At 49.1% G+C, this 144179-nt stretch overlaps 1 protein-coding gene across 2 annotated transcripts; it reads left to right on the top strand.

Annotated features, from left to right (window-relative positions):
* The first annotated feature begins 21253 nt into the window (after positions 1-21253).
* Positions 21254-103328, top strand: LOC119975487 (cell wall protein DAN4-like). 2 transcript variants are annotated; one of them, XM_038815218.1, is made up of 8 exons: positions 21254-21351; positions 51350-51529; positions 58401-58580; positions 65044-65226; positions 79243-79431; positions 80750-80932; positions 93770-93893; positions 102806-103328. In XM_038815218.1, exons 1-8 carry the CDS (start codon positions 21276-21278, stop codon positions 102834-102836), a joined length of 1146 nt encoding a protein of 381 aa, XP_038671146.1. In that variant the 5' UTR covers positions 21254-21275; the 3' UTR covers positions 102837-103328. The 2 variants fall into 2 exon arrangements, with proteins under 2 accessions (XP_038671146.1, XP_038671147.1); XM_038815219.1 differs by having other exon boundaries at positions 58452-58580.
* Positions 103329-144179: the final 40851 nt, after the last annotated feature.

The following is a 144179-nucleotide window of genomic DNA, read 5'->3' on the forward strand; positions in this document are numbered from 1 at the left end:
TGGAGGTCTCATTGCTAACTAGATACAGAATTGTGCACAAGCATATCACCACATCCCCTTCCCCCAGCACTGTTAATATTTGTATTCAAATATAACTGTCTTACAAAACATGATCTGTATTGTCATTAAACACGTCATATACAGATGCACCTGTGCTTCATACTGCATGATATGGCTGATGAACATGTCCCTGGTGCACAGCTTATTGGACATTCACGACGACATCGCCCCATTGGTCTTCTGAACATTTATCCGCTGCTCGAGTCGCTTTAACTTCCAGAAGACCAGTTTTCTGGCAGGTCTTTTATGTATTGTCAGCTTGTTTGGCCTTTTGATGCGATGTGTCCGAAAGCTCGGTTTTCTTGCTGGTCTGTTTTTAACCGCAATGCTGTGGCGTTCTTTTTGTTGCTTATCTAGGATAGATTACGTAGCGTTCCACAAAATACACAGTATAACTTTCACTTAAACAAAGCTATGATTTTATTTACACAAATAAACTGGGTTTCAACACTTATCCCTTATTGGAATACAGACTTGTTCAATAATATTAACTACACTCACTTGCTACTAATCTTACTCACTGGTATAACTTTAATCTAACGTTCTCACACTAACTGCTGTGATGACCTCACTCTACCTGTCTTCTGCTTACTCCCCCCGCTCAAGTCTAGCATTACTGCTTTATATAGTACTCTCTGTAGCTCCCTCTGGTCGCTATTCATGGTTTTCCATTAACCCCTTGTATTGCTGATAGTTATGATAATACCACATCCCCCTTCCTTTGTGAAAGAAAATAATGTAACAGTAGTTGTGATATTTTCTTTTATAACTAGCCTAACAGTATTATTATCCAAATGATTAGTAACTATCACTATCTTATTATCATACAATACAGTATTTTTTTGCATTATTAGTTACATCACTTAGATGAGAATGGTTAAAATACAATCATAAGTTCAGTCTCTCTGGAGGTCATCTTCTTCTGGTAGAACGTCTCAGTGGAATATTCAAGGCAGTAGATTGCTCTCGTCCATCCTCCAGCTGTGTATTGCCAAACTTGGATCTGGTCAGGCAACGTCCTTACATATGTTGTCTCGTGTAACAACGTTTTCCCCATTGAGCTTGAACCTTGTGCTTGACATGAAGTAATGCTTGTCTGTTCCTTTGTCCAGCGCTCCTCGTTCTGTTCACACTAAGTAGGATCTGGGTGCTACCTATTTAAGAACTGTGGTAAGATTTGGCCAATCACCTTCTGGATCTTGAATCCTCTCAAAGTCCCCTTCATGAAGCTCAGGTAAAGGCCTGGTATGTCTGTTGTATACCTCTTGTTGCTTCTTCTTTGCCTTAGTGATTGTTTCACTTATCTTCTTGTTATCAGTTTCGGGACTGATGATCTGTGGTACCTTGCTATTTAAAGATTTACACAGCTGGTAATCATGTGGTAATGTGGTTCGCAGTCTTCTCCCCAGCAGCATTTGTGGTGGTGAGAGACCCGAACTGGTCCCAATTTCCATTTGCTGCATGGTTTCCTGGCTCTATGCAGGTTGATGCATCTGAAAAGTAGGACATGCTTGCAAATACTGATCGATCTCTCTGTTTATTCCTGGCCAGTACACCGATTGTCTGGCTTGCCTATGCCACTTCTCTTTTATGGTCTGTAGTTTGCGATCAATTACTGGTAGTATCTCCGAAATTAATGAGCTTGCGACTCCTTCTCTTCGGACTAACTCAGGTTCTGATGTTTCAGCATCAGTCATTGCCCTGTTTTCCGATGTTTCAGCATCAGTCGTTGCCCCGTTTTCCGATGTTTCAGAATCAGTTGTTGCCCTGTTGTCTGATGTTTCAGAATCAGTCGTTGCCCTGTTATCTGATGTTTCAGAATGAGTCATTGCCCTGTTGTCTGATGTTTCAGAATCAGTCATTGCCCTGTTTTCCGATGTTTCAGCATCAGTCGTTGCCCCGTTTTCCGATGTTTCAGAATCAGTCGTTGCCCTGTTGTCTGATGTTTCAGAATCAGTCGTTGCCCTGTTTTCCGATGTTTCAGCATCAGTCGTTGCCCTGTTTTCCGATGTTTCAGAATCAGTCGTTGCCCTGTTGTCTGATGTTTCAGAATCAGTCGTTGCCCTGTTTTCCGATGTTTCAGAATCAGTCGTTGCCCTGTTGTCTGATGTTTCAGAATCAGTCGTTTCCCTGTTTTCCAATGTTTCAGAATGAGTTGTTGCCCTGTTGTCTGATGTTTCAGCATCAGTCGTTGCCCTGTTTTCCGATGTTTCAGAATCAGTTGTTGCCCTGTTTTGCGATGTTTCAGCATCAGTCATTGCCCTGTTGTCTGATGTTTCAGAATCAGTTTTTGCCCTGTGTTGCAATGTTTCAGAATCAGTCGTTGCCCTGTTGTCTGATGTTTCAGCATCAGTCGTTGCCCTGTTTTCCGATGTTTCAGAATCAGTCATTGCCCTGTTTTCTGATGATTCAGCATCTGTCTTGCCCTGTTTTCTGATGTTTCAGCATCAGTCGTTGCCCTGTTTTCTGATGTTTCAGAATCAGTCATTGCCCTGTTTTCTGATGTTTCAGAATCAGTCGTTGCCCTGTTTTCTGATGTTTCAGAATCAGTCGTTGCCCTGTTTTCTGATGTTTCAGAATCAGTCGTTGCCCTGTTTTCTGATGTTTCAGAATCAGTCGTTGCCCTGTTTTCCGATGTTTCAGAATCAGTAATTGCCCTTGTGGTGGTATGATTAGCATAGCTGCCTGCCGTTGGTGCAGAACACCGGCTTAACATTGGCCCTGGTCGGTCATGTGCCTCTCGACCGGTTGGTTGAGACCAGTCATGTGACGGCTCCTCGATTGGTCGAGAGGCTGAGTTAACCCCGCCTCCAGGGCGGGGTATAAATACCCAGTACTCCCGGCGGTCGTCCTTCTACTGTAATCGACCGCAGGGCTTAACATCTAGTATATTAAAGCCATACTTTTGTTCAGCAACTCATGTCGCGTTCAATTGATGGTACATCAGCCCTGTTTTCTGATGTTTCAGCATCAGTCGTTGCCCTGTTGTCTGATGTTTCAGAATCAGTCGTTGCCCTGTTTTCTGATGTTTCAGCATCAGTCGTTGCCCTGTTGTCTGATGTTTCAGAATCAGTCATTGCCCTGTTTTCTGATGTTTCAGCATCAGTCGTTGCCCTGTTGTCTGATGTTTCAGAATCAGTCGTTGCCCTGTTTTCTGATGTTTCAGCATCAGTCGTTGCCCTGTTGTCTGATGTTTCAGAATCAGTCGTTGCCCTGTTTTCTGATGTTTCAGCATCAGTCGTTGCCCTGTTGTCTGATGTTTCAGAATCAGTCATTGCCCTGTTTTCTGATGTTTCAGAATCAGTCGTTGCCCTGTTTTCTGATCTTTCAGAATCAGTCGTTGCCCTGTTTTCTGATGTTTCAGCATCAGTCGTTGCCCTGTTGTCTGATGTTTCAGGATCAGTCGTTGCCCTGTTTTCCGATGTTTCGGAATCAGTCGTTGCCCTGTTGTCTGATGTTTCAGAATCAGTCGTTGCCCTGTTTTCCGATGTTTCAGAGTCAGTCGTTGCCCTGTTTTCCGATGTTTCAACATTAGTCGTTGCCCTGTTGTCTGATGTTCATTAACAGTCGAAGCTTTTTTTCCTGATGTGCGAACTTCGGAGAGGTTGTTTACCTCACGTTGGTGTTTCCTGGACTCTTAATCTGAAGTACCATTTGAGTGAATCCTTTCCACTCGTTGCAATCTTTCACATGCAGCAATACAAATCAATGAAGATTTCTGACCCTTGATGACCTCATTTTTGTCCATTCTTCAAGATGAGACAGCATGACCCTTTTGTAGCTAACCTGTTACCACTGTAATCTCTGAGCTCACAAATGGACTGCTTTATTTGAAGCTTTCTGATTGCTTGCTGTAAAGAGCAGGACCTGATAATATTTGTGTGCTCTCATACGTCAATCTTGAATGGGATCATTCCACCATTTTTTTCAAGTGAGACAGTCTACTCCTTTATTATCTTTGAGGGTAAATTTATTGGTCTATCTTCCTGATCCATTAAATCAATCTTGGTAATAGCTCCAATCATGAAGGTATCTGACAATGCATAAGGTGAGCAATCCTCTGTGTCTTCTGTGATTTTGGATTTATTCTCAACACTTTGCACACTTTGGATCCATCTGCTATCCCAATGTTGCTGTTTAAATTTGGTACTTGGAATAATTGGTTCAAAATGGCACTGTGCTGCGAAGTGATTCAGTCTCCTACACTAGGAACAATGTTTCTCTCTCGCCGGACAATTTTTTTTTTACTATGGTTGTGTTCACATTGTGTGCACGCCATCCCGCTCATGATGTCACAAATGGATTGTGTAGTGTTCCACAAAGACCACAGTATAGCTTTTACTTAAACAAAGCTATGAGTTTATTTACACTACTAAACTGGGTTTCGACACATTCCTTATTATGATACAGAATTGATCAATAACATTAACTATACTCATCTACTGCTAATCTTACTCACTGGTATAACTTTAATCTAACGTTCTCGCACTAACTGCTCTGATGACCTCGCTCTAGCTGTCTCCTGCTTACGCCTTCCTGAAGGTCGAGAATCACCGCTTTATATAGTGCTCTCTGCAGCTCCCTCCAGTCGCTATTCATGGTACTACATTTTTAAAAAAAATTTAGGTACCCAATTCATTTTTTCCAATTAAGGGGCAATTTAGCGTGGCCAATCCACCTACTCTGCACATCTTTGGGTTGTGGGGGCGAAACCCACGCAAACACGGGGAGAATGTGCAAACTCCACACGGACAGTGACCCAGAGCCGGGATTGAACCTGGGACCTCGGCGCCATGAATCATGGTACTACATTAACCCTGGTAATGCTGATAGTTATGATAATACCACAGGTGCTTCTTGCTGCATCGTCGTATGCTTTCTGGCCTGTTGGCCACGTTGCCAAAGCCTTCTTCTTTGGTACCCCGGGTGTGACCCACGGTGTCCTCCACTTTTCTGAAGTGGCTCATCCTCATCTGATAGGATGATATATGTTTCATCTCTTGTTGTCGAACTTCACACAGATGTATCCATCTAGCACGTCTCTCAGTGGAGTGGTCTTGAGTATTGGGGAGTCCTTTGCAGGAACCATTTTGTGTGCATGAGCTGAGTCACCATGCGGCTCTGCAGCTAGTTTCTCCAGAGTGGGGATTATTTTGTCAGTTATCAGTCTGTTTGCAATTGAGTTGCTGTCATCTGATGTGTCTGCTCCTGCAATCTCACTTTCAACCTCTGCATACACCATCTTATAGCTTTCACACTTGTCATTGTGCTACGCTGTTAGAGAAGTCCACCGATTTTGTCCCTGTGCCAAGAATCTCGCCCATGCTTTTCAAAGCGGCTTAAATAGATATGTGTAAGCAAATTGTGCTGCACTATCTGTACAGGACAGACAGGGGAGCCTATGAGTTAAGCAGTACAAAATTGCACTTCAATTCTCAGAATAATAATCATTTGATAAAAAAATGCCTCAGTTGCCACTTTCTTTTAAAGAAAAGAGCATAAGCAAGAAGATGAACCATTGTGTCGCCTCCATGCTAGGAAACTTCATGCCACCTGGATCAACAAACGTGACACTCAGCACCAGACAATAGCCCCGGGGAAGGGGGTGATGCAGTTTACAAAGTGCAAAGCGGGGAGGGTAAGTGAAAGTGCAAACAAGGAAACTGTGAAAGGTGAGTCTTAGCTTTATATTAAATTGAGGAAATGTGACTTGCAATTTCACATAGATTTGTTTAGTGTTTCCAGTATTTACAGTTTTTATTTCAGATCTCCAGCATCTCTTGCATTTTGAAATCCCTAATTCTCAAATGTAGACAGACTGTGGTAGTATGACTAGAGGTACGATGGTACCTGGGAGTGTGAGCTGCTATTGGTGGAGAAGGCTCGCTGCTCATTGGCCCAAGTGTTGCTTTCTCATTGGTCAAGATGAAGGTAGCTCCGCCCAATGAGGCGGAGTATAAGAACCCGTGTTTCCCAGTAGCCATCATTCTTTCTGTACTGAAGCAGCTGGGGAAACATTTTGTAGATTAAAGCCTTCAATTCGGACTACTCCTTCGTTTCTGTGGACCAAGCAAGATCTACTCAATGCAATGTTACAACTGCAAGTGACATCTCGAAGCACCGTCACCAGCAGGGCTCATGTTTGGCAAGCCACTGCCAACCAATTTACCTACTCGTATCCATTCTACCCTCTCAGGAACTAGAGAGTAATCTTTAAAATGGCATGAGAAGGTGAGGCACAAAATTGCAAAGTTTATAATGGTACAAAATATTTGCATCCAGGATCCCACAGAAGGTACATGGCAATCAATTGAAGTGACAAGGATTTTTTTCAGAACCAAGGTTCTATGAAGTTATTACACACAAAGGTGTAGCCCTGAGACATAACCAATGGCAAATCAGATCACTTCCAGCTCTTCACACTCTGTATAACTCTATTGTATCTCGGACAAGATCCCCAATGTAACCAGGAACAACATTCAAGAATGACATTCCCATAGCACACTGTGAACAATTAAAAAAACGTCCAGGCAAGGTTACGATTACAAGTCTGGACATGCCAGCAAATTACCTCTACACTTTAGTGACTCATAGATTCATGAGTTATATATATTTGTACCATGGTAACTAAGCATGAACATGCATTGTAAATAGTTACAGGGCATGATCCAGCACGATGTGGCCGGTGAATGCCTGGAGAGCTCTCGCGGGTTTCCCGGCAGTCTTCATAGCTTGTGGGATTCACCCAAGTCTCACAAGGCGTCCAAGTCAGGATCCCGCCCACAAAGGGCATGACCAAACGGCTCTCGCTGAAGCCGGATTTAAACCGACTTCAGCGAACTTCCCCGGGATCTACGACATTGCAGGATCCACCAGTGAGGCCACAGTCAGGTGCCATTCAGCACTGGTCCACACAAACGTTCCCCAGGTGGAACAGCACCCAGGGGGTCTTCCGGGCCATCGGAGACCCCAAGGTGGTCAGGGTCAGTGCAGGGTAGCCCCCTCGCCATCGCCCTGGAACACGAGCACTTGGCACTTTATAATAATAATAATAATCGCTTATTGTCACAAGTAGGCTTCAATGAAGTACTGTGAAAAGCCCCTAGTCGCCACATTCCGGCGACTGTTCGGGGAGGCCGGTACGGGAATTGAACCCGCGCTGCTGGCATTGTTCTGCATTACAAGCCAGCTAATTAGCCCACTGTGCTAAAGCAGCCCCGAAAGCAGTCACAGCTGGCACCTTGGCACTGCCACACTGGCACTGTCAAAGTGCCTGGATGGCACTGCCAAGCTGGCAGAAGCACTGTCCGGATGCCAGGGTGGCAGTGCAAGGGTGCCCGGGGGCCGGAATGGCACACCAAGGGTCAGGGGGCGAGGGGGTCATGCCCATGAAAGGAGGGTGGAGGGGGGGGGGTTGAAGAATGGGGATGTGCAGCAGCCTCTGGGAGGTTGGGGTGCTGGTTGGGGGTCCTGGAAGGGATGGAGGTGCTGCAAGGGGTTTTTGCAAGGGATGCTCCCTGAAGAGGGAAGACCCCGAGGGCGTCCTCACTTGGGGTTTTGGGGAGGGAAAGAGGCTGAAAGAGGGGGAAAGAGGGGGATCACTGTCTGTGCCCAGTCTGCTCAGAACCCCGGGCGCGATTCTGTGCACCCCACGCCGGGTGTGAGAATTGCGGGAGGGCCGGGCAAATCACACCACGCCACCCTGGCACCCCCCGCGATTCTCCCACCCCCCGAAAAATGGCGTGTCGCGTTTTTCGACAGGCCGCTTGGAGAATCGCCGCTCGCCATTTCTCACGGCGACCAGCGATTCTCTGGCCCGGATGGGCCGAGCGGCCTGCCGAACCCGACCAGTTCACGCTGGCGCCAACCACACCTGGTCGCTGCCGGCGTGAATAGCGCGCGACCGATGAGTGTGGGGCCTGTGGGGGGCGGAGGGTGGATCGAGCACCACGGGCGTGCTCAGCAGATGTCTGGCCCGCGATTGGTGCCCACTGATCGTCGGGCCGGCATCTCTAAAAGACGCACTCTTTTCCCTCCGCCGCCCCGCGAGATCAAGCCGCCATGTTGGCTGACGTCACTTCGGCGCCGCCGGCCGCAAGCGCCAAGGCCGGACGCTCAGAATTCAAGCGCCGCCGCTCCTAGCTCCCGGGGGGGGGGGGGGGGGGGGGGGGGGGGGGGGATAGGGGGCGAGGAGCGGCCTCCAACTCCGGGTTTTATTCTGGCGTCGGCTGTTTGTCTCCCTTTGGGAGAATTGCGCCCCCCCATGTCTGGCGGGGCCATGCGGTGTGACGCATGTGGGTGCCGGTGAGGGGACCGGGGGTGCCGGTGAAGGGACCAGGGGTGGTGGGGAGGGGATCGGGGGTGATGGGGAGGGGACTGGTGGTGGAACTCCAGAAAGTTGGGGGGTGATGGGTGGGGACCCTGGAAGGGTGTGGCGGGGCTGAAGAGGAGGACCCCCAGGGTCCTCATTTGGGGGTATGGTGTAGTGCCCATGTGTGTGGAGGATGACATTGCCCATGGGTGGGGGGGGTCTCACTTAGAGATCGGGGCACCCTTTCAAAATGGTGGTCCGATCTCTGAATTCAGCTTCCCAGTGCTAAAAGAAATTTAAATGGCTGGATTCTCCGATTATGCAGCTATGTCTATAGGATCCGTCTGGTCTTACGATCAAAACGTCGGCGGTGCCCCGCACCGATCCTCCCCCCAGTGGGGGGCTGCGCGGTACAACATGGTGCCTGCGACATGCAGATCTGACCTGCCAAAAACTGCTCCCCTGTAACCCCCCTCACCAACCCTGGACCAACCCCACACCAGTCCCACCAGCCCCTGCCAAAGCCCCCCCTGCCAGCAGGATGGTTCTCCTCCGAATGTTGAGGCACAGGAGAGTCTGCTGACAGGGAGAAGAAGCAAAAGACAATCGGGATTGGTAATGTTGAAGCCTACAGCAGCCACGCCGTGCAACATGTGACTGCCGAGCACGAACCCGGCCTGTTAAAGATTGCCCCCCTGTAACCAGCCTTGCCACTTCCGGACCACCCCCCACCAGTCCATCCAGCCCCCGCCAAAGCCTCCCCTGCCAACAGAATGGCGCCTACCCGGACTATAGTGGCGCTGGACTCAGTCCGCAGCAGCCACGCGGGGTCCATAAAAAAAAAACACAGAAGTGTTACGTGCCATCGGGAATTCGGCCCATTGGAGGCGGAGCACCGGGGGGGGGGTCTTCAGTGACGTCCTAAGGCCGTCCCCACATGCCCAGTTTGCATTTTTGAGGGGCAGAGCATCGCAAAAGCAGCACCGCCCCCAATTTTGGAGCAAACGGGGAATCTCTGGCCAATCGCCAAATGTGATTGAGGCATCGGCGACTGGAGAATTACACCCCATAGCGTACAAGCTATGGATCAAGGGCTTAAAATGGGATTAGAATAGACAGGTGCCTGGTGCAGACACGATGGGCCAAAGGTTGGAGGTAAGAAACAGCTTCTGGAAGTAAAAAACAAACAACGTTAGGTCTCTGGTTGCTACTGAATGTCCAGGCGAGACTGGTAGAATTTAAAACAAGGAAATGAGATGGCCTGGAGGTTGAGTTAGCCAATACATTCTTTGCCGAGTTAAACAGAGACCAGCTGAGTCCTGGGACCAGTCAACTTGGCAGGGAACACACAGCTAAAGTCTGCAGCAAGGCAGAAATCTGAAGAGTGTTCCAGGGTACCCAGAGAAGGCAATAAACCAGTGGGGTTTGGAGTTAAGAAACAGCTCCTCGAATTTAAGAAGTTCTGTGCAGGTGCTGAAGGTACAGATGAGATTAATGGAATTCAAGACAGGCGAAAAGGGTGACCTGGAAATTGAACTTGTGGATACACTTTTTGCAGCGTTAAAAAGGGACCAGGTGAAATTTGAGACAAATAAGGGGACAGTTAAAGAGGTGCCTCAGCCAGCCGCAGAGTTAAACTTACTGTAAGTTAGAAGGGCGGGAAACAGGCCAGCAGTAGCTGAGGAGGTACAGCTGTAGAGTTTAAACAGGAGGATAAGAATGGGCCAATGATTTGTTTGTCAGACAGTTTCATGGAAAATTTAAATAGGTTGAGGGCAATCCCCAAATAAAGAAGCAAATAGTGAGGAAGATGCCTCAGCAGATTGAGAAGCCACAAGGGAGTAAAGCAGGAGCCGATTGTCTCCTTAAAGGCAGTAATATTCTGGGAGATGTGGAACAGGTTAAGGGAACGCAAATTCCTAAGACAACAGAGGGTGCTAATGACCTAGTGTTCTCTTTGATCAATGGTTTCATGCCACATTTAAATGGAGAACATGGAAATCCCCAACTAGGCCATGAATAGTGAGTGTGACACTGCTGAAAAGCCATGTGGCAAAAGTGTGGTAGTATGACTAGGGGGATTACGGTACTGCCATTGGTGCAGAGGACTCGCTGCCCATTGGCCCAGGTAAGTCATGTGCCTGTCAGCCGATTGGCTGAGAGGTAGGTAGCTCCGCCTACAGGGCGGGATATAAGAACCCGTGTTCCCCGGCAGTCAGCCATTTCTGTACGTCTGCTGCCGGGCACACATCTTGTGTATTAAAGCCTTTTGTTTGGATCGCATCTTCGCCTCGTGTCCAATTGATGGTGCATCAATTTAATACGCAAGTTTCAAAAAGATGGAGCTTCGTATCAAGCCGGAGTGCCTTCGACTCAGCCCGCACGCAACAAATGCAACAGCTGCATTTAAACACTGGCTGGCGTGTTTTAACAGTTATTTACGCACAGCCGAAAACCGCCCGTCGAGGGAACAAAAACTTCATATCCTCCACTCGTGCATGGGCAACGCCATGTACACGCTCATAGAGGACACGACAGACTATGACGCAGTTATGGACTTACTAAAAGGACATTTAATCCGGCCGGTAAACCAGATCCTCGCACGGCACTTGCTGGCCACGAGACAGCAATTCCCCGGTGAGTCCTTAGATGAATTCTACCAGACCCTCCTTGTTCTGGGGAGGAACTGCGCCTGTCCACAAGTTTCTGCGGCTGAGCACACCGAACCTTTAATTCGAAACGCTTTTGTGGCGGGTATTCAATCTACCCAGATCCGCCAGAGACTCTTGGAGAAGGAAACTTTAAGCCTCGCTGAGGCACGGGCCCTCGTCTCTTCTCTCGATATCGGCAACCACTCCCGACCACGCGGCGGCCCCCTGGGTGGCATGGAACACGACCCCCCTCACCTCTGCAGACTCTGACCCCCCCTCCAGGCCTGCGCCGCAGCGCACCCCGATAAACCCACGGGGCCCCGCTGCTACTTTTGCGGCCAGGCCAAGCTCCCCCGCCAGCGCTGCCCGGCCCGCACTGCAGCCTGTAAAGGATGCGGCAAAAAGGGCCACTACGCGACTGTTTGCCGTGTCCAAGGCAGTCGCTGCAGTCCCGAGCAGCGACCGCGGGTCCCCCCCGCGCTCCTCATGCACCCCACGTGGCCCGCAGACCTCGCTGCCCCCACCCCCCACCGCCACGAGTGATCACTGGGCGCCGCCATTTTGGGCCCCCAACTCCGCGTGCGATCCCAGGGCGCTGCCATGTTGTTCACCCCCCACCATGTGCGGCCGACGGGCGCTGCCATCTTGGATCGGCACCGAGGACCCTGCAAGTGACCACTCGCTGCCGGATGACGACTTGGAGTTCCTGCCACGACTCGCCTCAGTGACGTTGGATCAGTCACGGCCCCGCACGCTTTCCACGGCGCCCACGAAGATTTCCCTCAATGGTCACGAGACGAGCTGCCTGTTGGACTCCGGGAGCACGGAAAGTTTCGTCCACCCCACCACGGTAATGCGCTGCGCACTTCCCATTCATCCAGTTAAACAAAGAATCGCTCTGGCCTCCGGTTCCCACTCGGTCCAGATCACAGGGTGCTACATAGCAGACCTCATGGTCCAGGGGAGGGTGTTTAAAAATTATAAGCTATTCATCCTTCCCCACCTCTGCGCGGCAGCACTCCTGGGATTAGATTTCCAGTGCAACCTCCAGAGCTTAACTTGCAAATTCGGCTGCCCTATGCCCCCCCCCCCCCCCCCCCCCCCCTTACTGTCTGCAGCCTCGCGTCCCTCAAGGTCGATCCCCCATCCTCGTTTGCAAACCTCATCCCGGATTGCAAACCCGTCGCCACCAGGAGCAGACGGTACAGTGCCCAGGACCGGACCTTCATCAGGTTCGAAGTCCAAATGCTTCTGAAGGAGGGAGCTATCGAGGCTAGCAACAGCCCCTGGCGAGCACAAGTGCTGGTGGTTAAGACCAGGGAGAAAAATTGGATGGTCATAGACTACAGTCAGACCATCAACCGATTTACGCAGCTGGACGCGTATCCTCTCCCATGTATCTCCGACCTGGTCAACAGGATCGCGCAGTACAAGTTTTTTCCACGGTAGACCTTAAGTCCGCCTACCACCAGCTCCCCATCCGCACGAGTGACCGAAAGTACACTGCGTTCGAAGCGGATGGGCGACTCTACCACTTTTTAAGGGTTCCTTTCGGTGTCACGAATGGGGTCTCGGTCTTCCAAAGGGAGATGGACCGAATGTTTGACAAACACGGTTTGCAGGCAACCTTCCCGTATCTCGACAATGTCACCATCTGCGGCCACGACCAGCAGGACCACGACGCCAACCTCCGCAAATTCCTCCGTACCGCAAAACTCCTTAACCTGACCTACAATAAGGATAAGTGCGTGTTTAGTACAGACCGTCTAGCCATCCTCGGCTACGTAGTGCGTAACGGAGTGATATACCCCGACCCCGAACGCCCCCTGATGGAGCTTCCCCTCCCCCCACCCTCTGTTGTCACTAGGGAGTGTCACATCTGCGCGGAGTGCAAGCCGTAATTCTACCGCCCTGAACGAGCGCACCTGATAAAGGCTTCCCGTCCCTTTGAACATCTTAGCATGGACTTCAAGGGTCCCCTCCCCTGCAACAACCGCAACACGTACTTCCTCAACGTGATTGATGAGTACTCCCTTTACCGTTCGCCATCCCCTGCCCCGACATGACCACGTCCACCATTATCAAAGCCCTACACACCATCTTCTCCTTGTTCGGTTACCCCGCATACATTCATAGCGATCGGGGGTCCTCCTTTATGAGCGCGAGCTGCGTCAATTCCTGTTCAGCAGCGGCATCGCCTCCAGCAGGACGACCAGTTACAACCCCCGGGGTAACGGGCAGGTCGAGAGGGAGAACGGTACGGTCTGGAAGACCGTCCTGCTGTCCCTACAGTCCAGAAATCTCCCAGTCTCCCACTGGCAAGAGGTTCTCCCAGACGCCCTCCACTCCATCCGGTCACTTCCCTGTACCACCACTAACCAAATGCCTCACGAACGTCTTCTTGTTTTTCCCAGGAAGTCTTCCTCAGGGACCCCGCTCCCAACCTGGCTGGCTACCCCCGGGCCCATCCTGCTCCGGAAACACGTGCGGGTGCACAAGTTGGACCCGTTGGTCGAAAGAGTCCAGCTACTCCACGCGAACCCGCAGTATGCGTATGTGGAGTATCCTGACTGCCGAACGACACGGTCTCCCTCTGGGACGTGGCACCCGCCGCATCTCGGCCGCACTCCCCAGCACCAGCCACCCCCCCCCCCCCCCCCCCCCCCCCCCCCCCCCCCAACACCTACTGCCCCCAGCAACTACGCACCCACAGCTCAGTGGACAGGGATCTCCTCCCCCGGCCTGGCTCCCGCTAGCTCCAACTAGGGATACGGACACAGAAGCAAGATCATCGCTCCCGGAGTCACAGACGACCACCACTCCGACATCTCCGGCACCACTACGCACGTCAAGCAGGACATCGAGGGCGCCCACTCGGCTGATTGAATCAATGTGACCTACGGGTGGACTTCTGGCAGCGGATGGACTCTTGTGATTTTTTTTGTTCTTTAACTGTTCACCTATTGCACACTGTACATAGTTATTGTTCTGTTCTCCTCTTGAATATTAGCTATGGGTCAGTGGGCAGCCATCGATGCAACGGCACGGCGTAAACATCTTTAGTCATACTACCAGTCTCACGTACTCACGGGGCACCACCAACCCCCCCCCCCCCCTCCCCCATGCCCATTTTTTTAATTTCTCACCCCCCCGGCTTCCTTTTCAACACGGGGTGAATGTGGTAGTATGACTAGGGGGATTACGGTACCTTCAGAGGTGAGCTGCCATTGGTGCAGAGGACTTGCTGCCCATTGGCCCAGGTAAGTCATGTGCCTCTCAGCCAATTGGCTGAGAGGTAGGTTGCTCCACCTACAGGGCGGGATATAAGAACCCGTGTTCTCCGGCAGTCAGCCATTTCTTCTGTACGTCTGCTGCCGGGCACACATCTTGTGTATTAAAGTTTTTTGTCTGGATCACATCTTCGCCTCGTGTCCAATTGATGGTGCATCACACAGGAACCAAAGCCAGCCCAAACTTTGTGCGTAAATGTATCCCTAAAGATACTAGACAGGACAGAAACACCAGAAGATGAGACCTCAGGTGGAGCACGCTACAAAGAAGGGAGCGTGAGCAGGAGGTCTGGCTGTAAAAAACTGTTTCACTTTTAATAATATAATAACCTTTATTGGTGTCACAAGTAGGTTTACATTAACACTGCAATGACGTTACTGTGAAAATTCCCTAGTCGCCACTCTACAGCGCCTGTTCGGGTACACAGAGGAGAATTCAGAAAGTCCAATTCACCCAACAACACGTCTTTCGGGACATGTGGGAGGAAACTGGAGAACCCGGAGGAAACACATGCAGAGACATGGAGAACGTGCAGACTCCCCACAGATAGTGACCAAAGCCGGGAATCAAATCCGGGTCCCTGTTGCTGTGAAGCAACAGTGCTAACCACTGTGCTACCATCTGAAAAGTCATGTGGCACAGCAACTAAAGCTTTCCCAAACTTTGTGAATTAATGTATCCCTAAAGATACAAGACAGAACAGAAGCACCAAATGGTCAGACCTCAGGTGGAGCACGCTACAAAGAAGGGAGCGTGTATCACTGCCGGGTGAGCAGGAGGTCTGGCTGTATAAAATAATTTCACTTTTAGAAAAGGAATTCCAGAAAGATCCCCAAAACAATACTCTCTTGGCAGGGAAAACAACTTTTTGTGGTGTTAAGTAATTAGAAAAGCATTTGACTCGGCACCCTACATACTTCTTGACTCAACAAGTTCAACAGCTTTGCATCATAACATCTGCCTCCATCTTGCTTCATGTTTCTTTTTGCTGGTTTGTTTTTTCTCATTTCTTTCTATTCCTTCACTTGCATTTGATGGCTGCTATCCAGCCATTCACATCACGCCTGAACACATCTTTTATTTTCTACATTGCCCAATATTGCGAAACCTTTTTTTAATCACACCTGCCCTCCAGCTTATTACAGACTCTCCCTTCCCTCTCATCCCTCATCAATTGCTCAAAACCTATTTATATTTTTATCTTTCCTCAGTTCTGATGAAGGACCATCATCACCCTGAAATCTCTCTTCATAGATGTTACATTTTGCAATATTTTCTATTTATATTCAAAGGATATAGACAGGCTGGTGGAATGTACAAACATCCGTTAGATTAGATTTAATCCAGACAAGTGCTACACTTTGATGGGAAGAATGAGGAGAGGTAATGTAAACTCATCAGAACAATTCTAAGGGGGTGTGGTAAGTTCACGCACTATGGGAGGCGGCCGTCATGGAAAGCGCCAGAGTCTTTGTGGCCGCGAGGTCGAGGGCGGCCCCTTCTACCATGTTGTTGCCGGATGGGGTCCGATGCAATGCCTGTGACAAAGGCATTGCGCATGAGTAAGTCAGAGTGTTCCGTGGCTGTGAGGGCCCGGCAATCGCAGTCTCGTACCAGGGATATAAGTGCCCTCCAGAAGTCCTCAATCGACTCACCCGGCTGCTGGACGCGAGTAGAGAGTTGATGCCTTGCAAACAGGGTGTTCGTCGACTGTGCATAGTTCTCCTTGAGCAGTTCCATAGCTCTGGTGTAGTCAGTCGCATCTCGAATTAGCGGAAAGACACTGGAGCTAAGTCTCGAGTACAGGAGTTGCTTTTTCTGAGCCTCCGTCGGGGGAGGGTCCGCTGAAGAGATATAGGCCTCGAAAACTGCAAGCCAGTGAACAAAGTCTTTCCTGGCGCGAGGCGACTGCAGATCCAGCTGCAGATGGTCAGGCTTGATTCTGATGTCCATGGTGTAAGGAAAATCACACAGCAATAAATTGTGGCACTAACATTTACAGTCAAAGACGAGAGACAAGTTCAATCGAGGCTTTATTGCTGTGTGATGCTATTCCTCTGGCTGCAACTGAAGACTAGAGTCTGAGTGACTCACACGCATAACAGACAGACAGGTTGAACCCCAACATGGCGAAGACCTCTAACATGGCAAAAGAACACAGCATAATCATGGAGCAGATGGGGCAGGGGACCCCTGGCGGTTCACCCACCCACGGGAATAGGCGTTCTCCTTCTTCTCCCAGGTACACAATGGATTTACACAGATCTATTTATTTGTTGTGGGTAAAACGATGCTTCCAGAGCTAGTAAGGACGGAATATTCAGTGATTGAAATCTCTGACCATGCTCCACATTACATGGATGTGAGGTTGGAGATGGGCTGTGCCCAATAACCCCTATGAAGGCTGGACAAGGCCCCCCTGGCTGATGAGGCTTTCTGCAAGAAAATATCACAGTCCATAGATGAGTGTATTGCTATTAACCAGAATGGGGAAGTCTCACCCCCCCACTTTCTGGGAGGCACTGAAGGCGTTGATCAGGGGTGAAGTTATTGCCTGCAAAGCACAAAGAAATAGGGAAGAGAGGGTGGCTAGGCAACAGCTAGTCGACTCCACATTAGAGGTAGACCGACAATACTCCAAGCCCCGATTGTAGAACTCACCAGCTGAGAAAGCACAGAGGGCGGAATTCTTGTTGTAAAAACTGGAGAGTTTTTAGTTTAACAGCTAAGTGTAGCGATCCTCTGCCCCACAGATGGCCAGCATGGCACTGGAACGACCCACGCCACTCCAGCTGCCGATACCTGAGTGAAATGGGTGCTGCGGGTCTGCGCATGCGCGCTGCGATAGGCACGAATACGCCCATGCGCACTGCGACCAGCTCCAATGCGTGCTAGCTTCCTTCTCCTCGCCAGTCCTGACGCAACATGGCATAGGGCTACAGGGGCCAGCGCGGAGCAAATGAGACCCCAACCAGGAGAGGCCGGCTTGCCGATTGGTAGGCCCCGATCGCGGGCCAGGCCACTGTGGAGACCCCCCACGGGGTTGGACCACCCCTGGCAGGATGGACGTCGAGGTTCCGCCAGGTGAGATAAGATGTGAATGGCGCTGGCTGGACTCGGCCTTTTTTGGCGGCTACTTGGCCCATCCCGGGTGGAGAATCGTCGAGGGGACGCGTAGAACGTCCCCCAACCGGCACCGCGCTGGCACCAATGGCGCAGATTCTCTGGTCACCAGAGAATCAGCGGACCGGCGTCGGGGCGTCGTCGCACGACTTGCACCCGGCCCGGCGATTCTCCGAACTGGCGTGGGCTGAGAGAATCCCGCCCAGGGTTAGAGACAACAGACTCAAACTAGTATTGGAGACGGAGATGGTAAACAATGTATTCGAGGCCTTCCAGCGGGTGCTGTACATCTCTGAGCCTCCCACAGGGTACTTGGGAATGAAACAGTTCCTCGATGGACTGGTCATTCCAGTCATGGAGGAAGATAGGAAACCGGCTGGAAGCATCATTAGAACTGAGAGAAGTCATGGAGAGTATCAACTCCATGCAGGGGAGCAAGGTGCTGGAACAAGACGGTTTCCTGGTGGACTTTCAGAAAGAAATCTGCGACAGGTCTGGCCCTGCATTTGCGGGAGATGCTCACAGACTCACGGGCGAGCGGCATCCTACTACCCATACTAACACAAGCCTCAATCTCACTGATACCCAAGAAAGTCAAAGGCCCAACAGAATGCAGGTCCTACAGACTTACTTTGGTGCTAATTGTAAATACAAAATACTGGCCAAGGTCCGAGTTAGGAGACTGGAGAACTGCATAGCAGAGGTGATAGTAGAGAACCAAATAGGCTCTGTCAAAGGTAGACAGCTGACATCAAACATCAGACGTCTGTTGAATGTGATAATGACCCCATCCAGGGAGAGAACACCAGAGGTGATCGTCTCCCTGAATGCAAAAAAGGCCTTCAACAGAGTCGAATGTTATTGCGGTACTGGAGTAGTTCGGGCTTGGAACAGGGTTCACCGCCTGGGTGAAACTCCTGTACAATGCTTCCATGGTGAGCATACGGATGAATACTACCAGCTCTAAGTACTTCCAGCTGCCCAGAGGCACTAGACAGGGATGGTCACTGTCCCAGCTGCTGTAAGCCCCATCGATCGAACGACTAGAGATCGCATTCAGGGTGACAAAGAATTGGAAGGGGATTCAGAGAGGAGACAGAGAGCACATCATCTCACTCTATGCGGATGAGCTGCTCCTCTACATCTCGGGCTTACAAAGCAGCATGCGCTCTTGAAAGAGTTTGGAACCTTCTTGGGCTACAAACACAACCTGAGAAAAATGAGGTCTTCCCAATAAACCCAGAAGGGGAAGGGGCATAGCTGGAGGGGCTGTCATTCACTAAGGGCCGACACAAATTCTGCTACCTGGCAATCCACCCATGACGGGACATGATCCACAAGTGGAACCTGACCAGCTTGGCGAAGGAAGTTAAAAATGACCTGCAGAGGGGTGGGCCCCACTGTCCCTGGCAGGGAGAGTGCAGATGATCAAGATGAACATATTGCTCAGTTTCCTCTTCCTATTCAGATCCAAAACCGATCTATATCCCCAAGGAATTCTTCAACTCAGTGGAGAAACTGATCATGGTGTTTTTGTGGGAGGGGGAGGGGTGGGAGGGAGAAACCCTAGGATCCCCCAAAATTTCCTACAGAGAACGAGAAGCACAGTGGCCTAGTCCTCCCAAACCTGCAATATTACCACTGGGCAACAAAGCAGAAAGGTTAAAGGGGTGGATGAAGGAGCTGGAAGCCGAATGGGTGAGAATGGAGGGAGGCTCCGGCACGGGAACCTCCCTCTGGACCTCGCCATGGCAGCACTACCATCCCCACCAAACACTCAACGAGTCCAATGGTGATAGCCACACTCCGATCGTGGAACCAACTACGACAGCACTTTGGACTAACCAAAATGTCTATTAAAGCCCCCATCTGCAACAACCACAGATTCGCATACTGAGAACCCAACTCTAATTTCCTGAAGGTGGATCTAAATTCAAAAGGTAGAGACAGTACGGGGGGACGTTGACAGTTAGGGGCTTCTATACAGACAGACAACACGAGAGGAACTAACTGAGAAGTTCCAGCTAACAGGTGGAATCAAGCTAAGATATATGCAGGTTAAAAACTTCTTACATAGGGAAACAAGGTTATACCCTGGCCACTGCAACAATCACTCTTAGAGGACCTACTGAATATAGACATCTTTGGGTGGGGGAACTGCGACAACCTGGCTGAGCGACCACTGGGAAGGGCACACTGACCACTGGATAAGACAAGGGAATAGTGAGAGGAAGACCTAGCGTTTGAAATAGGTGGGAACTCTGGAGTGAAGCACTGCACAGGGTCAACTCCATCTCCACATGTGCAAGGCTAAGTCTAGTGCAGCTGAAAGTGGTACGCAGAACTCACTTAACCCGAACCAGAATGAGTAGGTTCTTTGGAGAACAAATGCGAACGGTGCCAAGGAGGCTCGGCCAACATGTTCTGCTGCAGACTAGTCAGGACATTGGACAGCCTGCTTTGAGGCAATGTCCAAGGTGGTGGGGATGAGGGTGGAGACATGCCCGAGAGTATCAGAACAGCCAGATCTCTTCATGGGGAGGAGGACCGATGCCCTTGCCTTTGCCTCCCTAATCGCCTGCCGGAGAATCCTGCTTAGTTGGCAATCAGCAGCACCACCCAAAGCTGAAGACCGGCTGTCTGACCTGTCATTTTAAATTCGTCATCCGGGGATCGGAAGAGGGCTTACACAAAATGTGGGAGACAATCACCCAGTTGTTCCAAGACCTGTTTATAGTCAACAGCAAATAAGCCAGAGGAAGGGAGGGAGAAGCCACAATAGAGCAACGGACACAAACAGAAAAGGAAGGGCGGGGGGAAGGAGGGGAGGGGGAGGCAGTGAAATAAATAGGCATGGAACCCAACCATGCCTAACACATAACAAAATACATGGCATCATGCCACCCCAACAGGAACAGAATAAAAGACCCAACGAGGGAAGAGGTCATGCCAGATGACTAGAAGGGAGGGGGGCCAGGAAGAAGGGGGGAGAGGGAGGCAGGGGATCCAACTAAAACTAAGCGCTTACTGGAAAACGTAAAACAAGAAACTTAAACCGATGTAAATAATGAAAGATAACCAATGAACATAATGGAATACAACCAATGTATATATTTTTCTTTTCGGTGTATGTCTAAGCTCAACTTTGCTCTGGAAATATGAAAAACCCTTAATAAAAACATTTTAAGAAAAGGTAGATACAACCGAGGCTTCCAAAAGGCGATTAGGAAAGTACGCAAGGGAAGAATAAACGTAGGGTCACGGGTAAAAGATGAGGGAGTCGGACTAGCATGGACTATGCTTGCAGCTTAAATGGAGTTGATAGGTTGAATGGCATCTTGTGCTGCAGCCATTCGATGATTCCAATCCATGTTTATTGGGTCATGCATCCTCTCCCTGCTCCCCCCCCCCCCCACCCCACCTCCGCAAAATCAAAATTAGAGGCCTTTCTTTGATCTCAATTTTACACCTTAGTTTAAGTTTTTTTTCAAGCAATAGTATTTATTCAATTGAAACAGGAAGTTGTGCATTCAATTGTTTTTAATCCCCTATTTCTATTATCTTATAACTCGTCTAAACTTTCATTGTAAATACTGATGCATCAACATTAGAAATCTATCCATAATTTACTATGATCACCTCTGAAATGTGAGAAGTTAAATAAACCCGGAAACAACTACCAGAAAAAAAATACGAACTGGGTAAAAATAAGTGGGAGGAATGTTCATCCACACTGAAGGCTGGCAGCTTTGCCAAGTTATTTGTTTTCAGCAAGTTAGTGTAGGCTGCAATAACATCAATAACATCGCATACAAGGCTACAAGGAAGCATACAGCAACATGGGGAGAGCAGCAACATGGACATATCCCTTTCTTTTACTAGTTATCGGTGACTCAATTTATGGGCAGAATACAAGTAAGCAAATCTGATATCCTTATTACCTGTCATTGTTTATGGACAGTAAACATCAAGGGATGATTTTCCCTGGGCGTTAGGTAAATTAGAGTTGGGTTCTTTATATAATAGTGCACTGTTTGGTAAACTGTGATTTCAGTTGGTTAAACTTCAATGCGCAATAATGACATTGTATCTCAATGGTAGAGAACATGCACTCTGGGCGAGATTCTCCCAAAACGGGAGAAATCGTAAAGCTGCCGTAAAACCCGGGCGGGTTTTACGGCAGCGCGCCCCTTCCCGACGGGGGACCGATTCTGGTCCCCGGTCGGGGCTAGCAGCCCGACGCCGTAGGCTCCGGCAAGACGGGCTTAACGAAAATCGTTAAGCCCGCTTACCGGAGTTAGCGCCGGCTGACGCGTCATATGACGTCAGCCGCGCATGCGCAGTTTGGAAGACTCCAACCCGTGCATGCGCGGGTGACGTCATCGCGTTTTTGCGCGAAACCCGCGCATGCGCGGGCCGGGTTGCCCCTCAGCCGCCCCGCGAATGGATACTGCGGGGCGGCGGAAGGACAAGTAGTGCGCGGGCATCGGGCCCGCTGCCCGCGATCGGTGCCCTCCGATCGCGGGCCCATGGCACCCTTGGCACGGCCGTGGTACTGCCGTGGTACTGCCGTGCCAATTGGTGCCATGGTTATAAAAAGCGAGTTTGTGACGCCGTTTTTACGAACGGCAAGACCAGGTGTGTTTGCCGTTCATGAAAACGGCGGAAAGGGCTGGGACTTCGGCCCATCTAACAGCTGAGAATCGCTGCCGGCCGTAAAAAAACGGCGGCAGCGATTCGGGTCGGGACTTCGGCGGGGGGGGGGGAGAATAGCGGGAGGGCGGCAAAAATGTCGGGAAGGCCCTCCCGCTATTCTCCCACCCGTCGTGGGGGGGCGGCGAATTGCACCCTCTATGTCTGGTAAATAAAAACTGCAGATTTCATAATGGCCCAGAGTTTCTGGTCTGCAGCAAAGCAAGGGCCCATGCCACCGTCAATAAAGTTAACCCTGTTGAGAAATCTAATAATCTTTCTGGTGAGAATTTATATTTCTCTATTAATGTGATTCTTTGAACTGGTTCTAATGTAAGTATGTCCTTGCATAAGTGATCAAAACTGCACACAGTACTCTCGGTCCAGTCTCACCATTGCCCTGTACAGTTGTAGTAAGTCAACCCCACTTTATATTCCATCCTCTCTGCAAACAAAACTGACATTCCCTTTTTTAAGAAAACCCAGTTCCACCTGACTGAACAAGTAGCATTTTTAATGTGGTTTCCAGCATTGATGTGGGCGGGGAAACGCTGAAATTCCACTATTGTGACTAATTGCAGCGTTCTTCACTGGGGAATTCCAAATATGGAGCTGGAGCGATGGCATCAGACCATCCAAGCAGCCAAACACATTGAAGTATTTTCATAGATGCCGAAACAAGAAACAAAGAGCTGTGGAATGAAATAACTTTTGTTATGAACCCCCCTGATGTTAAATGCCAGAGTATCCCAAAACCCGGAAGGATAGCTTAGGACACTAGTTTTTTATGATGTATATTTTCAATTTGATACACTGCGAGGAAACGTATGTGAACCAGGGAGGAATAATCCTGTCATTGTGTGAACAATTTATAAAGAATATTTATTAACTTTAAAGAAAAAGGAGTTGACTTCTGGTCGGCGAGCGAAGCGGTCGCAGGGAGAGGGGCTCCCGCAAGCGGCAGAGAGCAGGGAAGGGACCCCCCCGGGCAGGCCGGTCGGCGGAGGATCATCGGCGGCGGGGCTTGGTGGCGGCGGCGGCGACGGGGCTTGGTGGCGGCAGCGGCGGCGGTGGCGACAGAGGGACTCGGCGGCAGCGGGGCTTGGCGGCAGCGGCGGCGACAGCTGGGCTTGGCGGCAGCGGCGGGGCTTGACGGCGGCAGGTCCAACCCGGTCCAACCCCCCCCCCCCTCACGCAGGCCAGGAGCGGTGCGGCAGCGGCAGGCCCTCCCCCCCCCCCCCCAACACAGGCCAGGAGCGGTGCGGCAGCGGCAGGCCCTCCCTCCCCCCCAACGCAGGCCAGGAGCGGTGCGGCAGCGGCAGGCCCTCCCTCCTCCTCCCCCCCCTTCTCCTCCCCCCCAACGCAGGCCAGGAGCGGTGCGGGACCGAAGGGGGGGCCAAGCCGGAGGCAGCGACCAGGAGGTCGCGGGGTGCAAAGTGCGGCAGCGGGGACGACCCCCCCCCCCCAACCGGCAGCAACCACCACGTGGCAAGAACAAAGGGACTGGGCAAAAGCCTCTCTCTCTCTCTCCTGGGTGAGTGAGGAGAAAGGAAGGGGGAGAGAAAACAAAAACAAAAAGACCTATATTTCCGTTTTTTAAAAAAAACCCAAAAGAAAACTGGTAAAGAGAAAGGGGGGAGTATATACTATTTTCTCTCTTTTTACACTCGCTCCCAGCAAAAGTAAGCCCATCGGAGAGGAGTTGCATGAAAGCGGGGAGGGGGAGAGAAAATAATTAAGAAATAAATAAATAAAATAGAGGGGTAAAGGAAAGAAGGGGGGGGGAAAAATAAATTTAAAAAAAGAATAATAATAAATAAAATAAAAATAGGGTGCGGAAAAGGGGGGAAAAGAAAAACAAGGGGAGAAGAAAAGATGAAAGGGAAGGGGGAGAAAAAAATGCCAGAAGGGAGCCAAGAGAAAGGGGGCACCAGAATTAGACGGGGCAAAGGGCAAGCCAACTCGGGCGAACGAATCAGCACACGAAGCGGCGGGAAGGATGTATCGCAGCATCAAAAAGAGCTGGACAGACAGGTGCCCTCTCCCCTAGGGTTAGAGGGGGGCGTGAATTGGAAGGCAGCCTTTGCCGAGGTGGTGAGGGAGCAGCTGCAGGCAATCAAGGCAGAGTTGAAAGCGGACGGAGAGGCCGCAGTACAGACAGCAGTGGCCAGGGCCATGTCAGGGGTGCAGCAGGCTCTGACCAGATTGGAGGAGAAAGTGGATGCCCAAGGGGAGAAACTGGAAGCCCATGAGGCAACCATTAAAGAGCTGGAGAAAGCAGCGACCGACGCGAGCGACCGGGTCACGGCCCTGGAGAGGGAAGTGGCGAGACTGGGTGCAACACAGGGGAGCCTGAAGCGCAGGGTAGACGACCAGGAGAACAGCTCGCGAAGGCAAAATGTTAGCATAATGGGCCTGCCAGAGGGGATCGAGGGCGGAAACCCCACAACATTCGTGGCTGCGATGCTGGGCTCCTTAGTGGGGGGGACACTTTTCCCACCCCACCGGAAGTGGACAGAGCCCATCGGTCACTGCGCCCGAAGCCCAAGACAGGGGAACAACCGAGAGCAGTCATAGCCAAACTGCACCGGTACCGGGATAGGGAGACAATCCTGCGCTGGGCCAAGGAAAATAGAGCCTGCAAATGGAACGGGCACGCCATCCGAGTCTACGAGGATCTTGGATCGGACATAACTAAGAGACGGGCTGAGTTCAACAGAGCGAAAGCAGCTCTCTACAAAAGCAAAGTGCGTTTTGGTATGCTGTACCCAGCAAAACTCTGGGTCACATACCAAAACAAGGAATATTTCTTTACAGCCCCTGCTGAGGCGAATAGGTTCGTCGAGGAGCACGGGCTGGAAAAACGCCATGGGAGGTAGGGACGAGGGGCCCATGGCAAGGAGAAACGACATGCCGACGGGGGGGTGGGGAGGGGCGAGGCAAAGCCAGCCCCCTCCCCCCCCGGCAGGAACACCCAGAACAAAAAACAACCCACAGCCCAAGGGACCGCTCCAGGTGGGAGGCCAGGCCCCAGCACGAGGGAACGGGAGTATTGGAGAAGGGAGAGGAGAAGCGAGACAGCAACCTCCGAGAGGGGAGCCACTGCGCTAGCAGGAAAGCTAGCGACGGGGGCACACAACAAAGCAGGGCCGCAGCGCACCCCAAACAGGGGGGAAGGCGCCAGGCAGGGGAGGGGGGGGGATCACCCATCAAAGACAGGAGAGCAAATGGGGACAGGAATAGGGGATAGAGGGGCAAAGGAGGGGTATACAGGGGAGGGGGGAAAAGGGAGAGAGCGGGGGGGGGGGGCACTCGGGGTGCGAGAGACCAGGGAGGGGAAATGCAGGGACAAAGGGACAAAAGAGGCCAGAAAAGGAACAGGGCCACAAAGTGCCACAACCAAGGGCCCGAAACAGGGAACCGCTGCAAGCACCCACCCAGGACGGTCTGTGAGCGAAGAGGCCCCCCGGAGTGCAGGGGACTACCTCCGTGGCGGACACACAGTGGACGGCCATGGCGGGTGCCCCCGGGACAAGGGGAAACCCCGGAGCGCAGAGACCCGACCGCATGGGGAGAGCAGTGATAGTGGCCATCCTGGACAGCCCCCTAACAAAGGGAAACCCCAGAGGGCAGGGGCGCATCCACCGGACAAATATGGTTAATCCCACAGGAGCGAGGGGGCAGAAACCCCCCACCAGGATAGTCACCTGGAACGTAAGGGGACTTAACGGCCCAGTGAAGAGATCTAGAGTCCTCACCCACCTCAGAAACATGAGGGCCGACATAGTCTTCCTCCAAGAGACGCACCTGAGGGAGCAGGACCAACTGCAGGTAAGAAAGGGCTGGGTGGGACAAACCTATCATTCCTGTTATGGGACAAGGGCCAGGGGGGGTGGCGATCCTGATTGGCAAGAGGACAATGTTTAGGGCGACAAAGACGGTTACAGACCCAGGGGGGCGGTATGTCATGGTCAGCGGGGCCCTGGATGGGGCGCCGGTAGTTCTAGTCAACGTGTACGCGCCCAACTGGGACGACACGAGCTTCATCCAAAAGACCATGGCAGAAATCCCGGACATAGCGACGCACTGACTAATCATGGGGGGGGACTTCAACTGTGTACAGGATCCAAAGACGGACAGATCAAACCCCAGAACGGGGAAAACCTCAAACATGGCAAGGGAACTTAGTCACTATATGGAGCAGATGGGAGCAGTGGACCCTTGGAGATTCGCCCACCCGGGGGAGAAAGAATTCTCTTTCTCCTCCCCAGTACACAACGTGTACACCAGAATTGACTTCTTTGTGGTGGGGAAAACGGTGCTTCCAGGGATAGACAAGGTGGAATACTCCGCAATTGTGATATCAGATCACGCCCCACATTACATGGACGTGCGGCTGGAGACGGGAAGGGCCCAGCGCCCCACATGGAGGTTGGACGGTGCCTTACTAGCTGACAAGGCCTTCAGCGAAAGGATAGCGCGGGCTATAGCGGAATACACGGAGAACAACCAAAACGGGGAGGTCTCATCCTCCACGTTCTGGGAAGCGCTTAAGGCCATACTAAGAGGGGAAATCATTGCCTACAAAGCGCAAAGAGATAGGGAGGAAAGGGTGGCTAGGCAGAAGCTGGTCGACTCCATACTGGAGGGAGACCGTAAATACTCCGAGGCCCCGACCGTAGAGCTCCTGGCGGAGAGAAAAGAATTACAAAGGAACTTTGACCTACTCTCCACCAGGAAAGCAGTACACCAACTCCGCCAGGCACGCGGGGCCCTGTACGAACACGGAGACAAAGCCAGCCGCTTGTTGGCACACCAGCTGAGAAAGCAGGCAGCCAGCAGAGAAATTGCACAAATCAGAGGTACCAGAGGCACGTGGGAAACAGAACCAGAGAGGATTAACGAAACCTTCAAGGCCTTCTACCAAGAGCTGTACACCTCAGAGCCCCCAACGGGGAAGGCTGGGCTGAACCGGTTTCTTGATGGACTGGACATACCAGTCGTGGGAGAGGGCAGAAAACGGGATCTGGAAGCACCACTAGCACTGGGAGAGATCATGGAGAGCATTAGCTCCATGCAGACGGGGAAGGCGCCGGGACCAGACGGATTCCCGGCGGACTTCTACAAAAAATTCGCGACAGCGCTGGCCTCGCACCTGCGGGAGATGTTCACAGACTCGCTAGTTAGGGGCACACTGCCACCCACGTTAGCACAGGCCTCAATCTCGCTGATACCTAAGAAAGACAAAGACCCAACGGAATGTGGGTCATACAGACCCATATCTCTGCTGAACGCAGACGCCAAAATACTGGCCAAAATCCTAGCCAAAAGGCTAGAAGACTGTGTACCTGAGGTGGTCACAGAGGACCAGACGAGCTTCGTCAAAGGTAGACAGCTCACCTCGAACATCAGGCGCCTGCTGAACGTGATAATGACCCCCTCCGGGGAGAGAACACAAGAGGTGATCGTCTCCCTGGACGCAGAAAAGGTCTTCGACAGAGTTGAATGGAAATACCTCATAGAGGTACTGGAGCGGTTCGGGCTGGGAACAGGGTTCACCGCTTGGGTAAAGCTCCTATACAACGCTCCCATGGCGAGTGTACGGACCAACAATACCAACTCCCAATACTTCCAGCTGCACAGGGGCACCAGACAAGGATGCCCACTGTCCCCGCTGCTGTTCGCACTAGCAATCGAACCGCTAGCAATCGCGCTCAGGGCAGCAAAAAATTGGAGGGGGATCCGAAGGGGAGGTAGAGAGCACAGAGTCTCACTCTATTCCGATGATCTGCTCCTCTATATCTCGGACCCACAAAGCAGCATGGACGGAATCATCGCACTCCTGAAAGAGTTTGGAGCCTTCTCGGGCTACAAACTCAACATGAGCAAAAGCGAGATCTTCCCAGTACACCCGCAAGGGGGGGGGGGGGGGGGAGGGGGGGCAGCACTAAAGGGGCTGCCGTTCAAACAAGCCTGACATAAATTCCGCTACCTGGGGATCCAAATAGCCCATGACTGGAAAGGGATCCACAAATGGAACCTCACCAGCCTGACGGAGGAAGTTAAAAAGGACCTGCAAAGATGGAACACACTCCCGCTCTCCCTCGCGGGGAGAGTCCAGACGATCAAAATGAACGTACTGCCCAGGTTCCTCTTCCTGTTTAGATCCATTCCGATCTACATCCCCAAGGCCTTTTTCAAAGCGCTGGACAAACTTATCATGGCGTTCGTATGGGGGGGGGGGGGGGGGGATAAAAATGCTAGGATCCCAAAGAAGGTCCTACAAAAAACAAAATCCAGGGGGGGGCTAGCCCTCCCGAATCTACAATTCTACCACTGGGCGGCAACAGCCGAGCGAGTAAGGGGATGGATCCAGGAGCCAGAAGCCGAGTGGGTGCGTGCGGAAGAGGCCTCCTGCATGGGAACCTCCCTCCGGGCCCTCGCCACGGCAGCACTCCCATCCCACCCAAAAAACACTCCAGCAGCCCAGTGGTGACAGCCACCCTCCAATCCTGGAACCAACTGCGGCAGCAATTTGGCCTGTACAAAATGTCGGACAAGGCTCCCATCTGCAACAACCATAGGTTCAAACCAGCACTGACTGACGCCACCTTCAAAAGGTGGAGACAGGACGGGGGGACACTGACAGTCAGGGACCTATACACGGACGACAGGATCGCAACACTGGACGAACTGACAGAGAAATTTCAGCTAGCTGGGGGGAACGAGCTACGGTACCTGCAGCTCAAAAACTTCCTACGAAAGGAGACAAGGACGTACCCAAAACCGCCACGACAGACACTACTGGAAGACCTACTGGACGCAAGTATCCTAGAGAAAGGGAACTGTAGTGACATGTATGGCCGACTGGTAGATAGGGACGACACCGTACTGGACGCAACAAGAAGGAAATGGGAGGACGACCTGGGGATGGAGATAGGGTGGGGACTCTGGAGCGAAGCACTGCATAGGGTCAACTCCACCTCCTCGTGCGCAAGGCTCAGCCTGACGCAACTAAAAAGTGGTACATAGAGCCCACTTAACGAGAAACCGTATGAGTAGGTTCTTCCCGGAGGTGGAGGACAGATGCGAGCGGTGCCAAAGAGGCCCGGCCAACCACGCCCACATGTTCTGGTCTTGCCCCAGACTTGTGGAGTACTGGACAGCCTTCTTCGAGGCTATGTCCAAAGTGGTGGGGGTGAGGGTGGAGCCATGCCCGATAGTGGCGGTCTTCGGGGTTTCAGACCAGCCAGATCTATTCCTGGGGAGGAGGGCGGACGCCCTTGCCTTTGCCTCCCTGATCACCCGCCGTAGAATCCTGTTTGGCTGGCGGTCAGCAGCACCGCCCAGAGCTGCAGACTGGCTGTCCGACCTCTCGGAATCTCTCCAAATGGAGAAAATCAAATTCGCCATCCGAGGGTCGGACGACGGCTTCCACAGAACGTGGGAGCCATTCATGCAACTGTTCCGGGACCTGTTTGTGGCCAACGTACAAGAGGAAGAATAGTCGGGTGGCCAAGAATCAGGGGAAAATGGACGGGAATCGGGGGAGGGTAGCCGGGGGGGGGGGTTACAGGCTCGTTATGGGGGTTTGCTGGCAAGCCAAGGCCCAAAACCAAACTATAAATAAATGCCTATAAACATGTGCCTCGGCCATATTGGGGAATGTAAAATATGTATGCTGGCTAAAGGGGGCGGCCACAATTGTTGTTATGAAGATGCTTACCTGTAAATATTCATGTTAAATTTTTGTGTTTTCTTTTTTTTTTCTCTCTAATAATTTGTAATTTGTCATATATAAAATATGAAAACTCAATAAAACCATTTATAAAAAAAAACTTTAAAGAAAAAAACGCACTCCAAGAACGACTATAATACGCACAACACGTAAGTACACTAATGGCAATGCACACACAGTATTACAGGAAATTACCCCTGGATTCAACTGCCACGTTCCCTGAAACTCTAAGATGCTCCTTTGTTCCCAAATAACATTCAATATTATGGTACCCAAGAAGCTAAATCCTGCAAATAATTACTGCACGCACGTTATGTAGCCAGATTTGGGAAAACCCAATTCCTAATTAGTTGCTGTACTAACATTTACCTGCATGCTAGCCTTGAGTGATTCATGCACGAGAACACACAGAACCCTCTGCACCTCAGAGCTCCGCAATCTCTCACCTTTTTGGAAAATATGTTTTTTTTATTATTCTGCTAAAATGGACAATTTCACTTTTTCCCACATTCTACTCAATTTGCCAGATATTTGCCTACTCAGCTAACCTATTTGTATCCCTTTGCCGTCTTATTGTGTCTTCTTCACAACTTACTGTCCTACCTATCTTTGTGCCATCAGCAACTTTAGCAATCAAATCTTTAGCCCCTTCATCCAAATCATTTATATAAATTGTAATGACTTGAGGCCCAGTATTGATCTGTGTTGCGCACCACTCATCACATCCTGCCAACCAGAAAATGGTCTATTTATGCCTCCTCTGTGTTTCCTGTTAACTAGCCAATTTTATTTCTATGTTATCCCCTGCACTGTGAGCTTCTATTTTCTGATGTGGCACCTCATCAAATGCCTTCTGCAAATTTAAGTACAGTACATCCACCAGTTCCCCTTCATCCACAGCGCCTTCTTCAGTGAACAATCTTGACACCCGACACTCTAATCATCAAAAGTCGATCTGACTCAACCTTGCAAAAATTCAATGATCTAGCCCCTACTGCTCTGTGGGGTACAGAATTCCAAAGACTAATGCTCCTCTCAGAGAAGAAATTCTTCCTCATCTTGATCTTAAATTGGAGAAGCTTTATTTTTAAACTGTGTCCCCTAGTTTTAGATTCTCCCACGAGAGAAAACATCACCTCAGCATCTACCTTGTCAAGCCCCATCAGAATGTTGTACGTTTCAATAAGGTTGTTGCATTTGGTCCTTTGTACTTTACGAAGGAACTCACCAAACACTTCGACTTGTCCAAACCAGAATATTTTATTGAGTCTCGTGTGGTAAGATAGCAATCTGATACAGAGCACATTATCATGGAGTCAGCTAACTACTCCTCTGGAACTTGCACCTTGCACTAACCATTCATATGTATGTCTTATTACCCTCTCAATCTTCTTCTGAAGATGCCCGGATATGTCTCCCTTTATATCCGAGTCGCAGGTCACATGACCTTGGTCTAGAGACCGCTTGGTGTGTCTGTACACTATCCACACGCATGTCACCACAAAGGTCATCTTTCATTTTTCTCCAACATGCACAGGCTCAGCACAATACGGTAGCACAGTGATTAGTGCTGTTGCTTCACAGTGCCAAGGTCCCAGGTTCGATTCCTGGCACCCTACCTAGGCCCATGCCCCCACCCCATCTCCATAACCCAGTAACCTAACCTAACCTGTTGGACACTAAGGGACAATTTAGCATGGCCAATCCACCTAATTTGCACATCTTTGGATTGTGAGAGCAAACCTGAGCACCCGAAGGAAGCCCATGGAGATACGGGGGGAAAGTTTAAACTCCATACAGAGAGAGTCACCCGAGGCCAGAATTGAACCAGGTCCCTGTCGCTGTGAGGCAGGACTGCTAACCACTGTGCTACCGTGCCATCCAAACTCCATCAAACTGATTCTACATTTTTTCGATCTCAGATCCTCTATCACCAATGTGGTGATCTCATCCCATATTAAGACTGCTGCCCCACCTCCCTTTTATTTTTGCCTATCCCTCCTAAATGTCAAATATACTTGGATATTCAATTCCCAATGGAATGAATGAAATGAAATGAAAATCGCTTATTGTCACAAGTAAGCTTCAAATGAAGTTACTGTGAAAAGCCCCTAGTCGCCACATTCCAGTGCCTGTTCGGGGAGGCTGGTACGGGAATTGAACCGTGCTGCTGGCCTACTTTGGTCTGCTTTCAAAGCCAGCGATTTAGCCCTGTGCTAAACCAGCCCCATGGTCACCCTGTAACCTTACCTCCATAATGGCAATGGAATCATTCCCATTTACCTCAATTTGATTCAATTTAATGAATGCAACGTGCATTCTGATAAAGTGCCTTTAATTCACCTTTTTAACCATTATTCTCTATTCTGATCCTTTTTGATGTTTGTCTATGCTTCGTCTATCTTCTATTTTGCTTTCTATTTTTCTACTTCGTTTTACCCTTTATTTCTGTCAGATCTACGTTCCCTCCCTAGTTCCAATTCCCTAGCCAATCTAATTTAAACTCTCCCCAACAGAAGGAGCAAACCTCTCTGCAAGGGTATTAATCCTGGTCCAGCTAAAATGCAGCCCCTCTATCACCTGCCCCAGAATCAGTCCCAGTGCCTCATAATTCTGATGCCTCCCAGTTCTCCAAACATACGTTAAATTCTAATTTTTCCTATTTCTATGCTCACGAGGGCATAGGACTGGAAGTAATTCTGAGGTTAGTGCTTTAAAGGCCCAGCTTTTCAATCTCCTTCCTAGCTCCCTGAAATTTGCTTTCAGGACGTCTTCCACTTCCTGAATAAGTCACTTGCACCAATGTAGACCATGACTTCTGGCTATTTCCTCGCCCCCAGAAGAATATCCTACGGCTACTGATGCACTATCAATTGCGATGAGACGAGAGTAGAGAGTATTCGAGGTTTTATTACGCAGAGATGTGGAGCCTCCCACAGCTGTTGCCAAAATGGCTGCAGCTCGGAGAGCCCACACATATATACTCCACCTACTGGGCGGAGCCAGCAGGCAGGGATCTACCCCCGTACCTGTAGTACAAAGGCCTTACCATAACACCCTCGTATGCAGTATACACAATACAACAGTGGTGACTACCACATTCACCTGCTGTTAAAAAAAATTCCAGTGGGGGTGGTGGGAAACTATTTATAGACAGGTTGTCTAAAATTTTAGAAAGAGTTCACAAATTTAGATCATCAGGCACCTTGATCCGGCATTGCGAGCGCCGCAGTTCTGGTGATGATTCAGGCGTCGGTTTGGTCGTCGGTGACTCCGGGAGAATGTCAGCCTCATCTTCATCCCCGGGTGGGACCAAGGGGAGGATGGATCGTCCTCGAATGGGGGCTGTGGTGGGGTGCGCTGGGGTGGGGAGGTGGGGGGGGAGGGTGGCACGGGGGCAGGGGGGTGGGTTTGTGGGGACCCAGCTGGCGCCAGGTCCCTGAGGGAGACTGTGTCTTGGCGGTGGTCGGGGTACGCTACTTAGGCGTACTGCGGGTTCGCGTGGAGTAGCTGTACCCTCTAAACCTCCGCCTTGTGGAGCTGCATGTGTTTGCGGAGGAGAATGGGTCCTGGAACTGCCAGCCATGTTGTGAGCCTAACCCTGAGGTGGACTTCCTGGGGAAGGCAAAGAAATGCTCATGGGGAGTTTCGTTAGTCGCAGTGCACAGGAGCGACCCAATGGAGTGGAGGGCGTCGGGGAGGACCTCCTGCCAGCGGGAGGCAGGGTGAATTCTGGACAGTCGGGCCAGCTGGACAGCCTTCCATTCTCCCGCTCCACCTGCCCGTTTCCCCAGGGGTTGTAGCTGGTCGTCCTGCTCAAGGCAATGCCCCTGTTGAGCAGGTACTGGCGCAGCTCATTGCTCATAAATAAGGATCCCTGGTCGCTGTGTACGTAGGCGGGGAAACCGAACAGAGCGAAGATGGCGTTGAGGGCTTTGATGATGGTGGCAGACGTCATATCGGGGCTTGGGATGGTGAAGGGGAATCTGGAATATTCGTCGACCACATTAAGAAAGTACGTGTTGCGGTCGGTGGAGGGGAGGGGCCCTTTGAAGTCCACGCTGAGGCGTTCAAAGGGGTGGGAGGCCTTCACCAGGCGCACACGGTCTGGCCGGTAGAAGTGCGGTTTACACTTTGCACAGACCTGGCAGTTTCTGGTGATAGCCCTGACTTCCTCGATGGAGTAGGGCAGATTGCGGGCCTTTATGAAATGATAAAAGCGGGTGACCCCTGGGTGACCAAGATCGTCATGCAGGGTGCGGAGTCGGTCCACTTGTGCACTGGCACATGTACCTCGGGATAGGGCATCGTGGGGCTCGTTGAGCTTACCGGGGCGATACAAAATCTCATAATTGTAGGTGGAGAGCTCGATCCTCCACCTCAAGATCTTATCATTTTTGATCTTACCCCGCTGTGTGTTGTTAAACATGAAGGCAACCGACCGTTGGTCAGTGAGGAGAGTTAATCTGCTGGCGGCCAGGTAATGCCTCCAATGCCGCACAGCTTCAACGATAGCTTGGGCCTCCTTTTCGATGGAGGAGTGCCAAATTTCGGAGGCGTGGAGGGTGCGGGAAAAGAATGCCACAGGTCTGCCTGCCTGGTTGAGGGTGGTGGCCAGAGTGACGTCTGATGCATCGCTCTCGACTTGGAAGGGGAGGGTCTCCTCAACTGCGTGCATCGCGGCCTTGGTGGTGTCGGCCTTGATACGGTTGAAGGCCTGGTGAGCCTCGGCCTTCAGTGGGAAAACGGTGGATTGGATGAGTGGGTGGGCCTTGTCCGCATAGTTAGGGACCCACTGGGCGTAGTACGAAAAGAACCCCAGGCATCGTTTGAGAGCCTTGGGGCAGTGGGGAAGGGGACACATGCGATCAGGGTCGGGCCCTAGAACTCTGTTCTGAACCACATAGCCGAGGATGGCTAATCGGTTCGTGCTGAACACACACTTCTCCTTGTTGTAGGTTAGGTTGAGGAATTAGGCGGTGTGGAGGAATTTGGAAAGGTTAGCGTCGTGGTCCTGCTGGTCGTGGCTGCAGACGGTGAGGTTTTTACAGGTATGGACAAGTGGCCCGCAGTCCGTACCGGTCAAACATTCGGTCCATCTCCTGTTGGAAGACCGAGACCCCGGTTAGTGACGCCAAAGGGAACCCTAAGGAAATGGTAAAGGCGGCTCTCCGCCTCAAATGCGGTGTACTGGCGGTCCGCATTGCGAATGGGGAGCTGGTGGTAGGCAGATTCCAGTTCCACTGTCGAGAAGACCCGGTACTATGCAATCTGATTGACCATATCAGATATGCGAGGGAGGGGGTACGCGTCGAGCTGCCTGTACCGATTGATGGTCTGACTGTAGCCAATGAACAGCCTGTTTTTCTCCCCAGTTTTTACAACTACCACTTGGGCTCTCCAGGGGCTGTTGTTGGCCTCGCTGATACCTTCCCGCAGCAGCCGCTGGACCTGCGACCTGTTGAAGGTCCTGTCCTGGGCACTGTACCGTCTGCTCCTGGTGGCAAAGGGTTTGCAATCCGAGGTGAGGTTCGCAAACAGGGAAGGTGAGTCGACCTTAAGGGTCGTGAGACCGCAGACAGTAAGGGGTGGTAGGGGCCCGCCAAATTTCAGGGTTAGGCTCTGGAGGTTGCACTGGAAGTCCAGGCCAAATAGCAAGGCAGCACGGACGTTGGGGAGGACATAGAGCCGGAAGCTGCTGAACTCTACGCCCTGGATGGTGAGGGTGGTGGTGCAATACCCCCGGATCGCCACGGAGTGGGATCCGGAGGCCAGGGAGATTCTCTGGTTGGTGGGTGGACCGTGAGGGAGCAGCGCCTTATCGTATCGGGGTGGATGAAGCTCTCAGTGCTCCCAGAGTCCAGAAGGCAGGATATCTTGTGCCCGTCGACCTTCACTGTCGTCGACACGGTCGCGAGGTTGTGCGGTCGGGACTGGTCGATGGAGGCCAGTCACGGCTGGTTGGCGGCGGTCGCCGGCGATGAGCGGCCCGATATGTCGCCAGTGCACGGTAGAGACCAATGCAAGCCCAGGGCCTGTAATTTCCATGTAGATGAGCCAGACAAGGAGGTCGGCTGCATGCAGTTGCATTTCGTGCAACTGAGTGGCCCCCATTAAGGTTACAGTGGGTATGAATGGGCACTCACTCGATATGGAGTTGGACAGTCACTCGATATGGAGTTGGTCTCCATGGTCTGCCAGTCATTAAGGTGGGAATTTAGACCCTGGATTTGACGGACAACCTATCTATGTGGGAGGACCTTTGGAGATCACAAGTTCTACGATGACCCCAGAGGTTTATGGGTGCCAGACGGTGCGCCTCCCGCTTATCATGGTAAAAGGCCATGGGAAAAGCCTGTTGGGTCATGACCAGTTGCTCCATCTGCAGCTGCAATGGCAGCACATCCTCCAGAGTTCCGGTGGTTTGGGCGAGGTGTTATGAAAACACAGCACAGTGTTCCAACCGGGATTGGGGTGGATAAAAGGGACTGTAGCCTGCACAATATTTCCGTGCCTGCCCTATTCACTATGCCTTGTTGGAAAAGGTGGAGACTGAGCTGGGTTATTTGAAATCTTTGGGCACCATCAGGGCAATCCAGTTCGCTGATTCGACAGCGCGGTGGTACCAGCAGCGTTGGTGGTTCCGGTCATGAAACCAGACAAAATGGGTCAATTATGCGGAGACTATAAATTAAAGGTAAACACGGCTTCACGGTTGGACTGCTACCCCATTCCCCCCACAGAAGATCTTTACGCAAAGTTCACAAAGCTTGATATGAGCCACACCTATTTGCTGCTCAAGTTGGATCCGGTCTCCCGCTAATGTGTCACCATCATTATGCACAGGGGCCTGTATGCGTATACATGGCTGTCTTTTGGATGCCCTCCACCTGTGCTATTTCTCAGTGCATATTGGAGAATATCCTGTGAGGGGTACCAAAGATTCCAAATGACCTACGTCAGTCTCAACCTTTTCAAGCAAGACATAGGGAATGGGGCAGGCATTGAGGTGTACTACAGTTGGCTGTTTTTTAGATGATGTGCTGGTCACTGGAACCTCTGAGCAAGAGCAATTGGAAAAGTTGGAGCTGTATTAAAATGGTTCTCTGAGCTGGTGTCTGCCTGTAGTGAGCGAAATGCCTATTTTATGTGAGGGAGATAGTCTACCTTCACTATTGTTGTCCACAAAGGTTCGCACCCCCGTCGCAAAGATGTGCGCCATCCAGCAGGCTCCCACCCCGACGGCCACCTCGTGTTGGCTCCCTTACACCTTCTTCTAAAAAAAGATCACGTAAGAGCCTGGGGCCAGCCGCAGGAAATGGCTTTTTAACGGGTGAAGAAGCAGTTGTCGTCTTATGGGTTACTGACCCATTCTGATCCTGTCAAAGCCTTTCCCATCACATGTCATGCTTCCCCCTCTGGTATCAGTGCAATCCTGTCCCACTGGAAAAAAATTGAAGGGAACGGCCAATCGTCTTTGCCTCCCATATATTGGTTGCAGTGAAAAGGAAATACATGCAGATCGAGAAGGGAGGCCAGGCAATGGTTTTTGCTGTGAAACCATAAATTCATCAATATGTCTATGGCCGCTACTTCACTAGAATTATGGATCCCTTCCTTGGGCTTTTCAAGGAGGATAAGGCAATTCTGCCTATTGCTTCCAGGCAAATCCAGCACTGGGTCCTATTACTCATCGCCTATCAATATTCTTTTGAACATAGGCTGGGGACCCAAATTGCAAATGCCGATGCACCGATACCTTTGTCAATTGGTCCCTTATTGCCCCTCATGATGGTTGAGGTAGTCCCAACTCTGAATTTCATAGACTCTTTGCCTGTCATGGAGTCACAGATCCGTGAGTGGACGCAGATGAAACCGATCCTATCAAAAATTTGGCACATGGCCTCATACGGTGGACAGCATCAACAGTGTGGTGTTCTTTGTGATTCTTGGTCTCAGGATGAATGTTGTCGTGTTCACAAAGACCACAAAAGTTAAGTTCATAAGCAAAGTTAACATTTATTTACACTACGTAAATTAAGTTTGACCACTTACTCCTAAAGTAAACCATAAGATAATCTATAATCCACACTCAACTACATTATTTTCAACACTTTATCTAAAATGTACTGCACTCTCTAGCTCTCCTCTCCAGCTCTCTCCAGTTCTCTCCCAGAGATCTGCAAGTCACTACTTTATATATTTCTGTAACTCGCTCCAACTAGTCGTTATCTACATCATTACATTAACCGTTTGTCATCTGTACATTTCCTATAATGTCACATCTCCCTTTCTTTGAGACAAAAAATTGGCCTAAATTCTTTCCAACGCATTTTTTTTTACATACATAGTGGATACTATGTTCATACATTACATGATTTGAAGGTATTGTACATATCATAATTTCAGTTTCTTTTGAGTTCCAGTCCTTAATATAGTTTACAAATGCAGTCTATTTGGTTATCTTCTCGTTTTTGTCAATCTTCTTAGTGCACTCATAGTGCCATCAGAGTTTTCTGTCATCTGTTCAGTTTGTGTAGTTGTTAATAATGCTGCTGGTAGGTCTATGTTGCGAAACAAGGTTTCTGGTTTTGTTAAATTCGGTTCTGGAAATTTCATTGAACTTTTAACTTTTAGTAAAGCTCATCTATTTCTTTGAAACAGTGTTCAAGCTTCAGTTTGCACTACATGTGACCTTGGTGATAATAATAATCGCTTATTGTCACAAGTAGGCTTCAATAAAGTTACTATGAAAAGCCCCTAGTCGCCACATTCCGGCGCCTGTTCGGGGAGGCCGGTACGGGAATTGAACCTGTGCTTCTGGCTTGTTCTGCATTACAAGCCAGCTGTTTAGCCCACTGTGCTAAACCAGCCCCAAACTACAACTTGGTGCAACTTCATTTTAGACTTTAGCTGCTTCTGACCAGCCACCATTTTGATTTTTTATCCTTACAATATCACCTTCTTTGAGTGGCGGTAACGGTTTTGCTTGCCTGTTGTAGTAAGCTTGCTGCTTGCATTGCTCCTGCCTGATACGTTGATGCATGAACTGTTCACCCTTGTTAGGAATGGTAATTGCAGGCAATGTTGTTCGAAGCTTCCTACCCATGAGCATTTAGGCAGGAGACAATCCTGACAATAACGGAGTTGCTCTATAACTTAAGAGCGCTAGCGACAAGTCCTTCTTGGCATCATACGCCTTCCTGAAGAGTTGCTTTATTATGCCAATGTCTTTTTTAGCTTTTCCGTTAGATTGGGGTTTAATGGACTGGAGGTTGTTGGAAGTTGTATGCCTCTGCAAAGGACAACCATTCCACGCTACTAAAATAAGGTCCATTATCCGTCATGACTTTGACTAGTATTCCGTGTCGAGAAAATACAGATTTTGCCACTCTTATCACTGAGTGAGCAATCAAATCTGACCAATGTCATTACTTCAGGATAGTTGGAGTAATAATTTATAATGATAAAATAATCATTTCCTCTGAAATCAAATATTGTTGGAGAGGACAGCGTGAAGCAGACTGATAAGCTTGAGGAGATACTTGTCAGGAAGGAAGATGTGTTGCGCGTTTTGAAAAACTTGAGGATAGACAAGTCCCTCGGGCCTGACGGGATATATTCCCAAGGATTCTATGGGAAGCAAGAAATGAAATTGCAGAGCCGTTGGCAATGATCTTTTCGTCCTCGCTGTCAACAGGGGTGGTACCAGAGGATTGGAGAGTGGCGAATGTCGTGCCCCTGTTCAAAAAAGGGAATAGGGATAACCCTGGGAATTACAGGCCAGTTAGTCTTACTTCGGTGGTAGGCAAAGTAATGGAAAGGGTACTGAGGGATAGGATTTCTGAGCATCTGGAAAGGCATTGCTTGATTAGGGATAGTCAGCACGGATTTGTGAGGGGTAGGTCTTGCCTTACAAGTCTTATTGAATTCTTTGAGGAGGTGACCAAGCATGTGGATGAAGGTAAAGCAGTGGATGTAGTGTACATGGATTTTAGTAAGGCATTTGATAAGGTTCCCCATGGTAGGCTTATGCAGAAAGTAAGGAGGCATGGGATAGTGGGAAATTTGGCCAGTTGGATAACAAACTGGCTAACCGATAGAAGACAGAGAGTTGTGGTGGATGACAAATATTCAGCCTGGATCCCAGTTATCAGTGGCGTACCGCAGGGATCAGTTCTGGGTCCTCTGCTGTTTGTGATTTTCATTAACGACTTGGATGAGGGATTTGAAGGGTGGGTCAGTAAATTTGCAGATGATACGAAGATTGGTGGAGTTGTGGATAGTGAGGAGGGCTGTTATCGGCTTCAAAGAGACATAGATAGAATGCAGAGCTGGGCTGAGAAGTGGCAGATGGAGTTTAACCTTGACAAGTGTGAGGTTGTCCATTTTGGAAGGACAAATCTGAATGCGGAATACAGGGTTAATGGTAGGGTTCTTGGCAATGTGGAGGAGCAGAGAGATCTTGGGGTCTATGTTCATAGTTCTTTGAAAGTTGCCACTCAAGTGGATAGAGCTGTGAAGAAGGCCTATGGTGTGCTAGCATTCATTAGCAGAGGGATTGAATTTAAGAGCCGTGAGGTGATGATGCAGCTGTACAAAACCTTGGTCAGGCCACATTTGGAGTACTGTGTGCAGTTCTGGTCACCTCATTTTAGGAAGGATGTGGAAGCTTTGGAAAAGGTGCAAAGGAGATTTACCAGGATGTTGCCTGGAATGGAGAGTAGGTCATACGAGGAAAGGTTGAGGGTGCTAGGCCTTTTCTCATTAGAACGGAGAAGGATGAGGGGCGACTTGATCGAGGTTTATAAGATGATCAGGGGAATAGATAGAGTAGACAGTCAGAGACTTTTTCCCCGGGTGGAACACACCATTACAAGGGGACATAAATTTAAGATAAATGGTGGAGATATAGAGGGGATGTCAGAGGTAGGTTCTTTACCCAGAGAGTAGTGGGGGCATGGAATGCACTGCCTGTGGTAGTAGTTGAGTCGGAAAATTTATGGACCTTCAAGCGGCTATTGGATAGGTACTTGGATTAGGGTAGAATAAGGGAGTGTAGGTTAACTTCTTAAGGGCAGCACGGTAGCATTGTGGATAGCACAATTGCTTCACAGCTCCAGGGTCCCAAGTTCGATTTCGACTTGGGTCACTGTCTGTGTGGAGTCTGCACATCCTCCCCGTGACTGCGTGGGTTTCCTCGGGGTACTCCGGTTTCCTCCCACAGTCCAAAGATGTGCAGGTTGGGTGGATTGGCCATGAAAAATTGTCCAAAATTCTATGATTAACCTAGGACAAAAGTTCGGCGCAACATCGTGGGCCGAAGGGCCTGTTCTGTGCTGTATTTCTCTATATCCATCCCAATCTTTGCCCATGGATTTGTGACAATCTCGCTTGCAACAAAGGTTTCTTTGCATTGAGATGGTTGATGTGTTTGACAGGCATTACACTCTTGCGCGTAGTGGTCAACATCACAATTGATGCTCGGCCAGTACACTAACTGTCTGGCACGTCTGCGATACTTTTCTATTCCTTGATGCCCTTCATGTCTCTTTTACATGATACTTTGTCTCAGGCAGGAGGGTTCTGACAATCCTGTCACCTTTTAGCAGGAATATATTTATCACTGTTAAATCAGCCTTAATGCTTTGAAAATTTTCCAATTAGGTTTTTATTACCCTTTGTAGAATTGGGTCTTTTTCAGTTTAATCTTTGATCAACTTTAGCTTTGCATCCGAAACGGGCAGCATGTCTGCAACGTGCTTCCACATTGCATACAATGTTGGATGTTGCCTCAGCACTATTGCTTGTGGCTCTCGATAACGCAGCCAAACTAATTCTTTGCCTTCAGCTTCATGCTGATATTCGTTGGTAGGCTGATTTATTTTCACCAAATTTAATTTAACGCATGCCTCTGCACCAATTAGCGAGGACTTGTTGTCGTCTGCAATTTCGAAGTCCAGTGGCATGGAGATGTCACCATTCTGCACCATGAGGCAGCAGGAGCCTGTGGTCATTATGGATTTGCCATTGTAATCTGTCAGTCGGCAGTTTGATTTTCTTATGTTTGGAGTGCTATGCACTTGTCTCAGATTGGTCTCAGTGAGTAAATTTGCAAGTGCACCCATGTCCAGCTTGAAAGGAACACTGGTGTGCCCTTTGCATTTAATGTCATTGTCCAATCTTTTATTAAGTTGAAAATTTGACAAATTTCTTTTTCATTTGTATCCAGTGTATCAACTCTGTTTACCAGGGACTTCCGGTGGCGGCTATAAAGGAGTAAGTCGCACATTTGGTGGCTCCCGCTCTGGTCGGACTTTTGGACCTTTCCCCCGTTTTTCTACCGGACTTGAATTGTAAAATGGATGCCAGTGCCAATTGTTTACTGAATTCCCACTTCGGTGCACGGAGAGAAGGACTAAAAGTGTTCGTAAGGGCAGAAACAAAAAGAAAAAGAAGACTTGGGCTTTGGCTGCAACAGAAGACAGCAAGGCGGAGGTTCGGACCTCTGGCTTGTCGACCCAGCAGTCTATGGAGCAGCTGATGCAAGTCATTCAGGAAGGCTTTGCTATGCAGAAGCGGGACTGCTTGGACCCGATAAAAGAGGCAATTGAGCGATTGGAGCGTAGATTGGACGCCCAGGAACGGACGCTGGGGCATACATCGCAGACATGTTTGTGAAGCTGCTGGGGTATGGGGCATTCTCCCGGCCCTTGGAGGTGGATAGGGCTCTCAGAGCACTCGCGAGGAAGCTGCGAATGGGAGACTCTCCGAGGGCTATGGAGGTGAGATTCCACAGGTTCTCGGATAAGGAGCGTATTCTGCAGTGGGCCAAGCAGACACGGAGCTGTAAATGGGACAACAGCATCCTGCGGGTTTACCAGGACCTGTGTGGAGAGGAGGCCAGGAGGAGAGCAGGCTTCAACCAGATCAGGTCGACCCTTTTTAAGAAAAAGTTGAAGTTTGGATTGTTATACCCAGCCCATCTCTGGGTCACACATGAGGATCAGCACTTCTACTTCGAGTCGCCTGAGGACGCATTGGACTTTGAGAAAAAGAAAGGGCTGGATTGAGAACTTTTGATCTTGGCTGTAACGTTCATGTTTTTGTTTTTTCTTTTTGTTTCTCTGTTTTTGTAAAAAGTTTTTTGTTTAGCGTTTCATGGAAGATGTTTGTGATGCCGTTTCCATTGATTTGGAACCAGCGGTAGAGCTGAGTGAGTTAAGCTTTTCAGTTGCACTGTTGGGGGATGGAGGGGTGCTTGTTTTGATCTTGGTGTTTTTCTGTTGGGCAATTGAGTGGGGATTGTTTGACGTTGGAGTTTGTTTGTATGAGCGGGGGGGGAGGGGATGGGGAGGGGACAATAGGTGGGCGACTATCTGGCACCGAGGATGGGAGCCACCAAGCCAGCTGGGCGAGATAGCTCTCGGAAGCGCAGTAGGGGGTGTGCATATGTTTGGTTTAGTAAAGGGGTTTGCGTTACCGGGTGTTGTTACTAGGGGTGAATGTTCTGCTGACGAGGGAGGGACTTGGGCTGAGGGACAGAGAGGAGGTTGGGAGCGGGGGCTCCCTGGTGATGGACCGGTGGAGGCGTGGAGCACGGTCTGGAGGCGGGCCTAATAAAGGGGATGGCTGATCGGCGGAGGGGGGCAATGAGCCCCCCAACTAGGCTGATCACCTGGAATGTTCGAGGGTTAAATGGGCCGGTCAAAAGGGCACGTGTGTTCGCGCATCTTAGGGGATTGAAGGCGGTCGTGGTAATGTTGCAGGAGACGCACCTTAGAGTAAAGTACCAGGATAGACTGAGAAAAGGCTGGGTCAGTCAGGTCTTTCACTCAGGACTAGATTCAAAGACTAGAGGAGTCGCGATCCTGATCAATAAGCGGGTGGTGTTTGAGACGGGTAGAATAGTCTCAGACGTGGGAGGTCGGTACATTATGGTCAGTGGGAAGCTAGAGGGGGTGCAGGTGGTATCAGTAAATGTGTATGCGCCAAATTGGGATGATGTGGAGTTTATAAAGAGGATGCTGGGGAACATACAGGACCTGGACTCGCACAGGTTGGTCATGGGTGGGGACAGCAACACAGTTATGGACCCTGGCTTGGATCGGTCAAGCTCTGCCAGCAATGGCAAAGGAACTGAGAGGGTTCATGGAGCTGAAGGAGTGTTGGTGGTGGTGGTGGTGGGGGGGGGGGGGGGGGGGGGGAGAGAGAGATCCATGGAGATTTGGGCAGCCGAGGGTGAAGGAGTTCTCCTTCTACTCACACATGCATAAAGTGTACTGCCGGATTAATTTCTTTATTTTGAGCAGGGCCTTGCTGGCGAGGGTGGTGGACACAGGGTACTCGGCGATTACAATCTTGGGCCATGCTCCGCACTGGGTTGACCTGCAGGTTAGTAAAGACAGTAACCAGCGCCCGCACTGGAGGTTGGATGTGGGACTTTTGGCAGATGAAGGGGTGTGCGAGCGTCTGAGGAAATGTATTCAGAGCTACCTGCAGGTCAATGACACGGGGAAAATTTCAGGAGCGGTGGTGTGGGAAGCACTGAATACAGTGGTCAGGGGGGAACTGATCTCAATCCGGGCCCATAGGAAGAACGTGGATAGGGCAGAGACGGACCGACTGGTAAAGGAGATACTACAGATTGATAGGAGGTATGCAGAGACCCCCAGAGGCAGGAGTTTTAAGAGAACGGCGGCGGTTACAGGCGGAGCTTAGCTTGCTGACCACAGGGCGGGTGGTGGAGCAGCTGGGAAAGGCGAGGGGGGCGATGTTTGAGAAAAGGCCAACAGAATGTTTGCACAGCAGCTCAGGAAGAAGGATGCAGCTAGGGAGATAGGGAAAGTAAAGGACTGAGATTGGAACCTGATTGGTGATTCAGCAGGGGTGAATAAGGCGTTTAGGGATTTCTACAGCAGGCTGTACAGGTCAGAACCCCCAACGGGGCCGGAGGGGATGAGGCACTTCTTCGAGGGGCTGAATTTCCCAAAGGTGGATGGGGAGCGGATAGAGGGCTAGGGGCCCGAATTGGGCTGGAAGAGATAGCGGAGGGCTTGAAGGCCATGCAGGCGGATAAAGCCCCGGGTCCGGACAGGTATCCAGTGGAGTTTTATAAAACGTTCTCGGGGATATTGGGGCCGGTGTTGTTGAGGATGTTCAATGAGGCAAGGGAAAGAGGGCTGCTGCCCCCGACGATGTCACAGGCAACGATTTCGCTGATTCTTAAGCGGGACAAGAACCCGGAGCTGTGTGGGTCTTACAGGCTGATCTCCCTGTTGAATGTAGATGCCAAGTTGCTGGCCAAAATCTTGTCCTCCAGGATTAAGGATTGTGTTCCGGACATTATTGGGGAGGACCAGACGGGGTCTGTTAAGGGCAGGCAGTGGTGGCCAATGTAAGAAGGCTGTTAAATGTGATCATGATGCCCCCGGAAGGTAGGGAGGTGGAGGTAGTGATCGCATTGGATGCAGAAAAGGCTTTTGATCGGGTAGAATGGGATTATCTGTGGGAGATAGTGGGACGGTTCAGATTCGGGCGACGCTTTATTGACTGGGTCAGGTTACTGTATCAGGCTCCTGGGCAAGCGTACGGACGAATAGGACAACACCGGACTATTTTAGACTGCACCGGGGGATGAGACAGGGATGCCCCCTCTCCCCATTGTTGTTTGCGCTGGCTATAGAGCCATTAGCAATTGCTCTGAGAGCCTCGAGGGGCTGGAGAGGACTGATCCGGGGAGGGGTGGGGTGGTGTGGGGGGGGGGGGGGGGGGGGGGGTGTGGAGCATAGGGTTTCGCTCTATGCGGATGACCTGCTTCTGTACGTTTCAGACCCAATAGAGGGGATGGAAGAAATCATGAGGATTCTAGGGGAATTTGCCTGGTTTTCGGGGTATAAGCTTAATATGGGAAAGAGTGAGATGTTTGTGGTCTAGGCAAGGGGACAGGAGAGGCGACTGGGAGGGCTGCTATTTAGGTTACTAGAGGGAAGCTTTAGGTACCTAGGCATCCAAGTGCCGCGGGAATGGGACCGGCTGCATAAATTGAATCTGGCCCGGCTAGTGGACCACATGAAGGACGATTTTTGGAGATGGGACGCGCTTCCGTTGTCTCTGGCTCGGAGGGTGCAAACGGTGAAGATGACAGTCCTCCTGAGATTCCTATTTGTATTTCAGTGTCTCCCCATCTTTATTCCGCGGTCCTTTTTTAAGCGGGTCAACAGAGTGATCACGGGATTCGTCTGGGCGGGCAAGACCCCGCGAGTAAGGAAGGTAATGAAAATGAAAATTAATGAAAATCTCTTATTGTCACAAGTAGTTTTCAATAAAGTTACTGTGAAAAGCCCCTAGTCGCCACATTCCAGCGCCTGTTCAGGGAGGCTGGTACGAGAATTGAACCGTGCTGCTGGCCTGCCTTTAAAAGCCAGCTATTTAGCCCAGTGTGCTAAACCAGCCCCTGCTTGAGCAGAGTTGGGGAGAGGGCGGTATGGCGCTGCCAAATTTTAGCAACTATTACTGGGCGGCTAATATAGCCGTGATCAGGAAGTGAGTGGTGGGGGAGGGGTCGGCATGGAGGCGGCTTCATGTCAGAGCAGCAGTCTGGGGTGTTGGTAACTGTGCCTCTGCCTTTCCTGCCGACACGGTATTCCACCAGCCCAGTGGTGGTGGTGGCCCTGAGAGTTTGGGGCCAATGGAGGCGGCATGTGGGAGCATCGGTCTGGGCCCCAATCTGTGATAATCACCGGTTTGCCCTGGGGAGTATGGACAGGGGGTTCCAGTTATGGCGGAGAGCTGGGATTGAGAGGATGGGGGATATGTTCACAGAAGGGAGCTTTCCGAGTATGAGGGCATTGGAGGAAAAGTGTGCGTTGGCGAGGGGGAACAAATTCAGGTATCTGCAGCTGCGGGACTTCCTTCATAAACAGGTGTCAACCTTCCTGCTACTACCGCTGAGGGGGATTCAGGACAGGGTAGTATCCAGAGGGTGGGAAAGAGAAGGGAGTGTCTTGGTCATTTATAAGGAGCTTATGGGGTTGGAAGAGACGCAGTCCTAGGAGCTGAAGTGCAAGTGGAAGGAGGAGCTGGGAGGTGAGATAGAAAATGGTCTATGGGCAGACGCGTTGAGTAGAGTCAACGCATTCGCAACATGTGCCAGGCTCAGCCTGATACAACTTAAGGTTGTTCACTGGGTTCACATGACAGTGGCCCAGATGAACAGATTCTTTGGGGTGGAGGACGGTGCGCAAAATGTGCGGGAGGACCGGCGAACCATGTCCACATGTTTTGGACATGCCCAAAGCTTAGGGGATTTTGGCAGGGGTTTGTTCACGGTGTTCAAAACAAGAGTGGTGCTGAGTCCAGAGGTGGCAATTTTTGGGGCATCAGAAGACCCGGGAATCCAGGAGGAGAAAGAGGCAGACGTTCTGGCCTTTGCTTCACTGGTAGCCCGGAGATGGATGCTATTAACATGGAGGGACTCAAAGCCCCTGAAGTCGGAGACCTGGCTATCGGACATGGCTAGCTTTCTCTGTTTGGAGAAAATCAAGTTCACCTTGAGAGGGTCACTGTTAGGGTTCACCAGGAAGTGGCAGTCGTTCGTCAACTTCTGTGGAAAATTAATCGTCAGCAGACGGGGGAGAGGGGTGGGGTTAATAAGGGTGGGACTTGTACAAAAGGAAAATGGCTTTTGCACTATGTTTATGGTTTCATGTATATTGTTTATTTTGTTGTTGTTACTGTACCAAAAATACCTCAATAAAATGTTGATTAAAAAAAAACTCTGTTTACCACTTCCACAATTAAGTCATCCGGTATGAAAGTTTGAGGAATCATCATGTACATTTAAACATTTTTCATTCTGTTCTCTACTTTGTCTGTTCTGGACCTTCTTATTTTTAAAAATGATCTTTTAGCATTGTTTGCCGGTATCGCTGAAGTGAAACGGCAAAATGATTGAACCTGATGCATCGCACGCATTTTTTCCCTTTTGCTGGAAATTTTTTCTAAAGTAGCCATTGCCGCAGTGTGTGCACATCATCACATTTGTGACGTCACTTTCAAAATGGCCACCATCAGTGGCGTGCTGCTTTCCGAACTGCGCCACAGCATTAATGGCGTCGGCCACGTTGCCCGAGTCCGAGCTTTTTTCCTTAGCCCTGAACTTGGCATACTCTTCAGTTGATTGCTCGCTGGATTTTCACAGATTTATGGCTTCTTCTAAAGACAGAATTGGTCTTTATAACAACCTTTCTCACAATTTCTCATCAAAAATGCCTAATACTATTTGATTGCGCAACATTGAATCCAGAACGGAGGAAAGATTACAGGCTTGCGGTCTTCGCCTTAAATCCGTAAGAAATTAATCTACCGATTCTTCATTAAGCTGTAGCCTTTTCCTGAGCATGTGTAGTTCGTATATTCATTGACTTGCACTTTGCAATGTGCATCAAATTTCTTCACGACCCGTTCAAACTTTTTCTTACCCTCTCCGTCTGTAAATTCAAATTAATTAAACAATTCTAATGCTTGCAGTCCAGCCAAATTGAGGAGAAGCACGACTCATTTGTGATCAGGAGCTGATTCTAATATGGAAGAGATCAAAAAACTTCAAATTGCTGTTTGGAGATTTTCCCAGTTTCCCAGACTGAGTTTCCCGGTCGTCCTGAAGTGTTCTGGCATTTTCAGATCTTGCATTTTCGCAATCTGGAACTTGGTTCTGTCTTCGAGATCTTTGTAGTGGCTTGACTGTTCTTCATTTCTTTCTAGACTCTCTGCTAACTTTCTACTCAATGCTTTTTGTGGGAACACATGCCTGGTGCCATGTAGTGTTCTTTGTGATTCTTATTGTCAGGATGAATTTTGTAGTGTTCACAAAGACCACAAAAGCTAAGTTCATAAACAAAGCTACCATTTATTTACACAACTTAAATTAAGTTTGGCCACTTACCCCTAAAGTAAACAATAAGCTCATCTATAACCTACACTCAACTACACTAGTCTCAATACTCTAATACTGTACTGCACTCTCTATCACTGCTCTCCAGCTCTCTCCCAGAGATCTGTGAGTCACTGTTTTATATACTTCTTTAACTAGCTTCAACTAGAGGTTATCTACATCATTACATTCACCCTTTGTCATCTGTACATTGCCTATAATGTCACAAACAGCTCCCAGGCAAGTTAAGGTTTTTTTTCCTCCCAAGCAGTCTGAGCTCAGTGTAGAGGATGGTATCTAGCTGTGGGGTACGCATTTAGTTGTCTCAGACAAAGGACAGGCATGTCCAAGGTGAAAATGCTGGCACGCTGTTACGTATGGTGGCCGGGACTCAATGCTGACATTGAGACGATGGCTCAACATTGAGAAGATGGTTTCCCAAGAGCATGAGGAGGTCCTGCCGGCTGCATTCCTGCATAATTGGGAATGGCCAGGCCGTCCGGCCATTGCTGATCCGTTTTCGGGTCCATGGTCCTCTTATTAGTTGATGTTCAATCGAATTGGCTTGAAGTGCACAAGATGGTGGGAGCCACGTCCTGCGCAAACATCGAGAAGTTATGTTTATCGTTTTGCACGCACGGTCTCCCTGAAGTACTTGTCATGAAAATTGCACAACTTTCATGAGTGAGGAGTTCTTCTGAAGCAAATGGGGTGTGTCATACCTGTACTGTCCCATGCTACCCGGCTTGATAGAATAGATTCTATTGTGCAGAAGGAGGCCATTCGGCCCATTGAGTCTGCACTGACCCTATGAACGACCACACTACCTAAGCCCAATCCCCCGTCCTATTCCTACACCCCACCTTAAAAGTGCAATTCAACATGGCCAATCCACCTCACCTGCACATCTATGAACTGTGGACGGAACCCGGATCACACTGAGGAAACCCATGCAGACACAGGGAGAATGTGCATACTCCACACAGTCACCCGAGGTTGGAATCAAACCCGGGTCCCTGGCGCTATGAGGTAGCAGTGCTAACCACTGTGCCACTTCTAATGGTTTGGGGGAGAGAGTAGTACAAACATTTAAATGGGGCTTCAAGAAACAATCTTCGGGATTGATGGAAACCAGGCTGGCCCATTTTGTTACAGGGCCACTCCAGACGCAGTGACTGGGGTAGCCTCCACGGAGCTACTGACGGGCTGGAAACTTCGGACCCACCTTAGTGCGTTTTTTCTAGACATAAGTGCGAAAGTGCACCATAACCAAGAGCAGCAATGGTGTTGCCCCACTCGACGTCAACCTTCCTGCCACTTTGCACCAGGTGACTCGTCGTTTGTTCGGATCTTCGACGACAGCGCCAAGTGGATCCCTGGCATTATCCTGTGCCCGACAGGGATGGTCTCTTACCAGGTGAAAGCCCAGTATCATATTATGTGAAAGCACTTTGACCACATTAGGTCCAGGTGACCGCTTCGTCGGAAATTTCCTCATCCTCAGGAAATTCTAAAACCGCATCTACTGCCTGATCAGGCCACAGCGGAACCTTGTCCTCAGAGGATTCTTCTACAACCATATCTATAGACTGCCTGAGGTCGTCAACTCGGACTTGGAAATGTAGGATGTCTCTGTGGGGAACCCTCGGGTCCATTGTCTCTGGAGTGGCAGCCACTGGGGCATTTGTGTCGGAAGCGGTGTTCGCCTTTAAGATACATGCCACCCAATCCAGCACATCGGGTGCATGATGCCCAGCCAGATGGCGCCCTTCGTCACCGCGGTCTTCTGAGGATTCATTGGACTTTGGTGGGGAAGGGATGTCACAACCCACACGGGTCTTACAGGGTAGGGATGATTAACCGCCCTGTGGATTTTGCAGAATATGTGCTCCCCGAAAGATGGTGGGGGACCTTTAACAATATTCACTTTGTAGAAATAGAGTCGGCCAGTCAGGCACCAACAAGAATAGACCCAGTAGGGAACTATGGGGGCTGTATATATCTGTATGTCAAATAAAGTAAGTTTTTGTTTTCGAACAATCAGTGTGGACTTTTCATGCCCCTAACAAAAGGCCGGATCTTCATTTAAATATATCTCACTGAATTTCAATACTATTAAAGGGCCTCCCCATCACATGATACATGATCCCCCGACGGAATATTGAAACAGTTGCTCTTAAAGGATGGGAAACAGTGGAGGGGATCCACTGGGGTATCATTCAGTATGGAGCCCGGGAGATAGGGACATTTTGGTAGTGCCAGCCAGTGCCAACCTATGCCAGGAGGTTGCAGCACCACTAGGGAGCCCAATTTGGGGGTTCCCGTTATGTTTGATGGAGGGAAGTTGGCAATTATCGTTAGTGTATATTTATGTAGATATTTGGAAGCATGTATGGCAGCATTAGTTTGAGAAAATTTTTGTTCAACCACCACAGAGATATGTAGAATTGTTCTCAAGTTTGAAGTTGCTACAGATTCAGAAAAGTTAGCAGAACGCATACTGCACTAATTAAAGTGCCAAGCAATGATTATCTTGTTTGTTCAATTAGTGATGTCTAATATTACAACAACAGCGGAAATAACTTCCTCTGAACCATCAGCAACAACACCACAGGCCTTTGAACCACCAGTATCTACATCATCACCAACAACTACGCAGAACATCAATCCATCATTAACACCTCGGAATATGACAACTTCAACAACAGCTGGCAATTCAACAGGAACAGGTAGTCTGAAACAACAATTCTTATCTATATCTCTCTTTTTTATGGTGTTCAAAGTAATGCAACTCCTGCAAGGTATTGCTTTGTTGGGTGGTTGCTACCCATGATGTATACTACTTAGACATCATTAAACCATCTTGCAGAAGTTACCAAGAAGTTTTTATTCACATTACTGAATGGTGTATATATTTACAATAGAGGGTACAGTTATGGAGAAGACTCCATGTCTGTCCGTACATGCATGTCTGTACATGTTGCTAACTAGTTCTATAATGCTGACCTAGGTTCCAGTTAAGTGGTTCTTTACAGATACAGGAGTTAGTCCAAGGTTAACCATTAATGTACCGGATCCTTCTACTGCACCCTTTCCCAGACATTTTCCTTGGATAGAGACTGACAATAGTTACTTGTGGTGATTTTGCGCCTGAGATAGCCGTCAGCAAGACCGGTAATGTGGGCACAAAATGTCGCCGGAGTTGGGGCACGCGATTCTCGCCGGCAATATCGCATTTCCCAATTTTCCCCACCCCTCACCGGTGACATTATACAGTTTCCATTGAAGGAGTGTATATTTAAGTGGATGTTTTGTAAGAATATATGGCAGCATTGGATTGAGGACATTATTGTTAAAACACCAGTATGATATGTAGAATTGTTCTCAAGTTTGAAGCTTCTATTGAACCAGAAAAGGGAGCACAACACAGAATGCACTAATAAAAATGTCCAACACTGATTCCCTACCCAGAATGGGCGGTGTTGTCGCCCGCATGGGTAATAATGGGTAGGGATGATTAACTAACCCGTGGATTTTGCAGCATACGAACTCCCCCGATAAAGAAGTGGGGGATCTTTAACAATGTTCGCTTTGTGTAAATAGAGTCGGCCAGTAAAATACTCACTAGAGAAGATCCAGAAGGAAACTTCTGGAGGTGTGTATAATAGTAATTGTAAAATAAAAAAAATGTTTGTTTTCGATCAAGGCACTGTGGACTCTTCGTTCCCCTGACAAAAGACGGGCTCTTCATTGAAATACATCTCACTAAATTTTAATACTATTAAAAGGCCTCACCGACACATCATCCCCCTGACAGAATATTGAAACAGATGCTCTGAAATGACGGGAAACATATCGAGGGGATCCACTGGGATTCCAATACCCATATTGCCCCCAGGGAGAGAGGAACATTTTGGAAACCCAGCCTGTGCCAACCTGTGTCAGGGCAGGCCCACTTGTGAACCCAATTCGGTGGTACCGTTATGTGTGGTAGGGGGAGAGAACACCAAGAAATTTGCAGGAGTGTATATTTAAGTGGATATTAAGTAAGCGTGTATGGCAGTATTAGTTTGAGAACAAAGAACAAATAACAAAGAAAATGACAGCACAGGAACAGGCCCTTCGGCACTCCCAGCCTGCGCCGATCCAGATCCTTTATCTAAACCTGTCCCCTATTTTCCAAGGTCTACTTCCCTCTGTTCCCCGCCCATTCATATATCTGTCTCGATGCATCTTAAATGATGCTATCGTGCCCGCCTCTACCACCTCCGCTGGCAAAGCGTTCCAGGCAGCCACCACCCTCTGTGTAAAAAACTTTCCACGCACATCTCCCTTAAACTTTCCCCCTCTCACCTTGAAATCGTGACCCCTTGTAATTGACACCCCCAATCTTGGAAAAAGCTTGTTGCTATCCACCCTGTGCATACCTCTCATAATTTTGTAGACCTCAATCAGGACCCCCCTCAACCTCCGTCTTTCCAACGAAAACAATCCTAATCTACTCAACATTATTGTTGACCCACCAATATGATATGTAGAATTGTTCTCAAGTTTAAAGCTTGTGCCGAATCAGAAAAGTGTGCACAATGCATATTGCACTGTGTCAAACACTGAGGGCGCGATTCGCTGCAAATTCGGAGAGTCGTAAAGGCTGCCGTGAAACTGGCCGTGTTTCACGGCAGCCTCCGCGCCCCCTCCCGGGACCCGATTCTCCCCCCGGTCGGGGCTAGCAGCGCGGCCCCGTGAAGAACGGCATCGCGGGCTTAGCGACCGGCGCTAAGCCCGCCTGCCAAGCGTCACGGTGGCTGACGCGCACGATGACGTCAGCCGCGCATGCGCGGATGACGTCATCACGCATATGCGTCAAACCCGCGCATGCATGGGCCGTCATGCCCCTCAGCCGCCCCGCGGACTGATCCTGCGGGGCGGCGGTGGAACAAAGAGTGCGCGGGTATCGGACATGCTGCCCGCGATCGGTGGGCACCGATCGCGGGCCCATGCCACCCTTGGCACGGCCATGGTGCGGCCATGCCAATCGGTGCCATGGTTGTCCAGGACGGCACTTTGCGGCCGTTTTCACGAATGGTGAGAGCAGCTGTGTTTGCGTTCGTGAAAACGGCCGTAAAGGCCTGGGAACTCGGCCCATCGGCCTGGGGAGAATCGCTGTTCGCCGTAAAAAACGGCGAGCAGCGATTCATGTCGTGGGGCGGCCGTGGGGGGGGGGGGGGGGGGGAGAATAGCGGGAGGTCGGGAAAAATGTCGGGAAGGCCCTCCCGCTATTCTCCGACCCGTCGTGGGCAGCGGAGAATCGCGCCCTGATTCTCTGGATTGTTCAATCAGTGATGTCAAATATAACCATGATGTGGAGATGCCGGCGTTGGACTGGGGTGAGCACAGTAAGAAGTCTTACAACACCAGGTTAAAGTCCAACAGGTTTGTTTCAAACACGAGCTTTCGGAGCACGGCTCCTTCTTCAGGTGAATGGAAAGGCTTGTTCCAGAAATGTTTATATAGACACAGTCAGAGATGCCCCGGAATGCGAGCACCTGCAGGCAATCAAATCATCAAAGATGCAGAGAGAGAGGTAACTCCAGGTTAAAGAGGTGTGAATTGTCCCAAGCCAGTTCAGTCGGTAGGCCTCTGCAAGTCCAGGCTTGTTGGTGGGGGCCGAATGTAATGCGACATGAATCCCAGATCCCGGTTGAGTCCGCATTCATGCGTGCGGAACTTAGCTATAAGTTTTTGCTCAGCAATTTTGCGTTGTCGCGTCTCCTGAAGGCCTCCTTGTAGAATGCTGACCCGGAGATCAGAGGCTGAATGTCCTTGACTGCTGAAGTGTTCCCCAACTGGAAGGGAACAGTCCTGCCTGTTGATAGTCTCACGATGCCCGTTTATTCGTTGTCGCAGTGTCTGCATGGTCTCGCCAATGTACCACGCTTCGGGACATCCTTTCCTGCAGCGTATGAGGTAGACTACATTGGTCGATTCGCACGAGTATGCGCCGCGTACCTGGTGGGTGGTGTTTCCACGTGTAATAGTGGTGTCCATGTCGATGATCTGGCATGTCTTGCAGAGATTACCCTGGCAGGGTTTTGTGGTGTTGTGGTTGCTGTTCTGAAGGCTGGGTAATTTGCTGCAAACAATGGTTTGTTTGAGGTTGCGCGGTTGTTTGAAGGCCAGTAGTGGGGGTGTGGGGATGACCTTGGCAAGATGTCCATCCTCGCTGATGATGTGTTGGAGGCTGCGAAGAAGATGTCGTAGTTTCTCCGCCCCAGGAAAGTACTGGACGACGAAGGGTACTCTGTCAGTGGTGTCCCGTGTTTGTCTTCTGAGGAGGTCGGTGCGGTTTTTTGCTGTGGCGCGGTGGAACTGTCGATCAATGAGTCGAGCGCCATATCCCGTTCGTACGAGGGCATCTTTCAGCATCTGTAGGTGTCTGTTGCGCTCCTCCTTGTCTGAGCAGATCCTGTGTATACGGACCCTCCGTATACACAGGATCTGCTCAGACAAGGAGGAGCGCAACAGACACCTACAGATGCTGAAAGATGCCCTCGTACGAACGGGATATGGCGCTCGACTCATTGATCGACAGTTCCACCGCGCCACAGCAAAAAACCGCACCGACCTCCTCAGAAGACAAACACGGGACACCACTGACAGAGTACCCTTCGTCGTCCAGTACTTTCCTGGGGCGGAGAAACTACGACATCTTCTTCGCAGCCTCCAACACATCATCAGCGAGGATGGACATCTTGCCAAGGTCATCCCCACACCCCCACTACTGGCCTTCAAACAACCGCGCAACCTCAAACAAACCATTGTTTGCAGCAAATTACCCAGCCTTCAGAACAGCAACCACAACACCACAAAACCCTGCCAGGGTAATCTCTGCAAGACATGCCAGATCATCGACATGGGCACCACCATTACACGTGGAAACACCACCCACCAGGTACGCGGCGCATACTCGTGCGACTCGACCAATGTAGTCTACCTCATACGCTGCAGGAAAGGATGTCCCGAAGCGTGGTACATTGGCGAGACCATGCAGACACTGCGACAACGAATAAACGGGCATCATGCGACTATCAACAGGCAGGACTGTTCCCTTCCAGTTGGGGAACACTTCAGCAGTCAAGGACATTCAGCCTCTGATCTCCGGGTCAGCATTCTACAAGGAGGCCTTCAGGAGACGCGACAACGCAAAATTGCTGAGCAAAAACTTATAGCTAAGTTCCGCACGCATGAATGCGGACTCAACCGGGATCTGGGATTCATGTCGCATTACATTCGGCCCCCACCAACAAGCCTGGACTTGCAGAGGCCTACCGACTGAACTGGCTTGGGACAATTCACACCTCTTTAACCTGGAGTTACCTCTCTCTCTGCATCTTTGATGATTTGATTGCCTGCAGGTGCTCGCATTCCGGGGCATCTCTGACTGTGTCTATATAAACATTTCTGGAACAAGCCTTTCCATTCACCTGAAGAAGGAGCCGTGCTCCGAAAGCTCGTGTTTGAAACAAACCTGTTGGACTTTAACCTGGTGTTGTAAGACTTCTTACTGTGTCAAATATAACAACAGCAGAAATAACTTCCTCTGAACCATTAGCAACTACACCACAGGCGTTTGCACCATCATTATCTACATCGTCATTGACACCTCGGAATACAACAACTTCAACAACAGCTGGAAGTTCAACGGGAACAGGTAGTCCTAAACAACAATTCTTATCCATATCTCTCTTCTAATGATGTTCAAAGTAATGCAACTCTGACAAGCTATTGTTATGTTGGGTGGTTGTATATATTCACAATAGTGGGTACAGTTATGGAGAATTCTCCACGACATGACCTTACATGTTGCTAACTAGTTTACAGTACCAACGGGTAGTACAAGGTTAACCCTTAATGTACCGGATCCTTCGACAGCACCACCTTTCTAGCCTTTCTCCCTTGGATAGAGACTGATAATAGTTAACTGGAAGGTGATTTGCACCTGCGTTAGCCGTCAACGGGACCGGCAATACGGGCACAAAATATCGCAAGACTTGAAATACACGGGGCGAAATTCTCCCCCCCCCACGACGGGTGGGAGAATAGCGGGAGGGCCTTCCCGACTTTTTTGACGCCCTCCCGCTATTCTCCCCCCCCCCCGCCGAAATCCCGACACGAATCGCTGCCGCCGTTTTTTTACGGCCGGCAGCGATTCACAGCTGTTAGAAGGGCCGAAGTCCCAGCCCTTTACGACCTTTTTACGAACGGCAAACACACCTGGTCCTGCCATTCGTAAAAACGTCGTGACCACCTGGAAAAAAATAACCATGGCACCGATTGGCACGGCAGTACCACGGCCGTGCCAAGGGTGCCATGGGCCCGCGATCGGTGCCCACCGATCGCGGGCAGCGGGCCCGATGCCCGCGCACTATTTGTCCTTCCGCCGCCCCGCAGTATCAATACGCGGGGCGGCTGAGGGGCAACCCGGACCGCGCATGCGCGGGTTTCACGCAAAAACGCGATGACGTCACCCGCGCATGCGCGGGTGGAGTCTTCCCACCTGCGCATGCGCGGCTGACGTCATATGACGCGTCAGCCGGCGCTAAGTCCGACAAGCAGGCTTAACGATTTTCGTTAAGCCCGACTTGTCGGGGCCTCCGACGTCGGGCTGCTAGCCCCGACGGGGGACCAGAATCGGTCCCCCGTCGGGAAGGGGCGCGATGCCGTAAAACCCGCCCGGGTTTTACGGCAGTTTGACGATTTCTCCCGTTTTGGGAGAATTTCGCCCACGATTCTCGCTGGCGACATCGTGTTTCCCGATTTTCTCCTCCCCTCAATGGTCTCATAATTAGGTTCCCAGCCAGGAAAGGCGGTGTTGAAGCCCGCACAGGTCTTATGGGGTTGGGATGATTAACTACGCCGTGAATTTGGCAGCATACGAGCTCTCCGGATAAGGAAGCGGGGGATCTTTAACAATGTTCGCTTTGTGTAAGTAAAGACTGCCTGTGAGATACCCACCAGAGACGACCCAGAGGGGAACTATTGGATGTGTACATAATAATAATAATTGTAAAATAAATGTCTGCTTTCCATCAATTCACTGCAAACTCTTATGTTCCCCTTACTTCATTTATAAATATCTCCCTAAATTTTAATACTATTGAAGGGCCTCACCGTCATATGATCCCCTGACGGAATATTTAAACAGCAGCTCTGAAAGGACAGGAAACAGTCAAGGGGATCCACTGGGGTGCCATTATCCGTATTGCCCTCAGGGAGAGAGGGACATTCTAGCAGTGCCAGCCTGTGCCAACCTGTGCTGGGGACAGTGACGGGGCAGAACCACTTGTCAGCCCAATTTGGTTGTTCCTGTTATGTATGCAGGGTGGCGAGAGCACCGAGGACTTCAAGGTGTGTATACTTATATGGATATTAGGTAAACGTGTATGGCAGCATTGGATTAAGGACATTAGTGTTGAACCACCAACATGGTATGCAGAATTTCTGTCAAGTTGGAAGCTTCTACTGAATTAGAAAAGGTAACACAACGCATAATGCACTAATTAAAGTGTCCAACACTGATTCGCTCGTTTGTTAAATCAGTGATGTCAACTACTACAACAACAACAGAAATAACTTCCTCTGAACCATCAGCAGCAACACCGCAGGCCTTTTCACCATCATTATCTACATCATCGCAAACAACTACGCAGGACATCACTCAATCGTTTTCACCTTGCATGATGATAACTTCAACAACAGCTGTCAATTCAACAAGAACAGGTAGTTATAAACAAAAATTTTATTCATATCTCTCTTTCTTATGGTGTTCAAAGTAATGCAACTCCTGAAAGGTATTGTTTTGTTGGCTTGTTGTTACCCATGGTGTGTACTACTTAGACATCATTAAACCACCATGCAGGAGTTACTAAGAAGTCTTTATTGACATTACTGAATGGTGTATATCTTTACAATATAGGGTACAGTTATGGAGAAGACTCAATGCATGTCCTTACATGTTGCTGACTAGTTCTATACTTCTGACCTAGGTTCCAGTCAAGTGGTTCTTTACAGCACCAGTGGGTAGGCCAAGGTTAACCCTTAATGTATCGAATACTTCTACGGCAACACTTTCCCAGTCATTCTCCTTGGATAGAGACTGACAATAATTACCTGCGGCGCTTTGGTGCTCAAGTTAGTCATAAGCAAGAGTGGTAATGTGGATACAAAATATCGCAAAGAGTTGGAATATGCGGCTCTAGCTGGCGACATCGCGTTTCCCAATTTTCCCCACCCCTTACCGATGACCTTTCCCTTCCAGCAACACCTGGGTCGCCACCAACCTTTTCACCTCTGCCTCCAAGCGACAATACTGTCCCTCTGGTCCGTCAAGGCTCTCACAAGGTCTTGGATCGTCTTCTCTTGTGCCTCTACTTTCTTTCCCAGACTGTCAATCGTACATTGTAGGGAGCCCATCACCTCCGTTACCACCACCTTCACTGCCACCTGGATCTCAATTTTAATCGCCCCCTTCAAGGCAGCCAGTTCCTTGTTTCGGAAGGTCCTCCATCCATATCCTGCCTGGGAGGAGGAGGCTGGTGCTGGTGCTGGTGCCAGTGCTCAGGTCGCCAGTATCCCCTGCTCTTGGGCAGCCGGGGCCTCCCCCCTCACCTCGTGGGTCCACCATCGCCTCCGCCCTTTACATGTGGCCCTTTCTGCTGATGTGTTGGGCTGGCTGGGTCGATGTGGACTGCACTTGATGTAATGTTGCGAGAGACAGACTTCCAACACTTGATGAGATGCTACTCGATTTTATTTAACATTTAACCTATTATACATGTTCAACTGTGGGTTGACACTATGCTAACTTGAATGGAGGCCTAACACTAGCCTGACCAGACTTACTAGCTACCACATGGTGTTTACACTGGCTAGCTCACGAGCTCTGACTGTCTCAGAGGCTGGGTCCTGAGAGAGCCGGAAAACTGGTGTCCTCTGGCTTTATAGTGGCCGTGTCCTGTCTGGTGATTGGCTTCTCTGTTCTGTGTGCTCACTGGTCATCCTGTGTCAATCACTGCCTGTCTGCACTCCATTATATACATAGATGTATATTATGACATCTCCCCCCCTTTTATTTTTCTTTCTACATTGTTTGTGTTCAGATAATAAATAGTAAGGTGCATGTGCATGTGGACGTGCATATGTGCGTGACTATGTACAGAATCTGCTAAAATGAACTTATATACATAGGAAGGTGTCGCGAGTGCAGATATAGGGCAGATAAAGCGGTGGAAACGATATTTACAGAGGTCAAAACGATGAGGTAACAAAATTGTGCAAAAGTTCAGTCTATAAGTTTAGTCTTTGTGACGAATTCAAGTGTTGCGACGAATTCTGGTTGACCGCCTCAAGGGTTGATCAGGGGCCGCCTGAACTTGGATAGGCGGGACCGCCGCCAATGTGGTGGTCGCAGAGGTCGGCAGAATTGCTGGTAGATCGGTGGCCTCGTGGTAGGGCACGTCCAGAGGAAGCATTGTGGGAGGCGGGACATCACAGTTGGGTGGCGGGCGTGGAACTTTGCGCAGCGTCCGTCTGTTGCGTGGTAGGAAGGAGCCATCATCCATGCGGACGAAGAACGATCTCGGGGCTACTTGCTTGACCGCCATAGCAGTGGCGGACCAGCTGCCGTCAGGCAGCTGCACACGAACACGATCATTCGGGACCAGCTCGGGGAGATCCGTGGCATGAGCGTCATATGCTAATTTCTGTTGGGCCCGACACTGCTGCATCTTTTGTATGACCGTGAGGTGGTCAAGGTCTGGAACATGGATGGCTGGAACCGTGGTTCGTAGAGTGCGATTCATGGGCATCTGCGCTGGAGACAACCCAGTGGACAGCAGGGTTGCTCCGTATGCCAGCAGCGCCAGGTTGAAGTCGGAGCCTGAATCTGCAGCCTTGCATAGTACTCTTTTGATGATATGGGCCCCTTTCTCGGCTTTTCCGTTTTACTGCAGGTAGTGGGGGCTGTAGGTGACGTGACAAAAGTTGTATAGCCGGGCAAACTCAGATCACTCCTGGCTGTAAAAACAGGGACCGTTGTCACTCATCACCGTGAGCGGTATCCCATGCCTGGGAAATGTTTCTTTGCATGCTTTATTCACAGCCTTCGACGTGAGGTCGGACAGTTTCACCACTTCGGGGTAATTGGAGAAGTAGTCGACCAGGAGGACATAGTCACGCGTGGAAAAGGTCGACGCCGACATTGGACCATGGGGAGGTCACTATCTCATGTTGCTGCAGAGTTTCTTTGGGTTGAGCTGGCTGAAATTTCTGACATGTAGGGCAGTTGAGGACCATGTTGGCAAGGTCCTGGATGATGCCCGGCCAGTAGACTGCCAGCCCAGCTCTGCGTCGACATTTCTCGACCCCCAGGTGTCCCTCATGGATTGGGCCGAGCACCATAGCTCGCATGCTCTGCGGAATCACGATTCTATCGAGCTTCATGAGGATGCCGTCCACCACCGTCAGGTCGTCCTTGACGTTGTAAAACTGGGGACACTGTCCCTTCTGCCATCCATTCGTGAGGTGCTGCATCACACGCTATAGCAGAGGACTTTTGGCCGTTTCCTCACGAATTTGAACGACCGTTTATGTCGTTTAAGTCCTTCTGGATGATGTGGACTAATGGCCTGTGGTCCGTCTCAACCGTGAACTTTGGGAAGCCATACACATAGTCGTGAAACTTGTTGATTCCTGTTAGGAGGCCCAGGCATTCTTTGTCAATTTGAGCGTACCGTTGCTCAGTGGGCGTCATGGCTCTGGAGGCATACGCAACTGGAGCCCAGGACGAGGAGTCATCCCGTTGGAGGAGCACCGCCCCAATACCGTCCTGGCTCGTGTCAGTGGATATTTTGGTCTCCTTGGTAGGATCGAAAAATGCCAGAACCGGGGCTGTGGTGAGTTTTGCCTTCAGTTCACGCCATTCTTTCTCATGAGCGGGGAGCCACTGGAATTCCGTCGACTTTCTGACGAGATGGCGGAGGGCTGTGGTGTGGGACGCCATGTTGGGAATGAACTTCCCGAGGAAGTTGACCATCCCTAGAAAGCGGAGGACCGCCTTCTTATCCTCTGGGGTCTTCATGGCGTTGATCGCCGAAACCTTGTCAACATCTGGCTGCACGCCTTACTGTGAGATGTGGTCACCAAGGAATTTGATTTCTGATTGACCGAACGAGCACTTGGCCCTGTTGAGTCGGAGGCCATGCTCGTAGATTCTGTGGAATACCTGCTTGAGGCGATCGATGTGTTCTTGAGTTGTGGACCAGATTATGCCATCGTCAACATACACGCGCACCCCCTCGATGCCCTCCATCATCTGTTCCATGATGCGGTGAAGATGCTCTGAGGCAGAGATGATGCCAAAAGGCATCCGGTTGTAGCAGTAGTGACCGAACGGGGTGTTGAATGTGCACAGCTTGCGACTGGATGTGTCCAACTGTATTTGCCAGAACCCCTTGGAGGTGTCCAGTGTCGCAAAGAATTTAGCATGAGCCATCTCGCTGGTCAACTCTTCTCGTTTTGGTATTGGGTAATGCTCCCGCATGATGTTGCGGTTTAGATCTTTGGGATCGATGCAGATTCGAAGCTCTCCTGACGGCTTCTTGACGCAGACCATGGAGCTGACCCAGTCGGTGGGTTCTGTGACCTTTGATATGATGCCCTGGTCCTGGAGGTCCTGCAACTGCTGCTTGAGGCGGTCCTTGAGGGGTGCCGGCACCCGACGGGTGCGTGAACCACAGGGGTTGCGTTTGGTTTGAGCAGGATTTTGTATCGGTATGGGAATGTGCCCATTCCGTCAAACACGCTGTGGTACTGCGTGATGATGTTATCAATTTCAGCCTGGAAGTTTTCATCAGGTGAGGTAGTCGCCTGTGAGGATGACATGGTATGGACTCGCTAAACCAGGTTCAGGAGTTTGCAGGCCCGAGCACCAAACAGGGATGCTCTGTCAGGTCCGACAATCTCAAATCGCAGTGTTGCTTTAAATGATTTATTGGAAACTCTGAGTTGGCATGAACCACTGGCAGCTATGGCATTGCCATTGTAGTCAAGGAACTGGCAGGCCGGTGGAAGAATGCTTGGTCTGACGCGGATGGTGTCGAGATCGGATTTCGAGATGAGGTTCGCCGATGCGCCGGTGTCCAGTTTGAACCGGATGCGAACCTTGTTGACCGTGAGGACAGCACACCACTCGTCATCGGGATCCACGCTGAGGATCGGAGGGTGCTTCACTATCTTGGAGAGAGGCAGCACATGTTTCGTAATGATGCCCACCCGGTATGGGGGTTTGAGGCACTCAGCCTCAGGATCTGTTGGGCTGTCGGGGTCGGATTCTGGCATGGCCTGCTCTATTGAACGGACGCTCTGCGCCGTGGCTGGGATCGCTGGATGTTGGGCAGTGGAGCAGATCTGCAAAGGGCTGCGTAGTGGCCAAGCTTTCCACACTGTAGACATCGCCGTGATTTTGCCGGACATTGCAGCTTTAAATTGGCGGAGCCACGATTCGGACACATCATGACGCAAACGTCAGCGCGTTCCGTGCGCCAACGCGCATGCACAGTGCGGTCCAAAAACATATGCACCTGCGCAGGCCGGTTGTCTGCCTCGCCGTCCCCTCGGTCGTGGCGCGCATGCGCAGGGGCCCGGGAAAAGCGCGCGAAATGGCCACTCTCGTCGATACTTAGGCCCTGCATTTGTGCGATGGCCTGCACCCGTTCCGCCTCGTGGGAGGTTAGCTTTGCGGTTTCTGCCGCCCTGATGTGGGAGTACCGATTGTTGGCATGTTCGTGGAGAACGCACGTTTCGATGGCGATGGTGAGGGTGAGCTGCTTGACTTTCAGGAGCTGCTGGCAAAGGGAATCAGAGTGGACCCCGAAAACAATCTGATCCCGGATCATGGAATCAATTGTCGAGTCATAGTTACATGACTGCGCGAGGATACGGAGATGGATCAAAAAGGATTGAAGGTTCATCCTTACCCTGAAGCCTCTGCTGGAACCGTTCAAAGCTCTCATTCACCGCAATGTCACAGTGGCTGTCAAACTTCAGCAGGACTGTTTTAAATTTAGCCTTGTCTTCGACTTCAGCGAATGTAAGGGAGTTGTAGATGTGGATGGCGTGGTCCCCGGCTGTGGAGAGGAATAGTGCGTCCGATGCGGCCTCGAGGTCGGTGGCTTCGAGATAGAGTTGGAACTTTTGTTTGAAGATCTTCCAATTTTCACCGAGGTTGCCGGCGATGCGGAGCTGCGGAAGAGGGCGGACGTTTTCCATGTCACCGGATGGCTGTTTGCTGGTCAACGCTGATTCACTCAAGGTAGGTCCGTCAATTTTCAGCATCACTACCTGGTACCATGATGTGTTGGGCTGGCTGGGTCGATGTGGACTGCACTTGATGCTGTGCAGCGAGAGACAGACTTCCAACACTTGATGAGCTGCAACACGATTTTATTTAACATCTAAACTATTATACAACTGTGGGTTGACACTATGCTGACTTGAATGGAGACCTGACACGAGCCTGACCAGACTCACTAGCTACCACATGGTGTTTACACTGGCTAGCTCACGAGGTCTGACTGTCTCAGAGTCTGGGTCCCAAGAGAGCGGGAAAACTGGTGCCCTCTGGCTTTATAGTGGTCGTGTCCTATCTGGTGATTGGCTGCTCTGTTCTGTGTGCTTACTAGTCATCCTGTGTGTCAATCACTGCCCGTCTGCTCTCCATTATATACACAGATGTATATTATGATATCCGCCACTTCTGCCCTCTCGGAGTCTGCTCGACCTTCCATTCACCGACATCTTCTCCTCTGGCGCTTCTTTCCCTCCATTAGGGTTGTTTTCTGTTGGCTTTTTGGGTCAAATTCTTCTAAAAGTGTCTCTTTTGGTTCTGGTTGGAAGGAGAGCCAACTGATGTGTATCCACTTCGCACATCACTGTCACCTGAAGTCAGTTGTTTCTGTTATGTGGGGTGGAGGGAGAGAGCACCGAGGACTTTGGAGGAGTACATATCTCTGAGGATATTTTGGAAGCATGTATGGCAGCATTAGATGAAGGACATTATTGGTGAACATCAATATGATATGTAGAATTGTTCTCAAGTTTGAAGCTTCTATTGAATCAGAAAAGGTAGTACAACGCATAATGCTCTCATTAAAGTCTCAAACACTGATTCTCTGGTTTGTTCAAGCTGTCACGAAAAATACTACACCAATAGCAGAAATAACGTCCTCTGAACCATCAACAACTACACCACAAGCCTCGATACCAACATTATCTACATCATCACCAACAACTAAGCAGAACAGCTCTCAATTATTGACATCTCGTTACACGAGAACTTCAACTACAGCTGGGAATTCACCAAATACAGGTATCGGAAATATAAAATCTCATTCGTGTATCTCATTCAAGGTATTGGCTGGGATTCTCCCCTACCCGGCGGGTCGGGGGGTCCCGGCGTACCGGAGTGGCAAGAACCACTCCAGCATCGGGCCTCCCCAAAGATTCTCCGCACCTTTAGGGGCTAGGCCCACGCCGGAGTGGTTGGCGCCCCGCTGACCGACGCGACTGGCCTTTGGCGCCCCGCCGACCGGCGCCATGGTTGGCCGAAAGGCCTTCGCCGGTCGGCGTGAGTCCGCGCATGTGCCGGAACGTCAGCAAAAGAGTGCCCCCACGGCACAGGCCCGCCCGCTGATCGGTGGGCCCCGATCGCGGGCCAGGCAACCGTGGGGGCACCTCTGGGGTCAGATCGCCCCGCGCCTCCCCCAGGACTCCGGGGCCCGCTCGCGCCGCCTCCTCCCACCGGCAGCCGAGGTGGCTTAAACCATGTCGGCGGGAGAGGCCTGACAGCGGCGGAACTTCGGCCCATCGCGGGCCGGAGAATCGCCACGGGGGGCCCACCGACCGGCGCGGCGCGATTCCTGCCCCCGCCGATTCCCGGGTTGCGGAGAATTCCGGCCACGGCGGGGGCAGGATTTACGCCGGCCCCGGGCAATTCCCCGACCCTGCGGGGGTTGGAGAATTCAGCCCATTGTTTTGTTGGGTTGTTGCGATCGAATGTGTAATACTTAGACATCATCATAGAATAATCATAAAATTCCTACAGTGCGGCAGGCGGCAATTCGGCCCATCAAGTCTGCACCGACCCTCTGAAATAGCACCCAGGCCCACCTACCTGCTCTTTCTCCATAATCCTGTAGCCTCATCTTACCTTTTCACACTAAGGGGCAGTATAGCATGGCCAGTGCACCTAACCTGCACAGCCCTAGACTATGGGAGAAAGCCCACGCAAACACAGGGAGAATGTGCAAACTCCACACAGTCACCCAAAGCTGGAATTGAACCCGGGTCCCTGGAGCTGTGAAGCAGCAGTGCGAACAATTTTTAAATACAGCATGGAGGAAGCTATTTTAATCGTAGAATATCTACACATTAAACCATCTTGCAGAAGTTACCAAGAGGTATTTGTTAACATTACTGAACTGTGTGTATACTTACAAGAAAGGTATAGTCACGGAGAAGACTCCATGCATATCCTTACCTGTTGCTAACTATTTCTATACTACTGACCAAGGTTCCAAATCAGGTGTTTTTTTACAGCACCAGTGGGTAAGTTCATAAGTTCATAAGATATAGGAGCAATATTCGGCCATTTGACCCATTAAATCTGTTCCACCATTCGATCATGGCCGATCGCATCTTGGCCTTTACTACACTGTCCTGCCGCTTCTCCATAACCCTTCAAACCATTACCAATAAAAAATCTGTCTAATTCCTCCTCCTTAATTTTACTCACCGTCCAAGTATCCACTGCACTCTGCGGTAGCAAATTCCACAGATTCACACCCTTTGGAAGAAGTAGTTTCTCCTCCATTATTTTCAATTTGCTACCTCTTATCCGAAAACTTTCACCTCTTGTTCTAGAATACCTCAGAAGGAGAAGCATCAGCTCCACTTCTACGTTATCCATACCTTTTATTATCTTGTGTACCTCAGTTTGATTTCCCCTCATTCTTCTAAACTCTAGAGAGTATCGGCCTAAACTGCTTAAACTCTCTTCATACGACAAACCTCTCATATCTGGAATCAACCGAGTGAACCTCCTCTGAACTGCCTCCAATGCCACTACATCTTTCCTCAAATATAGGGACAAAATTTGTGCACAATACTCCAGGTGTGATCTTACCAATGCCTTGTATAGTTGCAACAACACTTCCCTTTATACTCTATTTCTTTAGATGTCAACATTCCTTTCACTTGCTTCATTATCTTCTGTACTTGCATGCTAGTTTTGTGAGACTCATGAACGAGGACCTCCAGATCCCTCTGCAGTAGAGCACCAAAGTTTCTCCCCATTTAGATTAAGAAGTTGCCTTCCCATTTTTCTGACCAAAATACACCTGTAGTCCAAGGTTAACCCTTAATGTACCGGATCCTCATACTACAACTCCCATCAAGTCTTTCTCACTTGGATATCGACTGGCAGTTAACTAGGGGATGATTTTAAGCCCTTGTTAGCCATCAGCGAGACCAGCAATCTGTGCACAACGTATCGCGAGAGTTGGGATACCCAATTCTCGCCCACGATATCGCATTTCCAAATTTTCCCCTCCCCTCCCTGGTGACATAATTAGGCTCCCAGCTAGGAAGTGCGGTGTTATAAGCCGCATGGGTCTTAAGGGGCAGGGATGATTAACTACCCATGTACCTTGTAGCATGCGAGTTCCCCCCAGAATGAATCAAGTCTTTAACGATGTTCGCTTTGTATAAATAGATTCAGCCAGTAAGGCATCATAAGACCATAAGACATAGGAGCAGAATTAGATCACACACCCATCGAATCTTCTCCACCATTCAATCATGGCTGATATTTTTCTCATCCCCATTCTCCTGCTTTCTCCCCATAACCCGTGATCCTCTTATGAATCAAGAACCTATCTATCTCTGTCTTAAAGATACTCAGTGATTTGGCCTCCATAACCTTCTGCGGCAAGAGTTCCACAGATTCACCACCCTGTGGCTGAAGAAATTCCTCATCTCTGTTTTAAAGGATTGTCCCTTTAGTCTGAGATTGTGTACTCTGGTTCTAGTTTTTCCGAGCAGTAGAAACATCATCTCCACGTCCACTCTATCCAGGCATCAAAGAATCCTCTAAGTTCCAATAAGATCCCACCTCATCCTTCTAAACTCGAATGAGTACAGGCCCAGATTCCTCAACCGTTCCTCATACGACAAGCTCTTCATTCCAGGGATCATTCTTGTGAACCTCCTCTGGACCCTTTCCAAGGCCAGCACATCCTTCCTTAGATACGGGAACACAGAATTGCTCACAATACTCCAAATAGGGTCTGACCAGAGCCTTATACAACCTCAGAAGTACATCCATGGTCTTGTATTCTAACCCTCTCGACATGAATACGAATATTGCATTTGCCTTCTTAACTGCCGACTTGACCTTAAGGGAATCGTGAACAAGGACTCCAAAGTCCCTTTGTGCTTGTAATTTCCTGAGCATTTCCCCATTTATAAAATAGTCTATGCCTCCATTCCTCCTTCCAAAGTGCATAACCTCACACTTTTCCACATTGTATTCCTGCCACTTCTTTGCCCACTCTCCTAGCCTGGCCAAGTCCCTCTGCAGCCCCCTTGCTTCCTCAATACCACCTGTCCCTCGACAGATCTTGTATCATCTGAAAATTTAGCAACAGTGCCTTCAGTTCCTTCTTCCAGATCATTAATGTATATTGTTATAGAGTCATAGATGTTTGCAGCATGGAAACTGGCCCTTCGGCCCGTTGTCCATGCCACCCAGTTTCTATCACTAAGCTGGTCCCACTTGTCCGCATTTGGCCCATATCCCTCTGTACTCACCCTGCCCATGTAACTGTCTTACTGTTTTTTAAAGGACAAAATTGTACTCGCCTCTACCACTGCCTCAGGCAGCTCATTCCAGATGCTCACCACCCTCTGGGTGAACAAATTTCCCTTCTGGTCCCTTTTGTATCTCTCCCCTCTCACCTTAATCCTATGCCCTCTAGTATTAGACTCCTCTACCTTTGGGAAAATATGTTGACTTTCGACCTTATCTATGCCCCTCATTATCTTATAGACCTCTATAAGATCACCCCTAAGCCTTTTACGCTGCAGGGGAAAAAAATCCAGCCTATCCAGCCTCTCCTTATAGCTCAGACCATCAAGTTCTCGTAGCATCCTCATATATCTCTTCTGCACTGTTTCTAGTTTAACAATATCCTTCCTGTAATAAGGTGACCAGTACTGAACACAGTATTCCATGTGTGGTCTTACCAATGTCTTGTACAACTTCAACAAGATGTCCTAACTCCTGTATTCAATATTCTGACCAATAAAACCTAGCGTGCTAAATACATTCTTCGCCACCCTGTCCACCTGCGACTCCACCTTCATGGAGCAATGAATCTGTATCCCTAGATCTCTTTGTTCTGTAACTCTCCCCAACTCCCTCCCATTAACTGAGTAGGTCCTGCCCTGATTTGATCGACCAAAATGCATCACCTCACATTTATCCAAATTAAACTCCATCTGCCATTCATCGGCCTACTGGCCCAATTGGTCAAGATTCTGTTGCAATCTTATATAACCTTCTTCACTATCCACTATGTCATCAATCTTGGTGTCATCTGCAAACTTACTAACCATACCTCCCACATTCTCATCCAAATCATTAATATATATAACAAATAATAGTGGACCCAGCACCGATCCCTGAGGTGCATCAATGGTCACAGGACTCCAGTTCGAAAAACAACCCTCCACAACTATCCTTCAGCTTAGGTCGCCAAGCCAATTTTGTATCCAATTGGCCACCTCATCCTGGATTCTGTGAGATTTAACCTTTTGCAACAACCTACCATGCGGTACCTTGTCAAAGGCCTTGCTAAAGTCCATGTCGACTGCACTGCCCTCACCTACCTTCATGGTTACCCCTTCAAAAAACTCAATCAAATTTGTGAGACATGACTTTCCCGAGAAGGTGACCAAACAGGTGGATGAGGGTAAAGCAGTTGATGTGGTGTATATGGATTTCAGTAAAGCGTTTGATAAGGTTCCCCATGGTAGGCTATTGCAGAAAATACAGAGGCATGGGATTCAGGGTAATTTAGCAGTTTGGATCAGAAATTGGCTAGCTGATAGAAGACAAAGAGTGGTGGTTGATGGGAAATGCTCTGACTGGTGTCCAGTTACTAGTGGTGTACCACAAGGATCTGTTTTGGGGCCGTTGCTGTTTGTCATTTTTATAAATGACCTGGAGGAGGGTGTAGAAGGATGGGTGATTAAATTTGAAGATGACACTAAAGTCGGTGGAGTTGTGGACAGTGCAGAAGGATGTTACAAGTTACAGAGGGACATAGGTAAGCTGCAGAACTGGGCTGACAGGTGGCAAATGGAGTTTAATGCAGAAAAGTGTGAGGTGATTCATTTTGGAAGGAATAACAGGAAGGCAGAGTACTGGGCTAATAGTAAGATTCTTGGTAGTGTGGACGAGCATAGAGATCTCGGTGTCCATGTCATAGATCCCTGAAAGTTGCCACCCAGGTTGAGAGGGTTGTTAAGAAGGCGTACGGTGTGTTAGCTTTTATTGGTAGAGGAATTGAGTTTCGGAGCCATGAGGTCATGTAGCAGTTGTACAAAACTCTGGTGCGGCCGCATTTGGAGTATTGCGTGCAGTTCTGGTCGTCACATTATAGGAAGGATGTGGAAGCATTGGAAAGGGTACAGAGGAGATTTATAAGAATGTTGCCTGGTATGGAGGGAAGATCATATGAGGAAAGGCTGAAGGACTTGAGGCTGTTTTCGTTAGAGAGAAGAAGGTTAAGAGGTGACTTATTGAGGCATACAAGATGATCAGAGGATTAGATAGGGTGGACATCGAGAGCCTTTTTCCTCGAATGGTGATGTCCAGCACGAGGGGACATAGCTTTAAATTGAGGGGAGATAGATATAGGACAGATGTCAGAGGTAGGTTCTTTACTCAGAGAGTAGTAAGGGCGTGGAATGCCCTGCCTGCAACAGTAGGGGACTCGCCAACACTAAACGCATTCAAATGGTCATTAGATAGGCATATGGACGATAAGGGAATAGTGTAGAGGGACTTTAGAAGGGTTTCACAGGACGGTGCAACATCGTGGGCTGAAGGGCCTGTACTGCGTTGTAATGTTCTATGTTCTATGTTCTATGTTCTTACAAAGCCATGCATACTTTCCCTAATTCACCCTTGCCTGTCTAAATGCCTGTAGATCCTGTCCCTCAGGATACCTAACAATTTACCCACTACAGAAGCAAAGCTAACCGTTCTGTAGTTCCCAGGCTTATCCCTAGAGTTCTTCTTAATCAAGGGCACAATATTTGCTGCGCTCCAATCTTCAGGCACCTCTCCTGTAGCTGTCGATGATTCAAATATCTCAGCTCGGGGGCCGGTAATTTTCTCGCTAGCCTCCCATAATGTTCTGGGATACAAATCATCAGGTCCCGGGGATTTATTTATCTTGATGCTCTTTAATACCTCCAGCACCTCCTTCACTGTAATATGTACACTTCTCAAGACATCACTTTTTATTTCTCTCTCATCCCTTGTAAATCTGCACATAGATGACCTTGCTTACCCTTAAGGGACTCTACCCTCTCCCTAGTCACCCTTTTACCCTTTATGTATCTGTAAAAGCTTTTTCGATTTTCCTTTGCCTTATCTGCCAAGACAATCTCATGTCCTATTTTTGCCCTCCTGATTTCTCTCTTAACTCTACTCCAACAAGCCCTATACTCTTCAAGTGATCCACTTGATCCCAGCTGCCTATGCATGTCATATACCTTCTTCTTCCTTTTGACCATGGCCTCAATGTCCCGGGTCATCCAGGGTTCCCTACTTCTACCAGCCTTATCCTTCACTCTCAGAGGAATGTACTCACCCTGAACCTTAGTTAACACATTTTTGAACATCTCCCACTTACCAGCTGTCTCCTTGCCTGCAAATAGGCACCCCAATCAACGTTTTAAAGTTACCGCCTAACACCCTCAAAATTGGCCTTGCCCCAGTTAGAATTTTAACTTTTGGGCCAGAACTATCATTCTTCATAGCTATTTTAAAACTAATGGAATTATGTCACTGGTCCCAAAGTGATCCCTCACTAACGCTTCCCTCACCTGCCCTTCCTTATTCCCCAAGAGCAGGTCAAGTTTTCCCCCCTCTATGGTCGGGCCATCCACATATTGAATGAGGAATTCTTCCTGAATATACTCGACAAATTTCTCCCCCATCCAATCCCCTAGTGTTCTGCCAGTTAATGTTGGGAAAGTTAAAGTCCCCAACTATTACCACCCTATTTTTACGGCAGCTATTTGTAATCTCTTTACATCTTTGCTCCTCAATATCCCACTGACTATTTGGGGGCCTATAGTACAGTCCTATCAAAGTGATCTCACCCTTCTTATTTTTCAGTTCCACCCATATAGACTCAATGGGCGAACCCTTGGATATATCCTCTCTCTGTACTGCCGTGATACTGTCCCTAATCAAAAATATAACTCCCCCTCCCCTCCTATCTCCTTGTCTATCTTTCCTACAGCACCTGTACCCCAGAACATTGAGCTGCCAGTCCTACCACTCCTTTAGCCATGTTTCAGTAATAGCTATAAAATCCCAGTCCCATGTACCGATCCATGCCCTGAGTTCATCTGCCTTGCCCGTTAGGCCTCTTGCATTGAAATAAATGTAGTTCAATCTGTTTATTTGCCTTCCACTTTTCTCCTCACTGACTTTTGCTTTTATCATCTCTTTACTGCCCTCCAACCTCCTGCATTGGTTTCCATCCCCTTGCCATATTAGTTTAAACCCTCCTCAACAGTGCATGCAAACAACCCCTCCAGGACATTTGTTCCAGTCCGGCACCAGGTGTAAATTGTCCAATTTGTAATGGTCCCACCTCTCCCAGAACCAGTTCCAATGCCCGCACAGGTCTTACGGGGTAGGGATGATTATCTACCCTGTGGATCTTGCAGCATATGAGCTCACTCAATAAGGAAGCTGGGGATCTTTAACAATGTTCTCTTTGTGTAAATAGAGTTGTCCAGTAAGATACCCACCAGAGACGACCCAGAAGGGAACTACTGGATGTGTACATAATAATAATTGTAAAATAAATGACTGCTTTCAATCAAGTCACTGCAAACCCTATGCCACCCTTACAAAAGACAGGGGCAATGTCGGGGTAGAACCGCAAGTGAGCCCAATTTGGGTAGCATTGTGGATAGCATAATTGCTTCACAGCTTCAGGGTCCTAGGTTCGATTCCGGCTTGGGTCACTGTCTGTGCGGAGTCTGCACATCCTCCCCGTGTGTGCGTGGGTTTCCTCCGAGTGCTCCGGTTTCCTCCCACAGTCCAAAGATGTGCAGGTTAGGTGGATTGACCATGGTAAATTGCCCTTAGTGCTGAGTGGGGTTACTGGATTATGGGGATAGGGTGGAGGTGTTGACCTTGGGTAGGGTGCTCTTTCCAAGAGCCGGTGCAGACTCGATGGGCCGAATGGCCTCCTTCTGCACTGTAAATTCTATGATATCTATGATATATTGGGGGGGGGGGGGGGGGGAAGGAGGGGAGGGGGGGAGGGGAAAGAGAGCACCGAGGAATTTGAAGGAGTGTATATTTAAGTGGATATTTTGTTAGCGTGTATGATAGCATTGGATTGAGGACATTATTGTTGAAACACCAGTATGATATGGAGAATTGTTATCAAGTTTGAAGCTTCGACTGAATCAGAAAAGGGAAGGACAACACATAATGCACTAATTAAAATGTCCAACACTGATTCTCTGGTTTGTTCAATCAGTGATGTTAAATAATTCAACAACAACAGAAATAACATCCTCTGAACCATCAGCAACAACACCACAGGCCTTTGCACCATCATTATCTACATCATCACCAACAAATATGCAGAACATCACTCAATCATTGACACCTCGGAATATGACAACGTCAACAACAGCTGGCAATTCAACAGGAAGAGGTAGTTCCAAAGAACAATTCATATCCATATCTCTCTTTCTTATCGTGTTGAAAGTAATGCAACTCCTGCAAGGTATTGTTTTGTTAGGTTGTTGCGACCCATGGTGTGTACTACTTAGACATCATTAAACCATCTTGCAGAAGTTACCAAGAAGTCTTTATTAACATTACTGAACTGTATATATATTTACAATAGAGGGTACATTTATGGAGAAGTCTCCATGGCATGTCCTTACACGTTGCTAACTAGTTCTATACTTCTAACCTAGATTCCAGTCAAGTGATTCTTTACAGCACCAGTGGGTAGTCCAAGGTTAACCCTTAATGTACCGGATACTTCTACTGCGCCACTTTCCCAGTCATCCTCCTTGGATAGAGACTGACGATAGTTACCTGATTTTCCCCCACCCCTCACCGGTGACATAATTCAGTTCCCACCCAGGATTGGTGGTGTTATAGCCCGCATGGGTCATAAGGAGTAGGGATGATTAACCACCCTTTGGATCTTGCAGCATATGAGCTCCCCGATAAGGAAGTGGGGGATTTTTAAGAATGTTCGCTTTGTGGAAATAGATTTGGCCAGTAAGACACCGACTGGAAAAGACCCAGGAGGGAACTACTGAAGCTGTATGTAACAGTAATTGTAAAATGAAGTATTTTTTTGTTTTCGACCAACTCAGTGTACTCATAGAATTTACAGTTCAGAAGGAGGCCATTTGGCCCATCGAGTCTGAAGGGCCCTTGGAAAGAGCACCCAACCTAAGCCCTGACCTCCACCCTATCCCCGTAACCCAGTAACGCTCATCTAACATTTTTGGACACGAAGCAAGCATGGCTAATCCACCTAACCCTCACATCTTTGGACTGTAGGAGGAAACTGGATCACCCGGAGGAAACTGGATCACCTGGAGGAAACCCATGCCAACATGGAGAGAAAGTGCAAACTCCGCACAGACAGTGACACAAGCCAGGAATCAAACCTGGGACCCTGGATCTGTGCTAACCATACCGTGCTCCTTACAAAAGGTGGGATGTTCATTTAAGTACATCTCACTACATGTTAATATTATTCATTCACATCGTCACATTATTCCCCTGACGGAATATTGAAACTGCAGCTCTGTAAGGACAGGAAACCACTGGGATGCCGAGGTCAGTATTGCTCATGGGAGAGAAGGACATTCTGGCAGTGCCAGCCTGTGCCAACCTGGGCCAGAAACAGTGTCAGGGCAGGCACACTTTTGAGCCCATTTTTGGGATTTCCGTTATGTATGGTGGGGGGGGTGGGGGGGGGGGGGGGGGGAGAGCACCAAGGACTTTGAATGAGTGTATATATATTTTTAAAATAAATTTAGAGTACCAAATTCATTTTTTTCCAATTAAGGGACAATTTAGCGTGGCCAATCCACCTAGCCTTTACATCTTTTGGGTTGTGGGGGCGAAACCCATGCAAACACGGGGAGAATGTGCAAACTCCACACGGACAGTGACCTAAAGCCTGGGTCGAACCTGGGACCTCGGCGCCGTGAGGCTGCAGGACTAACCCACTGTGCCACCGTGCTGCCCTTAATGAGTGTATATTTAAGTGGATATTTTGTAAGCGTGCATGGCAGCATTAGTTTGAGGACATTATTGTTGAACCAGCAATATGATATTTAGAATTGTTCTCAAGTTTGAAGCTTGTACTGAATCAGAAAAGTGTGCACAATGCATAATGCACTGTGTTAAACACTGATTCTCTGGTTTGTTCAATCAGTGATGTCAAATATTACAACAGCAGAAATAACTTCCCCTGAACTATCAGCAACAACACCACAGGCCTTTGCACCATCATTATCTACATCATCACAAACAACTACGCAGATCATCACTCAATCATTGACACCTCCGAATATGACAATTTCAACAACAGCTGGCAATTCAACAAGAACAGGTAGTTACATAGAACATAGAACATAGAACGATACAGCGCAATACAGGCCCTCCGACCCTCGATGTTGCACCGACATGGAAAAAAAAACTAAAGGCCATCTAACCTACACTATGCCCTTATCATCCATATGCTTATCCAATAAACTTTTAAATGCCCTCAATGTTGGCGAGTTCACTACTGTTGCAGGTAGGGCATTCCACGGCCTCACCACTCTTTGCGTAAAAAACCCACCTCTGACCTCTGTCCTATATCTATTACCCCTCAATTTAAGGCTATGTCCCCTCGTGCTAGCCACCCCCATCCACGGGAGAAGGCTCTCGCTGTCCACCCTATCTAACCCTCTGATCATTTTGTATGCCTCTATTAAGTCACCTCTTAACCTTCTTCTCTCTAGCGAAAACAACCTCAAGTCCATCAGCCTTTCCTCATAAGATTTTCCCTCCATACCAGGCAACATCCTGGTAAATCTCCTCTGCACCCGTTCCAAAGCTTCCACGTCCTTCCTATAATGAGGCGACCAGAACTGTACGCAATACTCCAAATGCGGCCGTACTAGAGTTTTGTACAACTGCAACATGACCTCATGGCTCCGGAACTCAATCCCTCTACCAATAAAGGCCAACACACCATAGGCCTTCTTCACAACCCTATCAACCTGGGTGGCAACTTTCAGGGATCTATGTACATGGACACCGAGATCCCTCTGCTCATCCACACTACCAAGAATTTTACCATTAGCCAAATATTCCGCATTCCTGTTATTCTTTCCAAAGTGAATCACCTCACACTTCTCCACATTAAACTCCATTTGCCACCTCTCAGCCCAGCTCTGCAGCTTATCTATGTCCCTCTGTAACCTGCAACATCCTTCCGCACTGTCTACAACTCCACCGACTTTAGTGTCGTCTGCAAATTTACTCACCCATCCTTCTGCGCCCTCCTCTAGGTCATTTATAAAAATGACAAACAGCAACGGCCCCAGAACAGATCCTTGTGGTACGCCACTCGTAACTGAACTCCATTCTGAACATTTCCCATCAACTACCACTCTCTGGCTTCTTTCAACTAGCCAATTTCTGATCCACATCTCTAAATCACCCTCAATCCCCAGCCTCCATATTTTCTGCAATAGCCGACCGTGGGGAACCTTATCAAACGCTTTACTGAAATCCATATACACCACATCAACTGCTCTACCCTCGTCTACCTGTTCAGTCACCTTCTCAAAGAACTCGATAAGGTTTGTGAGGCATGACCTACCCTTCACAAAACCATGCTGACTATCCCTAATCATATTATTCCTATCTAGATGATTATAAATCGTATCTTTTATAATCCTCTCCAAGACCTTACCCACCACAGACGTTAGGCTCACCGGCCTATAGTTACCGGGGTTATCTCTACTCCCCTTCTTGAACAAAGGGACCACATTTGCTATCCTCCAGTTCTCTGGCACTATTCCTGTAGCCAATGATGACCTAAAAATCAAAGCCAAAGGCTCAGCAATCTCTTCCCTGGCTTCCCAGAGAATCCTAGGATAAATCCCATCCGGCCCCGGGGACTTATCTATTTTCACCTTGTCCAGAATTGCCAACACTTCTTCCCTACGCACCTCAATGCCATCTATTCTAATAGCCTGGGTCTCAGCATTCTCCTCCACAATATTATCTTGTAAACAACAATTCTTATTCTCTCTAATGGTGTTGAAAGTAATGGAACTCCTGCAAGGTATTGTTTTGTTGGGTTGTTGCTACCCATGTGTATACTACTTAGACATTTTTAAACCAACTTGCAAAAGTTACCAAGAAATCTTTATTAACATTACTGAACGGTGTATATATTTACAATAGAGGGTACAGTTATGGAGAGGTCTCCATGGCATGTGAAATGAACATGTTGCTGACTAGTTCTATTCTGCTGGCCGAGGTTCCAGTCAAGTGGCTCTTTACAGCACCTGTGGGTAGTCCAAGATTAACCCTTAATGTACCAGATCCTTCCACTGCACTACCTTCCTCGTCTTTCTCCCTTGGATAGAGACTGATAATAGTTACCTGGGACTGCATTAGCCGTCAATGAGACTGGTAATGTATGCTCAAAATATCACAAGCGTTGGGAGATGCGGGGCGGGATTCTCCCATCCTGCGGCAGCGGTCCACACCGTCGTAAACGCCGTTGCGTTTTACGACAGCATGAATGGGCCACTGCCAGGAGTAATTCTGGTCCCTCCAGGGGGCCAGCATGGTGCTGGAGTGGTTCACGCCGCTCCAGCTGCCGATCCCGGCGCAAACTGGGCGCTGTGGATTCCGCACATGCACAGTGGCGCCGACGCCAAAGCGCGCATGCGTGGTGGCTCCTGCAACGTGCCGGCCCCAACACAACATGGCGCAGGACTACATGGGCCGGCACGTAGGAAAAAAGGCGGGGGACAGAGAGGTCGGCCTGCAAGTGTGGACGGCGCCGATGGGACTCAGCGTTTTAACTGCGGAGAATCGCGTGCCGGCGCGGGGCGGCGTGTCTGGCCGCGCGGATTCTCCGACCCTGCCTAGGGCTGGGAGCATCACCCCCGCGGTTTCCGCCGGCAACATCGTGTTTCCCGATTTTCTCCTCCCCTCACTGGTCTCATAATTAGGTTCTCACCCAGGAAGGACGGTGTTGTAGCCCGGACAGGTCTTACGGGGTAGGGATGATTATCTACCCTATGGATCTTGCAACATACGAGCTCCCTCGATAAGGAAGCTGGGGATCTTTAACAATGTTCTCTTTGTGTAAATAGAGTTGTCCAGTAAGATACCCACCAGAGTCGACCTAGAAGGGAACTACTGGATGTGTACATAATAATAATTGTAAAATAAATGTCTGCTTTCGATCAAGTCACTGCAAACTCTATGCCACCCTTACAAAAGACAGGATCTTTATTTAAATACATCTCACTAAATTTTAATACTATCACCGCCATATGAACCCCTGAAGGAATATTGAAACATCTGCTCTGAAAGGACGGGAAACAGTCAAGTGGATCCGCTGGGGTGCCAATGTCAGTATTGCACCCAGGGAGAGAGGGACATTCAGGCAGTGCCAGCCTGTGCCAACCTGTGCCGGGGCAAGGTCGAAGCAGAACCGCTTGTGAGCCCAATTTGGGTGTTCCTATTATGTGCGGTGGGGGGGAGAGAGCACCGAGGAGTTTGAAGACATGTATACTTATGTGAGTATTATGTAAACGTGTATGGCAGCATTGGATTGACAACATTATTGTTGAAACACCAGCATGACATGGAGAATTGCTCTCAAGTTGGAAGCTTCTACTGAATCAGAAAAGGTAACACAACGCATAATGCACTAATTAGATAAGGTGACACAACGCATAATTCACTAATTAAAGTGTCCAACACTGATTCTCTCATTTGTTCAATCAGTGATGTCAACTACTGCAACAACAACGACAGAAATCACTTCCTCTAGACCATCAGCAACTACACCACAGGCCTTACCACCATCATTATCTACATCATCACCAACAACTACGCAGAACATCACTCAATCATTTTCACCTTGCATTATGATAACTTCAACAACAGCAACAGCTGAAAATTCAACCAGAACAGGTAGTTCTAAACAACAATTCGTATCCATAATCTCTCCTTCTTAAGGTGTTGAAAATAATGCAACCATGGCAAGGTATTGTTTTGTTGGGTTGTTGTTACCCATGGTGTGTACTACTTTGACATCATTAAACCACCTTGCAGAAGTTACCAATAAGTCTTTATTAACATTACTGAACGGTGTATATATTTAAAATAGAGGGCATAGTTATGGGGAACACTCCATAGTAAGTCCTTACATGTTGCTAACTAGTTCTATACTGCTGACCTCGGTTCCAGTCTTTACAGTGGTTCTTTACAGCACCAGTGGGTAGGCCAAGGTTAACCCTTAATGTAACGGATACTTCTGCTGCACAACTTTCCCAGTCACTCTCCTTGGATAGAGACTGACAATAGATACCAGCAGCTATTTTGCGCCCGAGTTAGCTGTCAGCAAGTCCGTAACGTGGGCACTAAATGTTGCAAGAGTTGGGATACGCAATTTTCCCCACCCCTCACTGGTGACCTTTCCCTTCAAGTTCCCCTGGGTCGCCACCAACCTTTTCACCTCTGCCTCCAGAGCGACGGTCCTGTCGCTCTGGTCCATCGAGGCTCTCTCGAGGTCTTGGATCGTCTTCTCCCTGCGCCTCCACTTTCTTTCCCAGACCGTTGATCGTACGTTGTAGGGACCATCGTCTCCGACACCACCACTTTCACTGCTACCTGGATCTCGATTTTAATCGCCTCCTTCATGGCGGCCATCTCCTTTTTGGAAAGTCCTCCATCTGTCTCCTGCTGGGGTGTGGGAAGCTGGTGCTGGTGCCGGTGCTCAGGCCACCAGTCTCCCTTGCTCTTGGGCGGCCGGACCCTGCCCTCACCTCATGGGTCCACCGGTTCAACCACCCGTTACTTGTGGCCCTTTCCACCATTTCTGTCCTCTTGTCTGCCCTTCGAGCTTCCATTCGCCGGCATCTTCTCCTCTGCTGCTTCTGTTCCTCTTTTTTGTGTTAGTTTTTTGGGTCAAATTCTTCTAAAAGTGTCTCTTTTGGTTCTGGTTGGGAGGAGAGCCAACTGATGTGCATCCGCTTGGCACATCACCGTCACCGGAAGTTGATTGTTCACATTATGTGTGGTGGAGGGAGAGGACTTTGAAGGAGTGCATATTTATGAGGATATTTTGTAAGTGTGTATGGCAGAATTAGGTTGAGGACATTATTGGTGAACACCAATATGATATGTGGAATTGTTCTCAATTTTGAAGCTTCTATTGAATCAGAAAAGGTAGTACAACATATAATGCTCTAATTAAAGTCTCAAACATTGATTCTCTGGTTTGGTCAAGCTGTCACGTTAAATACAACATCAACAGCAGAAATAAAGTTGTCTGAACCATCAACAACTGCACCACAGGCCTCGATATCACCATTATCAACATCATCACCAACAACTGAGCAGAACAGCACTCAACCATTGAGATCTCATTATACGAGAACTTCGACTGCAGTTGGGAATTCACCAAATACAGGTAACGGGAATATCAAATGTCATCCATGTACCTCTTTCTTATGGTATTGAAAATTGGGCAACTCATTCAAGGTATTATTTTGTTGGGTTGTTGCGACCCTTATGTGTAATATTTAGACATCATCATAGAATAATCATAAAATCTCTGCAGTGCAGAAGGCAGCCATTCATCCCATCAAGTCTACGCCGACCTTCTGAAAGAGCACCCAGGCCCACTCCCCTGCCCTTTCTCCATAAACCTGTAACCCCATCTAACCTTTTCACACTAAGGGATAACTTAGCATGACCAATCCACCTAACCTGCACATTTTTGGACCGTGGGATGAAATCAGAGCACATGTAGGAATCCCAGACAGACTAGGAGAATGTGTAAACTCCACACAGTCACCCAAGGCTGGAATTGAACTTGGGTCCCTAAAGCTGTGAGGCAGCAGTGCTAACTATTTTTAAATACAGCACGAAGGAGGCTATTTTAAGCATAGAATCCCTACATTTTAAACCATCTTGCAGAAGTCACCAAGAAGTCTTTGTTAACATTACAGAACTGTGTAGATATTTACTGTCATGACATGCACTCATGCGCATAATGAGATACAGACAGGCAGTGACAGACACCCAGTATAGCCAATCAACACAAGGGACAAAACACAACCAATCACCAGGCAGATCACTAGAAGGTGGGCTCCCACTATAAAACACATGAGGCATCAACACTCTGCCTCTTTGCACTGGTGACAACTGTAGCGACAGTCAAGGTGTATATATCAGTTCGCACCTTCTACACATGGCTCAGAGCTAGTTTGGTCTAGTTAGTTATAGCAAGCACGCTTAGATTAGTAGAGTGTCAAACCCACAGAGAACTGTGTGCACTGCTTAACAAGTTCAATAAAGCGTATTGAACTAACATCACAGTTTGGAGTCTACTTTCAAGTACAACTGCATCCAGTTGCAGTCCATGTTACCCCAGGGTGAATAATACGACATTTACAACAGAGGGTACAGTTATGGAGAAGACCCCATGGCATGCCCTGACATATTTCTACCCTGCTCTACACTACTGAACATCAGGTTTACCATCGATAGACAGGATCCTCCTACTTCACCTCCTTCCAAGTCTTTACCCTTGTATATAGACTGACCATAGTTAGTTATTGTTTGTTTTCCGTCTTGTGTTGTAAAAAGGCTTGTTGACTTAACTTTGTTAACACAACTTATACAGCCCTAACTCTAAACGTCTTTATGAATAATATTACAACATCAACAGTATACATTAACAGAGTCCATACTAACTCATGACCCCCCTTCAAATCTGGAAGTCCCGTCCCCCTATTCAGTTTGTCTGCCATTTCTTTGTTTCCTATTAATACTTCTCCAACCACATTTTCCAGTGGTCCAATGTCTATTTTTGCCTCTCTCTTACCTTTTATATGTTGAAAAAATCTCTTCCTATCTTCCTTTATATTACTAGCTAGCTTGCACTCGTACTTTATCTTCTTCCCCCTTATAACTTTTTTAGTTGTCCTCTGCTTGCTTTTAAAGGCTTCCCAAAACTCTGGTTTCCCACTAAACCTCGCAACTTTCTATGTTTTTTCTTCAGCCTTTATGCTGTCCTTGATATCCTTCGTCAGCAATGGATGCCTTGTCCTCCACTTAGCATGTTTCCTCCTCCTTGGGATGAATTTCTGTTGTGCCTTCCTAATAACCCCCCAAAACTCCTACCATTGCTGTTCCACTGTCTTCCCTGCTAGGCTCCTTTTCCAATCAACTCTGGCCAGCTCTTCCTTCATGTCTTTGCAGTTACCCTTATTTAATTGAATACAGTCACATCGGATTCCAGCTTCTCCCTCTCAAACTGCAGGTAAATTCGATCATATTGTGGTCACTGGTCCCGAAGGGTTCCTTCACCTTAAGATCCCTAATCAAGTCTGCCTCATGACACATCACCCAATTCAGAATTGCCTGTTCCCTAGTAGGCTCTGTCACCAGCTGCTCCAAAAAAACATCTTTTAGACATTCCAAAAATTCTATTTCTTGGGATCCACTACCAACCTGATTTTCCCAGTCCACCTGCATATTGAAGTTCCCCCATGATTATTGTAATTTTGTCTTTTTTACATGCCTTTTCTATCTCCTGATTTATTTTCTGCCCCACATCATGACTACTGCTAGGGGGCCTGTACATAACTCCAATCAGGGTCTTTTTACCTTTGCGATTACTCAACTCCGCCCACAGACATTCTATGCCTTCTGATCCAATATCACTCCTTGCTAACGATTTAACTTCATTCCTTACTAATATTGCAACTCTGCCCCCTTTGCCCATCTGCCTGTCCTTTCGATAGGGCATATATCCTTGGATATTTAGATCCCAGCCCTGATCCCCTTGCAGCCACGTGTCTGTGATGCCCACAACATCGTATCAGCCAATTTCAATGTGCGCAACAAGCTCATTTACCTTGTTCCGTATACTGCACGCATTTAGGTTCAACACCCTCAATCCTGCATTGACCACCTCCCTTTTCACACTCTCCTCAGTCACTGTCCTCTGTACTGTGGCCCTTTTTGATTTTTGACGATGGCTTCTCTGCCTTACACTTTCTCCCTTACTGCTTTTTGTTTCTAGCCCCGTTTTACTTCCCTCCAACTTCCTGCATTGGTTCTCATCCCCCTGTCACATTAGTTTAAACCCTCCCCAACAGCACTAGCAAACACCCCCACCCCAGGACATTGGTTACAGTCCTGCCCAGGTGCAGACCGTCTGGTTTGTACTGATCCCGCCTCCCCCAGAACCGGTTCCAATGCCCCAGGAATTTGAATTCCTCCCTCTTGCACCTTCTCTCAAGCCATTCATTCATCCTACCTATCCTGACATTCCTACTCTGACTAGGTCATGGCACTGGTAGCAGTCCTGAGATTACTACCTTTGAGGTCCTACTTTTTAGTTTAGCTCCTAACTCCCTGAATTCAGCTTGTCAGACCTCATCCCGTTTTTCACCTATATCGTTGGTGCCTATGTGTACCATGACAGCTGGCTGTTCACCTCCCCCCCCCCCCCCCCCCAGAATGTCCTGCAGCCGCTCGGAGACATCCTTGATCCTTGCACCAGGGAGGCAACATACCATCCTGGAGTCTCAGTTGCGTCCGCAGAATCGCCTGACTATTCCCCTTACGATTGAGTCCCCTATCACTGTAGCCCTGCCATTCTTCTTCCTGCCCTCCTGCGCAGCAGAGCCAGCCATGGTGCCTTGAACCTGGCTGTTGCTGCCTTCCCCGGTGAGCCAACTCTCTCAACTATCCAAAACGTATACCTGTTTTTTAGGGAAATGACTGCAGGGGACAACTGCACTGCCTTCCTACTGTTGTTTTTTTTTGTCACCCATTTTCTATCTCCCTCAGTAATTTTCACCTGCGGTGTGACCAACTCGCTAAACGTGCTATCCACGATGTCCTCAGCATCACGGATGCTCCAAAGTGAGACCATTGGCAGCTCCAGAGCCGTGAAGTGGTCTAACAGGAGCTGCAGCTGGGCACACATGTTGCACGTGAAGGAGCCAGGGTCAGTGGACATATCCCTGAGCTCCCACATTGCACACGATGAGCATGACATGGGTATGCGATCTCCTGCCATGTCTTAAACATTAGGTTAACGTATACAAATACAATGCCAAAAAAACAAATGAGAAACAAACAAAAAATAGACAATGAAAATCAAAACTACTTACCAGTCACCACTACTTACCAGCAGGTCCTTTCTTGGCCAATCTAATCACAGCCCTCCTGTTACATCCTTCTTCAGTTACTCCCCAGTCTAACCCTCAGATGCACCATTTACCCGCTTACCTTCCCATGATGCTGTCTGTCTAACCGCTCATCTCCACTCCACTCCTTAACAGTATCAAATCTAACTTGCTACCCTCAAGTAACTGTGAGAAGGAAACAGAAAAAAAAACTCTTACCTTATAAAGTGTAGCTGGGAATCTACTCCTGTGAGCCCAGAAATAAAGGGGTTAAGGACACGAGACACCTGATTTACTGTGAGCCAATCAGGAGCCGCTCTTTCTTTAGAAAGTGTGATGTCAGATAGGACGCTTTCTATGGTGCGTCTGTAGGGCTCTGCATCTTGGTGTGGAGCCTTAGACAGGCGACATTAGCAATGGGTAACCCTCAGCAAATAATCCTTACTGCCCAACAGTCAACCCCTCACCCGAGGGAACGCCTTGAAGGTGGCGGGAACCGATGAGTGCGCCAGGAAGTACGACTCATGCACGCTGCCCGGGTATTGAGCACAAATGTGCATTAAGTGCAGCTGGTGGGAGGTGAACAGCCAGCTGTCATGGTACACATAGGCACCAACGATATAGGTGAAAAACGGGATGAGGTCTGACAAGCTGAATTCAGGGAGTTAGGAGCTAAACTAAAAAGTAGGACCTCAAAGGTAGTAATCTCAGGACTGCTACCAGTGCCATGACCTAGTCAGAGTAGGAATGTCAGGATAGGTAGGATGAATGAATGGCTTGAGTCAGCGAGTGGAACCCCGTAGATGGATTTATGTCCCATCTATCACCCCCTGGACCTGGGGCATTCCAGTGATGGCAGGGAATCCTGCTGCCCCGGCATCCTGGTGGGCTTGGTCCAGATTGATTATGGTATAATCCGTTATCCGGGAAAATAATGCATGAAAACACGGATGCACCTGTGAATGGAAGGCTGCGATATACCAGAAGGTCCCGGTTGCCACCTGAAAAGACCTGAAGGCATAGAAATGACCACCTCCATACCCCATGGTGCCAGGTGTGACACCATCTGGCACAGATGACACGATCTCCCTGGATAAGTGGAGTCTCTGGCTGGATAAGCAGTTTGGCAGGTCTTCGAATGACAGGCTCTGACGTTACAAACGTGGCCTCATATGGCCTCCTTCACACCTCCTCCTCGGTCTGTTAGATGGTCACCTTCCCTAGCTGAATGGCTGGCCCTGCTCTTCTGGAGAAGGCTCCTCCTGTGGAGGATCTTCCCTGAGCAGGCCCTGTGCCTCCAGCCTCCGTCCATCCATGACAGTAGCTGCGGCCAGGTAGATGGTGGATATTCCTGGCTGAATTCTAAAATCTGTCTTCTGCAAGGAGGGAAAAGAGCAGACATGTTTGCAAGATGAGCGTTCCCGTGCGCATCCAGATCTAACAGGCTACATGGTGACGCTGAGTTACACTTCAGCTCTGCCCTCCAGATGCCGCCCCCCCCAAATCCACCTCCACCACTCAGCCATTCTTCCTGATCTGTTGCCTTCCACACTGCACCTCTGTCCCCGTCCCTGAGTGGCTCAGGGGAGCCTCTATCCTCACTATCCGTCCCTGGAAACAGGGGTACCAGTGACTGCTGCAGTCAGTGGCCGCGATAGCCTCTGTGACACCTGTCCTGTCTCCCCTGTGGGGTTTACCTCATTGGGTGGGCTGTGTGTTATCCCAACAGCAGGTAGGCACCTGGTTGTGCAGTGCAGAGGTCACCATGTGCCACCACCACCCCCATGCTTAGAGGCTTGTGTGTAAGCAACTCGTACAGATGGGGGTGAGGCAAGGAATCTGACATCTGCTGGGATCATAGCTACAGTGTGTTGTGGATCCTGGGTATAACACACAAGTTGTGACAACCTGTCATGTGGCAGCATGGTTGGGAGCAGGATCAGGGTGGGCAGACAAGATCTCAGCCAAACAGTTGGTGGTCCTGAGGAGTGAGCTTGCTGACAGTGTCATTGGAGCGGCCTCTTCCCTGAGAAGGGCAGTGTGCCTGGGAGGGTGTCAAAGGCCATGGTGCATGTATCCCTTGTTTGGGGTGAGCTCTGCTATTCACTGCTTCCCCTGCAGTGGGGCAGCGCTTCTGATGAGTGAACTGAGGAGTGGCAGCACCTGGTGTGCCACTGACTGAGCTGGCCCACACCCATCCCACTGAAGGGTCAGCTGGGTCTGAGGGTTTCCAGGGGGGTGGCCTGGGTGGTCTCCCAAATGACCAGAGACTCTGTGGATATTTACAAGACACAACGAGCAGACAGCAGAGTGAGCAGCCAGGGGCATGTAACTTGTACCAAATGGGTACATTTAAAACAAATCCTGCAGCAATGGTGGTCTGAGCCAGGCCACCCCGATCCCGAGGGGGACACCCCAAATCCACGGAGCTGTTACCAAGTTGCTGCTCGCCACTTCCCCTGGCCCTGGCAGCCAACCGCAGCAAGTTGTACAATTTTTAACAGTTTTAAAAACTTTGCTTACCTTCTCTCTCTCTCTCTCCCTTCGCAGCCCTGCTGTCCAGTCCCCACTTTTAAAGACCTGTAGGAAACCGCGTCTGGGTGCCTTCCGCCTGAGAGGGGCGGAGATGGTAGAGGCTTGGAGCATACCGGATCCAGTTCGCTAATGAAATATAAATGAATTTAAATGCCGGTTTTGCATGCCGCCGCCAGTGCGAGGCACAAACCTCGTTATCACCACCTGCGAGGGACTGGAGCATGGCGTTTGGTTCGGCCATAGGCGCAAACCTCGAGTTTGGCTGGATTTGGGCGAACGATTATCCGCCTGATCACAATTCGCTTTTACAGCATCGAGGGGCGGAGAATTTAGCCTATAATTTAATAATAATAATCATTATTGTCACAAGTAGGCTGACATTAACACTGCAATGAAGTTACTGTGAAAAGCCCCTAGTCACCACATTCCGGCCCTTTAGGGTACACGTAGGGAGAATTCAGAATGTCCAAATTACCTAACAGCATGTTTCGGGACTTGTGGGACGAAACCGGACCACCCGGAGGAAACCCACGCAGATACAGGGAGGACATGCAGATTCCACACAGACAGTGACCCAAGCCGGGAATCGAACCTGGGATCCTGGAGCTGTGAAGCAACAGTGCTACCCACTGTGCTACGGTTTTAAACTGATCATTCTCACTATCCACTGGTATTCTACCAGTGAAGTTGATTATTTTTAATCTCACAACATGAATAGTAATTATGGTCAGGATTTTCTTGTCGGATCAGTCAGAGGGGTCTGGTCGGGGTTGGGGAGGCACGGGTGGGGAATCCCAACTGGGTGGGGCCACGGGAGGTGAAGAACACTATGATTGGTCGGGTGCATTGTTTAGGGAGGGTGGTGTGAGGGGTGTACCATATGAGGCTCGGTGTGAGTTTTTTAAATGGTTACTCTGAAGTTAGAAGTACTTTTATTCCTTCTAACTCTTCAGAGTAGCTATGATTGTAAAACTGGCAGAACTATCCGAAGTTAGAGATATAAATCGTTTTGTCGAATGGTTCCCAGACCAGGAGAAGTTATCCCTTCCAGATAGTTGCTGGGTAAACCCACACATGGGAACTTACAAGAGGGATTCCCCAGTGTTTCTTTGTGGTACTCCCAAATGCAATGCTGGAGAACCAGGAAGTTATGGCCTATGTAGTGAGGTAACTTGTGTCTCTTTATATATCAATGAATGAGGCATCAATCCATTGACCTGTTAATAAATCTGCAACAATATAATCTGAGATTCTAGTTGGGTATTAAAATAGATACATCCCCAGAGCTGGATGAATTGCATCCCAGGCTGCTGTGGGAGGCGAGGCAGGGAATTGCAGGGGCTCGGATACAAGTTTTTAATTCCTCTCTGGCTATGGGGGAAGTGCCAAAGGACTGGGGAACAACTAATGTCGTGCCACTTTACAAGAAAGGTGGTGTAACAATATGGATATTGTATGGGAGATGAAGGGTTAACAATTTCATGTAGATACATCTAGCCACCAGCTGGTGCTCAAGAGCAGTCACATAGATCACGTGCCAACCCTTGATTCGGGGATAAGGTGTTTAGGTGTGAGAGAGAGTAGTTGTGTATTGTGGAGTTCTGTAAATATAGATCATAGAACATAGAACAGTACAGCACAGAACAGGCCCTTCGGCCCTTGATGTTGTGCCGAACAATGATCACCCTACTCAAACCCACGTATCCACCCTATACCCGTAACCCAACAACCCCCCCCCCCCTAACCTTACTTTTTAGGACACTACGGGCAATTTAGCATGGCCAATCCACCTAACCCGCACATCTTTGGACTGTGGGAGGAAACCGGAGCACCCGGAGGAAACCCACGCACACACGGGGAGGACGTGTAGACTCCGCACACACAGTAGGCATTTAATCAGCTACAAACATAATTATCCCACACAGCTAAAGTACTCTATGTATAACCCTTAATAAATCCCCCCTTTAAACTGTTCCAATTTAGTAACAAGATCCCATGAGCCAGAAAACCATTTTTAACGGTGTGGCCCAGCACACAGCACTGAAGACCTAGTTTAGATGCACTTGTGTCCTTTACAAAACAGCAGGTTTGAATTTCTTCCAGAAACTCATTATTTCTTTTCAAGTTATCAAGTAATCTGGAAACAGCTTTTAAAATGCAGACAGAGAGAGACAGGACAAGCCTTCTTTGTCTCAATCCAGCAACCAAATGTGAAAACGAAAGCAAAACTCAGAGCCACACAACAGCTCCCAGCTCAAAAACAAAAGTAAAACCCAGTGCCACAGCCCAGCTCCGCCCACACAATGACATTACTGAAACCATGTGATAAGACAAAACATTTCTTAAAGGGACACTCCCATGACAGTCCCTTATTGTTTGTTATCTATATTAATAATATAGACAAGAACATGGGGGAATGATAAGTACGTTTGCAGACAACGCCAAGATTGGTAGGGTGGTTAACAGTGAAGAAGAGGGGTGGCACTGTGGCGCAGTGATTAGCACTGCTGCCTCATGGTGCTGAGGACCCTGGTTCAATCCCAGTCCTAGGTCACTGTCCATGTGGAGTTTGCACATTCTCCCCATGTCTGCGTGGCTCTTACCCCCACTAACCCCCCAAAAAGATGTGAAGCATAGGTAGATTGGCCACGCTAAATTGCCCCTTAATTGGAAAAAATATTTGGGTATTCTAAATTTTTAAAAGCAGTGAAAAAGAGGGTCATAGGTTACAGGAAGATATAGATGGATTGGCCAAATGGGCAGAGCAGTGGTAGATGAACAGCTTCAATGTGAACCTTGATAAGTGCAAGGTGATGGACTCTGGAAGAAGTAAGAGGACAAGGAAGTATGTGATGAATGGCAGGACACTAGGAATCTCAGAGGAAGATGGAGATCCATGCGCGGGGCGGCTGAGGGGCATACCGGCCTGCGCATGCGCGGGTTTCACGCAAATGCGTGATGACGTCATCCGCGCATACGCGGGTTGGAGTCGTCCAATCCGCGCATGCGCGGCTGACGTCATCTGACGCGTCAGCCGTCGCAAACTTTGGCTAGTGGGCTTAACGAAATTCGTTAAGCCCGCGAGGCCGGAGTTCACGGCCGCGGGATGCTAGCCCCGACCGGGGACCAGAATCGGTTCCCAGTCGGGGGGGGGGGGGGGGGGCGGAGGCTGGCGTCAAACCCGCCTGTTTTTGATGCCAGCCTCACGATTTCTCCCGGGTGCGGAGAATCACGCCCACAGTTCTGCTGATCACTTCAGAATTTATACCTCTGTATAACTGTGCTCATGTCATTGTTAATTAATTTCCCTTATTCACAAAGCAGAACTTCATCTTTCTCCATACCAATTTTTGTTCCTGCAACCGGTCACTAGCCTGTTGTCAGGGCTTACAGCTTGAGGGGCACCACTTTGCGTCAAGTATGGTTGAGCAAGAGTCTTTCATGCTCTTACCACCTGCCATTGGCATGTTGGAAGGATTGTGCATGCTGATACTCAACCTGTATGGCCACATCATGAATGTTCCTTCCTTGGCCATCAAGTCCTGGGGTGGGTTTTGAACCGGAGTTTCTGACTTGGAGACAGGGACAATACCCATTGCGCCACACGACCTCCATTGTTCTCATGTGTTTCATCTTCATAAATGAACCGATAGCATGTTTAGCCAATTTATTTTTTTGCTTAGGTATTATATCATTATAAAAACATGAAGGAGCACCGGCTGCTAGAGTAGGAGATGGCAGTATAGATTGTTCAGAATAAAGGAATGTGAAGGCATTGGTGATCAGGGATCATCAATGGGTGAAGGAGCTACTGCTGGTGTTGGGAAGTTCAAGTGCTGGGCAGGAAAATAAATTCTTCATGTTTTTATAATGATATAATACCTAATCAAAAAATAAATTGGCTAAACATGCTCTCGGTTCATTTATGAAGATGGGATTTATGAAAGGTCAGAATGGTTTGGGAGTATTGGGCAAAAGGTTCTCCATTGTGTTGAAATGGATCAGGCTTGTTCCATCCCTCATTTTTTCTTTTTTTGACCTTGCGACTTTCTGACTATCTGATTTCACCCTTGTGCTTATATGCTTTATCAATGTGATATCTGATTTCTCTCAATCACCCTTTTTTAGGCATATTCACTCTTTTCCTCTATCCTCGGCCTGCCTCTGTAACTCTGATTTATATACTCCATGGTGTTTTTCTCTGAACTTGATCTGTCCCTCTTTTTCTTTTCCGAACGTATCTGTTCTTTCTCTCCTTTTTTCTGTTTCCAGTTATCTCTCATCAGCACAATTTCTCGATCTTTTATTGACTTTTGCTATCTCTCTTTTTCAATAATTTTCTCCATCTATATGAACATTTGAATTTATAAAAGAAGGAGCAGAAGTCGACCATTCAACTCCCCGGCTTGCTCCACCACTCAACAGGATCATGGTTGAGTTGATTGCGTTGAGTTTCACATTCCCCATCTACCCCTGATAGCCTTTTATTTGAACTATGTTTTATATTTCCCATTTCACTCTTTACCTCCCCGATTCCCATCACTTCTCTTAGCTTTTCTATTGTTTTTACTTAAGCTTTATTTATAATTTCTGGCAGTCTTGGATGTATTAATTTAATACCTTGGTCCACAATATTCCAGCTGACTTGCCGTAAGGAATAAATAATTCCACCCACAATAGTTATCATCAAGAAGATTAGAAATAGGAGCAGGAGTTGCCCATTTGGCCTCTCGCCCTTATTCCACCATTCAATAAGATCATGGCTTCATCTCCCTGCCTGCTTCTTCAACCTTTTACTCCGTTGTAGATATTGAACGGTATGGATAGTATTTTAGACCTGCAGAACAAACCGCCGTTGTGCTGCTGGTAGGCTGGGCAGCCGGACACCGGTAACAGTGGCAGCAGCAGCAATGTCTACAGAGGCTTTAGGCAACGGCCCATGTGCCGAACCCTGCACCATACCCTGAGGACAAGGTCACCCATCAGGCCAGGGTGAGACCTAGAGGAGGCCCGCGCCGGCCCGGGGTGTAAAAGCATCGCTGGTCGTTCGAGCAGATGTCAGACAGCGGATGCCAGGGGAGACTCCACCTCAACAAGGTGATGGTGCGGCACCTATGCCATGTTCTTACGGACTTGGCGCCATGTGGAGAAGGAGGACATCTGCTCTCGGTGGCTGTCAAGGTCACTGCAGCCCTGAACACTTATGTCTTGCGATCCTTACAGGGCTCGAACGGGGATCTGTGTGGCATCTGGCAGGCTACACCCCACAGGTACATACAACAGGTCATGGATGTCCTTTTTTTCCAGGTAGCAAAATATATGAACTTTGCCTGACGATTGTGGGAAAACTTCTCCTGCGGACGCACATAAAGGCACGTGCAGTTCACAGTGGTGGGGTGGGGAACGTGAAGGATCGGTTGTGGGGGGCATAAGGAGGGATGTGGGGGGGGCTGCTTGCACGCGGGCTGGAAGGTCTTGGGGTGGAGGGGTGCCAACTCATCCATGCTGCCAAATGTAGGTCGTTGACCTTCTTGCAGCACTGGAGGCCAGTCCTTTTGGTCACGCTTCCGAGATGATGGCCTCTGCCACTTCATCCCAGGCAGCACTGGCTGCCCTGTGGCTCACTCTCCAGGACCCTTGGGCAAACAGGACATCCCTTCTGGCCTTGACTGCATCTAAGAACCTCCCCATGTCCACATTGGAGCTGTGCATCTCGGCGCCATGGCTGCGAACTGAGTGGCATTGGCTGTGCAAATGCTTCTCAATCTTGTTAGCGGGGGTGGGGGGGTGGGGGGTGGGGGGGGCTAGTGAGAGCGGTCCCAGCGAATTGCCTGGCGAGCCTTCATTTGCGGCGTTAAGCCCATGGGGATTCGTGAAGTGGACCAATTAACACCGGTTAACGCCTTGCCGGTTTCGCCGCGCCAAGCACCGGAAACCTTGCGACAGTTCCCGCTCACTACCACACCTAGAAATATTACCCAAGATTTGCGCCCTTAGTCATTTTTTGGGTGATCGTGCCCGCCATCTCCAGTCCACTACAACACCAGTCTGTTATGCTGCTCAATGTATTAAGCCTTGACAACACACCCTGGCGCTCAGTGCTCATATCTCACATCCAGATATTCCACCTTACCCTCTCACACCAACCAATTATGCCAGCATCCCAGCCACCTTTCACTACTTCCACAAACTTCCTGATATTCAGCTGACAGAAACATCACACAAACACAGTGCAACACAATTACTAATTGTCTGCCTCTCTCTTTCATAAGACAAGATGGAAAACATATGGGCTTGGGGTGATAAGTGGCAAGTAACATTTCATGGGCAATTAGGGATGGACAATAACTGCCCATACCCCTTGAATGAATTAAAAAGAACATCTATTCCACACAGGTATCATTTCAAATGGCTATTTCCAACTAAAGAAACTCTAACTACAGTGCTGACGTTTAATGTAATGAATCCCCATGATAAACATCCTGAGGGTCACCAATGAAATATAGAAGGAGCACCCTGGCTGCAGCTCAGTTCAATCATTAATCTCTTTTTCACTTTATGTGCAGTGCAACTCAAAGTTATTCTGAGGCTTAATGTCATAAGCGATGATGTGAATTTGTCTGATCAACAAATAAGAGAGAAATTTCGTCAATTTCTTCAAGTTAGTGGACGAATGACTTCATCTAGCAGGTACGTTGTGGAAAATAACTGTGAAATCGATATATTCTGCATTCTTAATTGACTTTTGAAAAAATATATTTTTATTCTCCTGCTTTTTCACATTTTCTGCCAAATTTGCACCCAACAATAAGCGATAATCTGTAATGAATGCAATGTCAATCCCGATATCAATAACAATGATCCCATCCTCCCACCAAACCCCAAACATTAGCCCGCACTTTAACATAAACAAATGACAAAAAGGAATCAGGAATCACTTATAGTCACCGTTAACACATACAGACCCCTCCCCCCAACCCTCTCAGCCTCCCCTCCCTAATGTTCGATGTAATCCAATTCTCGAAAGTGCATAATGAATAACGCCCATGAATTGTAGAATCCCTCCATCCTTCCCCTCAGTTCAAATTTTACCTTCTCAAGCGTCAAGAATTCCAGCAGGTCCTCCCGCCACGCCAGGGGACAGGGTGGGGAGGTTGATCTCCACCCAACCAGAATCTGCCTTCGGGTGATCAACGAGGCCACCACACCCATTTCTGATAACACAAATATGGCCTCCCGAGGGCCCGGGTCCAGTTTCACGTGCACCACTTTAGAGATTACCTTAAAAACCTCCTTCCAGTAATCCTACAGCTTTGGACGGGACCAAAACAAATGAATGTGGTTTGCGGGACCCCCCCCCTAGCCGCAATGCTCACACTTCTACCCCCTCAAAGAGCCAGCTCGTCCTCGCCCTTGTAAGGTATGTTCTGTATACCACCTTCAACTGTGTCAGCCCCAACCTCGCACACAAGATGGAGGCGTTCACCCTCCGGAGCACCTCACACCAGAACCCCTCCTCCATGCCTTCTCCCAACTCATCCCCTCACTTTGCCGTGATCCCTTCCAGCAGCGCCTTCTCCTCTTCCAAAATAGCCCCAATAACCGCCGATACTACACCCTTGTCCAGTCCCCCTGTCATCAGCACCTCCTCCAGCAATGTGGAAGCCAGCTCTACTGGGAAGCTCTGTATCTCCTTTCTGGCAAGTCTCGAACCTGCATGCATTTAAATATTTCTCCCTGCTCCAGCCCATACTTCGCTCCCAGCTCCTTCAGTCCTGCAAAGTAACCCCCCAGGAAACAAATCTTTTAGTGTCCTACTTCCTTTCTCCTCCCATCTCCTAAAATTTCTTTCCTACTTCATTGGCTCAAATCTATGGTTCCCCCCCGAATCAGCATTTCTCTTGACCCTCCCACCAACCTGAAGTGCTGGCGAAACTAACTCCAAATTCTCAACAAAGCTATTACTACTGGACTGCCTGAATATCTCCCCGGGGCTGTCGGGGGCTGTGCTGTTGCTAGCGCCTTCATTCCCAACCCCCTTAACATACTCTCCTCCATTCTGATCCATTGGGAGTGAACCTCTCTGACCCAGCTCCGTACCTTCTCCACATTCGCCGCCCAGTAATAATACGTCAGGTTCGGAAGACCCAAACCCTCTGCCTGCCTTCCTCTCTGTAGTCGCACCTTTCTAATTCTGGCCACCTTCCCTCCCCATATAAACAAGGTAATCATCCCTTCAATCTCTCTAAAAAATGCCTTTGGCAGGAAAATCGGCAGGCATTGAAATATAAATAGGAATCGCGGCAGCACATTCAATTTAACCACCTGTACCCGACCCACCAGTGACAGAGGGAGACCATCCCAACTTGCCAGATCAGCTTTCACCCTCCCCACAAAACTAGAAATGTTGTACCTACGGAGCCCCCCCCCCCCCAAACCCGAGCAACCCGCACCCCAAGGTATCTAAAGTGAGTCCCTACCCTATGAAATGGCAGCCCCCCCACCCCTGTCCCCACCCCTTGCCGAGACATCACAAAATATTCATTCTTGTCTAGATTTAAATTGTACCCCGAGAAAGACCCAAATACCCGAAACAGCTCCAGTATTCCCCCTATTGACACACTCGGTTCCGACATGTATAATAACAAGTCATTAGCATATAGGGACACCCTATGCTCGATATCCCCCTGCACTATCCCTTTCCATACCTCCGAACTTCTTAACGCGATGGCCAATGGCTCAATCGTGAGTGCAAACAGCAGGGGGGACATAGGACATCCCTGCCTAGTCCCACGGTGGAGGAAAGTATTCCGAGTTGATGTTATTTGTGTGGACACTGGCCCTCGGCTCCTTATATAGTAGCTTTACCCAGTCCACAAATCTGGCTCCAATCCCAAACCGCTCCTCAACTGCCATCAAGTACTCGCATTCTACCCAGTCAAACACTTTCTCGGTGTCCAATGCCACAACCACCTCTGATTCCTTCCCCTCCGCCTGTGCCATAACCACATTCAATACCCTCCTAATGTTCGAAAAGAGCTGTCTCCCTCTCACAAACCCCATCTGATCTTCACCTATCACCTTCTGGATGCACACCTCTAGTCGACCTGCCAGTATCTTTGCCAATATAAGTGATATGGGCCTATATGATCCACACTCCATTGGATCTTTATCTTTCTAAAGTAACAAGGAAATCGATGCCTGCCCTAAAGTTTGTGGTAACCCCCCCTTCCCTATCGCCTCCTCAAACATCCCCACCATCAGCGGTACCAGCTTATCTTTGGATTTTTTATAATATTCCACCGGAAACCCATCTGGCCCTGCCACCTTCCTCGACTGCATCCTGGCAATCGCATCTTTTATCTCCTGCTCCACAATTGCTCCCTCTAATGTAGCCCTGTCCCCCTCTCCTAGCCTCGGGTACTCCACCCATCTAGAAATTCCTGCATCTCCCGGCCTCCCCAGGTGGTTCTGACTTGTACAACCTCTCATAGAATTCCTTAAAGATCTTGTCAATCTGATCTGGAGCTACCACCAACTTCCCTGCCCTGTCCCGCACCTGGACAATTTCCCTTGCGGCAGCCTCCCTCCAGAGCTGACCCGCCAACATATGTCCCGCCTTCTCTCCATGCTCGCAAACTGTCCCCCTTGCTCGCCTCAATTGGCGTACTGCCCTCCTGGCAGCTAGTCGGTCAAAGCTCGCCTGGAGTTCCTTCCTCTTTTCCAACTTCGCTGGGTCCCTATCTTCTGCATACCTCCTGTCTACCTCCAGCATCTCATCTATTACCTTCTGATGTTCCAACCTCTCCTCTTTCTCTAGCCTAGCCTTGAACGAGATCACGTCACCCCTCACCACTGCCTTTAAAGCCTCCCAGACAACCGCCTTCGACACCCCACCCGTGCTATTAAAACCTACATATTATTATTAATTGACTCTCTACAACAGAATGACTAAGTGGTTTGTGAAAAAATATTTAACTTCATCTGATTTGTAAATGGCTTCTGACCTGAACATAAATTCCTGGCAACGACTGAGATCAACCACAACATTCAAGCAGAATATTTTCATTATAAAGGCACCATTTTGAGTCAGTAATGGGAATGATCAAGTTTCAGAGAATGCTTTTTTTGCTTCACGTGCAATTTGACAGCAATTATCAGTGAAACTGAAATAACACAAAGAATTCCGTTTATATCAGGTGCAATTTAATGGGAAAAAATCAGAGTCCGCCTTTTATCCGTGTTTGGGCTGCAATACCGAGAAACACCCTGCTATTAACGGCACTTTGCTTTTTTTGGCTTTGGTGGGGAATACCCCATCGAGATTTCACATACATCATTTCCAGCACTGATAAGCTCAACTCGCCAGTGCCAGATGAGCACTTATGGATTGGATCAGGTCTTTTAATCCCCTCCACAGCACCCGCACAGTGGCCTCCAGATTCACCCCAACTGCACCCAACTTACCACTTCCAGGATCTTCAAGCCCCTCCCTCAACCTACTTCTTAAGGGCATGACACCTGGGCCTAACCCATGGCATGGGCAACTGGCACCTGGCACTGTGACACTGCCACCCTGGCAGTTCCAGGATGGCACTGTTAGATTGCCAGTCTGGCCCTGTCAGAGTGCCATCTGGCAGTGCCAAGGTGCCAGGCTGACAATGCCAAGGTGCCCAGGTGCTAGTGGGAGTGTCAGGGTACCACCATGCCCAGAGCCCAGGGGTGTCCAATGGCCTGGGAGACTATCCCAGTGCCATTAAGACTGGTCCACATTTGTGTGGACGAGTACGAAAAGGGGCCTTTCTCAGAATCCGGTACAGACATATAAAATGAGCTGAATGGCTCATTTAAATATGCTGATCTGGTACATGTTCAGTGAGGGCGAGATCCAGCTCGAGACGTCTCGCGAGGTTCAGTTGAATCACGCGAGACATCTTAAGTGTCGCAAATCGATTCAATTGCTTTGTCGTGTCACCATGTTGGGCGTGTCAAGGCTGGTAACTGCTGCCCATCATTCTAACATACAAGGTATGGTATACAGCAATAGTTCCTTCTAAACAACATGGTTAAACAGTCTAGCAGCCAGATTAAGTCCAGGTATGACAAGGAGAACAGGTTTAGGTCATGCTGCATATCATGATCTTACCTTCGATGTTTTGGTGAGGCTGTAATAGTTAAAGCTTTCAAAAATGTTGAGAATGTGCACAAAAGCACTGAAGGCACAGCGCCTGTAATAAGGATCTGGTAAGCAGATGGATACCTTGTGGTGATTGGGACAGCATTGTCAAGAGTACCACACAGGGGTAACTCAGTCGAGAAAGGCAAGTGACCTAGATATGGGCTGGATCAATTGCAAGTGAGAGACACCAAATAAAAAATGTCCAAAAAATTGAGTCAAAGAAAGTTGCGATTAAAATTGTTGGAGCTTCAGAATTGTGCATGAAAATGGCTGCAGCAACACTCATCCCAAATATTATAAGGGCAGCATGGTAGCACGGTGGTTAGCACGGTTGCTCCACAGCACCAGGATCCCAGGTTCGATTCCCGGCTTGGGTCACTGTCTGTGCGGTGTCTGCACGTTCTCCCCGTGTGTGCGTGGGTTTTCTCCGGGTGCTCCGGTTTCCTCCCACAGCCCAAAGATGTGCAGGTTAGGTGGATTGGCCATGGTAAATTGCCTTAAGTGTCCAAAAAAGATTAGGTGGGGTTACGGGGATAGGGTGAACGTGTGGGGCTTAAGTGGGGTGCTCTTTCCAAGGGCCGATGCAGACTCGACGGGCCAAATGACCTCCTTCTGCATTGTAAATTCTATGTTTCATGTCAAAAGAATATTGTCAAAATGTCCACAAAATAAATAACACGAGTATAGAAAACAGTAAGCTAAAAGCAAATTACTGCGGATGCAGAAACAAAAACAGAAAATACTGGACAATCTTATAAATTTCATGTCCATAAATTTCAGGACAGCAACCAGTGCCAAATGGAGTTCCCCCATCCCTCAGGGGGTAGCTCGTACTTTGTGAGAACCACTGGGAAGATAATCATTCCCACACCGAGGGCGCAATTCTCCGCACTCACGACGGTGCGAAGAATAGCGGGGGTCGTAAAATTTTACGGCCACGCTAGTCTGACGCCCTCCCGCTATTCTCCCCCCCCCCCACGCCCGACTCCCGATACGAATCGCTGCCGCCGTTTTTTTACGGCCAGCAGTGATTCTCAGCTGGCCAATGGGCCGAAGTCCAAGCCCTTTACGGCTGTTTTTACGAACGGCAAACACACCTGGTCTGGCCGTTCGTAAAAACGGCCGTAAAGTCCCGATTTTGAAAACCATGGCACCGATTGGCACGGCAGTACCACGGCCGTGCCAAGGGTGCCATGGGCCCGCGATCGGTGGGCACGTCATGTGACGCGTCAGCCGGCGCAAACTCTGGCAAGCGGGCTTAACGAAATTCGTTAAGCCCGCGATGCCGGAGTTTACGGCCGCGGCATACTAGCCCCGACCGGGGACCAGAATCGGTTCCCGGTCGGGGAGGGGGAGGCTGGCGTCAAACCCGCCCGGATTTGACGCCATGGGCCCGCGATCGGTGGGCACGTCATGTGACGCGTCAGCCGGCGCAAACTCTGGCAAGCGGGCTTAACGAAATTCGTTAAGCCCGCGATGCCGGAGTTTACGGCCGCGGCATACTAGCCCCGACCGGGGACCAGAATCGGTTCCCGGTCGGGGAGGGGGAGGTTGGCGTCAAACCCGCCCGGATTTGACGCCAGCCTTACGATTTCTCCCTGTCTGGGAGAATCGCGCCCCATAAGTCCTGTACGGGATGTTGTTGAGAGCATATGCCAAGTCAACACAAAGAATCATAGAACATAGAACAGTACAGCACAGAACAGGCCCTTCGGCCCTCAATGCTGTGCCGTGCCATGATCACCCTACTCAAACCCACATATCCACCCTATACCCGTAACCCAACAACCCCCCCCCCCCCCCTAACCTTACATTTATTAGGACACTACGGGCAATTTAGCATGGCCAATCCACCTAACCCGCACATCTTTGGACTGTGGGAGGAAACCGGAGCACCCGGAGGAAACCCACGCACACAGGGGGAGGACGTGCAGACTCCACACAGACAGTGACCCAGCCGGGAATCGAACCTGGGACCCTGGAGCTGTGAAGCATTTATGCTAACCACCATGCTACCCTGCTGCCCCAAAATCATGGGGCGAGATTCTCCGCAAACGCTGCTGTGAAACTGGCCGTGTTTCAGGCAGCCGTCACACCCGTTCCCAGGACCCAATTCTCCCCCCCCCCATCGGTGCTAGGAGCGGGACCCCGGGAATCACGGCGTCGCGGCATTAGCGACCGTCGTTAAGGCCGCGCGCCAAGATGACACGCGGCCGGCTCCAACCCGCGCATGCGCGGGTGACGTCATCACGCCATTGACGGAACCGGCGCATGCGCGGTTTCGCATTTCTCCACCGCCGCCCGACAAGATGTGGCGGCTTGATCTTGTCGGGCGGCGGAGGGGTAATAGTGCGTTCCTTTTGGACGCAGGCCCGCTGATCGGTGGGCACCGATTGTGGGCCTGTCCCCTCCCGAGCACAACGGCGGTGCTCCCGCCCCAAACGGGCCTCTGGCTGCCCCAAACGGGCATCCAGTGCCCGTTTTTACGACGGCAGCAAGCAGGTGTGTTTGCTGCCGTGAAAAAACGGGCGTAAAGGCCCGGCCGCTCGGCTCATCGGCCGCGGCGAATCGCCGCTCGCCGTAAAAAATGGCGAGCGGCAATTCGTGTCGCGGGTCGGGGGGGGGGGAGAGAATAGCGGGAGGGCGCAAAAAATGTCGGGAGCCCCTCCCGCTATTCTCACAACCGGCGTGGGGGGGGGGGGGGTGAGCGGAGAATCGCGCTCCATAGATTTCACATGAGTCTTCTACTCATCCTTGGTCTAATATAGCATCCATCCTCTTTTATGTCCATGGTATTGACTTCATTATCATTGTCAACTACCTTACCATGCAACCCATTGTTCAACAGTTGTGCAACATGTTAAGCATAACTGTAATGCACAGTCTAAGTGCTATTTTCAATTTATTTGGTGCGCCTAGACAGAGCGGTATGGATAACGGTTCACAATTTGTTGTTAAGCCATTCAGGATAGGTGTGAGAAATGGAATATCTATCACGCTACTACTTCTCATTCAGATAGGCCGCTGGATCCAGAGCAATGAAATATTTGCATTTTGAAATCACTAATTGTCAAATGTAAACATACCAAACCAAGCAAGATCTACACATTGCAATGTTACATTGCAGAACATTTAAGTACAACTATTCCAACACCAGCAGAGTTCATGTTTGCAGACCAGTATATAATATAATCTTTATTAGTGTCACAAATAGGGTTACATTAACACTGCAATAAAGTTGCTGTGAAAATCCCCTAGTCGCCACACTACGACGCATGTTCGGGTACACTGAGGGAGAATTCAGAGTGTCCAAATCACCTAACAACCACGTCTTTCTGAACTAGTGGGAGGAAACCGGAGCACCCAGAGGAAACCCATGCAGACACGGGGAGAACATGCAGACTCCACACACAATGCTTGAAGCCGGGAATCGAACCCGGGATCAGTCTACCTACTCTCACCCATTCTACTCTCTAAGAAAGAAGCTTTTAAAATCTCAGTGAAGTTGACCAACATGAACGATAAATTGCAAAATTGCCAGGTTTAGAGGTGGAACAACAATTTTGTATCCAGGACCTCAGCGAAGGTACATGGCAACCAACCAAGGTGACAAGGATTTCATCAGAAACAAAGACCGATGAAGACATTACACACAATGGTGCAATGGTGAGGCATAACTGAAGATAATTCAGATTCATCCCAGCTCTTCAAACATCATACAGCGAAATTACATCTAGGACAAGATCCCAAATGCATCAGGAGCAAAATCCAAGGATCACAATCACACAGTTCCCTGTGAGAAATTGAAGAAACCTTCAGCCAAGATTTGGGTGCACCGGCAGATTACCTCTGCACTTTAAAGACTTAGATTTATCTGTTCTGTAAATAAATGTAACAGCAACTAAACATGAACATGTATTTTAAAATTTAAAGGGGGTAATATACTTAAAAAGAAATGGGAATGCTGTAATATTCCTTTAAGGGATTCCAGCATGGCCTGATTAGAATGGAAGTGCGCCATGCAACCCAGTTTTTGTTTCACTTTTGCATTTAAGCTGAGCACACACCACCGGCTGTACTGCTGGGGTTTATATGCTTTCTATCCATGTATGTAATGTAGGTTCCCATGCGTTTCGTCTCAACAAATGAACCCACATATTTGCCCAATCCGTTATGAGTGATTGGTGCTTTCATATCATTATAACACACATGACACTGCCTCTCAGACGAATATTATTAAAATAATATTCTTTGCTATATATTTTGCATAAACTACAGGAACAGACCCACTGCAAAACTAATTGTAGCTATAAAAATATATTAAAATATTGTCATTAGCAACTTCATCCATTCTTAATACCACAATTTGTAAACTAAAATGTGTGTTGTTCAAATACAGTGACACTGTTTTCCTTTCGAGCAGGAACAATGGGAAAAGAGAGACCTTCAGCTGAGAAAAATACACTCCATGCTTCAACTTGAATGACATTACGTAATCTTCACCATTCTTAAAAAGGAACAAGATCGTTATAATGTACAGATTCATTTCACACTAAGTTCACATTGGGTTTCTTTCCTATGACCTTTCCAATGATACTATGATTCTGTAATTGTTGATTTGTCAATCATAATGGAAATTACATTATACCAGATAAATTGACATTTCCACTAATTAGGTGCATAATGTTTTCCAAATCAGTAAATTGTTAAAATAATAAATCTACTGTAATATTTGAATGGGCACTCCAAATGTTTTCAGTACAGTTACTCATAATGAACTGGAAGTACATTTTCAACTAATTACCTAGCTGTAAAACCTATATGTAGATTGGCTGCTTATTAATAAAGGACAAAGAAAAGTGCAGTACAGGAATAGGCCATTTGGCGCTCCAAGCCTGCACTAACCATGCTACCCTTCTGACCTAAAACCTTTTACACTTCTGGGGTCCATATCCCTTTATACCCATACTATTCATGTATTTGTCAAGATGCCCCTCAGACTATCGCATCTGATTCCACCACCTCCTCCAGCATTGAGTTCCAGGCACTCACCACCCTCTGTGTAAAGAAACTTCCCTCGCACCGCCTCCTCTGAACTTTGCCCCTCGCACCTTAAACCTATGTCTCCTTACACTGGGGCTAGTTTAGCACAATGGGCTAAATAGCTGGCTTGTAATGCAGAACAAGGCAGTAGCGCGGGTTCAATTCCCGTACCAGCCTCCCTGAACAGGCACCGGAATGTGGCGACTAGGGGCTTTTCACAGTAACTTCATTGAAGCCTACTTGTGATAATAAGCGATTATTATTATTAGTAATTGACTCTTCCATCCTGGGAAAAAGCTTCTGACGATCCATTCTGTCCTTGCCTCTGATTTTAATTTCCAATGAATGTTATGAGATTACACAATATTAATTTAAAGTGGTATTCATTTATTTTTGCTATTATCTTGGTGAAAGTAATATTGCATCTACTAGAATAGTGAACAAGCACATTAAACCTTTGATTACTAATATTTGCACTGTTACATTCAAAGTCAAAATCTCTGATTGACTGTGTAAATTGAATTTCAGAAAGTGTCTTTTATAAAATTGCTATGCCCATTCAAAGGCATTGTAATTTCAATTACATTTATATTTTTTTTAAATTTAAATTTAGTATCAATGATTATAATCAACTTTTTAACGTGACAGTAATTTTCAGAATTCATGCTCTTAGTAGAAGCTTCACTCACTGGAAATCTATATTGAAAATGTGATTGTTTTTAATATATACTTCTGGCATGCAAGATTCGCTGTTGTCAGAATGCGAGGAAAATCATCCCATATCAGATTCTGTATAAATAATTATTCCTGATTCTGAAAATAAATCGACAAATGTAAGGCATGCAAGATAATAGTGGATATTATTTATCTGACATTGGGTTCTCTTATGTTTAGGGAGTTGTGGAGGAGATCGTATCTGATCATTTCAAAACCTCTGGGACTTAATGGTGAAATGTTCCCTGATGCGTATTTTCCACAATACATTCAGAAAAACATTGGCAACAGGTGGGATTTTCCAGTCCCACCTAAGTCTACGGCTTGTAAGGCTGGCCCTCCCTGCTGCCAGGAACCGATCATGGGTGCGAAAGGCTGGAAAATCCCACCCACGGTCTTTACCAAACTCAAAGTCAAGAGAGTAACAGTCCTGCCTGCTCTTCTGTATGCATGTGAGACTTGGGCTGTGCAACAAAGTCACACCATGAAGCCAAAACTTTCACTTGACATGTGTTCAGAAGCTTCTGAAGATCAGGTTGAAGGACAAACTATCTGACACCGAAGTATTCACTTGAGTTGACAAATCTATCGTGAAACAATCTCAATTGAGTTGGCTGCTCTTGTAGCCAGAATGCCTGACAGTCGCTTACTAAAGCAAATCTTCTACGGAGAGCTTGAGTCAGCGATGCACTCTCATGGTAGTCAAAGAAAGAACTACAAGGACATTCCAAAAGTTTAATTTAGGATTTTGAGATTGACTTCAAGTCTGAGGAGAATCTCATGTAGGATCACTGCATTTGGCACAACCAAAAGAAAATGTAGAGTCCTCCTTTGAAAGCAAACACGTATCAGAGGCAGAGAGAAAGTGCAAGGAGACGAAATCCTGAGCTAGTGACTTACCAAAAATGCAATCATCCACGATATCCTGTCCTATTTGGAGCAGAACCTTCTGCCGTTGTGATCCTTGAGACACTTCAGATAGTGAACATGGTGTAAGATTCCCCTATTTCCCATTTTTTTTATGTTGCCATTATCATTTTTGATCAATGGCAGCTCAATGGACTGAAACTTTTAAGTTGAACAGAGGAAGTGAGAAACTCAAAGTTACAATATAGTAGAGGAAGTTTGTAACTCAAAAGTTACAATATAGTACACTGTGCTAGCTTTTGAACAGCAGAACTCAGATTTTTTGGCACCCGAGAGAAATCAAAGTGGTTTAGTTCTATTGTTTGGCTGGTGGCCAATGAATTGGCCAAAGGCCATTTTCTGCCAGGCAACAGGCGGTGATCGGGTCCTACGCATGTGGGATAGTTTTCAGAGAACCGAGGAAAGGACAGTTGGGTCCTGGACACTCAGAGAAGAAGCTGCGAGTATCTCTCGCTTTCTCCACGTTAAAGCTGCATAGCTGCTATATTTCAGAACCTAAAGAAAACCTGTACGAAAGAAAACCGATACAAACTGAAAGCAGAAACTTTGAATATAAAACCTAGATTGAAGGAAGGTGTGCTGGAAGACAACCATCTGAAATAAAGACTCTTACCTTTTTTAACATCATTATTTTTACACCCCACTTTTCACCTCTGTGTTTGTTTGTCTGTCTCATGTGTACATAGAGGTTCGGGGTGAGTTAAAAGGGGGGGGGGGTTAGGAGTTAGATAATAGTTAACCAGTTGTATTTTCTGCATATTTAATTCTAGTTATTGTTATTAATAAAATGAATTGTGTTTAAATTGCCGAACCTGGTGACTGCAATTATTAGGCCCAGCCAAGGGCCAAAGATTTTGGATGTTTTTCTAAGAATGTGTTATTTTCAATAGCTTTGCGACTCCGGGTCAAGTTGGGCTGGAATTGACCATGCGCCAGATCTGGGTCGTAATAATTGTAGTTTCACCTCAAAGGATGGATAAAATGTAGAAGAGATAGATACAGTCAGTGATTCTCAGAGGATTGTTTGTGATGTAGTGTAAAAAAAGAAATGAAAAGAAACTCTCACTTACATTGATGATCTGACTTGAAATTACATTCAAATGCCAAAGAATAAAAGTTTCACTTCTCCAGCATGCATAGAATCATTACAGCACAGGAAGTCATTTAACCTGTTGCTCCAAAGAAGCAATTCATGTACTACCACTCCCCCGTCCTCTCCACACATCCCTGCACATTCCTTTTTTTCAGATAATTAGAAAATGTAGAAAGATTTATGGTACATTCCGGAAGTGTAGAAGATTTTAGTTTAGACGGGCAGCATGGTCGGCGCAGGCTTGGCGGGCCGAAGGGCCTGTTCCTGTGCTGTACTTTTCTTTGTTCTTTGTTCTTTATCTACACTCAACTTCAGAACGTCTAGGCATGAGTTCCATTTCAGGAGTGACACAGAACCCTGTGTAAAATTAGTAGAATCCAGGGACTGGATTCTCCATCGGCATGATCCTCCGCTTCGCCGGCAGTGCACTCTCGTCTGCGGATTTCCCAATGGCATGGTGATGCTCACAATGGGAAACCCCATTGGCTGGCTGGTGGAATGGAGGGTCCCGCTGCCGGCAGTAGTGACACACCAGAAAATTGGTGCAGCGGGACAGAGAATCCTGCCCCAGATATTTGCAACAATATACCTGACAGAAAAAGAGCAGAAAGCATTTTCTGCTTTGTTAAGCTCAGAGAAAGGAAGAACCAGCTTGTATTGATATCACACCTTTCACAACTTGAGGTGTCCCAGAGATCTGCATGACCCAACACATAAACCAGTATCGCACCAGCATGCTGAGGATCCCAAGACTAGAACAAAAGCAGCTGTGAGCTTGCACAGGAATGTGGCATGATGATGAGGTAATTTTACTGGCAGCAAACATGAGGAGACTGCCACAGGAACTATAGTCCAAATCTGCATGGTGGTTTGCCTGTCTGAGCTACAGTTTTGGCATTGCCATCAAGAGTGTAAGAAGGAGAAGGAATCGCCATATTGAGGCAGCCGAGAGGGGCCAGTATTTGATTAACAAGTGTGTCAGAGCCTGGTGGATCTTGGGCCACAGATGTTCTGGAAACAACTGGGAGACTCAGCTTTGAAGCTGATGCACTCACCTGCCCACAAATCCAAACAGCCTGGGAAAATGGCTGTCAATAGACCAATTAATTAGATTAATGGGGCATAGTAGCCTGGTAATGGGATCACATAGGGTTTCCCTCCAATTCCTTCAATCGCATTTTACCACACTTCCTGCTTGCAGTCCATCCTCAAAGGGCTAGTGAAATTCAAGATATGTTTTCAAAATGTTCCTGTTGTAATGTAGGAAATGCAGCATTTAGCTTGCAGAGAGCAAAAGTCCAGTATTGAGGTACACAATCAGGTAATTTGTGATGTTGATAGATCGATAAATATTAAACAGAAAACTGTTTAGGAAACTTTGCATCTGTGCTTATTGGAATTTGTACACCACTCTGAGAGGACAATTGGGCCTCAGTTTAATGTTTCAGTGGAATTCTCCATTTGTCGGCGCCAAAATCGGGAAATGCGATTCGGCGGAGAATTGGATCCGACACCTCGACAATGGCGTCAATGCATTCCGAAATGCACATACAGTAAACACCATTTGCATGTCATTAGCGGGCCTGACCCAGTATTCTCTGGGACCTCTGCGACTTTCTATCTCTAATGGGACGAATTCCCGAAGGCGACGTTCACTTGTAGTTTCAAAAATCCTGAAACCTCCGTCGTGGCTGATGACGGGGCAGTGCCCATGCAAAAAATCGCCATTACTATGGCCTGCAAGGCAGCCATCTTACTGCGCACTCCACTGACTGCCCACCTTCGTGCCTGGTTCAGCAGTGACACCGGCCCTATGTGTGCCCCACCCCACCATCCACCATACCCCCCACCATTCAAGGGGTCGGCATCCACCGCCAGGGCATCAGGCATCTCACCCAGGGCAACGACTACTGTAGCTCGGTTGGGGATGCTGGGCAGGGGCCACGGAGCGTACTGCTGGCAAGGGCAGTGCCAGCCGATGGTACCCCTGGCAGCAGGAAAGGTGCCAGGGCCAGAGCTCCCATGGTGATGGGCACTGGTGAGGCCAGGGGAGCAGGGATGGGAGGGTGGAGAACATGCGGGGGCAAGGTCTTCTGTACCATCTGGGGGCCAACAAGTTATCGTCATCTGTATATCTATACATACACAAAGGGTTACTGTATAGATGTAGCAGCCACTTAACCACTGGAGGGCAGTACTAGAATCAGGTATAAACAGTCAGACACAGGGGAAGACCCGCCTCTGCACAAGAACAGGGACTTGTGACCACAAGCATACAAGGACAGCTCAGTGCAGGTAGCTTATCTCTAGCATTTCTTATATAATTTAATCCATGTAACGTGTAGTTTAAGCTTTAGAGAGAGAACAAACTTACAGTTAATTTATCAATGTTGCTCAACAAAGTATTTGCTCAAAACGGAAGACTACGAGTTAGAGATCATCCTGGAAGAAGCAAGTGAGTAGCGTGTCTTGCACAAAGCATTATAACACATTACTATCGGGCACAGTGATAATATATGGTGTTATGGGCCAGGGTTTAAAGAGCCCCAAAGTGTATCATGGGGAGCACACGGCCCACTCCACAGGTGTGATACAGCAGAAATGGAAAAGCATTTTTTAAAGTAAAACAATGTTTATTCTATGAACTCAAGTTAACCAGTTAACCTTTTTAAAACATACAGTGAACATCTCAGCAACCATCAACTCAAATACAAACCCCAAAGAATACAACACTCAGTAATCCTTAATAACTTCCCAACCAACATCCAGAAGACAAAAGAAACACCTTTTAACAGAAGCACATCAGGTTTACATTCACTTCTGAGAACATTTACAATTTTGAATTCACCAAATAATCAAGAGATAGTCTTTTCATGGCAGAGACAACAGCAGTGCCCCTGCTTTGTCTGGCTTCAGCTCCAACACTGAAAATGAAACCAAAAAGACACAGACATACCCAAGCTTTTCTCAAAGTGAAACTAAAAAAACAGAGACAGAGCTCAGTTCCAACCACACTCTGACATCACTGCAGTAACATGAGCAGCCAAACATTTCTTAAAGTGACATTCTCATGACAATGGTACCAGGTGTGACTCCAGGAAAGCTCACCAGATAGATTAGATAAGGACGAGAAAGAAAGAGCAAAAAAAAGCAGAAACCTCGTACTGGACATTCGACTTGGGAAGGCTTCACAGCATTCAGATCCCTCGGAGACCAATCAGCGTGATGGGCCACGTCTGCTCAAAACCACCGGTAACCTTCATTCTAATTCGAAACTTTCTATACAGCCATTTAATATCTTTCTGGAAGATAAGAATCTGACCACTGCTTCTGAAGCTAGGAAAATAGCTCTGCTTTTATCCATGGCAGGACAGCAGGCTATAGAAATATACAACTCTTTCACTTACTCGGAAAGAGATGACAAAACCAAACTTGATGTACTACTTAAAAATTTTGAAGACCATTGCCAAACTTACATTAATGAAATCTTTGAGAGATTCAAGTTTAAAAGACATGTGCAAAAACCAAAAACGTGGAGAATCTTTAACCAGCTTTGTCACAGATTTAAAGTTACTGGCTCAGACTTGGAACTATGAAAACTTGCATGATTCTCTCATCAGAGATCAAATAGTACATGAAATATGTGATGAAGGACTAAGAAAATTGTTGTTAAATGGAGAGATTTAACTTTAGAGATCGCAATGCAAAGAAATTGATGATGAGTTTTATTACCAGGAACAGGGCCCACATCTCCCCCACGAGGTGGAGCCGGTAAAGCTGGTGTTGCAGGCTTCCAGGAAGCAAATTCAAATGGGCATTCCTGCGCACGTGCACTACCGCCCGGGGCACGTGCATGCGCACATCGCACGAAAATACAAAATGGACGAAAAGACTTCTGTGCATGCGCAAACGTGGAGAGACAATGTCATGACGTGTCACCGATGTGGCAACACCCACTTAAATGGGCAATGTCCGGCTCAAAGCAAACAATGTTTAAAGTGTGGAAAACACAAGCACGATGCCTCACAATGCAGGTCTGCAGTGCAAATAAAAACTCAGAGACCAAAAGCTTTGAAGCTTTGCGCAAGTTGGTGTGATGCACATCCGGAGTGGGAATTGCAACTTGGTAATTTGGTGCAGTGAGGTAATCAGGAAAGGTAAGTGGTAAGTCTAATTCTGCTGTTTTTCAGTTGAAAGTGCAGTGTGTAGCTTAGTGTCCGGTTGGCTGAAACTGCCCCCACCCAAATTGCTGAGAGGCAGTTATCTGTCAGTCACCTGAGGCCTGTTTAGGGGCACAAAGGGGCACATTGTATTCTTCTCTTTGAAGTTTAGGTAGTTTGAGTCATCCTGGTTAGCTGAGGTCTGTATAAAAGACAGACAGAAAGCCCACTCAGTAAGCTTTGCGCAAGTCGAGAAGACACATCCAGAGTGAAGCACATCCAGAGTGGGAAGTTGGAACTTGGTAATTTGGTGCAGTGAGGTAATTCAGTGCAGAGTGGGAGAAGGTGCTTTTTCTCTACTGTTTTGTTCTCTCTCTCTCTTCTGGCCTGTAACTTTTAAACTGTAGGGAGAGAACCAGAGAGCATCTGAGACCCTGGGTGAGTTCTCCCAGTGAGCCAGAGAAGACACAGCCAGAGTGAAGCACAACCAAGAGTGAGTTTGGGAATTCGAAGCTGGGTGGGGAGGAGGTGCTTTTTAACCCTAGTAAGTGACTGGTAAGCAGTTTTTCTTTTCATTGTCTAATTTATTTATTTTTGTTACGTTTTTTGAAATTGTAGTTGTATAAGTTTACCTAAGGTTTAAGACATGGCAGGAGATCCCAGACCCGTGTCATGCTCCTCGTGTGCGATGTGGGAGCTCAGGGACACGTCTGCTGTCCCTGGATCTTTCACGTGCAAGAAGTGTGTTCAGTTGCAGCTCCTGTTAGACCGCTTGACGGCTCTGGAGCTGCTGATGGACTCACTTTGGAGCATCCGCGATGCTGAGGAGGTCATGGATAGCACGTTTAGCAAGTTGGTCACACCGCAGGTGAATGTTACTGAGGGAGATAGAAAATGGGTGACCAAAAGACGGAGCAAGAATAGGAAGGCAGTGCAGGTGTCTCCTGTGGTCATCTCCCTGCAAAACAAACATACCGCTTTGGATACTGTTGAGGGAGATGGCTCACCAGGGGAATGCAGCCCCAGCCAGGTTCATGGCACCGTGGCTGGCTCTGCTGCGTAGCAGGACAGGAAGAAGAATGACAGGGCTATAGAGATAGGGGACTCAATCGTCAGGGGAATAGTCAGGTGGTTTTGCGGAAGCAATCGAGACTCCAGGATGGTATGTTGCCTCCCTGGTGCAAGGGTCAAGGCTGTCTTGGAGCAGCTGCAGGACATTCTGGGGGGAGGGAGGGTGAACAGACAGCTGTCGTGGTGCACATAGGCACCGACGATATACGTAAAAAATGGGACGAGGTCCTACAAGCTGAATTCAGAGAGTTAGGAGTTAAACTAAAAAGTAGGGCCTCAAAGGCAGTAATCTCAGGATTGCTGCCAGTGCCACGAGCTAGTCAGAGAAGGAATGTCAGGATAGATAGGATGAATGCGTGGCTCGAGAGATGGTGCAAGAGGGAGGGATTCAAATTCCTGGGGCATTGGGACTGGTTCTGGGGGAGGTGGGACCAGTACTAACCGGACGGTCTGTACCTGGGCAGGACTGAAACCGATGTCCATGGGGGGTGTTTTCTCGAGCTGTTGTGAAAGTTTAAACTAATGTGGCAGGGGGATAGGAACCAATGCAGGAAGTCGGAAGGTAGTAAAACAGGGACAGAAACAAAAGGCAGTAAGGGGGAAAGTGTAAGGCAGAGAATACGTAGTCAAAAGTAAAAAAGGGCAACAGTAGAAGGTACTGTGACTGAAGGGAGCTCAGTGAATCAGCCCAGTAATATTAAAAGGAATGAAACGGGAAGTAAAAACAGTGAAAAAATGGTAAGCGACGTGTCAGGTTGTTACATGAAGATATGGGTTCAACGACAAGGAGAATTAGGAGAAAGGTTAAGAGGAAATATAATTTTGGAGAGGTTACTGATCGAGGTGTTAAGATTCAAAACAAAGGTATAAAAGCCAACATAAGTGTACTTTACCTGAATGTTCGTAGTATTCGGAATAAGGTAAATGAGTTGATGGCGCAAATCATCGTGAATTACTATGATTTAGTGGCCATTACTGTAACATGGTTAAAGGATGGTCACGACTTGGAGTTAAATATACGAGGATATCAAACTATTCGGAAGGACAGAATAGATGGTAAGGGAGGTGGTGTAGCTCTGTTATTTAAGGATGACATCCGGGCAATAGTAAGGGATGACATCGGTGCTATGGAGGATAAGGTTGAATCCATTTGGGTGGAAATCAGGAATACTAAGGCGAAAAAGTCACTGATGGGAGTAGTCTATAGGCCACCAAATAGTAACATTATGGTGGGGCAGGCAATAAACAAAGAAATAAGTGATGCATGTAGAAATGGTACAGCAGTTATCATGGGGGATTTTAATCTACATGTCGATTGGTTTAACCAGGTCGGTCAAGGCAACCTCGACGAGGGGTTTATAGAATGTATCCGCGATAGTTTCCTCGAACAGTATGTAATGGAACCTACGAGGGAACAAGTGGTCCTAGATCTGGTCCTGTGTAATGAGACAGGATTGATTCATGATCTCATAGTTAGGGATCCTCTCGGAAGGAGCGATCACAATATGGTGGAATTTAAAATACAGATGGAGGGTGAGAAGGTAAAATCCAATACTAGTGTTTTGTGTTTAAACGAAGGAGATTACAATGGGATGAGAGAATAACGAGCTAAGGTAGACTGGGAGCAAAGACTTTATGGTGGAACAGTTGAGGAACAGTGGAGAACCTTCCAAGCGATTTTTCACAGTGCTCAGCAAAGGTTTAGACCAACAAAAAGGAAGGACGGTAGAAAGAGGGAAAATCGACCGTGGATATCTAGGGAAATAAGGGAGAGTATCAAATTGAAGGAAAAAGCATTCAAAGTGGCAAAGATTCGTGGGAGACTAGAGGACTGGGAAATCTTTAAGGGGCAACAGAAAGCTACTAAAAAAGCTACAAAGAAGAGTAAGATAGATTATGAGACTAAACTTGCTCAGAATATAAAAACAAATAGTAAAAGTTTCTGCAAATATATAAAACAAAAGAGAGTGGCTAAGGTAAATATTGGTCCTTTAGAGGATGAGAAGGAAGATTTAATAATGGGAGATGAGGAAATGGCTGAGGAACTGAACAGGTTTTTTGGGTCACTCTTCACAGTGGAAGAAACAAATAACATGCCAGCAACTGATAGAAATGAGGCTATGACAGGTGAGGACCTTGATATGATTGTTATCACTAAGGAGGTAGTGATGGGCAAGCTAACGGGGCTAAAGGTAGACAAGACTCTTGGCCCTAATGGAATGCATCCCAGAATGCTAAAAGAGATGGCTAGGGAAATTGTAAATGCACTAGTGACAATTTACCAAAATTCTCTAGACTCTGGGGTGGTCCCAGTGGATTGGAAATTAGCAAACGTGACACCACTGTTTAAAAAAGGAGGTAGGCAGAAAGCATGTAATTATAGGCCAGTGAGCTTAACTCCGGTAGTAGGGAAGATGCTGGAATCTATCATCAAAGAAGAAATAGCGAGGCATCTGGATAGAAATTGTCCCATTGGGCAGACGCAGCATGGGATCGTAAAGGGCAGGTCGTGCCTAACTAATTTAGTGGAATTTCTTGAGGACATTGCCAGTGCAGTAGATAACGGGGAGCCAATGGATGTGGTATGTCTGGATTTCCAGAAAGCCTTTGACAAGGTGCCACACAAACTGTTGCTGCATAAGATAAAGATGTATGGCATTAAGGGTAAAGTCGTAGCATGGATAGAGGATTGGTTAATTAATAGAAAGAAAAGAGTGGGGATTAACGGGTGTTTCTCTGGTTGGCAATCAGTAGCTTGGGGTGTCCCTCACGGATCAGTGTTGGGCCCACAATTGTTCACAATTTACATTGATGAGTTGGAGTTGGGGACCAAGGGCAATGTGTCCAAGTTTGCAGACGACACTAAGATGAGCGGTAAAGCAAAAAGTGCAGAGGATACTGGAAGTCTGCAGAGGGATTTGGATAGGTTAAGTGAATGGGCTAGGGTCTGTCAGATGGAATACAATTTTGACAAATGTGAGGTGATCCATTTTGGTAGGAATAACAGCAAAAGGGATTATTATTTAAATGACAAAATATTAAAACATGCTGCTGCTGTGCAGAGAGACCTGGGTGTGTTAGTGCATGAGCCGCAAAAAGTTGATTTACAGGGGCAACAGGTGGTTAAGATGGCAAATTGAATTTTGTCCTTCATTGCTAGAGGGATGGAGTTTAAGACTATGGCAGTTCTGCTGAAATTGTATAAGCTGTTAGTGAGGCCACACCTAGAGTATTGTGGTCAGTTTTGGTCTCCTTATCTGAGAAAGGACCTACTGGTGCTGGAGGGTGTGCAGAGGAGATTCACTAGGTTAATCCCAGAGCTGAAGGGGTTGGATTACTAGGAGAGGTTGAGTAGACTGGGACTGTACTCATTGGAATTTAGAAGGATGAGGGGGGATTTTATAGAAATATATAAAATTACAAAGGGAATAGATAGGATAGATGCGGGCAGGTTGTTTCCACTGGCGGGTGAAAGCAGAACTAGGGGGCATAGCCTCAAAATAAGGGGAAGTAGATTTAGGACTGAGTTTAGGAGGAACTTCTTCACCCAAAGGGTTGTGAATCTATGGAATTCCTTGCCCAGTGAAGCAGTTGAGACTCCTTCATTATATGTTTTTAAGATAAAGATAGATAGTTTTTTGAAGAATAAAGGGATTAAGGGTTATGGTGTTCGGGCCGGAAAGTGGAGCTGAGTCCACAAAAGATCAACCATGATCTCATTGAATAGCGGAGGAGGCTCGTGGGGCAGATGGCCTACTCCTGCTCCTAGTTCTTATGTTCTTCTTATGTTCTACAGGCGAGAAAGGAGACGTTTTTGCGACATGGGATTCCGCACACGGTAATATCCAATAATAGTCCTTGTTTCGCGAGCTGGGAATGGAGAGAGTTCTCAGACAACTACAACTTTTGGCATGTGACATCTAGTCCACTCTACCCACAATCTAATGGGAAAGTTGAGAAAGGTGTTCACATAATTAAGCAACTGATTCACGATCCGACATCCACCTGGCTCTGCTTTCGTACCAAGCAACCCCATTAAGCTCAGGACTGTCGCCACCGCAGATGCTTTTTGGCAGAGACATCAGAACAACTTTACCAGCTATACAATTTCAAGATCGGATCACATACCTGTTCTCAACAGAATGAAGGAACAACGTTCTAAACAGAAGCAATACTATGATCAGCATGCGATCAAGCTCAAGCCACTGGCAACAGGTGACATCGTCAGCCTAAAAAATCCAGAAGGAGGATGGTCTGCTCCAGCCACGGTGCTCAGGCAAGCAGCACCGAGGTCCTTGTGGAAGGAAATGAGTTGCCCAATTAGAAGCATGCCGGGAATATTAATATCTTTTAATACTGCTTTTGAATGAAAATAAGTAGGTCAGGTAACTTAAACAAAATACTGCTTATTATTTTGGACTCAGCCTTCTTATAATAATAAGTTGTTCTTCTGAAGTACAACAAAATGTGATGCGAAGCAAAAGAGGTATCCACCACGAGAAGCCAGCCCGCCGATCAGTAGGCTCCGATCGCGGGCCAGGCCACAGTGGAGGCCCCCCGGGGCCAGACCCCCCCCCCCACCCACCCCCAACTAGGCTGCCCCACACTGGATGGATGCCGAGGTCCCGCTCGGTAAGACCATATGTAAACAGCGCCGGCGGGACTCGGGCTTTTTTGGGCGGTCACCCATCCCGACCAGAGAATCACCAGGGGAGGGGGGGGCACACAGAGCAGCCCCTGACCAGCGTCATGCCGACCGCGCTGGCTCCATCAATTCACAAGACACGTGGTTGGAAGTGAACAGTGGTTTTAATAGTCTTACAACTGAGCCTGCCTGCGACGAGATGAACTGGCAGCAGGCTCACAACTGCAGATCTGTATACTTCCAGTTAGTGGGAGGAGCCATGGGCAGAACCATGGGCGGAGCCAAGGGTGGAGCCCAGTACAAACTCCTCATCTCCCCCTCTGGGCAGAGCCGCACAACTGCTCGTATTCACAGCTTACAGAGACACAACACATACAATATAACAGTGTGAATTACTAGGATTGTGATTCATCACATTCACCCCCTGTAAAAAAATCAAGTCCAGCGGGGGTGATTGGTTTACAAATTGAGTCGGTCCGGCGGTCGAGTCATCCTCTGAGATCTATGAAGCACCGGGGTGGCAGCCTCTTCTGGTGGCTGGGTGGTGGTGGTCGGCAAGGGTACCATGGCGGACTCCAGAGGTGATTCGGTCCGAGCTTCGTACTCGACTGGTTCGATCGGTGGCGGGGAGTGCCGGAAACCCATAGGCGCGGGGGTGCGGAGCACGGGCAGTGAACCTGCAGGCGTGGGGGCGCCGGGCGTGGAGGGTTGGGTGGGGTGTAGTGTGAGGAGCGCCTTGGCGTTAGTGGTGTCAGAGTTGGATCCTGCAGGCGCCATTTCCCGGAGGGAAACAGTGTACTGACGGCCGTCAGGGTATTCGATGAACGCATATTGGGGTTTTGAGTGGAGTAGGAGCACTCTCTCCACGAGTGGGTCAGTTTTGTGGGTCCGGACGTGCTTACGGAGGAGGACCGGGCCCGGTGTCTTCAATAATGCTGGGAGAGAAACCCCCGTGGTAGTGCCCCTGGAAAAAACAAATAGCCGCTCGTGAGGGGTCTGATTGGTGGCAGCACATAGGAGGGACCTAAAAGCATGGAGCGCGTCGGGGAGGGCCTCCTGCCAATAGGAGGTCGGAGCTTCCTGGACCAGAGGGTCAGTAGGACGGTCGCGTTCCCCTGGGGATGTAGCTGGTAGTCCTGCTCGAGGCAATGCCCTTGTCAAGCAGGTACTGACGCAGCTCGTCGCTCATAAAGGACGAACCCCTGTCGCTGTGTACATAGCTGGGGAAATCAAACAGGGTGAAGATGCTGTGCAGGGCCCTAATGACTGTGTGGGTGGTCATATCGGGGTATGGGGTAGCAAAGGGGAAGCCGGAGAACTCGTCTATGACGTTTAGGAAGTACACATTCCGATAGGTCGAGGGGAGTGGCATTTTGAAATCAATGCTCAGGCGTGCACACCGCACAGATCGGGCAATCCCTGGTGATGGCTTTTACCTTCTCGGTGGAGAAAGGCAGATTTCGGGCTTTGACGTAGTGGGCGGGCCGGGTGATCCCCGGGTGGCAGAGGTCATTGTGGAAAGCTTTCAGGCGGTCGTCTTGCGCGCTGGCGCACGTGCCGCGGGACAGGGCATCTGGGGGCTCGTTGAGCTTCCCCGATCAGTACATGATATCGTACTTGTAGGTGGAGAGTTCGATCCTCCACCGTAGGATCTTATCGTTTTTAATTTTGCCCCTTTGTGAGTTGTCAAACATAAAGGCAACTGATCTTTGGTCGGTGATGAGGGTGAACCTCCTACCTGCGAGGTAGTGCCTCCAGTGAGGTACAGCTTCCACGATGGCTTGTGCTTCCTTTTCGATCGTGAAATGTTGAAGTTCTGAAGCGGAGAGGGTTCGGGAGAAAAAGGCGACTGGTCTCCCTGCCTGGTTTAGTGTGGCTGCGAGAGCGACCGTTGAGGCATCGCTCTCTACCTGGAAAGAGACGGATTCATCCACCGCACACATGGCCGCTTTGGCAATGTCCTCCTTGATGCAGCTGAAGGCCTGGCGAGCCTCATCTGATAGAGGAAAGTGTGTGGCCTTAAATACTGGGCGGGCTTTGTCCGCATACTGAGGGACCCACTGGGCATAATATGAGAAAAACCCCAGGCACCTTTTGAGGGCCCTGGGACAATGAGGGAGAGGGAGTTGTAAGAGTTGCATAAGGTCCGGGTCGGGGCCCAGGACTCTGTTTTCCACAACATAGCCGAGGATGGTTAGCCTTGTCATGCGGTAAACACATTTCTCAATGTTATACGTGAGGTTGAGTTTCTGGGCAGTCTGGAGAAATCAATGGAGGTTAGCGTCGTGGTCCTGCTGATCATGGCCGCAGATGGTGACATTGTCCAAGTACCGAAACGTGGCCCGCAGACTGTACTAGTCCACCATTCGGTCCATTGCTCGTTGGAACACTGAGACCCCATTCGTGACGCCAAAGGGAACCCGGAGGAAGTGGAAGAGTCGGCTGTCGGCCTCGAACGCCGTGTAGTGGCGGTCTTCCGGGCAGATTGGGAGCTGGTGGTATGCAGACTTCGGATCCACCGTGGAGGAGACTTTATAATGGGCGATCTCATTCACCATGTCGGCAATCCTGGGGAGGGGGTACGCATCGAGGAGCGTGAAGCGATTAATGGTTTGGCTCTAGTCCACTACCAGTCGGAATTTTTCCCCGGTCTTGACGACTACCGCCTGAGCTCTCCAGGGGCTATTACTGGCCTCTATGATCCCCTCAAGTAGAAGCCTATGGACATCGGTTATGATGAACACCCTGTCCTGCAGGCTGTATCGCCTGCTGCGAGTGACTACGGGTTTGCAGTCCGGCGTGAGATTGGCGAAGAGTGGAGGGAGGTCGCTTTTTAGCATAGCGAGGCTGCAGATAGTGAGTGGGGGCAAGGGCCCGCCGAAGCTGAGTGTGAGGCTTTTGAGGTTGCACTGGAAGTCGAGTCTCAGTAAGAGTGGGGCACAGAGTTCGGGGAGTACGTATAGCTTGAAGTTCGGGTAGCTAGTGTCCTGGATCGTTAGGGTCGCGACGGTGCGCCCTTGGAGGTGAATGGAGTGTGAGCCCGAAGCGAGGGAGATAGTTTGCCGTGCAGGGAAAATAGGAAGCGAACAGCGTCTTACCAGATCTGGGTGTACTAAGCTCTCGGTGCTCCTCTGGTAGACACAGCTTACAGAGACACAACACATACAATATAACAGTGTGAATTACTAGGATTGTGATTCACCACAGGCTCCAATCCTCCGGTGACCGGAGAATCGGCGGACCGGCATCGGGCTTCGTCGCGCGAATCGCGCCTGGCCTGGCGATTCTCCGACCTGGGCCTGGGCTGAGAGAATCCCGACTCAGCTCTTTAGTTTTGCTGGCATTGAGGGATAGATTGTTGTCGCTGCACCACTCCACTAGGTTCTCAATCTCCCTCCTGTATTCTGACTTGGCGCTATTCGACCTCGAACCTTCAGCCAGCGAATCTTCAACCAGCAATCAACTTACAATCACTGCATTTCATCAGGTTTCACAGAAGCTTGGAACACAAATCTCATGAGGAAACAGGACTTTCCGAAAGTAGATGTAAGAAGAATATTGTCGGACGAGTTCTACCACCCCCATTCACAAAAGTGCATTTCATGCCATTTAAATCACGCTGATAATGCATAGCTAATTTCAAACTTTTCACCATCTGATAGTCCAGAATAAAGGAACTGAGGCAGAAGAAAGGTGGAAAACTGATTAAAAAAATATAACTTTGAGGTCAGCTAGTCTGGTTCCATTTCAGTGCAAAACAAATAGCGAAGAAAAATAATGTTGGGCGGGATTCTCCGTTTGCCAATGGTGAAATTGCAAAACACAATTGGCCAGAGAATAGCTCCAAACGCCAAAATCGCGGTAGGCGCCGGTTTAATCCCAAAAATGGGGTCGCTCGACGCATGGGGTAAAAGTACAGTCGGCATATCATTAGCGGGCCTGACACCCTGTTCTCCGGGGCTCCGAGATTCACCGCCTTCGATCGGACGAGTTCTCGAATACACTTATGCTCTCAAAAGTCATGAACCAGGCATCGTGACTGCTGAGCAAGAGAGAGGAAGTAGGAAATGGCGTGGAGTGACTGTGGTCTGCTGGCCCGGACATTGGCCGTGCTGGCTGCGGAGGGGATGTCCCTGCCAGGGCCAGGATAGGGGAGGGGGAAGGGGGAACAGGCTGAGCAGTCAGGGTGCCCCCCCGACAAGACTGGGGCAGTGACTGGGCACCGACTGCCGTTACGGCGGCCACCTTGCTGCGCACTCACTGACCACCCACATCGGCGTCTGGTTCCATACCGGCTGTATGGGTACACCCCCCCCCCCCCCCTCCCCGCAACCTGCCACAGTGCACCCGCGGCCCCAGAACACCCGCCCAACCGGTCTCCACCGACCGGCAGACCACCCAGGACAACACCCACGGCAGCCCCTAGTGAGGGAAGTGCCAACCAATGGTACCCCTGGCAGCAGGGATGGGCTCCAGGACTGTGGGCCCCCCATGGACTGACGGCGTAGGGGTGCGGGAAGGGACGGAGCCCGCAATGCCAAACGGGGCCACCATGTAGCCCTGGTTGGGCACGGGAGTGTGCGCAATGCTAACATGTTGACCTTTCACCCCCTGCAAATAATGGCATTTGGCCTGCACTGCTGGCCTACGTAGCGATGGTCGCAGCTCTGCGAGATACCCTGTGACCACCTGTGTGGGGGCCACTCAGAGAGGACGAGGAAGGAAGGAGGAGGGAGCGGGCAGCAGCAGAGAGGCCTTCAGAGAACCGGGCTGCAGAGGAATAATCTGAAAAGGGGCAGGTGTCAAGTGGCAAAATCTTATCCACCTTTCCTGCACCTTTCTCCTCTTTGCTTCCCCCTTCCCCTCCCCCCACACCTACAGTTCATCCTCTGATGTTAGTTTCCCTGCTGTTTGACCTTTCACATCTTTTGTCCTCTCTGGGGACTGCCATTAACACTCTTTCCCCTTGGTATCAGTGCCCATTAGCACCCGGTTTCCCTGGGTTTCTGTGGCTATGACTCATCTTTCATTCTCACTCCACAGTATAAATATTTCCCACTTTCTCTGTCTGTTAGCTTTGACAAAGAGTCATCGGACTCGAAACGTTAGCTCTTTTCTCTCCCTACCAGATGCTGCCAGATTTGCTGAGATTTTCCAGCATTTTCCCTTTCGTACAGTCTGTGCCATAACTGAACTGTGCCCTGTGCCCGTGTCAACCTAACTGGTGGCAAACCTTCTGGCTTTATGGTCCCTAACACTATGCCTAGGTGCTTCCCCAGACGGTACAGCAGGAGTGGAGACGGCCTGCTGTGAGTCCTGCCCTGCAACAAGGGTGCCCCTTGATGCACGTCTACTTGGGCGACCCGGCCTAGATGGGCCTGGCCGCTGCTCGGGTGTCCCGGGTGGTGTGTGATGCGACCATCAATTCACCTGAGACATGAGTAGAAGTAAACCGTGGCTTTAATCAACTTAGAACAGTGCCTGACTGCGACTGAGCAAATGCTGAGAACTGCCTGCAGGTCGACTGCACTTTGTACCTCTCTTCAAGGGGGAGGAGCCATGGGCAGAGCCCATACATGCCCCAACGTGTTCCCCTATGGATAATGCCATACAATGACCCAGAGGAGAAGCCCACAAGGGAAACAGTATGGCACAGATACAAATACAAGTGCAACAGCACAGATACAAATACACTGGTGGACTATTAGTATAATACATTCACCACATTGTGCTGCCACCATGTTCTGCACGCTGCCCACCAGATGCACCAGGGACTGGAGGGGAGGAGACAGAGGTACTGCGCTGTTACGGCACCTCCCCTGAGGGAGTCACTGGCACGGGCCCCATCACCTCCTCTCTTGGGATGCCCATTAGTCCCTGGGCTACTCCATGGGGCGGGCATGTGAGCGGAGCCATCCCCTGAGGGCCCCCCGCCACCTGGTGCTACCAGTCCTGGAGGCCTGCTCTGGTCTCGACCAGGGTCTCCATGCTCGCGGCCATGGAGCACAGGGAGTGGACCACCTCTGTCTGGGACTGCACCACATCACGCTACGACTGCGCCACCATCCTGTGGGCCTGTGCCACGTCAGCCAGTGACTGGGCCACCTCCCTCTGTGTCTGGGCCACCTCCCTCTGGGTCTGGGAGACCCCGCTCAGTATCTGCGCCACGCTGGCCAGCGACTGGGCAATGCCAACGTCATTCCCAGCCTGTGACTGGATCATGCTGACGAACGCCGCTGCAAAGTCCAGATGGATCTGGTACATAGCTCTTCTGTGAGAGGGCAGCCCCATCCTAGGCCTCGGCCACCGCCTCCACAGAATACTCCAGGCCTTGGACATGCTGATCCATAGCCGAAACTGTCGCCCTCATGCCTCAACCACGGACGCCATCCATACGGTTTCGGCCTGGGTGTCCGAATAACTGGCACCACCCCCTGCTCCTCCACCTGCGCCTTCAGGTGCTGGATGCCCACCGTCATCCCTGACTGTAGTCCCTGGGTCTCTGACTGCATCTGCACTGTGGCTGGGACTGGATGTTCCAGAAGCCCGGAACCCGTCTGGGCGGCAGCTAGTTCCTGTGGCTGGCCTGCCCTCCGATCGTCCGACCCCTCGACTGCTCCTACCTCCACCTGCTGTACTAGATGCGATGTGTGGTGCACACCAAATAGTGTCCCTCTAGTGTCACTGATGTGCCAAACTGAGGTGATAGTATCTGGGATGGTGTAGGAGGCAGCTGTGACGGAAAGTCCATGTGCTCCTCTGACCCAAGATCTAGGGTGTCCTGAGCCTCGGGTAGAGGGTTGATGTTTGGGCTGGTCTCCCTGTCAGTGCTCCTCTGTTTGGGGGGCACCCACTCTGGCACTGCCTGGGGGGCGGGGGGCTCCGGATGGAATGGTCCCATCTTGTAAGTCACAAGACAGCATGTCTGATTAGACAGTGGGCCGGGTTGTGTGGGGGGGAAGGGTTGAGGGGTTTGAAAGGGATGACAGGGGTGGGGATGGTAGGTTAGGCGAGGCTGTGGGGTGAGGAGGGTGTGAGGCGAGGTGTCCACACATATGGCATGGGGATCCACAACTAAGTAGGGTCTCACTTGCTCGCCCGCCGATGAACTCTGCCTCGGCCAACCACCCTTTCCTCCAGGCCGCCGACCACGTTCAGTGCCCTCTGCTCGGGCATGGTGGGGGGCCGCAGTTCTGGTGGGCCCCCTCTGGTCTTCTCCCTCTCCTGGCGGTTGTACACGGCATTCTCCTGGGGGGGGGGGGAATCCAAAGAGCACAACCATTAGATGTTTTGACGCATGCAATCCAAGGGTTGGGTAGAATGCGGCCTCAGTGGCCAAGGCACCCGGCCATGGAGGCTGGCATGGATGCTGCCATGTGGGGTAGGGTGGGAGTTCGGGCATCCCCGGGGGTGGGGGGGGGAGGGTTGAGCCGGGTTGCGGGTGTGTGGGGGATGGGGTGGAGTGCATTGCAGCAGGCCAAAGATGGACATATGGTCAAAGATGGACATGGAAATGGCAAGCAAGAGGAAGTTAAGATTGAACTTTGGTTCACCGAAGGTGCTCTGAACACAGTCACTCAGTCTGCGTTTAGTCTCCCCAGTGTAGAGGAGAGGAGTAGCAAATGCAATAGACCAAACTGAAGGAGGTGCAAATGAAGCATTGTTATCTGGAAAAGAATGTTTGCTTTGAATGGTGAAGAGAGAGGAGGTAAAGGAGCAGGTTTGCATCTTCTGTGATTTCAAAGGAAAGTTTCATGGGAAGGGTTGGGGAGCTTGGCAGGATGAAAGAGTGAATCATGGTGTCATGGAGGGAACAGTTCCTGTGGAATACTAACAAGGGGGTGAGGGGAAGGTGTATTTTGTGATAGCATCGCACTGGAGTTGGCGGAAACGGGGGCAAGTCATCCTTTGAATGCAAAGTTTAGTGGGGTGGAAAGTAAGGACAAGTGGAACCCTACCATGATTCTGGGAGAGAGAAGTGTGAGGGCAGAGGTGTGAGAAATGAGTGCAGATCAATCACAGGGAAATTTTGGTTAAGGAAAAAGCAAACATTTCATAGACCGAGTGGCACTGTGGGCTGCGTTGAAGGAGCCTCTGCTTTTGTCTCAGGCCTCCGAACTAGGATCATCAGCCAAGACTTCAGCAGGTAATCTTTGTCTCCCAACAAGCATCTTTGCAGCCTTGGTTGATGTTTGAATATTCCAGGGATTTGCGATTGACCAAGGATGTAGCTATCATGCACACTCCCTGGCCCTTGTGGGGCTGTCTTCAAACTGCACTTGACAGACTGCAGGGTGACTGGTTGCCTGGGAGGCAGCATCTGGGGCACTGGTGGGAACATGATACCTGTCTTCCTGAGAAATGACATGTTTATGCAGTGCGCAGACAGTTCCACTCCATGGAGTGGCATCACAACAATCCAATAATCTGCTGGATCTGAGAGACTGCATGCCTGTTTGAGCCCTAGTATTCTTTTTTTTCAACTATTATTTTCCAATTAAGGGGCAATTTAGCGTGGTCAATCCACATTTGTTTGGGTTGTGGGGGTGAAACCCACGCAGACATGGGAAGAATGCGCAAACTCCACATGGACAGTGACCCAGGGCCGGGATTCAAATCTGGGTCCTCAGCGCCTTACTCCCAGTGCTAACCACTGCGTCACCATGCTGCCCGAGCCCTGGTATTTATAACCACAAGGGCAGCAGTCTGAGTCTGCATGACACCAAATTGGGCTAGTGTGGCAACAAGCCTGGATTTCATGACACCAATCTGAGTTTCCAGTGCAGCACCAAGATATTGGGTAACTTATGCAGCCATTTTCTGCATTATGGGTGGGTCCATAAGAGTTGTTACAGAATCAGTAATCACTTCCATGCTGATAATAAGGGGCTTCAGGCTCTGCACTGAGCTCTATGCTAAGTTGGAGTCAGACATCATGCTCCTTGACAGTGACAACAAGCTCTGTCACAACAGGCCTGTAAATGCACTAAGGTTCTATGTGTGCATATCCACCAGCCTGTTTCTATACACTGCACTATTATAGTCCTCATCTGAGACCTCTACAGAAAAACATATCTGTGACCTGAACCCCCCACACCCTTGCCTCTGGAGAGCTGTGCTATCTTTTCCCCCAGCCCCAGCTGCAACATATTCTTATTTAGTGAATTACTGTTTGTTGAACCTGCCTTTCTACGCCTCTCCCATGTTCTCATAGTGATAGTATCTGAGCTGCTGGCTGGAAGTGTCATATCAAGGTATAGTGCTTCTTCATTAGGTTTGTGCTCTTTTTTAAAAATATATTTTTATTCTCCTTTTTCACATTTTTTTCAAATTTACACCAGAAAAGCTTGTATAGTTAGCAGAGTAGACTGAGTTACTCGAGTCAGATTAGCAGAGTGTCAAACTCATTTAGGAGCTTTGTTAATCGCTCAATAACTACGTTTAACTTATCTCAGAGTCTGGAGCATCCTTCAGCAAAGCCTACATAAAGTCGCAGCTTATGAGTAACATAACACAACATAGTACAGGAGTGACTGCTCAATCTCCCTAGTTCAACTCAGTAAGGTCAGAGACAACCAGCAGCCGAATCCAGGCACGATGGTCAAGATTCAGGCTCCTCATCAACTCAGCACCACCGGTAATCTTTGTGCTAACTGGCGTTCGGTCAAACAAAAATTCCAACTATACGTGGAAGCATCCGACCTAAATGGCACGACCGATGCTCAGAAGATAGCTCTTTTACTGACCACTGCGGGTGACCATGCAAAAGAGATCTTCAACTTGTTTCAATACACAGTAGGGCAGGACAAAACAAAATATCAAACCATCCTGGAAAAATCCAACAGCCACTGCGAGGTGGACACGAATGAAATATTTGAGCACTACATCTTTAAGCAGAGGGTGCAAGGTAAAGATGAATCCTTCAACAGTTATCTAACTAACCTTAGACTGCTAGCGAAATCCTGCAACTTCATGACATAACTAACTCCATGATCAGAGACCAAATCATTTTTGGAGTCCACTATGATCCTCTGCGAGAGCAATTGCTGAAAATCAAGCACATGACCGTAAAAGTCGCTATTGAAACGTGCACTGTGAATGAGCATTCCGTCCCATCCCGTTCCAACTGCACACAGATGCCTCCGCCAACCTCACCTTACAGTTGGACTTCACGAGAATCAAGGAGGCACCCAAAATCCTACCAGCTGCCTGCAAACTCCAGGACTACAATGGCAACACAATTAAGGCACTGGGGTCTTGCCATCTGATAGTGGCTGACCGACACATAGAGACAAGTCTACGCTTCGAGATTGTTCAATCAGACAAGGCATCGCTGCTAGGTACGCATGCCTGCAAGTGACTGAATCTCATCCAAAGGGTCCACACCATGACGCCTTCTCATCCGGATCTTCAGGCCAGCATCGACAACATCCTGACCCAGTACCCAGATGTCTTCAGCGGGATGGGCACACTTCCGTATGAGTAAAAGATTCTACTGCGGCCTGATGCCCAAACCAGTGGTCCATGCACCACGAAGAGTCCCTGCTCCACTGGGGGAGTGACTGAAAGCAGAGCTCACAAGCCGCCAAAAGAAAGGCATTGTAATTGAAAATACAGAAAAATGTGTAATTTGAAACATGGAAGTCTGGCAATATCTGGTCTGAGAGGATACAGGGAAAGATCCCACAAAAGGTTAATAGCAGCTGCAAAGAGCAGGATTATAAAATGCAAATTCTTTCTCACAAGCAGGCTTATCAAACACACAGGATCCTTGTGGTAAGCTAAAACAATGGCTCACACCTTCATTGAAAGTAACTATCTCAGGAAGCATCTGGAAAAGCATGGATGAGAGTTTCAATTGAATTAAGTGACGAATGTTTAAAGCAGGCAGGTCTTTCAAGTCATAATAAGTTAAATTTTAGCATACAGCTAAAAGCAAAGTTTCACACCTTAATTGAAATAAACTCACTCAGTAAACAGCTGGAAAGGATGAATGATGCTCAGTCAAATTTGGTGTCAATTCTAAGTGTAAAATTCTACGAACATCAAGTCAATTAAAAGAAAATTGGAGGCGACCTGTCTACGAGAGACATAATTTAAAGTCAAAATCAAAGGCAAAGTTATGAGCTGGGGACAATTGGAAAATTAACCGATTCGAAATCACAGAAATAAAAGTAACACCTATTGAAACCAAAGCATTTTAAAATCAGATCTGAGAGGTGACGTTATGCCCAAAATGAATAATTAGTTGTATTCAAATGTTTACATCAAAGATACTTTTTAACAATCAAAGTGAAACAAGCTCATTTACAATAAAGTCGTTAAAACTTAATAACTCTTTAAAAGAGAATATAAACCCGAAGAAAGGGGGCAGCCAGCAGAGCCAGCTCTCACAGCTCGGTACATGGGAAGGATAGGACACAGCAACCGAGTTCACCAGTGAATACATCTAAAGAAGACCAGATTTTAAAGAAGATTGATTGTCAAGGTGGGCCTGAAGGTCCCTTCAACCAACAGGAAGGATCCAGAAGCAAGATTGTTTTACCTTTCTGTTAAGAAAGTGTTTACAGCTTTAAAAAAAATATATATAATAATAAAATAACTTAACTTAACCTGAAAAAGTGGTTTATTCCTAAAGTCTACTTTACTTATTTAGCAATGCAGGACCCAGGACATCGATGCTACTAAGTGGTAAGTAGATAAAATCTTCGGTGAAGGTATGGGTTATACCGGGGATAACTTGAAAATATAGTTTGACCTGAATAGCACCCACCGAAGCCTGCATCGGAGTCAGGGAGTGAGACTCCCTGTTCACCATTTAGAATATCGACCCTTTTTGGTATAGGGGAATTCTAAGAATAGTGGTGAGTTTCAACTTCAGCATCATCTCGAAGGTCACTGAACCAACTGACTGGGTCAGCTCGATGGTGTGCGGAAAAAAGCCTTCAGGGGGCCTACGCATCTGCATCAATCCCAAGGATCTAAACAAAAACATTATGCGGGAACATTACCCAATCCCAGAAAGGAAAGAAATCACGAGCGAGATGGCACACGAGCGCTTCTTCACAAAACTGGACGCATCCCAAGGATTTTGGCAAATTCAACTTGAAGAATCCAGCAGAAGGCTCTGCACCTTCAACACACATTTTGGCAGATTCTGCTACAACCGAATGCCATTTGGCATCATCTCGGCATCAGAGATATTCCATCGCATCATGGAACAGATGATGGAAGGAATAGAGGGGGTTTGTGTCTGCGTTAACGATATCATAATCTGGTCTTCAACTCCGGAGGGACATGTGTCGCACCTAAAGGTGGTATTCCGATGCATACATGAACATAGCCTCAAACTAAACAAAGCTGTTTTGGGACATCCACACTGAAGTTCCTGGGTGATCAGATATCGAAACACGGTGTATGCACAGACACGGACAAAATAAAAGCCATCAAGGCAATGAAAGTCTCTGAGGACAAGAAAGCAGTACTGCGCTTCCTTGGAGTGGTAAACTTTCCAGGCAAATTCATTCCGAATTTGGCCACACACACAACGGCCCTCAGAAAACTGATCAAGAAATCAACCGCCTTTGAGTGGAAGACGGAACACCAGATAGAGTGGTTGGAGCTGAAGGCCAAGCTCACCACTGCATCCGTCCTTGCATTCTTTGACTCAGACCGGGAAACTAAGATATCGACCGATGCAAGCCAGAATGGCATTGGGGCGGTGCTGCTAGAAAAAAAATGACACATCATCATGGGTCCCAGTAGCATACGCGTCACGGGCAATGATACCGACTGAGACCAGGTATGCGCAGATTGAAAAGGAGTGTTTAGGTCTTACCGGCATCTTCAAATTCCATGACTACGTCTACGGCCTGCCGACATTTACCGTTGAAACAGATCACAGACCTCTGGTCCACATCATCCAACGACATGACGCCCTGATTGCAGAGGACTCTGCTCAAACTCCAGAGGTACGATTTCAATCTGGTGTACATGCCTGGCAAGGAGCTCATCATTGCTGATGCATTGTCCTGCTCCGTCACCTCACCGAGTGAGCCACTGGAGATCATCCAGCACATTGAATCGCAGGTGCAAATGTGCGCAAGTACCCTACCTGCAACAGACGAAAAGCTCGTTCTCATCAGAGAAGAGGCTGCCAAAGACCCCCTGTTGCAGCGAGTCATCCACAACCTCAACAATGGGTGGCCGAAAGGGCAATGCCCTCAATTCTACAACGTCAAGAACGACCTAATGCTGATCAACTGTCCTGCTGAAGATGGACAGAATAGTGATCCCGCTGCGTCTCCAGCGCATGGTGCTGCAGCAGATTCATGAGGGATACCTGGGCATAGAAAAATGCAGACGCAGGGCCCGACAACCCATCTACTGGCCCGGCATCAACCAGGACATCACGGACATGGTCTTGGACTGCGAAACCTGGCAGAGGTTCCAACCAGCACAGAGCAAGGAGGCACTCCCAACAACACGATGTGGAAACCACTCTGTCGTCCAAGGTCGGCATTGACCTATTCCATGCGAATGGTCGCGACTACATCCTACTCATTGATTACTTTTCGAACTATCCGGAGGTGCTGAAGCTGTCCGACCTTACCTCAAGGACCGTCATCAAAGCGTGCATTCTCGCAGGATGGCATCCCGAATACCGTCATGAGCGACAATGGCCCATGTTTCCACAGATGAGAATGGTCCACGTTTGCTAAGGGCTACAACTTCAGACACATCACCTCCAGTCCGCACTACCTGCAGTCCAACGGCAAAGTTGAAAAGGGGATGCACATCGTCAAGCAACTCATCCACAAGGCCTCGAACTCTGCCACCGACATATACCTTGCACTACTAGCGTATCAGGCAACTCCCTTATCAACTGGCATGTCACCAGCTCAACTGCTGATGAACAGGGACCTGCGAACAACACTGTCAGCCCTGCACCTGCCCAACACAGATCATCTACCGGTACTACAAAAGATGCAACAGCTGCGCAACAGTCAGAAACAGAACTATAATGCACATGCCACTGATCTGGACTTGCTATCCCCAGCAGACACTGTCAGGATCAAGACACCTGATGGTGGGTGGTCTGACCCGGCTGTCATCGGTCGGCGTGCCGCGCCCAGATCCTATGTGCTAAAAATGTCTGATGACACCATTGTTTGCAGAAATCAAAGGGCACTGGGGAAAATCATACGCCCACAACCAATTCCCCCTCCACTTCCACCTGTTGAAGTGGAACCTCCAGACACCACATCCACGAGTCCACCAGTCATGCCTCCCACACATCTATCAAGACACGGGCATCCCTCTGCCACCTCTCCGGCAGTCATCGAGGATCAGACGGAAACCCCAGAGACTGGACTTATGGATAGTTGTTATTTTTTTTAACTGTATTTCTGTCCACTGTATATACCAGTCATTCTTAACACTGTCAGCCGTAGCTTCCGTTGCCACATTAGACAGGCACATAATCATGTATATATATAAAAAAAGGGGGAGATGTCATGATATGCAGACACGCAACCAATGGGTCATCAGAACAGGACACAACCAATAGGTAATCAGGACACCCTGGGGTGGCATTAGCACACAACCACTATAAAAAGGACAAGGCACACAGGCTCTGCCTCGTCCATGGGCAGAAACCTAGAGAACAAGACAGGGTTGATTAACAGCAACATCACACCCTAGCATGTGGTCTAGAGCAACCTTGTATAGTTAGCAGAGTAGACTGAGTTACTAGAGTCAGATTAGCAGAATGTCAAACTTAATTAGGAGCATTGTTAATCCCTCAATAAATACGTTGAACTTATCTCAGAGTCTGGAGCATCCTTCAGCAAAGCCTACATCAAGTAGCAGCTTGTAACATAACACAACAACGGTAACAAATATAATGTCAATCCCCTTATCAACAACAACAATCCCATTCTCCCATCAACCCCCAAACAAAGCCCACATGTCAACACATACTTCAAATAAAAAAGGAATCAGGAATCACCCACAGTCACCATCAACATACACAGTTCCCCCCCCCAACCCCCACCTAATGTGCAATGTCATCCAATTCTTGAAAGTGCATAATGAATAACGCCGATGAATTGTAGAACCCCTACATCTTTCCTGTCAGTTCAAACTTCACCTTCTCAAGAGTTAACAATTCCAGCAGGACCCCCCACAATGTCAGGGCACAGAGTGGAGAGGTTGATCTCCACCCCAACAGGATCCACTTTCGGGCGATCAATGAGGCGAAAGCTACAACATCTACCTCTGCACCTGCTTCCAACACCGGCTGATCTGACAACCTGAATCTGACCTCCAGAGGGCCCGGGTCAAGTTTCACGTGCACCACTTTAGAGATTATCCAAAAAACGTCCTTCCAGTTCCAGTAATCCTCCAGCTTTGGACAGGACTTTTTTGTGGTGAGGAAGGCGCTGCTGGCTGGGGTTAAGGGGTTGGTGTACTCGGCAATTGCAATATCAGATCATGCTCTGCATCGGGTGGATATGGTATTGGAGAAGGGGGCTAGTACAGAGGCTGGGGTCGAAATTAGATGTGGAACTGTTGGGGTACCGAGGGTTTTGTGGTAAAATTGAGAAAGGAATATGTAGGTTTTAACTGTGCGGGTGAGGTATCGAAGGCAGTTGTCTGGGAGGCTCTAAAGGTGGTGGTGAGGGGTGAGGTGATCTCGTTTAAGGCTAGGGTGGATAAAGAGGAGAGGTTGGAGTGTCAGAAGGTAATAGATACAAGGGGGGCAGACATGTGATTGCGAAGGGACTTGGATATGGAGAATCTGTTTCGATAATGAATGTGCACGGCCCACCAAATCATTCACCGGAGTTTGTTATTCAAGCCTTCATGGAATTTGCAGCGCTGCCGTAGGCTATACCCTTTGTTAGTGGGAACTTCTTTCATGATATGCAGACATACACGTAATGATATACAGGAAGGCACAGACAAGCAGCTAATGGACACAGAGAACAGGACATGACCAATAAGCAGGCAGGACACTCATAGGTGGGATCTGACTATAAAAGACACGAGGCACTGACACTCCGCCTCTTTCCACTGATGAACTTCTAGAGAGTCAGTCAAGGGTGTTGTTACAATCTCACACCTCCACCACGTGGCTAAGAGCTAGTCTGGTTCAGTCAAACAGAGTAACCACACTTACGTTAGTAGAAAGTCAAACTCACAGAGAACTGTGCTAACTGTGCTATTAGTTCAATAAACCCGATTGAACTAACTTCAAGGTCTGGAGTATCTTTTTGATCTAAGCTGCATCCAGTTGCAGCCAGTGTTATACCAGTGTACATAACACAACATGATACCAGGAGACTACTAATTTAAGGTGGCTTACCTCAGTCCGCTCTGTGACAACCAGCACTCGATCTCGATCGGGGGTGATCAAGCCATTGAACTCTTCAACTCGTTTAACTTCACCGAAGGCGAGGACAAGACAAAGTTTCAGACCATCCTGGACAAGTTTGATAGTCACTGTGAAGTGGACACCAATAAAATCTTTGAGCGCGACATATTCAAACAACGTCTTCAAGGTAAAGATGAATCTTTCAGTGCCTTCTTAACTAACCTCCGCTTCCTAGCGCTGTCCTGCTACTTTGATGATATTGCTGACTCCATGATCAGAGACCAAATCGTGTTTGGAGTTCACTCTGATCCTCTGAGAGAGCAGCTCTGAAAAATCAAGCATATGACCCTGCCAGTCACGATTGCAACATGTACAGTGCATGAGCACGCAAACGAATCGGTATTCCCAATACAAATAAGCTGAAAATGAGAAAATTGCGTCGCACGAGGCAGAGAGTGTGCAGGCCATCTCCCCGATCATTTCCAGGGTAACCGAACCGACTGACTGGGTCAGCTCGATGGCGTGTGTTAAAAAACCCTCTGGAGACCTGCGCATCTGCATTGATCCCAAGTATCTCAACCAGAATATAATGCGTGAACACTACCCCATCCCGAAGCGGGAGGAACACACCAGTGAAATGGCACATGCAAGGTTTTTCACGAAGTTAGATATGTCACACGGATTCTGGCAAATCCAGCTGGATGAGTCAAGCAGAAGGCTCTGCACCTTCAACACACCTTTTGGCAGGGACTACTATAGTGGTATGCCATTCGGCATCGTCTCGGCATCGGAGATATTTAATCGCATGATGGAGCAGATGATGGAGGGCATCGAAGAGGTTCGTGTGTACATGGACGACGTCATCATATGGTCCACGACCCCTGAGGAGCATATTTTCCGTCTCCAGAAGACACTCAAGTTCCTGGGAGACCAGGGGCGGGATTCTCCGTAGCCCTTCGTAACGCGGGTTGCCTGCGAAAAAAAATCGGTGTTAATCACTCCGGCGCCGGGGCCGTTCTTTAAGGCCGCTATTCCTCCGTTCCCGGAGGGGCTAGCAGCTGACTGACGCGATACGCGTCAGTTTCTCCAGCTGCGAAGTGGTGAGACCCGGCGTCTTTTTGGAGGATAAGGAGGAGAGAGAGAGACAGACCTGGCAGTTGGGGGGGGGGGGGGTGTGTGTGTTTCCGGCAGTTGGGGGGGGGGGGTGGGGTGTGTGTTCCGGCAGTTGGGGGGGGGGGTGTGTTCCCCGGCAGTTGGGGGGGGGGGGTGTTGTGTTCCGGCAGTTGTTGGTGGGGGGGGGTGGTGTGTTCCGGCAGTTGTTGGGGGGGGGGGTGGTGTGTTCCGGCAGTTGGGGGGGGGGGGGGGGGGGTTGTGCGTTCCGGCATTTTGGGGGGGGGGTGTTCCCCGGCATTTGGGGGGGGGGGGTGTGTTCCGGCAATTTGGGGGGGGGGGGTGTGTTCCCCGCGGCATTTTGGGGTTGGGGAGGGGGGGGTTTGGGGCGAGCTGGCGGGCAGAGAGGGGGGGGCGACGGATGCCCGGGGCCAACGCACCGTCGCCCCCCCCTCTGTACGCCGCTGCCCCCTACCCCAACCCCCCCCTCACCACCTCTACCTCAACCCCCCCTCACCACCCCTACCTCCACCCCCCCCTCACCCCTACCTCCACTCCCCCTCACCACCCCTACCTCCACCCCCCCTCACCACCCCTACCTCCACCCCCCCTCACCACCCCTACCTCCCTCCCCACCACCCCTACCTCCCTCCCCACCACCCCTACCTCCCTCCCCACCACCCCTACCCCCCTCCAACGCCGGGTCCCCCCCCCCCCCAACGCCGGGTCCCCCCCCCCCCTCAACGCCGGGTCCCCCCCCCCTCAACGCCGGGTCCCCCCCCCCCTCAACGCCGGGTCCCCCCCCCCTCAACGCCGGGTCCCCCCCCCCCTCAACGGCGGGTCTCCCCCCTCCCCCAACGCCGGGTCCCCCCCCTCCCCCAACGCCGGGTCCCCCCCCCTCCCCCCAACGCCGGTTCCCCCCCCTCCCCCAACGCCGGTCCCCCTCCCCCTTAATGCTGGTACCCACACCCCCCCTCATGCCGGTACCCACACCCCGTCCCCCTCCCTCTGAAGGCCGGTACCCACACCCCCCCCTCTCTCCTCCTCCCCCCCCCTCCTCCTCCCCCCCCCCTCTCTCCTCCTCCCCCCCCTCTCTCCTCCTCTCCCCCCCTCTCCTCCTCTCCCCCCCCTCTCCTCCTCTCCCCCCCCTCTCTCCTCCTCTCCCCCCCCTCTCTCTCCTCTCTCCCCCCCTCTCCTCATCCTCTCCCCCCCCTCTCTCCTCCTCTCCCCCCCCCCTCTCTCCTCCTCTCCCCCCCCTCTCTCCTCCTCTCCCCCCCCTCTCTCCTCCTCCCCCCCTCTCCTCCTCTCCCCCCCCTCTCTCCTCCTCTCCCCCCCTCTCTCCTCCTCTCCCCCCCCTCTCTCCTCCTCTCCCCCCCTCTCTCCTCCTCTCCCCCCCTCTCTCCTCCTCCCCCCCCTCTCTCCTCCTCCCCCCCCCTCTCTCCTCCTCCCCCCCCTCTCTCCTCCTCCCCCCCCTCTCTCCTCCTCCCCCCCTTTCCTTCCTCTGTTAGGGGGGGGGGTGCGGCGTTAGTGGGGGTGTGGGGGTGTGGCGTTGGAGGGGGGTAGGGGTGGTGAAGGGGGTAGGGGTGGTGAAGGGAGGGGGTTGGGGTAGGGGCAGCTGCGTGCAGAGGGGGGGCGATGGTGCGTTGGCCCCGGGCATCTGTCGCCCCCCTCCTCAGCACGCCGCTGCCCCCAAACCCCCCCGATGGCCGCAACTCCCCGATGGCCGCAACCCACTCCCCCGATGGCCGCAACCCCCCGATGCCGCAACCCACCCCCCCGATGGCCGCAACCCACTCCCCCGATGGCCGCAACCCACTCCCCCGATGGCCGCTACCCACTCCCCCGATGGCCGCAACCCACTCCCCCGATGGCCGCTACCCACTTCCCCGATGGCCGCAACCCACTCCCCCGATGGCCGCAACCCCCCCCCCCCCCAATGCCTCAACCCACCCCCCCCCCCCCCAATGCCTCAACCCACCCCCGACACTGAACGGCGTCAACCATCATCAATGGTTGACGCCGTTTTAAATCAACTGTGATTTTCGCCGACGTGACCCGTGGCCACGTCGGCGGGACTTCGGCCCATCCGGGCCGGAGATTTCAGGTCAGTGCAAATAAAATGAAATCCCGCCGGCGCCAGCTGTTTTCACAGGCTGCCGACGGGATTTGCACAACGCCGGTTTTTTACCGGCGGGAGAATTCGAAAACCTGCGGGAGCGGAAATAACGCCGCTTCCCGCCAATTCTCGGACCCTGCGTGGGGTCGGAGAATCCCGCCCCAGATCTCTCAGCAGGGTGTATGCCCCGACACAGGCAAGGTCAAGGCCATCGCAGCCATGAAGGTCCCGGAAGACAAGAAGGCGGTATTGCACTTCCTGGGCATGGTCAATTTTCTGGGCAAGTTTATCCCAAACATGGCCTCACACACCACGGCCCTACAAAACCTAGTGAAGAAGTCCACTGCCTTCGAGTGGAAGGTGGCCCATCAGGCAGAGTGGTTGGAGCTGAAAGCCAAGCTCACCACTGCACCCGTATTGGCATTTTTCGACCCAGACAGGGAAACGAAAATCTCGACAGCTGCGAGCCAGGATGGCATCGGTGCGGTCCTGCTGCAACGTGATGAACAAAGATATGCACAAATAGAGAAGGAGTGCCTTGGCCTCCTCACTGGCATTCTCAAGTTTCACGACTATGTCTATGTCCTGCCGACATTCACAGTCAAGACGGATAACAGGCCCCTGGTCCACATTATCCAATGACATGACATGACGCCTCGGTTGCAGCGCATCCTCCTCAAACTCAGAAGGTACGACTTTGACCTGGTCCACACGCCTGACAAGGAGCTCATCATTGCCGATACGCTGTCCCGCTCCATTACCGTGCCTAGTGAACCACTGAACATCATCCGGCACATTGAGTCACAGATTGAGTCACAGGTGCAGCTGTGTGCTAGCACCCTCCTGGCATCTGATGAGAAGGTGATTCGTATCTGTGAGGAGACAGCCAAAGACTCCCTCTTGCAGCGTGCAACTTCCAGCCAATGGCTGGCAAAAAGGGAAGGGCGCTCAATTTTTCAATGTAAAGGACGACCTGACGGTGGTTGATGGTATCCTCCTCAAATTGGACCGGATTGTAATTCCACAGAGTCTCCAGAGCTTGGTGCTCCGTCAAATCCATGAGGGCCACCTGGGTGTGGAAAAGTGCAGACACAGAGCCAGGCAGGCTGTCTACTGGCCCGGGATTAGCCAGGACATCGCGAACATGGTCCTTAACTGTCCGACCTGTCAACGCTTCCAGACAGCGCAGAGTAAGGAGACACTTCAGCAGCATAAAATCGAAACCTCTCCGTGGTCCAAGGTTTGTTAAGTAATGGGTTAAGAGACATTGCAATTAGTTATCTCATTTATGTTACGTGTCCAATAATTGACATTGATATGTAAATGGGCTTCAGGTGGCCTCTGGGTCTGGTGATGTGTAGAGTTTTGTGCAGTCTGTTAGAAGAAATAAAAGTGTGTTGGTGAAAAAGGAACAGATCTTTTGTCTCTTCATATCACAGCATCTAATACATCTAACAAGGTTTGCATTGACCTCTTTCATGCAAATGGTCATGATTACGTGTTAATCATTGATTATTTTTCCAATTATCCTGATGTCGTGAAGCTCTCAGACCTCACATCTCGGACCGTCATCAAGGCCTGTAACGAGACTTTCTCCAGGCACGGTATCCCACTCACTGTCACGAGTGACAATGGCCCGTGCTTCGGCAGCCATGAATGGTCTCTGTTTGCCCAGTCGTATGAGTTCAAACACGTCACTTCCAGCCCACACTATCCGCAGTCAAATGGAAAAGTTGAGAAAGGGGTGCACATAGTGAAGCAGCTCATCTGCAAGGCCGCGGATTCTGAGTCTGACATTCACATTGCGCTGCTTGAGAAAAGGGCGACCCCACTGTCCACTGGTATGTCGCCGGCTCAACTCCTGATGAACAGGGACCTGTGAACGACACTTGCCCAACCTGGATCACCTCCCGGTGCTGCAGAAGGTGCAGCAACTCCGAGACCGGCAAAAACAGGGCTATGCCTGTGTTATCCCCGTCAGACACTGTTTGGGTCAAGATCCCGGATGGAGCTCCAGCTGGCGCTGTTCGACTGGCTGCCCCCCACTCGTATGTTGTGCGTCTGGCTGATGGTTCTGCTGTGCTACGAAACAGACGGGCACGGCGCAAAGTTGCCTGCTCGCAACCACATTCTTTTCCGTTTCCTTGTGTAGTTTTGCTACCTCCTGATACCTCGACTCACGAGGCCACCAGTTAGATTTCAATCCCGCCCATCAAGGTGCTGTCGTCCCCATCACCACCTCTCTGGCGGTCAACCAGGATCAGATGCAAGCCATAGGGACTGGACTCATGAACATTTATTCTGTTTCCTTTGTTCTGTGTTCTCGCATTAGACAGCATTTTCACATGTAAATATGTTCACATCCGCTGCATGTATGTATGTTAATATTGGCCTATTCTTGTAAATATGTTCACATATGTCATCCAAACATTAAAAATAAGGGAAGATGTCATGACATGCAGACACACACATAATGATATACAGGCAGGCACAGGCAAGCAGCTAATGGACATAGAGAACAGGACATGACCAATAAGCAGGCAGGACACTCAGGGGTGGGATCTGACTATAAAAGACACAAGGCACCGACACTCCGCCTCTTTTCACTGATGAACTTCTAGAGAGTCAGTCAAGGGTGTTGTTACAATCTCACACCTCCACCACATGGCTAAGAGCTAGTCTTGTTCAGTTGGACAGAGTAACCACACTTAAGATAGCAGAGAGTCGAACTCACAGAGAACTATGCTAACTGTGCTATTAGTTCAATAAACCTGATTGAACTAACTTCAAGGTCTGGAGTATCTTTTTGATCTAAGCTGCATCCAGTTGCAGTCAGTGTCATACCAGTGTACCTAACACGACAACCTCCACTGTAATCATGACCCTTTGTTGGATAAACACCCGGAAACCAGAAACACTCCCACCAAACAGACAACTGCTCCAGTGTCAGTTTGTGAGAAGGTATTTGCATGTGAGGAAAGTATATTTATTTACATATTTACAATTATCTGTTTCACACAGCATTTCACTCCCAATGCAGACTTTGCTGGGAGGACAGATCTGATCAGGCCCTGAGTTGGGCCTGCTTTTATTGGTTGGCTTAACGGGCCCCAGGTGGTTGGCCTCTGGCCCCTACCCAGGGAGCTCATATTCCATGGGCTGGATTCTCCGCCGGCTGGATGCTCCATTTTGCCGGCAGCCCAGGAGTTTCCCGAGGGCGTGGGGCTGCCCCACAATGGGAAACCCCATTGACTATCTGGCATAACGGAGCATCCTGCCGGCAGGGTAAAACTGAAATGTGGCACGGCGAGGTGGAGAATCCAGCCACATGAGTCCCACAGGGAGATCAATGAGAATTTCCACATGGTGCTCATAGGGGCTATAAACTCCCCCCCCCCCCCCCCCACCCCCCCATCCCCAGAGTATTGGAAGTCCCCTAACAGCTGCCACTGGCGGAGGCCTTCTGCACTGTTTAGCTCGCACCTGAGCATCTGCTTCCAGTGATTCTGGGTCAGATGGAGCTGTGCACCGCTTCCTGTCTGACCGCCAAAGGGGAACCACAGAGGCCTCGTGCTGGACACACTGGCATTTGCCGGCGCATATACCTCAAAATCCATATTGGAATCCGAGACGTGCTACTCTTCTTTTTGATGAATTTAGAGTACACAATTCTTTTTTTCCAATTAAGGGACAATTTAGTGGGGCCAATCTACCTACAGTGACACGGGGCCGCAACCCAAGGGACGGCTCATGCTGTGGTACCACCGGCAGTGGGATTCGTGACAGGCGACCTCATGCCTGGTCAAATGTTCCACATTCTTCTGAAGGGCCCTTGGACTCAAACCCTATACGAGACCTACCTGGTCCAGCACCAATCCTGGGAGCATTGCACCCCATCACCAAAATTCCTTACATAAACAGTGTCCCCTGCATGGAAAGTTCTTCCCAATGTCCTGAATTGCAGTGATTTTTCTGCTACCCCCTGATGGCCCTCTACCATTGCTCCAAGGTTTGGAAGAGTAAGACGCAAACAAGTCCGGATTCATCGTCCCATCAAATGTTCTGCTGGAGTAATCCTGGTGGTCACATGGCGTCGTACAGTTATTGAATAAGAAGCGTGGCCATAGACCCGGTCAACAGTTTTTTAAATCCCTGTTTAAAAATTTGAACTTCCCTCTGCCAGTCCATTGGATGCAGTGCGGATGTGCCAAATGTCATTGCGCGGGCCTCCAGGACTGGCAGCGGCAGTAACGGGGAGCCTCAGGGGTTATCTCCTGCCTCCTCTTTCCCCCTCATCAGCCATGGCACCTGTCTCCCGATTTTTAAAAACACACATAAATTTTGCCGTTGGAATTTTCCTCCTGCGGAGGCGGAGGATCTGGAGGTGCCAGAGAATACCGGGTCAGGCCCGCGAATGATATGTCAACGACGTTTATTGTATTTGCGAAATGGAACGTATTGACGCCGCTGTTGAGGCACCGGAGAATTGCGGTTTGGCATGAACCCAGTGCCGCCCCAAGTTCGGCTTCAAGACAAATTCTTCGCCCAATCGACTTTCCCGATTTCAGCGTCGGTCAACGGCGAATCCCGCCCAGAGACTTTGCTTCACTTCGCTTATTTAGCTCCCTTGGAGTGTGTTATTAAAAAGAAACAGAAACTGCAGCCAGTAAATGTCTTGTAAAGGTTGGGCATTGGGGAAATGTGATTATCAATTGCATGCATGCCTCAACAAATCACCAAGGTTCACCAGGCCAGAAAGAAGCAATCGACACATGCAATTGACAGCACCTCCGCAATAGTAGAAATGAGAAAAATGTTGCAGGACCAGTTCTCTAACATTCACTAACAAGTCCCATCTGTGTCATACTGATAATGCATTTCAAAACTTTGATTGTCTCATCTTGCAAGATGAATTTGAATGCTGCATTTACCACCTTAATCATGCTACTGACTGAAACATTTGTTACATAAAATTACATCAGAGCTACAATATATGGGTATTTATCCAACTATGCTCTCTTCATTAAAAGAAAAAAAAGTTGCATGTCGGTTCATTTGAAAGTTACACAACATGCATAGTCCAAAAAAAATGTCATAAATGAAGAAAAACAGTTTATTCTTTCCAGTCTGTTCTAATTTCATCTGTCTCTACGCATGCAATGCACATATAATTTTCAAAGCATTAAATCATCTAATGATTCGCGTATGAGGTGTCGGTGGCCGTGCATCTGGTGACTGCTGGTTCCTGGACTAATGCTTTTAACATTAAAAAATTTTTTTTATATTGGGGCAATTTTTTTAGCATGGCCAATCCACCTAACCTGGACATCTTTGTGTTGTGGGGGTGAGAGCCACGCAGACACGGGGAGAATGTGCAAATTCCTCATGGACAGTGACCAAGGGCTGGGATCTAACCCAGGTCCTCAGCGCCGTGAGGTAGCAGTGCTAACCACTGTGTCACCGTGCCACCCTGGGTAATGTTGCCTCATCGGGGAACATCATTGTTGCAGCGAGGATAGCTACTGTGGTAATTGTCGCTGATGATCCATTGCATTTCACAGAATTGATTCAGTGCAAAAGGAGGCCATTTAGCCCATCCTGTCTGCATCGGCTCTTCAAACGAGCATCATCACTTAGTGTCATTGCCCTGCATTTTTCGCTATCCTGAACATTGTAGTCAAGTAGTGATCTAATGCCCTTTTGGATTCCTCAATTGTTGTCGAACAGTTGACATCTGAGACTAATGGTCCTTCAGTTCCTTGTTCAGTTAACATAATCAAATTTGCCTCCTCAGTCGCCTTCTATTAAGAAGCAGCTTCTCAGTTGAACATCGATGTGTGGTTGCAACCATCAAGCTAGATGTTAATTTTCACCATCTACCATCAAGTTGACAGCTTTTTTACACAGGTCCCAAATTGTGACATGTACTGACATATGTTTAGGGTATTGAATGTTTGCAGTAAATGCTGGAAAGTATCAGCAGCTCTGCCAGCATCTCTGGAGAAAGAAACTGAGATTTGTATTGAGTCCACAAGCCTCTTCTTCAGAGCCACTTCTGCTCAGGGGTTCTGTTGTAGAGCAGGTTCAGGCTAATTCCAAACGAGTGACAGTAGTAGGAGACTCGATAGTCAGGGGCACAGCCAGACGTTTCAATGGCTGCAAACAAGACTCTAGCATGGCGTGTTGCCTCCCTTGTGCCAGGGTCCTAGATGTCTCTAACCGGCTACAGGGCATCTTGAAACAGGAGGGTAAACAAACAGATGTCATTTGTCGACATTGGTACTTGTGATGAATGATATCTGTATAACTGCACCTTACCTTTAATGCAATGGCACCTTTAAGACCGGGCTTGGAACCTTGGGAGACTCCGCCTCTGGCTCCGCCCCCAGGAAACTGTATATAAGGTTACGCTTGGTGGGCAGCGTGTTGTGAGCACGCATTACCAATTTTCTCTCCTGTGTCTTAATTGAGGGCATCTCAATTTAATTACCAGAATACATCAAGATGGACAGCGGTCTAAAGCCGGAGAAGCTCAACCTAGACGTTCGGTCGCCGGAGGCCGCTGAAAATTTTAAATATTGGCTCCGGTGTTTTGAGGCCAATCTGAATTCCTCAGAGACTGAAGTTGACGGCCCTCGCAAGCTGAGCTTAATACATGCCCGGGTGGGCCACCGACTCTCCTCTGTGATCGAGAAAGCTACGACGTACGAAACTGCGGTCGAAATACTAAAGAAGCGCTTCGTAAAGCCGATAAACGACGTACACGCCAGACATTTGCTCTCGACGTGCCGCCAGCGCTCCGAGGAAACTCTAGACGAATACTTGGAGAGACTCACTGCGCTCGCTAGGAACTGGAACCATAAAGAAGTGACGGCAGAAGTCCACATGAACTTACATATTCGTGATGCTTTCGTGTCCGGTATCAGATCCATGTACATCCGGCAGCGGCTCCTAGAAGACGGGGAAAAGGACCTCCAAAGCACGGAAACGCTCGCCTCTTCTCTGGAAGCGGCCCACCATAATCTCCACACGTACACCGCGGACATTGCAAACCCCTCTCGATCCCCTCCAGACTCGGCCAAGCTACAGGATTGCGCCGCGCGGCGACCCGCTCACACCGGGGGCTCTCCATGCTATTCCTGTGGGCAAGGCCAGCACCCACGTCAGCGTTGCCCAGCCTGCTCCGCTATCTGCAATGACTGCGGAAAGAAGGGATACTTCGCAAAGGTCTGTCTGGCTGGGCCGAAAGGCCAGAAACAAAAGTCTAATCGGGCCCAGAAATCGAACTCTCAGCCTTACAGGCCCCGCAACGTGGCCACGCGCCAGCCGGACATGCCTACTTCTGACGCGACATCGGCTTCTTGCAAGTCATGGGGGCGGCCATCTTGGTGGCGGCCATCTTCGAATCCTGTCACGTGCGACCGACGGCAGCGGCCATTTTGTGACTCCCGGTGGCCGTTTTGTGAGTCCGACTCAACCGAGGACTCTGACTACCCGCATCTAGGAGCGATCACGCTCGATCAATCTCGGCCGAAGCACCTGCGGAACTCAATGATGCAGGTTCAAATCAACGGTCGCGCCACCCCCTGCCTATTTGACTCCGGGAGCACGGAGAGCTTTATTCATCCGGACACGGTAAGACGCTGCTTCCTGCGCGCACACCCCACCTCCCAAACTATCGGCCTCGCTTCGGGGTCCCATTCTGTCCAAATCACGGGGCATTGTGTCGCGGACCTCGCTATTCAAGGCGCCGAATACCGTGTCGCGACTTTTCGTCCAACGTCACTGCGTCCAACGACACTTCGTCCACGTCTTTTGGTCCAGCTTCTTTTTGTCCGCACGTCTTTTGGTCCAACGTCTTTTTGTCCAATTATCCAATTACAAATAAACTCCGTATAAAACCATTTAATTGATAAAATGCAAGTACAATACAGCAAGTAAATTTAAAAGTTTACTATGAGAATTTAATTGCTAAAATGCAAGTAATTGATAAAATGCAAGTAAAATACAGCAAAAGTTGAAAAATGCAGTTAAAAAATCTAAAAGTTTACTAATTACTTAAAATTCCCGAAAGATATCATATCACTTAGAGAATACAGTTGGAAAATGTATTTAAAAATTCTTAAAGTTACTTAAAATTGATGTAAATTGTATGCAACATTCCTCAAGAAATCAATTTTTGTTGTAGAATCATATTCAACGACCAATCTTTTGAGGCGTTCAGTTATTTTCTTATATCGCGTACATGAAGTCGACTGATCTCCCCGAAGAATTTGAGCCTTTTTGCCTATTATGAACCCTTCCTCTTCCTTCAGAGTTTTGATTAACCTCCAGATATTCAAATGAGCTCCACCCGCCGAACGCTTTATCGCAGAATGAAACCCCTCAGCGGCATTATTTGTTCTCGGTAGATCTTGTAGAACACGCTGATTAACATTCCATACAGCTGTCGGGAATGTGGAATGTAGGTGTTTCTCTCCTTCGTCCGGCACCACGTCCTCTCACAATGCCTATGTAAGTCAAGTCGAAGTAAACAATGA

Source organism: Scyliorhinus canicula, chromosome 13 (assembly GCF_902713615.1).
Source record: "Scyliorhinus canicula chromosome 13, sScyCan1.1, whole genome shotgun sequence".
In the NCBI taxonomy this organism is placed as follows: domain Eukaryota; kingdom Metazoa; phylum Chordata; class Chondrichthyes; order Carcharhiniformes; family Scyliorhinidae; genus Scyliorhinus; species Scyliorhinus canicula.

Excerpts from the sequence above, each read along its gene's own strand:
- LOC119975487 (XM_038815218.1), top strand. The coding sequence starts at position 21,276 with ATGGGGAGAGCAGCAACATGGACATATCCCTTTCTTTTACTAGTTATC. Across the intron at positions 51,530-58,400 it reads TGGCAATTCAACAGGAACAG|TGATGTCAACTACTACAACA; the intron begins GTAGTCTGAAAC and ends TTGTTAAATCAG. Across the intron at positions 80,933-93,769 it reads TGGGAATTCACCAAATACAG|TGCAACTCAAAGTTATTCTG; the intron begins GTAACGGGAATA and ends CTTTATGTGCAG.